This window comes from Apteryx mantelli, chromosome 3, assembly GCF_036417845.1.
Source record: "Apteryx mantelli isolate bAptMan1 chromosome 3, bAptMan1.hap1, whole genome shotgun sequence".
Lineage (NCBI taxonomy): Eukaryota > Metazoa > Chordata > Aves > Apterygiformes > Apterygidae > Apteryx > Apteryx mantelli.
The window spans coordinates 26,651,954-26,796,132 of NC_089980.1; the positions used below are offsets into that span (position 1 = coordinate 26,651,954).

Consider the following 144,179-nt stretch of genomic DNA (forward strand, 5'->3'; position numbering starts at 1 on the left):
AGAGGAATTAAACTTTCTCATTTGTGATAAGAAATTGGATATCATTAGTGTTATTGAGAGCTGGTAGGAAGACTTAAGTAGTCGGAGTCCCCAAACCACCGACTGTAGCCTCTTAAGGAAGATTAAATTGGGCATCAGGTATGCATGCCCATTTGGGTGCTTGTGGTCGACTGGGAAGCACTCTCTACATCAGAGAGGCTGTTTGTACCCTGGAGCAATTTACTGCTCAAGGCTAAGAGCTCTTACATGCTGATGGTCACAGGCCTGCATACAGCTGGGCTGGGAGCCAGCGATTGTTTCAAATTTGGGGCATATATCCATACTTCCACTCACAACAAATCCTCAGAGTTTCTGAAAATGAGAGAGAGTTTTCTAATGACAAAAGAACTGAAGCCACCGTAGGAAAAACCTGTAGTAGATATTGTTCTGATGCATAAGGCAACTTGATCGCTGCACATAAAAGTAAAAAGCATTGTTGAAATGTAAGCGATCAAACCCAACCGTATTTGCTGATCCTAACTGAAAGGTAGGTATATCCAGCAATCTCTCTCCCTCTCTTTCTCTCTGCTCTAAAAAGGGATAATTCTCAAAAGACAAAAAAGATAATGAGAAAAATTGAAACATCAGAGTACAGATGATAATAGAAAACTCTTCAAGAAAGGTTTATTAAATTTCAAGCCCCTGCAACTCAGCAATCAGGGAAAAACAGGCTACAGCCTGCTGCAGATCAGAAGCAAGAGCAGCAATTATATGTGAAACCAAATATATTTATACACATTCAGACACAGCCAAAAAACCCTGATGTAACAAATGGGGAATGTGAGCCTCTTAAATCTAACAGAAAATTCAGAAAATTGGTAAAAGAGGCTAAAGACAGTGCTGAACAATCTATAGCTGTTTGCTTTAAAGAAACTCCTTAAATGTATGAGGAACAAATGAAACCTTAGAACTGGTACAGGGAAGATCATAGGCAAGGATGATAAAATTATCATTCTTGATACTAGAAAACCAGAATTTTTCTTGTAATGGTGCTGTTGGGGCCATGATGGTTTAAGGATTTAGGTAAGGCAAGTTCTGCAAGGAGTAATACAATCTTTTATTAACCAGCTATTAGTATGATCGATACCATCAGTTAGTCTAGCAAATATATTACCTCTCCCCCAAAATTTTGCCTGAGAACTATTCAATAAATGCTTGTTCTGTGCTCAGAAAGAAGCTGAATGGTGGTTTCATATCTCAGCACGGTAACAAACATTTTCTCTTCTATTATTAATTAGGAAGGATGTTAAACAGCAACTATTGAAGTTAAACATTTTTAAATCTCAGGACTATAGTGCTTATATCCAGAAGCACTGGAAAGACTGCCTGAGGAGTTTTATGAAACACTCGCACTGATTTTTAGCAAATCTAGTAACATGAGGGCTGAGGGATACCAGAGCTAATATTGTGTCACAATTTAAAAGGGTAAATTGAATGACCCAGTAAAATATAGACCAATTAATCTATCAACTCTCTGGAGAAAAGCCATGTAAAAATAGAAGAGCGTTGAATAAGTAAAGAATTAAAAATAGATAATAGTAATACTGTAAGTTTATGAACCACTGGTTTGCTCATCTGTGTCAGTACAGTGTATTTTGGTTTCTGCAAAACAGTTGAAACCTGCCATCTTGCTGAAAATATTAGCAGTATGTAAATATCATGGTGAGCCATTACTAAGTGGTTTGGATACTGATTAATCTGCTAAATCACAAAGTGTAATCGTGAATGGAAAAGTGTCATCTGAAGTGAGGTACATCTGGTGAGTTCCTGCGAGGATGGATTCTAGCGCTAGTTTAACATCTAATCTAGTACTATTTAAGAATTTTATGAGTGATCTGGAACAATAATCATTTGTAAAAATGCAGTGGTGTTGAAACTGGTGGAGTGGCCAATAATGTTGGAGGCAAGAGCAACGGGGATGCATTGGAGATGGGATGGATTCCTTTGAACATGCATTTTAACGCTGCCAAATGCAAGGTTGTGCACCAGGGGATGAAGCCCTGTGTGCGTCTCGTTAGCAGGACTGTATCTTAGGGTGCAGTTGCACTGGGAACCGCTTAGGGCTTGTGGTGGAAAATCAACTGAGCGCCTGTGCCAGCTGTGCTGTTGTAGCTGGGTGAACGCAGTGCCCAGATGTGCAGGTGAGGGGCTAGCAGGAGAAGATGGTGAAGCGGCAGTACCTTGATGGAGGAGCAGCGATGGGTCTGAGGCAGCGCTGCACCCAGTCCTGGTGTCCAAACTTGAAAGCACAGAAAAACTGGAGTGGGGTCAGGAAAGAATGGCGGGACTATGTGCAAGCCCAAAAGCATGCCCCAAAGTGGACTTCTTCAGTCTCTTACTAAAGGTAGTAGGTATAAGAACTGAGATGGGAAAGATGTTCAGGCTGGACATAAATGCATGCGCTGCTCTTTTTTTTTTTTTTTTTTTTGACAGAGCAGTGGTCATTCACGTAGGCATCTTATCCAGGCTTATGTTGGTGTCACGATGCCATTTAGATTAAACCATAATCAGTTCCCTCTCTAGGGGACATGGTACAGGTGGAGCAAAGCTGGAGGTTTGGTGGGGATGGCGCTGGGTGAGCTCCTTTGGCCTGTGCCGTGCAGGAAGGTGTGCGGCGCTGTCAGAGTTGCCTTTCTGGCCTTCAGATCTTAAAAGCGAGGAACGTTTTGCTGCTTTCAGTCAGCCAGGGCTTCAGCCTGAAGAGGTGAGTGAGCTCCATGGGCAAAACAGCGGGAATGTGCCGCAAGGTCTGGGCTGCGCGGCAGCTGCGGCTGTTGGTACAGCGGAGGATTGGGCCCTTCTGACGAGACCATCCGTCCGTATGACAGGTTTGCGCTGAGGGAATCACACGAGTTGTTTGTTTCCTGCTCCAGAATTTTAATGATCCTGCATAGGTTTAACTTTGCCATTACGGGAAAGTGGTTCTATCTTATGAACACAAGCGCTCAGCCTGGAAATCTCAAACCACCTTTATAATCTCGATCCCTGCAATAAAGTCTCTAGATGGCAAAAACTGCAGCATGCCCGTCTAGCTTTTATGAAATCAAACCCTTAGGCAAAACTCATTTAAAAAAAAAAAAAAAAGTTGAAAAAGAATGATTTTATTTTGAAGCACTTTGTGTTTTGCTATGTATTAAAATATAGTTTGCTCTAATCTATTCCTATATTTGCAAGCAGAATCTAAAAGGATGTAATATGATCTAAAGAGCGCAGTGACCCGATACATTTAGTATTACCGTATACTTGCAGAAGCCAAATGAAACAAGAGTGTTTTCAATTCCTTGTAAATAAATATGTATTTTAATAACAGCTAATGTCAGTTCATAAAGGGAAGCACACTAGGAGAGTTCTTTAAAAGAAGATTACACTCTCAGTGCAAAATCCCTTCCTCGGAAGTGATTGAAAAGAAAAATGAACTTGCAAAATACCGTCTCCAATAGAACAAAATGGAACTGAGACTTTCTTCTTTCTCCCTTAGGAAAGTGGAAAGACATTATTAAGGCATATCAATCAACTTTGGTGGCACTGTTAATGCCTAATATTATCATTTTGTTCATACTGATGATTTCTCCACATTTTGTTTACACAGTACATCTTAACAACGTCTGCTTTCCCCATGTAAAAGTTATAATAAAAAAGTGCATATTTTGAAGAATGCATGTGCACAAAGTGCTTGGCGATACTTTGACATAGTCTGCTATTGGCAGATTCAGAAAGAAATGTAAAGAAGATAAGGTCTCTTTTTGCTTGGGTATCATAACCCTGTATTCTTAGTCATAATCAATAGTCCTCATTGTCTATGTCTTGAAATTGTACAAGTAAGTATCTTTCAGGAGAAGCATGCGATGCAGTGGTGGATGAAGAATAAAGTCTAGATGCAACTAGGTAGAAATCAAAAACCTGTACTGTACCACAGACGTGCTGTCCGATTCTGGTTTTGACCATGGTTCAGCACTGTTTGGATCTTGGATTTTGCCTTAGCTCACCACAGACATAGAGTCAAGCCCAAAACTCTGTGTGGGGGTCCCAGTATTTCCTTCATCTGTTATAGTTATTGCCTACTTAGTACAAAGTTGTGCATAATGAATAAATACTGACATATAGGACCACGAAGAACCAACTGTGTCATCAAGACCAGTCCCTCTCAGCCACAGACACCATGTTTTAGGCATTTTATTTTTAAGGAAACACTGAACATCTGTTGCACATACTAGTCTTTCCTCACCAGCTACAAAACTAACTTAAGATATGAGGTAAAAGATCAAACCCCCCACATACAGTGTGCCACAGGAAAGCTGAGGACATTTCTGGTATCCCAAGTCTTGCAAAAGCAAGGTTTTAGTTGGAAAAAACTCCCAGATGGTCCAGGAAGTAGAACATAACTAGCAACAGAAAAAGACAGAAAACAAACTAAAAGCAATGGGCCAGGAAGCAAATGATTGTTGCACACTGTTCTGGAGAGAAGTGTCTTCCTGATTCCAAACCAGATGGTGAGGTTAACCCTGAGCAAGTGAGGAAAATGCATCAGCTGGACACCTGAGTGATTTTAATATTACTGAGAACATACTACCATACATGTCTTGTCTCTACCTGTGGTCAATCTCTTGTGCTTCAGAGGAAGGTGGAAAAAAACCCAAACCCTTTGGAAAGCACGTTATGTATTAGGAGGGAGGAAAACCGAGCAAACCTTTCCCAGTGCTCTCAGAGCTTTGATGCATAAAGTATAAATAAGGTGTGAACAAACGCTATCAACAAATAACCTGCTTTCAACTCCCTGCCCTGCCGATAGCAGGAAATTGGAGGGCTCAGGACTGAAAAAACGATCTTAAATGTTTCACTCTCTTCTTTATACAATCTCTTCCATAATTTATCATTCTCATTTCAAAACAGTGGAGGATCCTAGCTCCCACTACCTTGTAGGTAGACTGTTTTGGTTTCATTTTTTGGTTAATTGGGACCAGTTTTCCAATTTTTAGCCTAAATTTTTTCTTGATTAATTCATATCCATTTGATTTTGTGCCAGTGTTATTCTTAAATTAATAAATCTCTTTTCTTGATATGTAGCTTTCAAACCCATTTATAAACAGTTATGATAATGGTGATGTCACCAAGAAAGCTCTGTAGTTTTGAAAAACAGAATTTGGACAGTTCACATCTGCCAGTCAGTGGTAACTGTTGATTGACTGCTACTTTGATTACTTCTGGAAATTACATTTTTTTGATAGTATTACTGAAACACTCAAACCATTTTAAAATGTACCCCTTTCAAGTTAGAAGTGAAAAGATGATACAAATGGGGCCAGAATTAGCATTTCAGAGGCTTGGGCTCAGTTTTCCCTTTGCACACACAATCTACATGAGCATTTTAGATGAGCACCAGAGTGTACTTTTGAAATGAATCTCCTGACCGTTCCTCCACACTGCACTTTGGTTCACACCATGGAGCAATCTCAGAGCATATGAACTTTTCAGAAGAAAACAAAAATGCGTACCTAAGGCACCCTGTCTGCTAATGAGGGTTCATCTCTGTGGGACCAAACTAGAAATAAAGAAAGAGTGAGGGCTATCCATGTGAGGTCCACAAATATTGTGGACCTCAGGTCTTCGGCATCAGATATCTCAGTTTACAGCTCCACTCCTTCTGGGCAGTACTTCTTGGTAAAGCAGACACAGCCTTGGATGTCCTGCACGGCCACAGCAAGTGAGTTCAAGGTTTTTCTGGCCATGTTTGCTGTCTGTAAGACAGGGTAACGTGCCTTTTTTTCTTGGGGTCATTGGAAAAATTAGGGACTTGTGCTATTCACATATTATAGTGATGACAGCAATTTTAATACCCCTTTCCAGTTTGTGGTGCCAGAAATTTCCCGTTGCTGTTAATTAGCAGGCAACAGAGCAAAAGGGGGAAGAAATTTTGCTGACGATAAGGTTACTGAAAAAAAATGGTTTTAAAGAACTAAAACCACTTAAAAGTTTGATTTGAAATTAATAACAATTTTTGAAATGAAAAGCTTTATTTCAATATTTTACAGTACAATTCTTAAATTTTCCACAAGAAATGTTAACAACTGCAATTTTTTTTAAAGAATAAGAATTGATTACATAACAGAAAGCTATATCCTAAGCATGTCATTTTAGGTCAAATATGATATTTTTTACTTCAACCAGAATGGATCTTTTCCTAGATCTTTGTTTTCATTTTTTCAGCTAAAACCCTAAATATTCTGACTTGTCCTGAGACAAATTTTCTTACAGGTTTTCAGCTCAATCACCAAACAGAAAAAAAAAAAAAAATCTATCATTTCCCAAACTATCCAGCAACCACTGAAAAACAGCAAAAGAAATTGAAATGTGAGTTTACTTTTAAAAGAAAAATCTCTTTTGCATAACCTCAGTATTCAGCACAAACCTCCTGTGGTTATCCTACATGGCTGGAGCGCAGCTTTGAATCCTGGAACAAGAGTCTTTGGTGCACTAATACATCATTAATGCTCTTGCTTTCGGCTCCAGGAGCTGGCAGAGCTGTTCTGCGGGGTGGCTCTCGCTGAGACCCCACTTGCACTCTGGGAAGAAGGGAGTTTGCAGCTTCAGGCACCTCTTGCCTGGGCGAGCATCTGTCCTTGCAGGGTAGCCACCATAAGGAACCATGTTTCTTATGCAAATGTGTTGAATATATTCACAAGTTTAAAAGCATTCCTTTTTACACTGAGTAAGATTCAGTTAACAACATTAATGAGCCCTTTTAGCAGTTTGACAATAGTTCCAAATTTTGCTGTTTTCTTTTTTCTTTCTCTCTCTCTCTGCTGTGAAGCAAGGACAAATTTATCTGCGAAAAAATTTTTTATGGTTGTGGGTTGAAATAATTAAATTCGGTAACTCCCTTCTGCCCAGCAGTGAGAAATACTTTTCATCAAACTCAAAAGTCATGCGAAACTCACCCGGTTTCTGGTTCCTGCCCAGCTCCAGCAGGGTTTTCTCTGAGATCTGCTAGAGACTGCAAATCTTCAGCAGAGGTTGCAAATGGAAAAATTTTACTGCCTCCAGAGAAGCACAAATTTCTGGTGTCAGAATCTCATTGATTTGTTTCAAGTTCATTAACAAAAGTCACGCGGCGCCTACTCTGAGTCTTCATTTGTCTGAGCTCGCATCCAAGAGTGAGCAGAAATAGCCGCAATGCCAGTCCCCGTTAGATGTTTGCTGCGCGCCAGATTCTTTATTTCCTTGCAGTCGTTTGACCCCTGGCAAGCTGATTATAAAAGGCTACCCACCTCTGTAAACCATAATTCCCCAGCCTGCCTATAGGAGTAGACATATGTGATTAATTGGACAGCGACAACTAATTAATACAAGATTTGAGGCCATAGAGCACCTGTTCCCCAAAAGACAGGCCAGTCATTTCAGATTCTCGAAGAAAAGCAAAAACGTAATACCTAATAATATTTCCAAAAAAGCATAATTTTTCCCGTAGGCCTCTAATAGAGCAGAAGATAAAGAAGAAAGAGACTTTTCATTAGTTTTGACTTTCCATCGTTTTAAGCAGCGCTTTCCTCTCCCAGTGAAAATACCGAGGGACCTGGGCTGGCTTCAGGTATTTCCGTAAAGCGAAGAGGGCTGTGCGTGACAGCATCCGTCCCCAAGGCCAAACCACGGCGGTGCCCGAGTGGCGACCTCCGATGCCGCCATCCCCGAGCGGCTCCTGGCCCCGCTGCTGACCTGGGTGGCGGGAGGGAAAGGCCCGGCAGGACATGGGACCTTTTCGGTGGCCAAGGGAGGAGGCTGGGACTCGCGGCAGCACCTTCCTCTTGCCGCCGGCAGCGCCCCAGGAGGGGATTAAGGTTAACCCCATGCTCTGAACATGTTGCTAGTGTGATACTCTGTATATTCAATCGATAAAGGTTATCTTACATATCACTAAAGCATCCATGGAGGATGTGAGAAGTAGGGTGTCCTTTATTTTCAGGACTTCATTAGTCTTGCAAAATCAATGATAGAGGAAGGAAATATTGAGGAATGAAACGACATATGCTAAAAGCGTATGAAGGAAGCGCGCTTTATGTTGCAGGTATTCCGTTGCTCATTATTTCATGAAATTCAGGCACTCCCATTGGAATAAGTCTCCTATCTACCGCAGGGAAACGCAGGGAACTGCAGTGATTTCATTTTGCAGCCAGATTTTCCTGTTACACAAAAAACAGGTGGTGGCAGAAGCCTAAGGAACGTTCATTCCTCGATGGCCTCACATGCTCAATAACATGGTTTCTGTGATTATATACGTGTTTTCCCGGGCCGAGTCCCCTGCTCATGGTTTGGGCACAGAGCAGCCTGTTGCCCGTGCAGACTGCGCCAAGGGTGGTGCTGGTGATATTCAGGAAGAGCAGCAGCAGCAGCAGCAAAGCTGTGTGGTGCTAAGCCCCAGTCCCTCCTCGCAGGGAGCTTACGGCAGAGGTTGCTCCTCCGTCGGGAGCCAGGTGTGGCCGGAGCCTGGGCAGAGGGACCTTTTACTCCTTTTCCCTGCTGTGGTCATGTTTTGCTGTTGCTGGCAACCCAGCTGGGTTTTTTCACTTAGAGCCTTGTGGTTGGTAGTTGTGGATCTGGTGTGCTCGGTGGAAAAGCATTTCGCTGGCACTTTCTCCTTCTGGGTGTCACAACAGACTAATGAGTTGTGTAATTTGATTTGTGGTGTATCTCCCTTTTGGAATGTATTATTACATTTAATCTAGCACTGTGGTAAATGTTTGGGGTTTATGCTGAGCAGATTGCTTGCATACATTCCCTCTCTGAGATTTCACACAAATATGACAACCTTTCCAATAATAGCTCTAGGAACATGGTTGTGTTTTAAGTTTTATTTTGCGGGTCTTTTTTTTGCTGCTGCTGTTTTAATTTTCAGACATTTCTCAAGTTTTACAAAGAAAGCATCTCTTTATACCATTGTCATTTGTAAATAAAAAAGTGAACATTAGGTCAAGGTATCACACAAATTCATGATATTTTACTAGATAACAGTAGTATATCTAAAAATTTGGAAATGCTATTCCTTAGATTATTACTTTTTCAGCATATAAACTTGCTTTCTTATTAGGGAAGATTTAATACCGATTTCCCAGCATAATCGCCATGCTCCATCTGGTATCATTAATCAGTTCAGAGTAAATCTTCAGTGGGAGCCACTGCTTCTGCCCTTTTAAACTATCTGTATTTAAAACTCATAATCCAGGCATCAACTTTTGTCCGAGGACATACGGAAAATACTTATTTCCTTGGTCTCCACAAGGCAGTTATGAGGCTCTTCTTCCTCCCAAGGAAGAAGTTAAGCTGTGGAGCTTACGTGTTTTCTCAGAGATACTTGGACCCTCAGCGTGGACCTTATCCAGGGCAGCTCTGCCTGAGCGTGGGAGACTTGACCCCCAAACCCACCAAGTCTTTCTATTGATATAATTAGTCTTTTGCCCCATAAACACAAAACCTGGAGATGTGTGAAAGAATTTGAAAGCATACTGTAAACCTTTACCAACCTACAGACAGATATCCTGAAGTGAATGTGCATCTATTCTAGGGCGGGAAATAAAATAATTTATTTTCCTGAATTTTCTTAGAGGTGAAATGATTATTTGAGAAGGAGCAGAAAGAGCAACAAAATGACATATATGCAGCTGTAGGTGACAGAAAAGATATTAAGATGAATGTCTGCCTTTTTGCTGGGAGTGAATCTTTTCTGTCAGACTCCTATAAGGGTTCACTCATGCATGTAGCGCTGTCTCCAACTTTTCTCGTGGTATTAAATGTATCCTAACTCCTCAGCATCAACAGCTGGAATAGGTAATAGAAATGCAATCTGAGACTCTTTTACATAGCACAGGAGAAACTATAACCCCGTTCATGGTCAGTGATCAGCCTGCTTATAGCTCTTTTTTTTATATACACCTTTCCGATTCTACTGACGAGCAGAAAGCAGCAAATGCTAAATATTGAGCTTCCAGATGGGGTGAACTCAGTGAAATCTGCTCGTGCTGAGTAGCACGCCTCCCTGCAGAGGGGCCGCGCCAGGGCCGGTGGTGCGGGGGTCTCCCCAGCCCATTCTGACCGTCCCCCGCTGGACTGGGACGTGCGCTGTGGAAAGTCTCATGGTCTTTTGCTCCTCTCAGACCTCTGGGAAGCATGAGGCCCCTTGCCACTTTTACACAGGTGGGATGTGACTTTTCTGTCCACCCGTCCGCTGAGCTTGTTCTGGGAAGTCTTCTGGGAATCGCTATGCTATCGCTCGTGATTGCTTCAGTGATGCTCTGCCCGGGTATCGGAGCGATGGAGGCACCACAAAGCTTCCCTCTGGTGCCCCCGTCCTCTCTCCCATTAGCTGCATCCCCCGGCAGCGTGCGGAGGAGCGGCTCGAGCGAGATCTGAACCACCGCTGCTGAAGGAGCCGGTCTCGCCTGTCACTACCTGCTGACACACTTGCATTTTTATCATGCTTTTTGAGGTACGTTTTTTGCTGTTCTCCCTACGAAAGAAACGGCTTTTCTCTGGGCAGGCAGGACACGATGCTGCCATTTACCCATAGGAAAAAGCAGGCGTTACAGTTTGCGCTTCAATAACATCTGCGTAGCCGAATAACTCAGCCTGCAGCTGCGTGGGGGAGAGGGCGCTGGGGAATATCGTTCTCAGAGAAACTCCTTTTTCAGGCCGCCCCGGCGCAGCGCCGAGGAGGAGGCTCCCCACGTTACTCAGACAGCTTGCACGAGGCCAACCTTGGCTCCGGGTGGTGCTTCCCGCTAGCCAAGTGATAGCGGCGTGCCAGAGGTCACTCTGCCCGTTGCACACTAGCCCGGATGGTTTCGGGAACGACGGCCGATCCCGCCGATCCTGTCCCCCATCAGTTTTAACATGAATCCGAGCCAGAGTGGAGCAGCCAACGCGGAGCCGGTGCTGCAGACGCAGGCGCCTCTGCACGGTGGCCCTGCCTCCCCGAGATGCTTGGTTTAACACGGCTCTTCCCTCCTGCCTTCGGCTCCGCATGTCTCTTCCAAGGGAGAAACTGCAGTGGGCGGGAGCAGCTCTCCCTTGCTTCAGAGTGTCTCCGGCGCTTCCCGCGGATGGAGGTGACGTGCAACGCGGTGGCGCGTGCCCCCTTGGCCACCCACGTGCCCGGCGCGCTGTCCCGCTGCCAACGGCTGCGTTTCTCCAGGCAATGGCCAGGGCTGATAGGGCAAAATTTCCCTTGCTGGTGGGCACCAGAAGGGTGCTCCTTGGCGTCAGCGGTGCGTTTCCCACAGATCGGGACGCGGGTGAGCTGCCCTGGTGTTTCGAGGCATGCTGGGCTGGCTCTCGGGGGGTGCTGCGTGCTTGCCTTTCCCGTGGCCTCGGCAGCCTCGTTGTGCACCTCTGCCGCTCAGGCGCAGGCTGCCCTATAGCCGGATGCTATCACGGCGCATGCTTGTCTTTTGCACTCGGTACTCCAGGTTTCCTGGCTTTCCACTTGGCTGTATTCCCACAGGCAAAAAGCCCAATTTCTACAACTTTCAGAAGTTTTCAGTCACTCCAAAACATCTGTCAGCTCCCGCTGTCACAGCCCCGATTTTCATGTCCTTCTCTGAACCCGAGTCTCCGTCATGAAAGCCTAGTGTATTGCCACAAAGCAAGCTCAGAATTTATTAGTATTTTTATTGTTTCGCTAGTATAAAGTGAGTGCTGTGAAAGCCCATCATCACAGATTCCTCGGGGAGAAGGTGGTCTGAACCTGATCCAAGGCGTTTGGGAAGCGCACCTGTGAGCGGAGGCCTTTAATCAGCTCCCGTGTGGAATCGGCCGCCGTACCCGTGGGGACCCCGCGCCTGCGAGCTACGCGGGGGAGAGCCAGGGGCTTGGAGCAGCCTACTGACAGCAGGCGTCATGAGAGAGTGAGAGAGACACGGGTTGCTATGGAAAGGGATGCTGGTTTTTTTTAAAATGCAGTGCCTACAAGCTTTGCAAGGTCAAAAGATCTTCAGCGTAATGAGCAAATTTTCCTGAGGTGGGAAGGTATGGGATTTGCTAATCCACAATATTTTTCTAATTTAATTGATCCGTAACGAAGAACCCTCCTGCAGGCACCTTACCTTCCAGGAATGAAAAAGAAAACAGAGGTCAAAAGGGATCTTTGGTCTTTCAACACCCAGCAGCAATTCTCATTAAGCCAGAACCAGGCAAAGGCTGAGCAATGGCACAACCCACTAGGTTTTACTTCACAACGGTCCCTAAAGTGCCAGGCCCTACAGGCCCTGCAGAAAACCTTATACCAGTTGCCCAAAGGGGCTCAGAGGTCAAGAGAAGCTTGACCAAATGCGCAGAGTATATTTTGCAATGTAAAGGCTATCACTCTCTAAACTGAAAGCAGCAAGTAAGTCCTACAACGCTAGCCCTGCGTGCATGCTTTCATTATGTTAGACTCAAATCTAATATTGTTCTACTAGACAAACAAGAAAAAGCTACAGGTGGAATCATTTCCACCTCTGTCTGCGGTGGAATCATGTAGGTGGTCTAATTCCCTTAAGAAAAGAAGTTTGGAGGAAGAAGTTAACAGTTTCTTCAGCCTCGGTCACGGCACAGAAAGGGTTAACGGAGCTATCCACAAAAACCGTGTGAACCTGCAGGTGCAGGAAGGGAGAAAGAAATACTCACTGCTGCCTTTGGAGCCGCTCCAAGACGAAAGCCTGAAGTCCATTCCTGGAAGACGCATGGGTAGAGTCTAGAAAGCATAGCAATCAGGTTATAAATAATGCTGAAAGATGTTACAGAAACAGCTATTGAGCAACAGCGGTAGATAACGCTGCCACATCTATATTCAAAGCACTGGGTGCTGTAGAAATCCAAGACAGCTGCTTTCTACTTTAAGAGGAAAGGGAAGCTCCTGAATTATTAATACAGACAGGTTGAGACTGGATTTTCTGTGCCACTGTGAGTTAATCCCTTTAAAGGGAATGACTAGGAAACTGCGCGAAGGATCACAAGCGCAGAAGTAGGTGGTCACAAAACCCGGGCGCTGAGCGAGCGTGGGTGCGCGGCACGAGCTCCCCAGTTCGCCTGGCGCCGCCGAGCCAGGCTGGCCGGTCTGCTCCGGGGGGAGCCGGGAGCTTTCATAGCATCACTACCGCTCTCCCTCACACCAGGCCGTCTCCGTCTAGCTAAGCCCAACTCTTCCAAAGGGTTTGCACCCTTTGGTTGCAAATGTCTGTCCCAAATCAGGACACCAATGTGTGCAGGGCTCCTCTGGGCCAGGCCAAGGCTTCTCTTTCTATTTATTCGTCTTTCTGGAGCGAATTTCCGCGCGCCTCGGGGACCGCTGACCGAGCGCAGCCTTCCCTCCGCAGGCCCCATGAATCTCCGCGCCGAGTGTTTCATGCACTTCAGGTGTGCGGGCTATTCCCACCAGAAGTGAAACATCTGTCCGAGAAGTAGAGCTCCTTGTCTACACTTGTAGAGGCAGAGTGGAAAAATGAAAGAGGAATCAAAAAACAGAGTGCACTTATGTGTGTAGGGGAAGAGGGGGGAAAAGTATATGTGTAAAGGGCAGGAAAAGGACATTGAAACGTTTTCTGTGATAAAAAAGTCATTTCTGAAGTAAATGAAAACTGTCAGTATCCATTTCACAGTGCCTTTTGGGTTCACCAAGAACGTTGCAAAAGAAAAAAAGACACAAAAAAATCAATATATTCTTAGTTTTTAAAGAGAGTATTCTTGATTAAAATACTTTTATATTTCGGACGTTGCTTTTAACTCTGTAATTGGTGACCCTTACAGGCAGGTGCTGAGGCAAGAGGGAGATGAGAAAGGGTTGGTTCAAAGAGGGGGGAAAGGAAGAGAAAGCGCAAAAGCAGAAAAGCACACAAGCAAAAAGAGGGAAAGAAGGAGCATGTAAGCTTGGAGAGGTGGTGCAGGAAAATAGGTAAGTGGATTACAAAAGTGAAACGTGGTGCAGTTTTGTGGATAAATGAAGGAGGCCAAAGACAAGAAGAAGCTTTAATAATGGCAGAACTGTGGTCGCTAGAGATGCCTTTTGGTCCTGGCGACTGACCTTCCTGGGTGCTTCTTCCTGCTCTGAATAAGTGGGTGGAGCGCAGAGGACATACATATGCTTCAGCTTTTAAGGTACCTTCTGCCATTATAAGCGTATGGAGAATACACAGGCCTGGGAGGGTGGCCCGGGGGCCAGGGAGTAGCCAGAAGCAGCCGCCCCTGCAAAGGGCAGGTTGTTGTGGGAAAAGCCCTGTCCCAGTCCCCCAGCAGCTGCCAGGCTCAGGTCGCTCCCTGGGAGCCCGCTGATCATGCCACTGAGTAGTTAACACTGTTCAAGCACTTCTTTATTTTTGTGTCCCCATTCTTAATAAGCAACAGGAACACCGTAGCAGTAAAGAGCAAGCTACTGAACGTGTTGATTTCCCCAGCTTCATGCGTGCTCCCTTGCTCATCGTACACTTTCGCATCAAACCTGCTGGGAAATTTTGCCTGAGGCCAGAGGAAGCTCTAGGAAATTAAGGGGAGGGATGGGAATAGCCAGCACACTGGCTGCTCTCTTTCATGCCATCCCTACCAGCTACTTTGGTTTTATGCTCCCACAGTAGGCGGGACAATATATACCCAATTATTTCACATGCCTTTCACTGTAAGTTACTCCCATATTGCGTATGATCAAAAGCAATTTTGCAAAAGCACTAAGGGCTTGATCTCATTTTGCAGTATCTAACATGCTGCCTTGGGAAAGTGTGTGTTGTGTATACATGTGTACGTTTGTCAGATATGCAGCATCGGCGACCTCTGAGGAGGGGAGAAAAGGCTTAAGTTAGTCCTCAGCCACTGCCGCGACTGCTGATTTTGACATTATTGCCTAGGGAGTGATGAGGGATGGGGTCCCAGCACGCCTGTCACCATGCAAACAGGAGGCGGGCCAAGAGTTTCTCCTGTAGCTAATGAAGCCATCGGCAAACCACGCAGGGAGAGGGGAGACTGTGAATGTGACAAACGGGATGTTTGTTCCAGACAAGCTCTTTGGTGGTAGGAAGGACTTGGATCAAAATGGATCGTTTTCATGAGAAGTGAAGGCAGAGATAGAGATAAAGCCTGGAGATGATGAGGCAGTTAGAGACTTGCTTTCAGCACTGGTAGAGGTGGTGCTGTGCCCTTGGTGGTGACACAACACATTTTTTTTTTTTCTTCCCTGCGCAGAAATGCAACCAGCTGCAGTTCAGCAGAAGCACTTGTTTGCTCTGTTTTTAGGTGGGAATACGTATAAATGCTTTGCCAGAAGGAAGGGCCAGAGCAGCTGCTGAGCTGTTACGGGGACAGCAGCTTTCACAGCCTCTCCCTTGCCGCACGGCCTGTGCTGGCGCCTCGCTCTGCTGCCGTCCCTCCCGCGGCCCTTTAGCCACCGTCTGCGGAGCAATCGGTGTTTGTCTGGAGGGCCTGGGAGCTCAAACGCAGAGCTCTGAAACGCCTTCCCTTTGCCCGTGCTTCCCCCCCCCGTCTGTTATTTTCAGTGCGCTAGAGCAGAGAGGTGCTCACATACTCCGGCTGCCCCCTCTCTGGGGCTTTCCACTCCGTGTCAGGAAGGCAGGTAATAGGCAGGAGTTGGCCATCCTCGGGGGGGGGGAGTAATTTTATCACGCATTTTTCAAAAGAGCAAGTTGCTCTGGTGCTATTTGGTGATGAAGGGCCTCATAGCCAAAAGGGCATATAAACAAATGTGTGTTTGGAGTGGCTTGGCGGGGGCAGACACGAACAATTTTTCATAGGTGCAAAGCAAACATTGCCTCCTCAATGTGCAATGCACTGCAGTGCAGAGGGCCGGCACACGGCTTACACATCATGTCAGCCCCACTTTAAAGGTCATTTATTGTGGAAATAGTCCTTGTGCTGGTTCTCTGAACAGGGATGAATATTATTCTCAGTGCAGGCCATTGCTCACAGGAGCTCCAGTTTAGAAAAATTTAACATTGCTTTATGAGCCTCCTTGGTGCAATTCTTTTCACTCCCCTCATAAGAATTATTTGTATAGCCTTATTTTAAGACTCCCTCTCTCTCTCTCCCCACCCCAACACTGTTTCTTCAGCATTCACCAATATTAAAAAAGGGAAAAAAGTCTTTGAAAAACCTCTCTAGGACTTGCCTCTGACTGCCTTCTTCTCTTTGCTGGCTGAAGAGCACAGGACCTGGAAGATTTTCCACCAGTAATGCCTGGTTTCTTGGTACAGACTGAAGAAAATCACTCTACTTCTGACATATGGCAGAAGCTCCTGTTAAATGCTTTATCACATCTTGTTTTTCTGGATGCTATCCATTCCTCTGTCATTTGTGATTCTCCTCATGCTGCCAGCAGTGAGTCCTTCTCCCAGCTCACTCTTCCAAAGCCTGTTTATTTTTGTGGTCTTTTGGGAGGCAGAGAGAAACCATGAGGGTAAGAAGGGTACCAGTGGGGACTAGACTTTGCCAAGCTAAGTACTAAGTAAAATATGGCAGACCCTCATCATATCTCATGCTAAACTGTAACCCCTTCCCCAAACCAGGTTTCCAAGACTAAAGAGCTGCTAAAAACTCAGATCTTCAAAGAAAGTCTCCTCACAAGAGCCCATGAATACTGGCTACCTAATTCCTTAGGGTCTTCTGGAGAGCCCAGCCTATGTTCTTCATTACTGTCTACACGCGACTGTTAATCAAAGCTTTGCAAAAGTGAGTGAAGTGTGGCGATCACAACAGCTCTCTAAGCAAAGGAAGTATGCATTATGCAAACAGCCTCAGCGCGCTCACAGCCTTAGGCACCACCATCTGTGTCTGCTAGGCAAGGGGACGCTAGACAGAGTACTGGAATTATCTCCTGCCTTCTGAAAAAGTGCTGCAGGGTCTTTAATTACAAGGGAAGTAACTAGAAGCACTTAGGCTAGGATTCACATGGGACTGTTTGGTAGGAAAAAAAAGCCCCATATATAAATAGATATGTATTTGTTAATGAATTATTCCTAAAGAAGGAACAAGGCAAAGGATTCCTGGCTGGTTCTTTTCCTGACAGAAACTAAGTCAGACTAAGTTAGTGACCTTTTTTAACTTGTGGTGACACATGCATGTTTGTCTGCTGCTTTTAACACTAAGTGATCCCATGGTGCTTTACAGATTACAGCTCTGACAATGCAAGGTCTTTCCATAGTTTTCTCCTTCATGTCTCAAATACTTCTGGGACAAAACTTAGCAATGGTGAAACTGCCCAGTGATGTTATGCAAGATGTGAGGGACGAGTTGCCAAAAGAGCAAATGATTTAACTGAAGCAACGAAGAGACCTTTGGGGCCTTTACGTATGTTGGGATCTGGCTGCCCTTGATGTGCCCTTCAAGGTGAGGAGCTACCTCTGAACATTGCTGAGGTGGGCTCGGCATGGAGATTGCCAGCTTTCTCCCCAGTTTTGCAGGATTTCATGGATGATCCTGATCATGGATAACAGCAAATCTTTTGCACTGATGCTGATTAACATCGAAACAGGACTGCAGTCAAGGCAGTCAAAAGGGGAGGTCATGTGTGAGGAGCTGAGCATGACGATGCTTGTCCAGTTAACACAGGCGCACGAGATAGAGTGAAGCCAAGACCAAAGGCGCTAGCAAGTTGATGACTTAATTAGCAGCATGCTGTAGCACAGACGCTTAAGCTGAGCATTAGTTATGATGGTGTTAAATGAATGGAAAAAATATTCTGTTGGCAGAGTGTTACCATGTGGTAAACAACACCTTTATGTGAAAAAAATAGACTACTGTGTCCTAAAAAGCTTTTGTTGGTGACTAATGAGTGGTTCAGTTGCGACTTCACTGGAATCATGTGAAACGCTGCCGCTGTCCAAGGAAGGAACGAGAACTGAGCCTAAAAGTGACGGTGTGGGCAGGGGTAGGAGCTGGAGGAAGAGAGTGGAACAAGTAGTGCAGGGGAAAAGTGGTACTGGGTAGCAGGAGAAAGTCAAGTCAGTAGGATTCCCCCCCTCAAAAAAAACAAAAAAACAAAAAAAACCAGAACCTGACTCTTGGTTAAGTCAATGTGCAGAAATGCAGATATAGTCACACCAGCTCTGGAAAAAACCTACTTCAGCTAGATTTTTGGTTAGTCCAGGCAAGTTAGCTCTGCTGAGAAACAGAATATATTAGCCCAGGTAGAGCTATAAGCAACCCCCCCGTTTCTGGTGCCCTTGTTAACTTGGTATTTTGGTATTGTCTCATGCCATATAGACATATGCTGGGACCCCAAGGTGGAGTGAATCCCTGTCTCAGTGCAGACCTTGACACAGGAATTAAAATGAAAAGCTTTCCCCTTGAGGTTGGTCAGGCGGGGCCCAGTCAGTCACTTTAGCATGTGGTCCCATTTGAAAACTGCCCTAATTTGGCCCTGCTATTCTAACCTTTTATGGCCTGGCTTTCTCCAGCCCATGTTTTCTCTCTCCTCCTTGCCCAGCCTTTCCCAGGGTACCTGAGAAAGCTGAATGCCATAAGGTACTTCGGTGAGATAATGGGAAGCTGCATACAGCAATGGGGGTGAAGGAAAACTCTGAACTGAAAATTTTTAACTACATTAATATTTAAATTATTAAAAAATAAGATAAAACTTTTTTTTATAACAAAGTAAATGAAAATTCAGGGAATCTGCAGGAGGCAGGGAGAGGAGCTGTGAGTTTCACACTGATTTATTGCTGTCAACTGGCTTGAACAGCAACTGTCGTAAAGCAGAATTTTCTAAGCTTGGGAAAAGGCCAGTTACCCTCACAAAAATCACTCAAAAAATAACCAAAATGGGAGACAGAAACTGGAAAGCAGCATGAGAAGATACATGCACCCCAGTATATACAGAACAATAAGCAGATTTCTGACCTTCTAATTACTGATTTCTGAAGCAATATTTCTAAGGGACAGGGACTCTGTTTATTCATGATTTCAGTTAAAAGCAGAGCATTTCTAAGCACAGGCAGCATAAACCATCGAAGCTGGAAAAGACCAAGATGGGGTAAACCTGAGGCAATGATGAGGAAAGAGCACAAGGCACTCGGGAGCGGCACATGCCTGCTCAAGTGGTACAGGCAAGAAAAGGAGAACCGGGGAGAGCGTAAAGCTCATTAGTACCTGGCAGCTCACAAGCAGGGCACAGAAGTGTAGTCCACAGATGACTGGCAATGGTGCAGTGCGCAGCCTGCATGGCACCTGATGTTGCTGCTGTCCTTTTCCCACGGAGAGCATATACACACTATTTATACAGCTTGATTTTACCCTTCTCTTGCTTTTTTCTTTAACACAGGCAACAATGAAATAAAAATGTTGGCTTAAACTTTCCTTTAAACTTGTCTCTCCCTAGGCTTTTCTGTGCTAATTCCCATTGCTTGTCCCCTGGGAGCTATATTTTCGCCAAAAGGGTCCCTTCAATGCAGAATTTTAGCACTGGCTATTAGGATGACAGAAAGCAGAAAAGCCTTTATTGTCTCATACTGCCCTGGAACCTCCCACCCACTCCCAAAATACAGCATGTTCCCATCTATGCACCGTTCTCATGGTGGTCAAGCTGATTTCTCCAAGAACACTGCTCTTTTACATGTGGGACCTTGCTGTGGGAGTTCAGGTTGGCGTAGCAAAGACTCAGACGACACATGACAAAGCCTGCGAGACAGAAAAAAATACAGTATTTTAGTTATGACAAAGTTAAATGAGGCATTTATCTGTCATATTAGGTCTGGAAACACATTTCTAATCTCATCCAACATCATTTCTCTTGTAAAAATGATACTTGATGAAAAAGTTTTTAATGGCTTTGGGGAGGAGGGAGAAGGGGAAGGGGAAAGGGAAGACACCTCTGCGGTTCCTTAATGCTTCAAATCCCTTCCTGAGTACTTTCATCCCCAATTAAAGGTCACCTACTGGTTCAAGAACAACTGTTAATGAAGAGTTTAATTATCCCAATGACAGCTGTAAAATCTTGTTCTTGTGCTTGAATATTTCAAAGCAACAAGGCCCAGATTTTCAAATATGTGCCTGCAAGTAAGTACTTAGTCTAAAAACTCACTCTGAAGGAGAGTGTGTACATGCGATCCACGTCTGCATATACAATGAGAGATTACATATGCCCATATTGAGAATGCAATAATGTGAGGAGGTTTGTATGTGCTTATGTGACCATTTGAACCAGATGCACTGTTCTTTTTCCTCTTTCATTCTTGGCTTGGGCGGGGGGAAGGAGCGGATGGTTAAATTATTCCTCAAGGATAAATCATTTTGCATTATTAACTCTTCTTAACAACAAAGCTGCATAAATTAAATGTAAAATTATCTCCTGTGTCCTCGGTGGAAGGATTAGGAGGGGATCTACGGGAAAGAAATGTGCTTAAATGATTTGGAGGCTTGGTAAATGGGATACAAAGCCTCATCTTGAATTCCTAACAAGTGCAAATGTAGACCTGCCTTCTAATAAGGGAACCCTATTTGGAAACTCTGTGCAGCCCCTACAACAATGTAAAGAAAATATTTCATAATTCTTTTTCTCTCCTGAGTCAGGTTTTAGTTTTTATTGATGCTTTTGACCAGCTGCTCCCATTACCTTTAGCTGTGGTGGCAATTTTTGGGATGTGGGCTTTAGTCCATCCAGGCCGAAGGGGACCCATTTCACACCTCCCTATCAAACACTGGCTCTGTGTTTCTGGGGGAGGTCAGGTAGCTGCATTTATCAGTTCCCCACAAGATATATGCCTGGGGGAGCGATGCCTCTGTCAGAGAGATGGAGAAAAAGTTTATGGTGTCCTCAAAGGCAGCAAATGCACTGCCAGGGCCATCTCTTTATGGCATTCAGATGGCACCAAAACGAGCAAAGACGGCCGTACCTCTAACTGGGGATTTTTCTGGGGCTGGGTGAACACTGAGACCCAGATGCAGAGTACCATGTACAGGTAGGGAGGAAAAGTAACCAGAAAGCATTACAGTACTTTCAACTGGCAGACGGTCATCTGAGCTAGCTGGCAACGGGCTGCAAGATAGAATAACGCCAGGGTTAACACAGCAACTCTTGTGTGCCAGAGCTAAGCAGAGACTGGGTTTTCTTGTTACCTGCGGCCCATCACTCTTACACGCACACATGCACATAGACCTCCTTATTTGTTTGAACAGAAGCCTCAACGAAGCAGAGCATCCAAGCCTGTGCTGAAAAAAATGAAGACTGTCTCACCTTAGAAGAAATATTTTTATATATATATTAAAAAAGACAAAAAGTTCTATCAATGGTTTATTTCTTATTCCGTACGAAATGTGAATTAATAGATTAAGTTGGCTAAAACAAAGCCAAGTCAGTGCTACTAAGTTATCTAAGAGGTTTCGAACATACCTTTCTGTGTTTTCTTACCTCTCCATGAGAATACAAAAGCGTTTTCTTAGTGGAGTCTTTCATCAAGCAAGTTTCAGTCGTAGGTCACGATGACCCCGACTGTGGAGGCTGCGCTGCATAAATGGAGCTCTCCAGATAAGCAGTAACATTTATTGCATACTTCGTCAGCATATCTCTAGCCGTACACTTGTTCACAAGGCACTTTGTTTTGATATTGGTTTTATTAAAATAGATTTCAGAAATGGAAATGTAAAATAGTTTAAAGATTACACACATAAACATGTTGTTCAGTGCTGAGAAAATCCACACCAAACACCAGCAGGCTTTTTATACATTACAAGCATGAATAAAATGTATGTATGTCATATTTTCTTCTTATACTATTATTTTCTTCAAAGAAAAAAATGCTGCTTTAAAAATAACTATAGAAGGACCAATGATGTCCCACAAAGACCAACAGACATGGGTCCTACCTACTACGCCCCTTCCAATTTGGAAGATGCTTAAAATTAAAATGCAAAGAGTAGTGAAAGCCAAGGAGATCCGAGCAGTTCAAGAGGGAAGTTTGGTCTTGGCACCACAAGGTTTGGATCCCAGTTTTGCAGCTGTTGCCATGAACCGGGCTGCCACAGGAGCTCCTGTACATGAGCAGTACATGTGAGCAGGATGACATGTATCTTAAGCCCTCTCCTCTTTCCTTACAGGCAAATAGCACTATCAGCACTTCTGTGCTCTCCTGGGAGGGACAAGACGAGGTGCTTGGTTATTCAGGCTCTATCTGCTGCTCAAGTATCACCCTTTGTCTCCTCTGGGGAAAGAGCCTGGGCTGGATGGCCGCATCCTTTGAGCCCTGCTCTGACCCCTGGCTATGAGATGTGACCCTGCAATGTCTTTGTTCAGAGATTCTTCTTCATAAAGCATGTTTAGCTAGGTCCTGATTCTGCAAATGTCACATGAGGCAGATGATGAACTGTACCAAGCTCGTGTGCCCCATGTACACGCAAGAGGATTTGTAAGACTGGCTTCAAGACTGTGTGTGTGTGCTTTCTCGAGCAACGTCTTAGGGAAGGGACCTAGCCTTCACGGTGTCTTAAAATAATGATGTGATTCAACACAAACAGCATTTCATTCTGACATGCTTAGTCAGAGTGAGTAGTACTTGATCCAGAGGGTGCTAATACCATTCTTAATACGGCTACTTGTTGAGTAAAGTATTTCTAGTGCACGAGGACTGTGCCCTGGGAAATAAATCGCTTGCTTACTATCTAAGGTTGTGTGAAATATAGTCAGAGGAAAACTCAGAATGACTGCTTTTCAAAGGCTCTGACATTTTTCATCATAGTTCCTTTGAAACTGGTCAGGGCCCAGGCAAAAATGTGTGACATGCTACAAGAATTTTGCCCTATTTGTCAGTAAAAATGGCCTGCCATTTGCCAAAGAACACCCCTAATTTTTTGGCCCAGGAATAGGTTCGAGAGAGTCTTTTTCCAGTGTGACTAAAATATTTGTCATTTCTGCATATCATCATTCAAACACTTCCATCGGGATGGGTTTTAATGGCTGCATACTTCACTGCATGATACAAAGTATTTGTGAAGAAGTGATTCCTCTGAGTAGTCAGAAGAGCTTCCCAGAGAGGGACAGTCTTTCCTGTTTTGCTCTTTGATTCTTCCTTCTCCTGGTTCTTCGAGGGAGAGTTACTTGCATTGAGTAATTAACCTCCCCCCTCCCCCCAAAAAAACCCCAAAACCCCACACTATCTTTGATCTTCCCTGTTTCATGGAGAACTGACATTTCCTTCCCTAGCTAGGACTGAATGAGTAATCATCTCCTGTAGTTATTCCCATCAGGTTCAGATGCTAAAATGTGAAGCTGATGACAGGAGAAAATTATGGATGGAAGCATCAAGAATTGCTGCTGAAATTTTAGGAATTGTAGGCAGGAAAAATTCAAAGCTCATCACAGTTAACCATGAAGACTCCAAGGACTTATAATCCCATGGGGCAAGAACTTGAAACTGTCTGTGAGCCTGGGAAGGAAGAGTCCAGGCTCCTGACCTGGCATTTTCTCTAAAGTTCCCCAGTGCCCCAGTGCCTACATACTTGCACATACACACACAGCCAGCATAAGAAACCCTAGATCTGTGATGTGATCTGGAATGGTTAACCCTCAAGAAGTTCAGTATTCAAATTACATAGAAAGACTACATGTTAATTCATGTAGATGTTATTCAAAACTCCTGTAAAAGCAGGAAATCTCGAGTAAGAGGCTTTCTTGCCTTTTTTTTTTGTTTTGTTTTTTTTGTTATTCAAACATATGCAGAAGACAGTTTCTTCCAGATCTTTCCTGGACCATTGGTGACAATGTGCACATGAAGGATTTTTTTTTTTTTTTTTTTTTTTTTTAGAAAGGAAAGGAAAAGAGACCTTTTAGGATTTCACAAAAGCTTTGGTTCATGTTTTCAAAAGCCATATCTGGATCAGAAGTCCCCTGCGTAGCCCAAAGAGTACATAGCACTAATACTGCTGTATGGGAAACATGCCTCAGGAATCACTTTAAAGCAGCACATTGGCCCATGTTGCCATACCCAAAGGATCAACCTCACAAAAGCCATTCCAACCCAAATTTGTGAGACCAACTTGAGAAAACATCCTCCTTATTACAAAGGGTTTCTCCTGCTCTTATTCTTGCTCTTCCTCATCTTGAAAACAAAAAAAACAAACCCAACCAGACTCCTTGTCTGAACTCAAATGTAATCTAGTTCTCTGACCCTGGCAGTCTAGATCTACACAAATCCTACCCAAAGTGACACTTCTGCGCAGAGTAAGGCAGGTCCATACAGTGTGGAACTGCTAACACCAGCCTACCTGGAGATGCCTCCTAGTTATCTGCTGTGGCAAACAGAAATGGAAACAACACAAGATGATAGTCTCATTCCTAGTAAGTCTGTGCTGAAGGAAGAGTGTAAATTGGCTTTCTGCCTCCTGTAACCCCAGGAGATCAAATTAATAAAAAAAGCTAATTACTTTGTCATTGTTATAGCATGCCTCACAGAAAAAAAATTAATTCTACATATTTTTTCTTTCACCCGTATATAGCCAGTACTTAATTCTCAGTAAGCAGTAAGCAGCTAACATCTTCCTAGAATGATGTATAGTGGGAAATACCAGTTTATACAATTCATTTATTTCTTGAGACAATTCTACAAGGACACTTCGGTGCATACTGACTTTTGGTTCTTTGTCCTTCAAGAACTGATGACAACTATGTATCATTTCTGATGGCTGTTCATTGAACAAAAAACCCTGCAAAGTGGAAATAAAAACATTTCCCCATAAAAAATAATTTTATATACTATGTTGAAGTCATTATTCAAATTCATAGTTGAAAGTGATTATCACACTGCCTCAGACACAAATTCATGCAAACATTTCAGTTCAAGTGATTCAGAGGAACCAGTGAATAAATAGTACCATCACTGTTTTTTGATGCAGGAGCGTAATGGCCATTTCTTGTGTGGAAATTATGAGCAGATGAGGAGGTCTCTGTTCTATAAATCTGGGCTTGCATTTCGCAGCAACCAAACTTGCTCAACAGAATGAAAAAATCCCTTCGGAAAGTCTTTGTGAAAATGGCATAGAGGAAAGGGTTGGCACATGAGTTGATGGGGTAAAACAAAACCAGAAGAATCTTGGATTTGGACACTGTGATGAGAGGAACCTTTAGTGATGCTGATATTGCAAAAAAAGATATTGGTGCCATGCAGAGGAAGTCTGTGAAGATGAGTATGGCCATGCGTTTTGCAATCTTAGTGTCGCTGTTTGAAGAGACGACATTAGGGTTTCTCACAGTAAAATAGATGCAGATGTAGCAGGCACATATGATCACAAATGCGAGTACGTTCAGCACTAAAAGAAATACAACATAAGCCTGAGAAAATGATGTTTCTATATCCATGGGCAAACAGATGCTGACCTTCATATAGCTGCTGACTCCAAAGATGGGGAGAAGGGCCACCATGAAGGCAAACATCCAGCCAAAAATCATTATAATCACAGCGTGACGAAATCGAACCTTGCGGTCCAACTGCATGGCATAGGTGATGGTATGCCACCTTTCCAGAGTTATCACAGTCAGTGTGTAGACTGAGAGTTCACTTGCAAACACTGTAAAAAATCCTGCAGCATTGCATCCTGCCCCAGTTTGCCAGTCTATGGCATAGTTGTAATACTGGCTTTTGGTCTGGATATCTACAGATGCAATCAGCAAGAGATAGATACCTATGCAGAGGTCTGCAAATGCAAGATTGCACATTAGAAACCGAGGTACAGTGAGTTTGTATTGACTGCTTATTAAAATAACAAGGACGACAATGTTCCCAGTGATAGCTAGGATGCTGATAAACCATATCAGGACTCGGAGAATATTGTATCCCATGATATCTTCACATGGATTGAAAGCATCAGGTTTAGGTGAACAAGCTACATTAACTACTTCATTGCATAAACCATAGTCAAATTCATTCTCTGCTGGGTCAAAACCTATGCCATAGTAGGAAATATAATCTTCAGCTGCAGATCGTCTGTGCATTTTATCACCATGCTGTTCATCAAGGTCTTGCTTGGCATGAGATATACTACATATTGGATGTAATTCAGTGCTGAAATTGTAAAAAGAGTACAGTTGGAAACTAAGAGACACAGCAAGAGGCATGCAACAAATGAGAAATCATGCAGTTTCCATTAACAGCTCTGTCCTTCTGGTTAGCTGATTATAGAGACCACCCTGGAGCTTGAAATTAATAGGCTGACTGGTCCCTACTTATAAAGTACTACATAAAAATGTAAATAAATTGAAAGCATAGTAAAATGTAAGGGAAGGGAAAGCTTGATGTTTGCTGTACTAACAATCATAATGCAGTTGTCTACATGGACAGACGCAGGCTGTAAGAAACCTCCTTTATTTCAACTGGACTTCTCACATAATCTGTTATTGATAATCTGATTCTGCATGGGGGAAACATGATGATGAATCACTATATAAGACTGAACTTTGAAGTATGATTCAATTCAACTGTGCCCATAAAGAGTCTGTATAATCATAATCTTTCTATCATCTATTAGTGTTACTCTAGAATTCCTTTTTCCCTAAAGTTCTTGGCAGTCAGAGTGTCATATTTAATCTTGTAACTCTGTCAGGGCAGAGAGCAACTCCAGTTTGTGCCATTTATTTTCAGTATCTCATATCATGATGGCCACTGTCCATTAACACAACATAGCATAAATAGCATAAATGAGCTCATTCAGGGCTTCCAGATAATCTCTGGAAGGCAGATATCATAACAGATCCAAACACAAGACCTCATAGAACATTTTGCTTAAAACTTTCAAGGAAAATGACTTAGAAACCAACCCGACCCAGCTGAACATTTCTGTAGAACTAGTAGCTACTTTTGTTTTTGTCAGTAGGTCTTTTTTAAAAATTTTGGAATTTTCAGCAGAACAAGTAAACAAAGGAAAAGAGTTTGCTTCAAAAAAGAGTTTCAAGAAAAAAAAAAAATCTGTGGAAGGTAAAAACTTTCCTTTTTTGATAGGTTGTATTTACCTTTATTTCGGAGAGGATTAACTTCCCTGCCCTTCTCCTTCATGACTAGACCAATTGAAGAAACAAGTGTTTTGGCTGAGATAGATAAAGAGATGATCAGCTCCATCAAGGTAACAAATACCAAGGAGTGTTAGCAAATAAAGCAGCTGACAACGTGCTGTAAAACCAACATAGTTCAGCTCTGCCTACTTTTGTCAACAGCTTAGATGATAGCAATTTAGCTATAGATTTTCCAGGACAGGATCTCAGCATATATCCTACTCTGACTTGCAGTACACATGAGAGAACAGCTTTCTGGGCAAGTTAGGCAAGGGAGAATTCTTTTCTGTAACCTATTTTTATCCTTTCACTTTGTACACTTACCACATCTTCCAGCTCCCCCACACCATAAGTTTAAAGCATTTGTTTGTAAGAAAGGAAAACTAATGAAGCCCCAGTGCCAGCAGGTGAGGAACATTTTCTCACCTCCTGTGAGGTCCTGAGCATCCTCTATTATTATCAGTATTTTTTATCTTGCTTATCAGCTGAGGTAGAGAGCTGATTTTCTGTGAGGTCAAATATGCACTATGGAGGTCATGACACCCGAAGCAAGGCATTACATTTGCTCCTCTGTGCTCTGCTAGCACAGGGACGAGCGAGGGGCTGGCTGAGCAACACCGCAACAATTCTGCAGCTGAAAGGGAATGCACGCTTGGAAGGGGCAATGATGGGGGGGCGAGCGAGTCCCTCAGGTCTGAGTGCAACAGGCACTCGTGGGTCCTGAAAGCTACTGCAGTTGGTGTTTCTTAGTAAACGAACCCAAGGAAATGTTTTTAATCAAACATTTTTCAGCCACAAGTGAAAAATACTTTTTCCCAAATTATGGAGACACTGCTTAGAGCTACATCTGTCCCACAGATAAGGCAGCTGTTTAGGGCCAGTAAAATATTTCTGCTTATTATTATTATTTACTAATTCTTGTTATTATTTAACACCCAGAGGTCACAAATAAAATTAGAGTCCCGTGAGGTTAGATGCTCTGTTTGTTCTGAGGACTGGTGCCAAGGGGGTCTTCCGGCTGGTTACTTGCACCATGAGCAGTTAAGATGGGCAGAGTTCAAAACTACTAAGGGAAAGAAAAACCTTCATCTAGTATGGACTGTTTGTGACTAGCACTTATGGCCTTCTTGCCCTGGGCTATTTGCCCTTTGCACTGTACAGTGCACTGAGAGTAATAATTTAATACATTTTTGGCAAAGGATGAGTCCTTGCGTCCTTTTGAGATCATATGCATTTTAACACAGTCCATTTATTCATGCTATTTGTAACCCTCTTGTTGGCTCCGCTAAAAAGTGAATTGTCTGAAAAATAAACTAGAGAAAGGACAACTTAAAGAATAACATTAAAATTGGCAGAGCGCGCTGACAAAAATAGACAAAAATAACAACCTTTGTACAAGTAGTCATTTTATGCACTCTGTCTGGATCTGGTGAAAGCAGGATTTTTTTGTGCTGAGAAATACACTCCGCAGAATAAATAGTCCAGATCTAGATTCCATATTAGGTCCTGTCTCAAATCAATTATGCTTACTGAAAAGTGCCATCAGATGAGCTGTGAGCAACTGATATTATATTCTCATGAAATGAGGCCCAAATATGTCTCCTGATGCTGCCATGCTTTTTAAAAATAGGTTTTCAAGTGACAGGACTTCCAAAGAACAATGATAACGTGTAAGGACAGATTCATATCACTCTAGTTCTTTTTGGCAGGTGATCTTTATGTCAGAGAAAGCCAAAAGCTTGCTGAAGTTCATAATGGTCTATGCCAAGTCGAGAGTTTTAACATCCAGCCTCAGCGCTATCTATCTGAGCAGGATATTATTTCCAATCACAGCAAGATGTGAGAGGAGCTCAACATAGTACAGTGGACTTGTCTTTTTAAAGTTTTCATAAAAATCACTTTACCTTCCATTTGCTCAGCCAATTTTCATCAAAGTATTCTAGTGTAATGAATCTACAGATCAGTATTTATCATATACTGTAATTCTTCTTGGAGTGGAAAAAGAAGCAGCAAAATTGACTATGATGTTTTGTCTCTCATGTCTCAGTCTTGCAGCTGGTCTGTGGTTGACGTGACATCCTCCAAAATGCAGAAAACACTGCTGCTATAACATATTTAAGCTTCCCATTATCACAACAGAATCAGTTCACTGGTGCATATGGTTTTTAACCAGGTAATGGGAGAGGTGATACATTAATCTTGAATGCTGCAAAAGCCTCAAAAAAGGGGAAAATTCATGTAAATGGGTCAGTCAGAAAGAGGCTTCAGGCGTCTGTCTTAATTCTTTCTTAAAGTTCCCACGTGAACATCAAATGCCCCAGTGATCCTTAGAAAAGCATTTCTGGGGATTATTGGGTATCCTTTTTATCCTCCCTGGATTATCTGGAAATATTTTGAGACCTAAACTACTACAGGAGAATGAATGGGTCCTGTGAAGATGTAGGGTAAGTCAAGTCACATCAGTTCTCATGACAATAAGTAATATCTGCTGCACTAAACCAACACAACTCTTACCAAAGACACCATCAAAACTCTGCGATCAAGTACTGCAAACTATTAATAACTCTTAAAAAACCTGGGCAGTCTTGAATGCACACACAGCTTGTGCCAGCTGTCCACACAACTGTTTTGAAATGAAGGCAGGTGTAGCTACTATATGTTTGACTAATCTCTGCCAAAATGTATGTTAATACTTTTGATGTTCACACGCAGGGCACTTCACCGTTCACAGAATCACAGAATGGTTGAGGTTGGAAGGGACCTCTGGAGATCATCTAGTCCAACCCCCCTGCTCAAGCAGGGTCACCTAGAGCACGTTGCACAGGATCGCGTCCAGGTGGCTTTTGAATATCTCCAAGGAAGGAGACTCCACAACCTCTCTGGGCAACCTGTTCCAGTGCTCTGTCATTCCTCTGAACCAAAATACATCCATTTGATATCTTTAAACTGGAGAGAGGATATATCAGTCTCCCACTAATTCCAGTACAAGACACATGACTATATGAATGAAAAGACCAATTTTAATTTTGATTTAAACTGGTTAACAGGAAGGCTTATTCTAAATCATTTGTTTCAATCGTTTCGCATTTATGCTTAGTATTTTTTAAAAGATAGGGTTGGTAGCCATAGAAAATATAAATACATTCAACTTTGTTCTGTTGATCAAGAAGATGATACACTCTACATGTGCACATTTATTCAAGTAATCATATATCAGAGCATGCACTGATCTAAATGAAGTCTTCATTTTTGTACTTTTAACCCAGTTGTGATGCATTTCTTTTACAAGACAATGATTACTGTTTTCCTAATGATTCATGTCACAGTCTGGTTGCATGAAAATTTAATAAAGTTAAAATGTACCAAACCAGCATTCAATTCTTTTAACAGTGAAACAAAACTACTTTGAATGTGTTGTACACAGAAAACAGTTTATTTAAATGTATTTATTGAACAGAGAAATTCATAATAATAGCCAGAGATATGAACGGATTATTTATAGCTATCTTGTCCTTCTAGATTTTAGAATGAGTGTCTCTCCTCTTTTACACAGACTTTTTAACAAACAAAAGCCTTCTGGCTTTGTCAACTACAATTAACTGGAATTTAATTAAATTAGTAGAATAAACTGAAATGACAAAAAAAAAAAAGTCTTTGTACCTGCACAGCAGCTACTCTTTCAAAAGTCTTTTCAGCTTTTTAGCACAGAAATTAATATAAACTTGTCAATATTTTAAATTTAGTACCAAATATGGTTCCTTTTATGAAAAAAGGTAATGTTTCAAAATCTCTAAAAATAAAAACAGCTTTATTGACTCCACTAAAACTAGATCTTAAGCCATTTTTTTCTGTTGTTTGAAGGTTCCTTCACTCATTTAAAGCAAATTTTTTAGATAATTTATATCAATGATATAAATGACATACTAATATGTGCTCATATGCAAAGAGCCTCTCTCTTAGAAGAGGAGCAGCAGCACCAAATACCACCTTCCAAGAACAGAAGTCAGTCATCTGAAGCAGGGATTAGAATAGGCATTGGGGATATTCCAGAGTTTACCTCTCAGAAACAGTATATTCAGTGAGGCCTAGAAATGTATGCATTATTGAAGTCAAGGAAAATTTATCTTGAGAAGACCTTTTTTGTACAGGGGGAAGAAGAAAACTTTGAGAGGTCAGCTATGGGAATTTTATGTAGTTCTGCCTTTATTTGCATTTGTAGCATCACCTTGTTTTACCACCGAAAGTACTTCCTAGAAGGTTCCATGTAAAGGATTAGTCGCCTTATAGTGATTTGGTTTTTTTTTTAAATTTCACTTTTTTTACTGAAATTTTAGATTTAGGCAACTTGTGAAGCCAAGCCCCTTGATTCCAGAAATTATCTACAAATTCTTCTGACAAGAAAATCCCTTCGCCTTTAAGGACAAACAGTAGAAGAAGCGCTCATATCAATACAAGAGTTTTCAAAGACCCAGCATAAAGAAGAGCAGCTCCAACGTGCGTAGTACTTCTTCCTGTTGCACTACAAATGATACCATAGATGATTGTGAGTGAAGTTGTGACCAGACTTGCTCCCGAAGCAGCACCAGCTGCTTCAGCGTGGTGCTCCATCCCAGCTCGCTGCCCAGTCACACTTGGCTTACACAAGCTCTGCACAGTTCATGGACATTTCTTTTCAAATTACTCTCGCCCAGGCTGTGGGGAGGCTAGTAAGAGTCCTTGCTGGCTTCTTACCTGTCAGGGCAATGGCTGAACAAAGAGGGAACTGAGTGCCATGGGTTTAAATCCCCTGGGGCGAGGGTGGCAGTGAAGTTATTTATAGCCCAAGCGAGGGTATGAGCTACTGAGATCTTACTGAAAGGTCAGTGCCATTTCCTCCTGTGACTTTCTTTCAATGGGAGAAGTGACTCTTACTCTGCTTTTGAAACATCCAGCAGAGTTGCCTATCTTGAGCGGTAGATTTTGGGATTTGGGTCCTGATTTGGCACAAGCAGGCCAGAAGTCTGGTCAAACATGTAAATCATAAGATGATATCAAAATCCCTTTGCTCATTCAGCTTTTTAGGACTAAGCATGCTTCCACTGAAATCAATGGCAACTATCAAGTTGCCATCAGTGGTGGAAGGATTGGGAGCATTTCTACTTAGCAAGCCACCAAGCACTGTGCCTCCATAAGCTTGTAGAATTATGTGAAAATATCACCTTCTGATAAACTCTCCTAGCAAAAAGTTTGCCCATTGTTGATCCAAAATGCTAATGAGGGATTGATTCTGCCAGATACTTTCCTTATCATTGTAGTCTCCACCACCAGACTTGCATTCTTCATACAGCTAGTGTTGCAAGCACACATAACTGATATTTATTAGCTATCAGCACAAGCGAGATGAGGCATCTTACACTGCCTGGTGACAGTACAATGCTAAAAATAAAATAAATTGCTATTATAAGTATTAAAGCGTAGTAGTTGTTTATGCTTTCTCTATGTGGTTTTATCTTTCTTTGAAGCTTTAGGCAACTTCTGAAGACAGTGTCTTGAATTATAACCATGATCTGTGTTTTTTTCTTTTTTTTCTGTCATGTCAAATTCCAAGTCTTTGAGGACATCTAGCAAAGGAAGAACTTGGAACAGTAACAGGGGGTTCCATAGGTACCAATCCCTCAGGTTTTCCAGTGGCACAAATTCAGGAGGTTCATTAACTAATTAATATGTACCTTTTAATTCTACCAGAGGAGCTGAAAATAATTCATGGCAATCATTGATATATGAAGTCTCATTGCATCTTGCTGATGATAAATTAAAACTAGCATGGGAATTTACTTTGGGAGTCTAAGATGACCCCACACTCGATTTCTGTTAAAGGGTCTCTAGGTTAGCCAATTTAGAAATCATATCCCTAAATGGTGTATATGTAGACTAGACAGATAAAGTATGTTTGGTCATACTGATTTTCAACGTCACTGTGACTTTCTGAGAGAAGAGGTTAAGACCACTCAGTGGTCCTGTTACCCTCTTGAATTGCTGGTCAAATATTGACAAGCTTCTGTGGAAACACTGCATTCCCTCCAACTACCTCCTGAAAAGTTGCCAAGCTATTTCTCCTGAGTGTCTTCAGTGTGGCTCTGTGCTGATCCAGGACTGCAGGTGCCAGTGAAAGATGGCCTATGACAAGTATGGGCTAGACTCTCGGCTGGGGAAAATGCTGATGTTAATAGAGCTATCAGAACTTATCACCAACCTGAAATACGGTGTACTGTGTAACATGCATAAACATTATGTATTCTACATTTATTTATTTCTATCCATTTACTTATATGTGCTGAAGAGGCATTTCCTATTCAGATTTTGAATAAGTTTGTTTAATTCACTATCAACAGCTGAGAAGCACCAAAAAGAAAAACAAATGAAATTACTTACTTTTGTCTTTTCCAGTTTGTAAACGCACAGCAATGGCTAGGATAGGTGAAGTTTGCCTCAATCAAAGAGTTGAATTTGCTTAAATCAGGAAGTTTTTTTAAATTGTATGTAGACCTTGCTTTTAGCTTCTTAATGAGTTCTAATCCATGACCTGGCAGGAAACTGATTCTTGTCCTTGAAATATCCCTTAAGAAAACATATGAAAACCTTAGTAAAAAGCAAATTAACTTTTGCTCAGCGATGGAGATGATATGTTTTAGACTGCCCTGCTCATTTTCAGAGTAGTGACTGGAAAGAGGTCATCTAGAAATCCACACTGAAAACAGGATTGAGGGATAAATTAGGAGTTCCTCAGTGAGACTTGAACTAATATTCATTGCAAACAATAATCAAGCGACGCTAGTCCGGTTTGAAAAAAAAAAGAAAAAATCCCATAACCTTCCGGGATAAGAATTAACAGTGACAAAAAAACATTAGCTCCACATGATTCTGGGTTTAGTGAATAGTGAAATAAACGCACCAGTCATCCAAGAACACTGTTATGATATGCAAAAGGCTGATGAAATCACAATAGAAGTTTGTTATGTTCCTCACGAACATCACATTACAGGAAGGCTACTGCAGGACAGGTGAAAATGCAAAAGGCAATAAATATGAAGATACAAGCTCATGGGGGGGGTTACAGATGTGAAGACAGGTTGAGAATATGAGGTTTTGTATTCATTAGGAAGAAAAGAGATTAAAGACAGATGGGGTGATAAGGTTCAGACTGAGAGGAATGAAAATAATAAAATTTTTCCAGAGGTTTAAAAAACAAAGAGAGCACAGACTGAAACTAAGGAAGGAGCAAGATTACAGGAGGTTAGGCGAGATGTATTTATGTGGAAGACAATTACTGTGTGGAGCAGATTATCAAAGGCACTGATGGAAGCAGCGACTATGAATGTACTAAAGACAGCATTAAGGAGACTTTTCAAAGGAAAAATGTTGCATGGTACAAACACTAAATCTTGACTTGTGCCACACAGGTGGGGGAAGGGAAGAAGGACCAACCATCTCCCAGGAAAGAGCTATTCAGGAACCCATCCCCATGCTCCACGATATAACAGCTGGGGCAAGTTGTCCCCACATTTCCTTGTCTGGGACACAAATTGTATCCTTCAGCCTCTGACAGCAGGAAAGCACACTTTCTTCTGTTACAGCAATAGTAAGACGGACTAAGCAACCTCATCCAGTCCTCCCTTAGCCGCTGCACTCTATGTCACCAGACTGATCCAGGATCCAACATTTGCTAAGGCTGCCCTGCTTTTTATTTTGTCTGACAAAAGAAAAAGATTTTCCCTAATAAATCAGACTGACTATTTGGTATTATCTCCATACACCCCGAAGTATTTTCCAGTTCACCTGTAACAGTCCTATGTCAGGACGTTATTTGATTTACATTACATGATATGCACGAATTATTTTTATTACAATATTAATGCAGAAGAATGGTGCCACACGTGGGAGAGACCAGATTTTAGCAGCATATATATAGTTCAGACAGCTGCTATGCACAATATGCACATTTGCACCTCCACTCCTCATTCTAAGGAACAGAATTAGTACCAGGAAATGTTTCTGCACTCACAATCTTTAGCTGAGGTCAGCCAAGTCTAACAAATTCATATTAGCTACTAAAGCAATTATTAGCATTGGGTAAACATGATCTTTGTGTCCATAATGTGCCCACAGCTGGTGGCTTCGGATTCACTCCCCAGGCCCAAGGCACTGCAGCACGCAGCTCTGCCCTGGCAGCTCTGAAGGAACGACCCCCCCCCCCCCCCACACACACACACCCCCCAGGTGCGGGAGAGGTGCCCTGCGCTGCGCGTGCAGGGCCTGGAGAAACACTGGGTACTGAAACTGAGAGCCACCCCTGCATGCCAAGGGGGACTACCCTAAAGCGCTCAGGCAGAAAATGCTGAAAAGCACTGGTGAGTGTCCTAAACTCTGCCCAGCTTAAGGATTTGGCCCCAAACTTGGGTCTCCTCCCCGGAACCCATTGGCATGACAGGGATGTCTTTGGGGCAAATCCCAATGGAGTGCATTTGAGAGCTACGCACAGGCTGCTGAGGATCTGGGGCTCTGCCGGATTTTCCTGGGGCTGCTTAAACTGTGAGCGCTCTCCAATATTCACCATGACCATCTGCCAGGGCTACAGCCCCGTCTGAAGGAGGTCTGTGTCCATTCCTCTGTTAACACCAGTTCACATGCTGGAATATTAACAACAGCCCTCCTTCGCTGGCAGTTTAAGCTGCTGGCTGGATTACTGTGAATTGTGGTAGCCGAGGAGCAAACAGAGACCCCACTCTGCTACCCTGAGCCAGGGCTGTAAAGTCTACTAGAAGGGCAAGATGGACAGGTGAGAGCAGAAACGCTTTGCACTTCTGCAGGTAAGACTAAGAGGTACCATATTTTGGTCCTGAGGTCATTCAGGGTCTGATCCTTTTCTCACAGAAGCTAAAAGCAGCAGCTGAAGAGGAACTTTAAGCTTTAAATTTCTGACTTAGACACCTAAAGTGGTAATTAGGTTGCAACTGGCAACCTCAATTGTTTCATGGACTGATTATTGTCCTTAGCAGGCTGCCTAATGAAAACTGTCACCTTGAGTATATGCTCATGACTAAACAAGTAAGCGGCAGTTTTCTGCCGAAATCCACAGACAGTATCATTCATGGCAACATTAAGCGCCTATGGAACTTCATAAGGTTTTATAATTCTGAACAAGGACATGAAAAATGTTTTCTTTGGCTTGTTAGCTGGAAATCTTCAGCAAGTCCAAACAGTTATTATGCCAGCTGGGAAATAACAAATATGAATAGGAATATCACCTAGACTTAAAAATAGCTAAACTGTTACTGAGTCTCTAGTTGTCTCTACACCTAAAATACTTAAATATCTTCCTGAGAAAATATCTTCTTCTTTTAAACATCCTTCTATTTTTTTTTTTAAGATTGTTATTGCACATAAATGGAAGCAAGTTGGGGAAAGTGCTTTGCATAGTAGTGCAGTGTTTGCTGATATGTCAGTTAGAGATAGGTGTTGATACACCACCAGTAGGCCACTGAGCAAACACAGACAGGGTGCAGGTGGTTTAGTAACTTACTCCACTGAGTTGTCACAGAGCAGACCTCAGTTCAGAGGTTCCTTGAGGCTTTGTTCACTGCTAGACATCAGCTGTGACAGCAGCCAGTGCAGGAACAGCAAAATTAATCTGAGCTCTCTTCCTATCACTTCCCTTTCCCACTGGGAGTCTCTGTTGGATTAGCAAAATATACTGACAGTGGATAATCTCGTTTAGGTTTGAAAGGCACATATAGAAGTAGCAAGAAAAGGCTGGGATAGTGGGAGAGAGCGGTGGACTGAGCAGTGATACTAATCTTCTCAGAGGTTGCATTTACAGTGCCCTCTGGAAGTGCTTCAGGAACTCAGCCGTCTATTCGGGGACCTACTGGAGCTCTCCTGGCCCACATACTTGGGTTTCCCACTGAAGACAAGCTGCGAGGGCAGGATGGATGGTAGCCACATCTTGCCCTACTATGGAGTCAGGGTTCAGCCAGGGAATTCAGCCCAGAATGGATCATCATCGAGCAGCTGAATCACATTTATGGAGGGGGAAAGCTGAGAGTCCCCCTGCACCTTCCTGCACCTCACTGGAACTCCCCAAGTTTTTTAATGCTTATGGAAGGCAGAGGCTCCTATGGACCTCAGTAAGTGGCCCAGTCCCTAAAATCTGGTGTAAGCTACTATTGCTCTGGGAGCACCAGAAGAGAAATAAACAAAATGGCTGAAAATTGAGGCTATGAAAATCCAAGTTGGAAATAAAGTGCATTTTTATACAGAAGGAAAGTGTATAGGTGTAAATCTAATTAGCCATTTGATTTACCTGCCTAATGTCAATGTTGAAATTCTTTTACTCAGAACTTGGTATCTTTCCAAAAGAGATATTCTAATTCAGCCAAAAGTCATAAGCCTAAGAGAGGAACTGATCTGTGAAACTGTGTAGCCTGTGTAAGGCAGACTAGGTGATAAAACTGGTGCATTGTGACATTCATATTTGTGTCTGTGAATCCGTCATGTTATTTTAATATTCTGAAATCTAAAATAGAAGGCGGTATTAATAGACACTGGTGCAGGAAGAACAAACAATTAAACACTCTGAAGTTCAGTCTAATAAAATATTGTAGCCTGCAACACAAATTTGTTTTCAACAACACTATTTTCCCCAGCAAAGATATCATTATGGGTTAATCATTTCCATAAGTGAAAGCATATTTCTGGTGTACACTACAGTGACAGATGAGCAGAAGGCTCCTCTTTCATGATCTCAGTCAGGATAAAAAGGTAATTTACCATCCACAGAATAGTGGACACACTAGTAATGGAACAGAAAACTTCTTACACAAATAACTCATTGTTAGAAATTGAACTATCAAATGAATCTGAACTACAGCCAAATCAATTTGATAAGCCTCCAGAATATGATTGTATCAGCTACAGTTTGCAAAGAAATTGCATTAACTTCTCGCTCCAGGAAATGATGTTTTTCCAGTGAAACATCAAGTGCATTACTGCTGAAAAGATGCTCCACTGGCAGTCTTTTCTAAAGGGTAAAGGCATTTTGAGGGAGTGATGCAAGTGGAGTAAAATGTAGGTAACCCATATGGTCGGTTGCTCTTTACATCATAAGTGCACTGAACATTACAAGATGGAAAAAGGGTTTGGACTACATATTCAATGCCTTCAGAAGAGCTCTTATCTGAACTCAAGGTTGGCTAGCCATTTTTCTCTGCCTTTTTTAGACTCCCAACCACTCTAAACCTCTGTGTAAAATCTTCCAACAATTCCAGTTACCCCCTTTCACCCTTTCTGGGGCACCCTCTGGACATCCAGGGTAGATGGAAAGAGAGAAAGGCCCTGATGAACTGGTGACAAAAAAAAAAAAAAAGGTCATGTGTTTGTTACTGCTCTTACATGTTGTGGCTTGGGCTCAGAAGCACAAGCAGCTGTGCACAATCACAGGTATTTTCAGATCCTGTGCCAAAGCATAGCTTGAGGTAACGGTGACTGAGATCCATGAGCACTCTAGTGCTGAACCGTGTACTTCTGAGACCTCTTTTTCCAGATTAACACCACCGAAGAGATCCTATTTTAACTGTGTGAAGTACAGGGTAGGGATTTTATCTTTAGAATTAAGCTTCAGAGCTGCAGGGCAAATCCTCAGTGGTTTTAAATTTTTCAAGGGTGTGCAATTCAAATTTAAGCACTGAGGACCCACTCACCTATCCTTGCTTTTGCCCCAAACAAAAAATGAACAGCATTTTCACTGCATAAGTGAAGCAGAACTTCTCTTTTACAGATCTTAATCAACTCTGGAGAGGAATCTGGATCTAATAATTGGATCCAAATGCTCCAAAAAATTGGATCTAGACTGATACTTCAGATATGGCTTCCAGTTTTTTATATTCAGACATGCAGCTCCAATTTTGACCTCCAACATTTGTGAGATGTTAAAATCCAGACCTGCATTCACATTTGAATGCTGTATTCTTATCTGTTCTTTTCTGGGAAGTTAATAATGAGAAAAAAAATCTGAATATTACTTACAAAACAACTGGGCCATTGGCTCCATGAAAGACTTCATTCGGTAATTTTTCTAGGTTGTGGTTATCACTCAGATTTCTGTAAAACACATCAATATCACTGCTAAAACAATCTGATATTAAAAAACCTGCAGGAGCGGCTACTTGCTAATAATTGCTTTGCAGACTACTACATAACAAAAGTAGTTACAGCTCATCCAGGTAGGTTCCATTAAATGCATGATTCTCAATTTCTCGAATTCCATTTTTATTTAGCCATCTGCAATAGAGAAAAAAACAGTTATGTTCTTATACATGCTTCCGAACTAAAACATGCCTAATTCAAATAGACCAGTGAAAAGATAAGGTGATTTCAAACATGTGTAATTCTTAAATGGATATTTAAATTAGGAAATTTCTATGAATACCAGGTGATGAAGTCCCAATAGTTGGAAGAAGGATTTGGAGAGTACAGATCCGAATAGGACAGATCAGCGTTATCATTGGAAATGACACATAGAATAAGTTTTTGAATCAAAGTTAGAAAAAATAGATACATGGATTTGGGTATGGTTCTTCCCATAGCTTTCCCTGGCAGTCTACAGTAAAATCAGTGAAGTTATTCCAGATGGAATTCATATAGAATGAATGAGCTCAGAATCTTTCCTACTGTTGCTCTTGGTGCTATTTACACTTTATATTTTCAAAATGCTTATGAAACACAAGGTCACAGCTTATCCTTTGTCAATTATTACACAAAAGAGGAAGGCTCAAGAAGGCCAGGGAATAAACGGAAGAGAGCAGCTGCTCCAGTGAGCGTTTCCACTTGCCTCCAGAACTGTGAAGGCCCCAGTAATAAACACTGGGGAGAAGTGAGAGCTGGGAAAGGGGAAGGTGGCTAAAAGCAGCAAAACATCTACAGAGAAGTCTCCTCTACTAGATAGTTCCTCATGGAAACGTGCCACACACTAGCGCTGCCGAGTCCCTGTGCCGGTGGTCTAACTTCCCCGGAGCGCGCTGGTGGAGGGGAGGCTGCCTGCGACTGAGCAGGGCAGGATGCATGGGGGTGGCTGTGGTGCAGAAACTGCCTGCTAAGCTGCTGAATTCCTTCTGTATCTGCTGCCTCTCCAAATTACCCTCCCTGGCTGCTCCCCTGCACCTAACCCCAACTCCTCTGGGCTCTTGCCCGTGAGAGAAGAAACAGGTAGTGATTCTGTGAACTAAAACTCCGGGGCTTTCTGCCAAGCTTTTACTGTAGTGCATTAACTAATTAATGTTTAATGTCCTTCCCCCTGTTCCCTTCATGGTCCAAAAAATCTACACTCAGGTCAGTTATATTTATCATTTATGCAGTGTAATCTTTCATCTCCTTTTAAGTGTCACTTTGCAACTCACAGCCTCTCCAGCACAGGATGACAGGTCTGATTGATGGCAAAAATGGAATGATTTAATTAAACTGTCACCAAACCTGGACATTTTATTTCTAATTCACACTGAAAGCTGAGCATGCAAGTGACCCACTTATCTAAGGTCCGAGATGGTGAGCTAAGGTCAACATGAAGATCAGTTATGGGCTTGGCTGAAAAGATTACCCTTCTGACCATGAAAGGCAGATGTGCATAGCTCTATGTCTATAATGTGTGTCAGATCAGATCAGGAAAACTGTCACCATCCCCTTCACTTGCAAGCGCTATTAGACATGAACGAGCAGGCAAAGAGGAGAGACATGCCCCTGCTTATAGCATTTCAAACATTTTTTATATTACGCTGATCTTACCCATTCATAGCTGCCAGGCTGATATATATGATTTTAATCACTGCTTTAGCACTCACTGCATTCTCTCAGTGAACATGATGCTAATGCAATGAGATACCAATGCCATAAAGTCAAGCCATTACTGTTGCCATGCGGTGTGGACTACACACTGCTGTCACCTGGCAAATTGCATCCAAGCAGTAAAAAGAGCAAAGATTCTACCTGAATCCTGAGGTCTTACTATAATTCTTTCTCAGTTGTTACCTGGACAGCTTTCTACAGAGACGAATTCTTCTCTCACTTAAATCAGCATCCTTACTAGCTCCACTGAATAAAATGGAAGTCTTACTTTAGTAACAAGTGCAAATTGATGGAGAGATCCAGAGCTTGGCCCTATATGCTTCTGGTTACCATTCCATGGCTATAGCGCTATATTTAAACACAATTTTAAATTCACCAAGTGCCAGAGGCTGCTGCCTCTGAGGTACTATTTACACCTTAATTTAGGAAAGCTCTGTTCTAGGCTCTAAATGGCATGGAGGCCTGGAAGCAAGGTAAATTTCTTCCATAAATTTCTATGACTTTACAAAATGTATCTACAGTTTCAGTCTGTGCTGATCCCATGCATAGCATAAGATTCGATGCAATCCGAGTAACTGGCTTAAACGTGCTTGGGGCATGCCACAACTAAACCTGCTAAAACTGGCAGACCCAGAGTCTCTCCCAGAGTGTGGGGGGTGCTAATGGGTCCTGGGTTTTTAATGCTATTTTGACATGCCTGGTTTCACAAATTACTGCTTTTGCAACAGTAAGTTTTTACAGTATTGCATAGTGACTTCGATTTTGTACAGAACAACAGCAAGTTTGGATCTAAAATGAGGAAAGTCCTTCTTCGTTACAGCACAAAGAAGGCCTAATCAGGGACTAGCACTGCCCGAAGACCACAGACAGGGCCCCTGTCCCATGGAGAGAACTACAGGAGGGTGAGGACATAGTTTGATGAGATGCTCGGTGGCCAGGGCTGCTTACAGAGCCCTCACCGGGCTGCAGGCAGAGGTCCTCGCTGCTGCTCCTGCACCCTCCGGCGGCAGCCGGCAGCCAGCGGGACTGCGGGGCTGTTGCAGGAGGCAGGCGAAGCAGCTGGAAGGGGAAGGATCCCCCCAGGCCCATTTTGGCAGCAGATGGGCAGCCTGAACACCATCTGAGAGCACTCTCCTGCAGTGCCAAGGTGGTAAGCATACGGGCCCTGGGAGGGCCTGGGGAGGGAGGAAAAGCCAATTTCATACTGCTTGAGTGGCATGGAGAGATCAAAACACAATAAAAATCTTGCATATTTATCCCACTGCTTAGCAGCATTATGGAAATAAATAAGGTTCTTGTTGCGCAGTGCTCTGACAAAACAAAGTTCCATATGAGTGGCAAATATCATTATAAGAGAAAGGATAAAGCAATACATTTGGAGTATCATTACTTGAACACGTTTGAGAAAACTGTGTGAATATCTCAGGGGTGGGTGTGTGCGCGTGTGTATGTGTTTAAAACTTTAGGGAATATGACATAGACAGCGGGTGCTGATAACTGATGGGGAGAAAGGAGAGATAACAATCAAGTGACTTGTTATTAGCCTATTTTGGCCAATCTCCAAGCACTGATGGTTTGACCCCGCTCCCACCAAAATCAGTGCAAGTCCAATCAGTCAATCAGATCATGGTTGTCTGCTTTGGTATTTGAGGTAAACTACATATCACAGCAGGAAGTTTTTTCAGTCTGTCTTCTGGCTAGGGGAAATTAAGGTAGCTTGTTAGTAAGCAAATAGTACATTTTGGTACACCAATATAAACGATCAAAGAACCCAGATAGTTCATTAAAAAACATGACTGTTCAAGTCAAATGAAAAGACATCTAACTACACAGCATGAAACTGCTTTGTGAACTGGCCTGTATCAGTGCATTAACATTGTGTATAAATATACCATATTTCCACAATATCTACATATATTTTGCCCGAATAATAAACGTCTTTTTGAATGATGTATCTGACTGTAAATATTTATGAGTCTTGCCATCCTTTTGAACAAAAAGTGTATCACATGGAACTGCTGTTGTAGGTGGAATATGTTTAACCTTGGTATCAGTAATTACTAAATTTGCTCTATGCTGTAGTTCTAAAATAAAGAGCAGGATTAGAATAAAAACAAACCACAAAAGCATTCATTCTTCATGGCAGGAAAACAGAATACACAGATTTCAGGGGAAAAGTCTAAAACCTCAAATTGGTTTTGGAAGCCTAAATAATAGTGCCCATCCCTCAGAAATAAGTAAGGTTTTCCTGACCCTATTCTGGAAATGAAATGAGCAAACAAGGAAAATAATGGATTTGTTATTTCTTACTCACATAATCACATTTTCAGAACTCAGGCCCATGAACGAATTACTTTCAATTGTACGTATATTGATATTGTCTTGAATGTCTCTGAAAAATAAATCATACCTCTTTCAGCTTTCAATAAGAAAAGATACTTCAAACACCAAAGGTATTTTTCCTTATATTCAATCTGAGGGACTATTTCATGTTAAGTATAATGATTAAAGTTTTTAAGACATTTCATCTGCAGACCACAAGCTTTCCTGGTAAAAAAGACTGAAGTCAAACATTTCCAAACTGTTGTTCTCCACACCCCTATACCTTCATCCCAAACAAGCTTAAGCCATTAGAATATACAAAAGCTGGGGTCTGAGTACCCAAACATGGATAAAGTAGTCCCACCAGAAAATACACTATCCAGAAAATGCAAGAGGAGGGGCTGTGAGGCGATGTCTCTCTCGGCCTCCCACCTAGAACGAAAAGCCGTTAGTCTTGTGGCCTGATTCAGCAGGGTACCTAAAAGCCTATGAATAATTCCCCTGCCAGTGTCAACGGGGTTGCTTATAAGCTTTGTACGTGCTTAAGAACTTAAGACGTGGGACCCCTGTCAATTGAGTTTGTTGAACTGACAAGTATTCATTTCAGTCTTTCAGCAGTTTTGACTGATATAAAAAAAGAACTGCAGTTATACATTCTGTTGCTTGCTCAAAATAGACCTCAAAGAAGTTAAACAGTATTACTCATAATTTAGACGGGAAATATGGTTGTTTTCATGCTGTTTCTGTTGGAAAGCAGGGAACAAAATGAATTATCTGCAAAGCTTGAAATTAAACGCAGTTCCAGAATTATCTCATACTGACAGTTAAATATGGCCACAACACTGCATTAACTGAGAGTTAAAGAGAAACCTTGTTCTGCAAATTGAAATCAACAGACTTAGGAACAGGGAGAGAGCGCAGCATCAGTGGAAGCAAAATTTACCTCTGTCCTGAGTACAAGACCCTTACAAATATCAATAACCCATGAAGATCTGTCTTTGGGATTTAAATCTTGGGACAACTGAAGCCAACGGGAATTTTCTTATTGACCTCAGTGGGGCCAGGGTTTGAACCAAGATCTATTTTGGGACTTAAGCAGTGTCAAGGCCTAGTTAGCTTTACAGAAGGGGAGCAATTTCACCTGAAAAGAAAAACCCTTGACCACCAGGCCATAATAATTCGAATCTAGCTAAGACTGATGATAATCCTAAAGGCATATAGGAATAATGTTCTGTAGCTCTGTATCTGTTGTTTTTGCTTTACGGTTTCACAGAGCCCTGAAGTGCAGTTCCCAGAATTACAAACTTCAAGCATATTACATAAATTTATTTCTTAAGAGTATATGCGTGTATACAATATACAGACATCTCTAATTTTTCAAGATATTTTTATTTATATTAGTGACCATTACTAAGAAAATTGCAGGATTAATATTCCCACGGATTGAAATCTTCTAATCAAAGGTTCAAAAATCTTTGATTTAAAGATTCCAAAATTTCAAAATTTCTAATATATCTTAACTGAAGGAAGATAAGAAATATCTGTTTATTTCCTAGCTTTTCTGTGTGCAACTATATAAAGAATTGATTGAAAATTTCTGCCAAGATCTTTGTCAGTGAAAAAAAAATAAAGTTTTGGATTATATGCATTTTTTACAAGAAAGTGTCTGCTTTCACACAAAATTTCACACAAATATTTTTTCGCTATTGGCACTGGAATTTTCCATAGCAATATTTCACTCCTGGACAGTTTTACTGCCAGTGGAAAAAAAAAGACATGCTAGGGATATTTTCTTGCGGTTTGTTTTGTTTTCTGTGATGTGGCCATCTGTCCGCTGAAAACAGGACTGAGATCGGCGACTCTTTTCATGCAGGCCATAGAACTGTCACCAGATGCCAACAAATTTCCACCTCCACCAGCCTGGATTGAATTGCAATTGGTGAACTAGAAGTAAAAGTCTGTTATCAGTCTCCTGGGCCATCTAGCTGTACACTCCTAACACAGTTAAAGGAAGAGTTGCCTGTAAAATGCAATCATCTACAACACTTTGTGGAAATGAGACCCAGAGAATAGGGAGACCTTTTGGGCCAAATTATCACCAATGCCTACAGAATTACAACCTAAAATGCTATCATAAAGCTAGTAAATGAACACAAGGGAAATCACATCTTGAAAGATTTTGTTAGAACAGTAGAACATTCAAATGGAGCTTCTAAAAAGTTAAAAGCAGACATTAAAACTTACAGCAACACTTTCTGGAAAGACTGAATCTTACGGAGAGCGGGTAAAAACCTAAGGCCAGTGTTTGATATTAACCTAAGGAAGAGAGAACAAATGAAGATTATTAGCTCTGTCCCAGGAGTGAAGCAATAATTAACAAAGAAGAAAACACACTGGACTCAAAATGGCAGCCACAAAAAGTAGACTTCAGCCACATATGCAGGGGTTGCCCAAGAAAAACATCGTAATATAAAAGGGTTTTTCTCAAAAGTACTAGCTAAATTCTGTCCCCATTGAAGTTAATAGTGAAACCATACTTTGGATAATTACATAATCCCTCTTGATCTCAGAACAGCTCCTGTATTAATTTCCTAATGATATTTTACGAAGTCAATTGCACTGACACAGAATAATTATTTATTTTCATAGTAGTTCTTTTAAGAAAAAAGAGCAAATCAATTTACCACAAATTTAACCTTCTGTTTTAATAGGGGATACATTAATTCCGTTAGAAATAACATCACTTCATAAAGCGAGAGAAAACCAGAATGCTTTATCTGCTAGCACCTTAGAGAGTGAGGAACCGAACATACGTGAATGTTTCAGCAGTTTGCTTCACTGGAAACGGGACTGAGCCTCAATATTTAGAGCTGAAACTATCTCCCGCCTTCCACGACACTGCCGACTGCACGCAGCTTGGTTGTGGTTCGTGCCCACCAAACACGGCGGCTCAGAAACACCGACCCCGGTGCTCCTTCTGCGGCAGCGAGGAAACAGGGCCGCAGACACCAACAAAGCTGCACCAGGTCTTATTCAAGTCAACATGGTTATCAAGCACGTGAGCAAGGGCAGGACAAAAGCAGCAAACGTTACTGCGTCGCAGAAAGGGACGGCTGGTCGTTGCTGGTGGTCGAAATGAGGGACTGCGAGCCTGCCCCAGGAAGGGTGGGTAGCCCGAAGGAGCAGGGCTCCCAGGGGCTGGGAGCTGCCTCAGCCACCAAAATGTCTCATTACCATTCTGATGCTACCAACAAAGAGAAAACTTGGGTTCTTTAAAGGTTAATTATCTCTTCGTATCTTTAATATGTGAGCTGGTAGGGAAGGTAACCTTTTACTGAGAATATTGGTTCCTTAAGAAGCACATTAGTAGTATATAGAAGGTATTTTTTATCTTGGCACTGAAACAGAACAATAGTTTTCTGTCACTGCATGTGATTTTTTTGCAAATTTACCCTGAATAATTAAATGATGGTAAAAGGCACTGAGACTGGAAAAAAGTTACACCATTTATTTCATGTTTATTATGAACCTAGATTATCTCAGGAGAGTCCATGAAAGACCTTTCAGATTTCACGAACTGAACTGAAACTGAACACCTAAACATGACAACCAATTCCTACGTTTGGGCACTAAGAGTGACATGTATGTCCATAAAATAGTCATTCACTTGCATAAGTACTAATCTGAGCTCTCTGAAGTGATATCTGGATATTCTCAGGCATTCACATTGAAAAACCAACTTGTTATCTGTCTAATTTTATAACCAAAAGCACTGCATTATATGTAGGAAAAAAATTAAAGAGGTGTACTGAATATTCAAGAAGCCAATTTGAGGAAGTTGCTGAAATGTCATGACTATTTCATCCTGGGAGTTGATATTGCATTAGCTTAAAAATCACAGCTCTCATGAGTTACCAAGAAAGCTGTACAGAAATGCCCTTGCAAAATGATTACATATAGTTAAACAGAAGGCATGATTAATGAAGCAAGTGGATTTCGCAACGCCGTTATTATTTAAAATACTTTTGCTCTTACACTTCATGAAAGGAGTTAGCCAAAAAATATTAGAAGCAATAGAAGAACCTGCAACTCCACCCTTACAGTATTTTAAAGTACACTCTCTAAATTACTAGAGATGTACAGGGTTTTAGCTGAAAGGCTGCCTTGAATTTTAAACGAGTCATGAGTCGAAAAATGCATGCAATTCTTTCTAAGAGCCACTTGTTAAATACAAATTATAGCATGCATTTGGTTTAATAATTAAATGACGAAACAAACTGCTGCCAATTAGCGTGTCACTGTTGTAGGGCTCAGAAGACCTGAAAGACTTTCCTCTCTACACTACTTTCCCGATCAAAGCTTGATCCACATGTTTCAGCAATGAAGAGCAATGGTACTCTAACATATGCTATTCAAACACTATTTCCAGTGGTAACTTGCTCCAAACATCTCAGAATGCCACCCTGTTAGCAGGGCTTTCGTCACAGATGTGTGAAGATACACTTTCAAGGCCTTGGGCGGTGCCATATTTCTGATCTTTCCAGTCATCCCAAAGTGTTCAGAGCTCAGATTGCACTGGTGTAAACTGAGCAGCATGAGACGATGAGGAAAACGTCTTTGAAAATCATTATATACTGAAGTGAATCTACAGGTGGTACAAAGCACTGACTGCACTGAGGCACAGTAGGATGATTAGAAATACGAGAGGATGCTCCTTTAATTAATTGCAGAAAAAGAACGAAAAAATATTTAGCTAGACTGCACTCTGTATCTACCTTCTTTTTTATTCAACTAGCAACTCTCCAGAGGTCTTTAAGTGGATAATCTTGTTAGAATGTAGATAATTCAATTTACCGAGTCTCTTTCCTGCAGGACAGTTTTATCAATATATTTACCACTTAATGTATACATTCCTAGTAGCCACACTTTAAACAAGTGTCCTCTTTAATCTGTGTTATAACTGAATCCCCCCTCGCCATACATAAAGAGCTCTCTATGAACCTGCTTTTCAGATGGCTGATGGCTGCATTCCAAAGCATTAATTGTCTTTTTGAGAAGGCTTACCAGAGCCAGTACTTAAGAAAACATAGCACCATGATCACCAGAGAAAAAAAACCTTTCAAAAACTAATTTCTGACAGATTCTGGCTGCTTATTTGCAGATATAGCAACATTCCTGCTCTTTTTATGCCAAATTGGTAGGACCTACTTCAACGAAACAGGGAACTACCTCATCAGCTTATTGTGGGTATTTGCTAAATGGCAAACACAAGTTAGCCAGAGATAAAAACAGTGCCATTCAGGAAGTCTTATTTTTTGTGTCCCCTAATAATGCTAGTTATAGAGTGTGTGTGTGTGTGTGTGTGTGTGTGTGCGTGCACTTTCCTCTCTAACTCTTGAAACGAAACCACTGCGTATGCAGGAATATAGGAGACAATAAAATAATGAGGAAATAAGTGAGAGGGAGCCTGACTCCAGTCTAGTAGCAAGACAGTCCTCTGGCTTGTGTGTCCTGGCCTTGCAGGTTAAGATGAATCTATAACCCAAGAAGCCCACTTCTGGGGCAAGGTCTTTGACCATGAGGCTCTCAAGCAAAAGAAAGGAGAGCATCATTACTTCTATTTACTGCAGAGTCAACACTGTCCAGAGGGTCAGCGATTCTGTGGACTTCCCTGTTACACATGCTTTGCTATATCTCTGCAGCAAAAATATGTCTGGATTTAGGAAGTACGCCAGGTGCATGTGTGTCAGACCCTCCAAAAAATAAGGCCAGGCAGGTATAAGTAGCTGCAAGTCTTTGGAAGTGGGCTGCGCTCTCCACAAAGCAAACTATTCTGCAGATAAAATGGAAGCTTTTGAGACATTAAAACAGGACATGGACATATCCACTATAAAAAAGAACCAAAGAACATAGATTACATATGTGAACTTATTTTGGAAAGAAAATAGGTTTGAAAAGTCATCACTACATTATTAAACAGACAATGCCTCAGCTTTCCTTAATGAGAGCCAGATAAATAATCTTGTACCCATGAAAAGGTCAACAAGTTACCATTTTGAAACAGTCTGTCTCTTTGGCATATACCCAAGAAGACCAATTAATAATTCTCTTCACTGCTTCTGAAAGACTTGTGAGGAAGTTCAGTTTTTTTTTCCAGGAGGTTTAGGGTATTTCAGCACTGTATTATTATTACTTTTTTCAGTATTTTTCTTTCCTTACTATTTTTGCCATACTAGTAATGATGATGCAGGAGACAAAGGGGCTGCACGGATCTAATGAAGTACTGGGGTGGGGTGGGTGTGAAATATATTCGTACCAAGCTGACACAGACAAAAGCGTGTTAATGTTCAGCAGCTAGGGGCTGTAAGGAGGCCCATAAAAATGATGAGAAGACTGACAAGGATAGCTAGAGCTTCTTGCCTGCCCATAAATAAGATCTAGTGGCTATACAACTGTTTTTGAATCAGCATAGAAAAAGCTTTGCAAGCAACATGCTGCAAAGGTCATTAAACTGATGGGCTGTGGTGCCTGGATTCTACCTCAGGCATTAACACTGATTAATTTTTTTCAAATATTTTTTCTGAAAACTGCCAGTAAATATATATTTTTCTATGAGATTTTCTAAGCTGTGTTTTAACAGTTCTGTTACAGTCACAGCACTGTCAAAAGGAATCAGACTAAGTGTCTAGTACCCTGCCACCGATGCTGGAAACTTCGGAAAGAACCACAAGAAGTTGAGCAGTGGGCGTGCAGCTGAGTTCCCCTGCTCTGGAGCACTGGTTGCAGGCAGGTCTTGCTAAACCTCTTTACACCGAGATATGGGTATGCCTGAGCTGTCTGTTCTGCCTAGTAGGGACAGACTAAGAAGGGTTACAGAGGTCTACGGCAGGGTCTACAGCAGAAGGTTGCGTCAAGAATCTGTCAGAGTATGCACCGCCATCTCTAGGTCTGCTGGCTTGATTTGGAGTATTTGGAAAGCCGACGTGGACCCCAGCTGGGGAGAAGATCTGTCACATGGGCAACAGCAATACATCCCAGTGGGACCGGCCTGAGGTTCCTTTTTCCAGTCAAACCTACACAACCCCCCCATATGGTTGGACAAGGTCTCCTAACCTGTTTTGTGACAACATATTTATGAAATCACTTACAATTCCTTCCTAACTTCTGCAGTAAATGGGGGAATTAGGCTGTGCTGCATAAAGGTTTGTTAGTTTCTCTTTGAGGCCTTAAAATTTTTATCATTTCCCCAATAGCTGCCGCTGACTTTTTTTTTTTGTCAATAGAGATGTTTAATCCTTTTCTGAATTGTTTCAAATTCTAGTTCCAAATGTTTACAAGGTTTTACTTCTATACTGTGTTTAAAAAAAAAAAAAATCCATTAACTCACCTGTGTCTTGCCTGACATTTTCATTGAGCATCCCTTCCTCATCATAGGAAGGTGAGTAACAGGAGCTGGATTACCTTTATCAGGTGTCATTTTATAGCCTTCTATCAAGATTTCTGCTTCCTCATTAAATTAGCAGTCCTATTCTTTCAAATGATAAAGCTCTTTGCCTTTTCAAGGGAGGTTTCTAAAAGGGCAAGTACTAGTGTGTGAAACTAGTACTAAGATGGAGAAAATGGCAGTCCTTCCTACAGACATGTTCCAAGAGAGAGCATGAAGGTATGATTGTACATACAGAGAGTGATCTGAGCATGACATAACTCAGCATCACACTCAGCTCAGTCCTAAGGGGACTTCAGGTCTTGCTCCAGTAACATAGGCAGAATTATCTGAAAAGAAAACTTTCTTGGTATCTTATGGGATGACTCTGGTGAAGTGTATATGGGGGCAGGGAAAAAAAAGGAGGTCTTGGTTTGTTTGTAGCATGGGGGAAAAACAGTAGCGCTGGTGGTAGGGTACATGCTGAAGCTGGCTGGTAGCTGAGGAGGTGAAGACCACTCCCTTGGCTGGTACCCAGGCTGGCCCTGCAGGCTCAGCACAGAGCAGTGGGAAAAGCAGTGCCTGGGAAGAGCAGCAGGCTTGTCACAGCTGTGCCCCTGCCTGTTGCTTGGGAACAGGACCTCAGCCCTCACTGTGCCTCCTACTTCCATATGCCGTGTGCTGGTTTGGCTTTGAGCCTAGTCCTGAAGTTGAGCAGAAGTTACATCATCTGCTATTTTCAAGTAGTATACTTAGCCTGGTGTAGCTTGGTTTGATTAAAATAGTCAACTAAAGGTGGTCAGAGTCATTTAAAGCTGGGCAAACCAATGCATAGGGAGGTAAGATTCACTTTTTCAGATATGATTCCCCAGTGTTCAATCTTTTAGCATTTATAGGCCTAGCTGTAGACACCTCTAGGTTGGTGCTCCCTGATGCAAGATCAGGATAGCATAACTCTACCATGCCACTCCCCCACATTCGGTATGGAGAACAGGGCACAGAAAAAAAGTCTCTGCATACTTCAGAGATATTCCTGCAGTGGAATGGCACTGAAGGGCTGGGGAACTCAAGGGTAAGTGAACTTACCGCAAGTCCTGTAGAAACCTTCTGTACTAATACAGTCGTCTGCCCTTTCCAGGTGGAGAACACAGCTCGAATACAGTTGAAAATCTGGACTGATTAAAGTGTTTCAATCAAAGCCTCATGTGAAATGAACTGGTGTAGCTCCCCTGAAGCCAAGGGTGCTACACTGATTTATACCCACAGCGTAGCTAACAAACCTTGCAATTAACATGAAAGGCACGTTCAGCAGTTCAAATTCTAGGAGTCATGATGCTTTGCACCTTTTGTACTATTTATAGTCATGCAGGAGTCTTTTTTAGCCTCCTAAAATAAAGTCACAGAGGAGAAACGATATAAATACATTAGTGGAGTAAGCACCAAAGACGGATTTTATCTATTTAAATTAAAGAATAGCTTTGGCATGAGAATAAATGTGAATGAAGTGGCCATGAATAAAATTAGAGAAAATTTTCTATTCATGAAACCATTGAGTTTCTGGAAAAGCCTTCCCCTAAGAATGGCAAGAGAAAGCGGGGAGAGTGCAAAACATCAAGAATAACAATAAAGCACTTAATTAAGGGATTTCAGGGAGCGGAAACAGTAAGAAATAGGATACAGTAATCTGGGGAGTCTCTTCTACTCCTGTGTTCCCACAAGACAGAAAACCTTGAAAAATACCCAAAACATTTTTTTCCCTCTGATCTCAGCTAGTGAGTAAAACTGGCTAAGGGTGAGTCAGCTGAGTTTTTATACAAGAAACATCTTAGAATGTTTGAGTCAATGTGTATGAGAGCATGGAGTGACAAATATTCAAACGAGGGAGCATGTTTCTCTCTCAAGTGGATGCCATAAAAATGCTTATATTGCTATGTTGCCCTAATCAACGCTGATGAATAACGTTTTGTGAGGAAACATGCTGTTTCTGATTAGCATAAAACCACCCATATGAGTAACCTTTATGGCATTCTATTGCAAAATATAATATTTGGAGGAATATCATAGGGATAAGGAGCTTGAAACAGTTTTATAAATCATGAGATTTGTGTAAATCACCATGAATGGTGAACTAGAACCTCAGCTGGAGAAAATCAGCACAAATTCATGGCATTATCCGCAATTTATATGGACTGAGAAGCTAAACCCACATTCAAATCAAATTTTGGTCGCTGTGACTGAATAATTATATGCATTTATAACAGAAATAATAGTCACTGAAGAACCTTGTATTTTAAGAATGAAACGACTGCTCAAAAATGATGAATACCAAATATGAAATATATATGTCTTTTCCCATTAAAGTCAGGTAATTGTTCAGCTCTTTTAATAACTCTAAAGAATGTTGTGGAAGAGACTTCTGCAGGAATGAGACAAAGGATCAAGAAATGAGAGAAGGAAAAGGAACAGAGAGCGAGAAACAGCCATTGGCATGATCAGCACCCCAGGAAAGGGCAGCTGAATGAGGAGTTTCTAGATATTCATAAATGCAGAGGCTTTAGTAGTTTTAGCTGGTGCTAAGCATCCACTGAAGTCAAGAAAAAGACTTACATTACTTCAGATATTGAAAGTGGGGATTTACCTTTTCCTCAAGGCTTACAATTTACATGTCCCACATCAAAAAGCACAGAAACTAGTGCACTGTGTTCTTCACAAAGATAAATATTTCTTCAATTTTGTATAAAGAGAAATGTGCTCTCTTTCATTCTTTTTATCCATCCATAGACCTGACAAATGTACTACCAATAGCAGTTTGTTCTGTGGATTTTACATGGGATAAACAAATGCTGTACTTTTGTACACAGGTAGCCAGAATTATTCAAAGACATCAGTTGCTGTTGAATGACTCAGGCGTGAAACCAAAGGAAAAAGGCATACGATTTCTCCTCATGACAATGCAAGCTTAAAGCTTGATTTCCCTGTTGCCAAAAAAAAAAAAAATTCGGTTTCAGTATGTGCACAACTCTTGATAGTCTTTAAGTCAAAGGTTATCAAGGTGTCTGGTGAATTGGCTAAAACAGATATTGGTCCAAATACTGGGGAGAGAGACAATCCTACCGCAACTCCTATTGCAAATGACCAACAGAGGCTTTCCTTTGGTAGAAAGGGAAACACTCTGCTTGTACACCATCCTACAGGGGCCTTGGTATGCCTGACAGTACCTGCGATAGGGAGGGGATATGCTAAAAGAATTCTCTGGTGCTTTGACCCTTTATTGCTACAAGGTCTGCATTGGTCCCAGAGGAAAAGACAAGTGTCCTACCGCCTGCACTAGGTGAATATTTCCTCATTTCTCCTGGCCGGAAAAACGTCACATACCAGCCCAGTAAGAACACAAAGAAGATATTAGGGTTATTTTCACTTACTATGTGCCTAGAATGAGTTTCATTCAAGATTTCATGGAGCGACCAGTTACGACAATTCTGTTTACCTAAGCTAGCCAGGGGATGTTTTTTCCATCCTTCAGAAATTTGGCACTTCCATTTTTTTTTCCTTCCAGTAAAGTCTTGGGACAAATTAGAATCCTATCAGAAACATTCCTAGCTTTCTCCCATGCCAAAAGAAAACCACCTCAAAACACTGGCATACAAAAACAAGGTGTATTTGCTTGAGTACACCAACAGTCAAGGCTAGGATATTCTCTTGTCATACAGGAGCTGCAGGCTGAAGTCACTGCCAAAGAACCCAAGTCCTAGGTTATCTGGTGTTCTGGAGAATACTGTTCAGCAGAAATTCCACCTCCACCTGGAAACCAGTTTCTAGGTTTAACACTCTCTCTCCCCCCACCTTTTTAAGCTTTTGAAACAACATCTTAATAAAAACCAATTCATTATTTTCTTACAAGGAACAAAGAACCAAAAATCCAGCAGAAATATTTACGGATGCTTTCTTGACCAGCTGTATGGGCTATTAGTGAGAAGCTTGAATGTAGTATTGATGTTATGCTTTACATACTGATGAGATTCTTTCTGAACTCAGATGGGAGCACTGTTGGATCTGTTTTCTCTTTCATGGTCTTTCACACACCAACACTGCCAGGAGCACTAACGTGTTCACAAAAATCCTTCTGTAAATTTGCAGTCATAAAACCACTCTCAGCCATCTTCAGTCTCTTTAGAGACTTAATTGACCCAATATTTGTATGCAACATAGAAACCTCCTAGTACAGCATCTCTAACCACATATTCCAGTTCATTGAGAGTTTAAACTATAATAGCTTATGCAGAGTTAAATAAATCTTAAAGTCCCAATCTTAAATCTCAAATCTTAAAGTCCAAATTCAAACCAATGTCTCATTGTATTTTTGAACCTATCAGAGGTTCAGAACCTATCAGAGAATAGTGATTTTCAGAGACATTAAATACTCATTAACTCATTGGGAGCTATGCTTTTTAGACCATGGACCTGACCTTCATACCACACCTTTAAGAAGTATCTAACCAGTATCTAATCAGACAATTAGGCACTTACTCTTATGTAACCAAATGTAGAAACTGTGATCAGCAAGACTTCCTGTATAATTAAGGAAAGCAAGGTTGGGTGTATGTGTTCAGGTGGACAGAAATAAAAAAATTAATGCAATATCCTGCCTGGAATATATGCCATTGTTCAGGAAGGTGCACCGCGGGAGCTTATTTAAGCTACAGCCATTAAAAACAATTACTGTTAAATGGAGTTCATTGGACTTCATTTGGCTTTTGATACATAGCAGAGCAGAGATTATTAGTCATGTTAAGATCACATGCTAAAAGCTGTGAAAATATTTTTGGGTAACAGTTTATTTTAAGGATGGGCTCAATTATCACTGAATTATGACAGCAGCCCCATGGGAACAGATGTGGCAACCACAGTTGAGCAAACTGCATTCCTGATGAGGCTGGCTAATGAAATAAAATTATACCACAAACCAATACATTTGTATTCAAAAGTTTTAATCATCTCACATCAAGTGTTAATGAAAACCATTGCTAAAGCACTGCCATTGTTAAAGCAAAGAGAATTTGAATGCTTAAGACCATGCACATGAAGTATAAGAGAGGGCAGAGCCATAACAAAGGTGGATGAGGGTGATTTTGTCCCAGAGCTCTTGGGAGAAATTGCAATCAAAACCAGTTGAGTGATTCCACTCGCTCCTATCATTGCCCTGGCCAGAAAGTGCTCATGCAATAGCAATAAAAAAGGCCCAGATCCTTTTCTCGCCACTCAGTTTCAATCTGTTGCCTAGAAAGGCCCAGAGATTTTGTGTGTGGGAACACTCCATGGAGGGTATTATCTTCAACTTTTCTGAGGACTGAGTGTCTGGGTCTGGTGGTGAAAATGTGGATCAACAGTGTGCAACTAGTGGGGAAAGAAGGCTTTATTCTGCCTCATCACCAAAACTGCTCAGTAGAGCTTGGACAGAAACACATCTGTATCATTTAAATACACTGCATTACTTTAAAAGAGCAAAAATTCTTACAAATATCTGAGGTTTGGAAGGTCTTGGAAAGCATCTTGATCAATGTATACAAGGTTGTTGGCCTTCTCAATTCTTCTGCAAAGACAAAATGAAACATCAAAGGAAATATATTAATATATCGATCTTAAAATACCAATGGTTACCCCCAGATGAAGAGGTACTGTATGTTAAAGGACCTTTCTTTTTGACAGAAAAATATGCATGATTCCAGAAGGACAGCCTAGCTTAGCCTGACAGACCCCACCTGCTTTCAAAATCAGTAGTGGTTTGAGGATAAGATTCAGGCTGACTAGGAAAAGAAAGGGAGGGCTGGATGAGAAAATGGAAGAGACAAGGAGATTTCAAATGTTCCCATATCCGTACAAATTCTTCAGCGCTTACTTGAACCAAACTGAAGAACCTTCGATACTTGTCTATAATGAATCTTTATAATTGTCTCCTTTGAATTTAGATTGCTCATTACTTACATTTCATGTAGTTTAGGAAGGTTGGAAAACACATTTGCTTCTATGGCCTCCAATGCATCATTCTGTGAGATCTCTCTGAAAAATAATTAAAAAGTCAGGATATTTCGAGCAATGCTGTCAGTGAAAAGGTGAACCAGAGAATGGACAAGTGAGAAATTTATATGGAACCTCTTCCTAGATTACAGAGCAGTTTTAAAAATGAGGTAAACATCAGGTAAGAAAACAGATCCTAGAAACATTGAGGAGCTGCCACCAAGGCAACCAGTGAGAGTTGGGAACAGAACAGAACATCTTCCATGGCCAAAGTTTGTACCCAAAACAGTAGCCCCACACTTCCTGCTGTTGCCATTCACTGTGTATAGTATAAGGCAGAGTCTGTCCATCATCGGCTATTTACTGGATCCCTGACATCACTAATTACCAACAGAGATTTAATGAAAGATTTTAACTTGGTGAAGGTAAGAGTAGATAAAAGGTGACTGCAATAGAGAAGATGGCTAAAAAGTTCCCAAGAAATGTGACATAGCTTCAGCAGTAGAACATGCTACTGTCTTGACCTGATGTGAACTACAGAGATTAAAACTAAGCGAACAGCAAACACATGTTTATTGAAAGAATTTGGAGACCACAGAAATGAAGAACTCTTCCATATTCTGGAGAAAACCCTATTTGATCTTTTCTACATGCAGCTAATGCCCACCAACAGCCACAGAACGACAGAATAAAAATGGCCAGCTTTCTGTTATCAACGCACCAGAACTGCATCCCCTACTGGCCCAGAGCATCTTTCTTTGCTTCCTTAATCTGTGGGCCTGCTCAGGCTCTGATATAATTTAGAGTTCAGGAGTCGTCCTAGTAAACCAAGGGGGAATTACTTCAGTGCAACATGTCTCAATCATGTCTCTCATGCTGACAGTGACCAGGAAAGTCGAGGTAAAGGTGGCTATGCCAGAAGATTCCCCACGGCCATTTTTGGAAACAGGGCAAAAATGTGATTTTCCAGACTGAGATCAGCTGTGATCAGGAGGTGAACTTTGTGATAGAGATATGACTCAGGAACACTTTGACGGTCTATTGGATTTTATTGGTAATGTAACTGTGCACAGCTTTAGAATGAAATCTTAGATAAATCCTCAGATTGTAACTGGCCATCGCTTGTTGCTGGATGCTTTGTTCTTTTGAAATTATGATAGTTGCAAATAGATTCAAACAGGAGTAGATGGTAACTATAGGTGCACAGTCAACACGAAAAAAATCACAAGAATTATTACAAATCATACAAAAAGTATTCCACTTCCTTTGAGTAACAACTGAACTGTACCTGACAAATTACGTGCCCATGTGAAACAAACAAAAACCTTGCGAAAGAAAATAAATTGTTCATCTGACCTTTTTTGCTTTAGAAAATGCCTCAGTGGTTTGATATTTTTTGTTTTAATAAAAAGCTCTCCCTCCTGCTTTGCCAAGATTTTTACAGAAGAAATCCAGCTCTCACCAGCTCCAGGAACTCTACAGTGACTGGAGAACAAGAAAATGAAAGTACGTAAGGAAACACCCTGACAGATAAGCAATCAGTAGGAAAGGTGATTTTTAGCCATACTGTGATGACAATTGTATTTGTTTAACACAGTGCTGAATCACCAGTTCAAAGGCTGGACGTGCTCCTGCTTATTATTTAGGTTTCAGTAGCAACAAAATGCTTCACTGAGACTGGGATTCTTCTATGCTATGCAAAGTACATAGCCATTGCAAGGAATGCTGTATTGGAAAGTTTTCCATTTAAATAGACAAAAGGAAGTGGTAAAAATGGCCACAAAATGAGAATTACTTGTTCAATGTCTCAGGTAGCAAGTCAGTGAGAGATCTAGGAGAATAGTCCAGGTTTCCAGAGTCCTAATTCAATGTGGAGAGTTGGGACTGCCTCCAGTTTGCTGTGGCATATCCAATTAACTCAGAAGCCTCCACCAAAATATTTTTCAAAGACTTTTTTTCAAAGACTTTTCAAAGATCATCCTATTTTCTTTCACAGTAATATACTGTAAGATATAGATTAGAAGTAATCAACCACTATACTGTACTTACATGACAGTACAATTCACTCAGCTACAGTCTAGAAGATTTAATGCTGTACGAGGTGACTCGAACAGACTTTCAAGATTTGAATTGGTTTTGTTCTTGCTCTTTTTTGAAGATCAGCAGTATATTTGCCATGTCCTACAATCTAAAAATCAGTTGTCTAGAAAAAAGAAAATTCTACAGCGAAAGCAGAAGATTTTATACCAGCAATTCCATTTAACCAGAAGAGATTTCACACCAGTAAACAGCTCAGGATTTGCCATGGATGCCATGGATTTATTTGCCTTGTGTGGGCACACAGACTTACTAAGAAATCACAATATGGTGGTGACCTCATCCGAAAGACAGTGCTATTAAGGGTAATAATCTTTTGTGATCCACTCTGTTATTTAACTTTGGAACAACTTGGAAGATGCATCTCTTTTAATAGAATGGTTACAAACTGAATGTGTCTGCATCAGGAGAATGTTTTGGCTTCCCAAGACTGTGATGGGTTATGCGCTTGTTTCAGACAGAAAAATGTAGCATACAGATCTAATTAAAGTAGGGCACAAGCAAGCCACGACACTTTGGAAGATTAGGAGAATATATGATTAAAAAGGAATGAAAGAGAGGAAGGGAGATAGGAATCTTTAAATGGGTTTTAAAAGATTAAGTCTATAAAGAATTTAAATAACACTTGTATAAGTGGGGTTCAGATATCTGTGGAATTACTTGGCTTTCATACAAATACTCCTATTCACATGCACAAAGGTGACAGTAATTTTTACAGATAATTTAAATATGTCCATTTAAAATACTCTTGCTATCTTCCAGCTGAGGCAAACAGCTACTGCAGCTGTCGCGGTTATGAGTCTCTCAGAACAAGGACAGGGACACCCAGGGTAGCCCATCTCTCCAATGGCGGAAGCCACTAACCCTCCAGGTGTCAGGCATGGGAGAGCTTTGCATCAGGGGACTGGGGGCAAGGGAAAGGCAAGAAAAAAGGCCTTAAGAAAAATCCCAATGAATCCTTCATCCTCTCTAAACTTTCGCTAGGAAACCCTGCTGATGACCCTGCTCATCCTCCTTCTCAGCTCTGGGCCGAATCCCAGTTTAAGTTCTTCAAGCAGGAATCACACTCCTAAGTTTTTTCCTAGGACAAAAGTGTTGTTTTCTAACAGGAAGCCATTGCCTTTCTTGGCCTTTGGGGGTCTCCACATACCTGTTATAGGATGCCATTCAGGTAAGAAGGAGAATTAAAAACATTTGATTTAGGAGAGCAGTCACACACTGTGAACAACAAAGAACACTAATTGTTCGCATAACTTGTGTCAACAATCTATTTATATCTGATAAATAGTGTCAAATGCACATCCTGCTTATCCAAGAACACTAACTTGGATAATACTGTTTGTTGAACTAAGTTATCTCTGGAGTTAAAAATATGTACCGCTCACACCAAACAAACCACTCAGCAGATTCACATTCTCTGCAGAGAACAGCAAGTAATACTCACAGCAGTTGCTATGAAGACAAAAAGGGGATTGCTGGCTAGTATTTGTGCAAGTGATTCGTCTTACAGTATAAATACACACCAGGAGATGATTGCTTATTTTGCATGTCTTATTATATGCCATCATGAGAGAAGATGGGACTGTTACTACATTTTGTGTTGGTAATGAATGATACTGTTAGCTCTAGTGCTAGCTATCACAGCAAATCCAGATAGCAATTTGAGCATCATTTCTTATCCATGCAAACCTTTGAAAAGATGTAGGCAAAAAGATCAGGAACAGTTTCTAAAAAAACCCAGCAACCCACCATACTAAGACCCCAGGGTTGCAAAGTGCTTAAGTGTGTGCTTAGCTTCCAATGCATTCACAGTTCTATTGAAATCATCAGTGATCCTCACCAGCATAAATTCATTGCTCAAACACAGCCTAAAAGAGGAGAGAGAACTCAGTAAAAATGTTTTACGAAGGAAAATTGTTTGCTTCATTTTTTCTTCAAAATGAGCTGAAGACTTTAAGGTGTGACAAGGTCACACTATAAAGGAATATCCTCTCATTTGCTACTAATGTAGCAAGATGTAATCAATATTATTTATTATTTCCAACCAATTGATTGTAGTGTACTGTTTCATCATCAGCTTACGATGATCTAAGATGGTGGAACTTTTGCAATGGATAATCCCAACTCCCTTTCACTGCCAGCCATGCACTCCCACTGTTTCGCTTGCTTACTTATGCTGGGAGCATAACTACAGGCAATACTGGTGGCAGCTCACAATGTCTGTGTCAGAGCCCAGTGTGCAGCACAGGAAACATTCCCCTTCAAAGTATCTGCTCTCAAAGTGTGATCCATAAAATCAAGATACATTGAAATGGTCATTCAAACATTTCTATTAGCAAGGGATTTACAGTTCATGGCAGTTTCTTTGTAGTCCTCTAAAGAAAGTCTCTTAGATTAATCAAAGTCTTACAGCAAAAGCAAGACTGCATTAAACTCACAAACTAATGGTCTTACAGCCAAGTGATCTCACATTTCAAATTAATGAAAGAATAAAAGACTGGACATTTATATGTCTTTTATGACAAAAATTACTTTCAGGATCAGAGTGGGGCACACAGAAAGAGATAGGATATTTTTTTCCCTTCTTTTAGAAAATGTGGCTGTTTCCTTTCTGGCCATTTAAAATGAAGGTGCATATATATATATATTTAACAACAATTGTGAAGTGGAAGTTTCTGTCAAAAGAAAACCAAAGACCAGTCATGGCAGCATGTCAGCTTAGAGGCAAATCACAGCATCAATCCCTTACATTGTGCTAAATGATACAGACTCACAAGCATGAAGACCTTAAAGTATCAAAACCAGAAACCTGAATGACATAGGGTAACTGTTGCCTAACTGATGAGTTCAGCTGTGCTATTACTGCAGTTGCTGCAGGATATATGGATTTCTGCATTTAATCTCCTTGCGGTAGATGGCCAGAGAGGGCTGCCCTGGTGCCTCTGATGGCATTCAGGTTTCTGGGGTGCTTGTTTGTGGTGCCCCCTCACACAGGCCTGGCACATGGTGGGAAGGGGGAATGTCCCCTCTCACTGGAGCCACCCTGCCTTCCTCTGTAGTGCTGGCTGCGAACATCTGGGAGTTCTCCTTACCAAATTCCCTAGCAGCAGAGGTACCTAGGGCATGGGCTACACCACAGATCTTTCCACCTTGCTTCCAGCCATCCATCCCAGCTGAGACTTCTGGCCTTTTACCCTTGGCACTGGAGAGGCCGTTTGCTGTGGCAGATGGGATAGATGATCTGTGGATTCCTCTGAACAAACGTTTTCCACTGTGTGGTCACCTGCAGTTACTGGTGATACTGCAGGTACCAGTTACCACTGCATAGTGCAGGTGGTCTCACTGGGCCCTCCATACTGCAACAAAGCTGTTTTAGCTTTGCATTGATTCAAGGGAAAGGAAGAAATACCAGATCTACTTTGTTTTTTTCTTTCTTTAAATACACATACTCTTTAGAGTTTTTCTGCAGTTATATCAGACAATTTGCCAAGTCAGTTTTACCTGGAGCTTTGACTGGTACCAAAATTTAAGTCACGATTAAGGAAAAAAAAAAAACAAACCAGCAGTAGTGCAGGCATCACACACAGACACACAGTCCTGCCCAGGATTCACTGAGTGAGCAGCCGCGGGAACAACCTGTGACGTGTCTGAACTGCAAACTGCCCCCCCAGCGCCGGCCAGCCTCCATCTCAGTGCGACGGCCTGAGAAACCCTTATTTCTAATGATCTGATCAGAAGCAGGCCTATCTGGAACCTCCTCTTGAAAACCTCCTTCTAAAGTGATAGCAAAATGCTACTACATTGATTTAAACAGGTTACAAAGAAAAGCTATTTTTCTTAAAACTGTTAGAGATTTTTCATCTTTTTAAAATAGATGCTTGACACTTTCTGCTGCCATTTTCCTTGCGGTCATGAAAAACTTGTCTCCCTACCATGATTTATTGAACACAAGGGAGTTGCAGGCTAATATATCTTAGCAGCTATTGACATTTCAAAGATGAATTCAAACACTAACTCTTCTTATCATCTCTGTACTTTTCTGAAGATATACACACATATGTTGTACAGATCCGACTAAATAAGTAGGATACTCCTTTAAGCAACTGAGTATTAATAGTGATTTCACACTTAGAGCAAAAGAGTGTACACAAAAGGCTTTGATGGAGGTTATCTGGTGGCACCAATACTTTGTCTTCCCGCCTTCTCCAAAGGGTGTGACACCACATTCTCAAGTAAATCAGTTCAGGCATTGGAAAAATAAAATGCAAATTTCCACACACCACACTGAAGCAAAGGGGATTTCATTTCTATCAGTGCTTTAGCACCACGCGAGCAATCCAGATGAAAGTCTGTTGAGAGTTTGGTTGCATCAAATTAATTGTCCATGTAACTGTATTAAATTGGTCTCTCTAATCTGAAAAAGTGTGTGATTAGTCTGCAAAATTGGAACTGATTACGACCGGATTCAAAAGCAGAAGTCACATCATTATAGGAATTGATTTTATAATCAGTACAGTTTGGTGGGATAGATATATCCTCACACTGTAGTACTGAGAGGATATATTATATTAATTTTAGTTTATTGCCAGTAAAGCTGAAAAATGTGTGAAGCCTTGTAAGTCATACAAACAACAAGCCTCCTGCAGGACGAGGAATTCGAGAAAATGACAGCTTACCGCAGAAATTGAGGCTCCAAGGCCCAGTGCTAAGAAGTAAGTATTCTGACCTTGCACCATCATTCCTCCACTTAATATCTTAAATGGACAGCTGTAACCTCAGGACTGCCTTATCTGTCTAAAATTAAATTCCCGATCTCCACTCCCTTTTTGACTAAGCAGTTCAGGTTGCTTTTAATAGACAAATGCTGACTTGACTCTCCTTGTGCTGGACTGGGAGCTATTGAGGCCATGCGTGCAATTTGGGAAGGTGCAAAATACTAAGACAACGGCTGAAGAGTAGCTGTAACACCGAAGTACCTACCGGGCAGTATGCATTCAGGCATCTACGTTTAGGTGCTAAATTAGGAGGCCTCATCTCTTGAGGCAGTAAAACCAGAGGGAGGAACCCACCCTGGATGGCACTCCGGAGGAGACAAACCTGTGAGCACTTGGTCCTCCCACCCGCAGCACCGATAGCCCAGAGAAATGAGCCTTGTAACTCAGGGTCCTTGAATCGCTGCGGTAGACATACCCTGCCGTTCCCTATATTCAGGCTGGCTGAGAAGTAAACTGGTTTGGAGAAGATGATGTAATCATTACATTTTACCATTGATTATGAAAACCTTTAGGGAAGACAGAACTATGTGACTTCTCTAAAAGAAAAGCACCTCTCTTGCCCACCCCCCCGCCCCCAGCAATGACACCTCTTTCTCAAACATGATGGGTGTCAGACAATTTTGAGACTAAGCTGACAGACTGATAGACAAAAATGGTTGTTCAGCTGAGAAAGAGACTTCCTCGTTCAGAGATGCTGACATAAGCTTTATGCCCACCTAGTAACTCCTTTCACAGAACTGGGCTAGAAGCATTTATTGCCACTTATCTTTTATTACCTTTCTCTTGGCTGTGATAGTCTGCTAATGATGAATAGTTTTATGAAGAATGACCTGGGCAGATGAAGGAATTGCACTGGGATAATCACTCAAGAGGGCAGCTGAATAGGCAAACTGGAACCCTAACTTCACAGCAGACTGATTTTTGTATGACCTGAATGCTTTTCCCAAGGCGAAATACGCTTCAAATTCCTTTCTGGAGAAAACCAATAGGCAGACTGTCTTGGGATTGGAGAACATTTGGTTTCCAGGACCCAAAGCCTAGTGACAGCCCTTCAACACAGACTGTCTGGAAGCAGATGTCTCAGACACTTTCACAGTTAGTTTTGAAATATTTTAACAAAACATACACACAAGAAATGCCTCTGGAGGACAGTTTATTACTAACTCCAATGCATTTCAGAAACAGGAGAGTTCAGAATAGCAAGTGCCTCAGATATGCACAATGAAACTTTTTAAGCTAAGAAGGAAAATTGTAAAAAACCTTTTACTTCTCAGTTCTGACATTAAAAATGTTCCCAGGCTTAAGAGTGGACTCTGGATATTCACCAGAGCAAATACATGTTACTCCCACTTCAGTGCAAATAAATCTCCATCCAAGGTGTTAGATTTTATTTAATCCATCTCAGGCATTAATATGTACTTTTCTTCATTTATTGTAAATTTAAATAAAGAATTGCTTAGAAGTTGAGCTAGCATTTGTTTGGCAAGGATACTGACTTCACCCATCCTGAGAAAAATAGCATCATATAACGTTAAACAAAATTCCAAATACAGACATTATCTTTCAGCTGCCAACACCATCCACTACATCTTTCAAATGTCTTCCTGAAGGGATTCTGACTTCTGTTAGTCAATGTTACAGTCTCCCTGTGAAATACCTTTTTCCAGCACAGAGACTCCCTTCTGTCTTCTTTCCTGTTTACATTCATCCTTTCCTCCCATGAAAACTATCTACTATTCTTACGTTTTATGTCTAATTGTAGCCTTGACCCTACAAACTCTTATCCATGAGCTTTACCCCAAGGCTCAGCTGATATTCTGTTGCATACACGTGTGTAATTGGGGCCTCAGATATAAGCTACCTGGGAAAGGGATCTTCTTTTATGCCTCCAAAGTTATATCCAGACCTGTATCTTGTAACAGAATGACAGAGAACAACAGAAGTACCAGCAAGAAGCTGCTGTGTCAAAAGCTTTATGAAACAAGTATGCAGTATGGGTGACTTATGCAACTACTATACTGTGCCTTCAAGAGCAGAACAAATTAGCATTAAGCCCAAATCTGCAGGTTCTATGTTGGAGGACACAGAGATGACAGACTACACAAAAACAGGAATTACTCACAATCCCTAACCCTTTTGCCAAGTGGCTAATGGCAGCAAAGAGGAGCCTCATTCAATACATCTAGAGTCTTATTTGATAAACAACTAAACTAGTCTCCACTATGAAACCTTAGAAAATCACATGCATCCACCTGAGTTCCCCTGACACAAACAACCTCCTTTACTTGCAAGCACAGCAAGACTGCACACAGATAAACAAGTCTTTTCCAGGGGGAAGGGAATATGTCATAAAATTTGGGTAAACCCCCAATATATTAACATATTTTTATACTTGTGTGCATACACACACAATATCTCAGTAAAAGCAATAAAAGATAATAGACTCTTGGCTACATTACAGTGCTTATTCTCTAATATCAGTGAGTAGTTGACTTTTTGCATGTCTAATCCCATTTACAATGAAGTTGCTCAAGCACTCCATGAAGGGTCTCTGCCACAACTATAAATGTAACTCAGGCTTGCAGAAGCACTAGAAAAACAAGGGCGTCCTGGTGTCAGTTCAGCACCACTGCTATCGTCTGCTGCAAGAAAGTCCTCAGACTTGAGAACCCAATGGCAATTTCTGGATGCTTGGGAATGACCTGTTTCTCCCAGGTAAGGGCATTTTTCCCTGGGTGCCCCTCTCCACTATACTGGGTCATATCTAACTGATCATATCTAACTGGGGACATGAAAAGAAGTTTTAGTTAGAGACAATATTGAACCTTGTGAGAGCATTTTCGTTTTCAGATTTGAAGGAATGTTTTGTGTATGTTAAATATCTAATTAAACACTAAAAGTTAACTGATACATTGTTTCTTTCATCAGACTAACAGCAAAATATGTATTTTTAGTCTAAGCAGCTTATTTTTACAGGAAAATGACAAACGAATATAACCCTCTATTACAGAACATCATCAGATCTCCCTCTGAAAGTTCCTCTGTCTCAAAGTACTGCAAATCCTTAAGGCCCCATGGACCTTAATGAAGAAATGTAAACAGAAAGCAACCAGCAGCAACAACACACTTCATTTTTCTACACAGAATAAGCTGACTGACAGGCAAGCTAATATGGTTTCACTATATTCTTTTTATCAGTTTGATGATGGCTCTGCAGGCTGGCTCTGGTTAAGAGACATGATAGGGAAGAGATTCTCCCCAGGTCAATCCCTAACGCCCCATCCCCAGTTGGGAGCTTTGGTGAGGACTGATTAGGCAGCAGGTTAAGTACAAAGGCTTTTAGCTTATGGCTCTCCTGGGGGCTAAATTGCTGGTAATGTGAAGCAGGAACTCCAGAACGGCAGGCTCAGGACTTGCTTCCACAGTAGCACCTCTTTAACTTGAGGACCAGGCAAAGCCCAGAAACAGATGCGTTTTTGCTTGTGAAGTGGCACACACTTCTTGATTTTTATCTTCCCTTCAGTTAAATGAAAGCAGCTCTACATACATGCATATCCTGAGTAGCAAAAGGGAGAATCCTGCATTTATTTATGAGACATATTAAAAGAGATTCATGCTAAGAGCGGCTACATTTTTGCTCAGCTTTTTATGTGCTGCTGAAGTCAGTTTAAGGACATTCATACAGTGGAGACTGGGAGATGCAGAGAAACTCACACCCGTTTGAATACTGCTTGAACTCAGTACAGTCCTATCTCCCATCCAGTCCTGTGATTCTGCTAGATACGTTTTGCCACATCATTCAAACTGTCCACACAGGTAGCAACAGCATGCACGTTCTTAAGTCCTTATATTATCCTCCTCCTCCTTAAAGACCTGCAGATGGAAACTTCTTAGGAGTACTAAATTCTGTGTGTAACATGATTGGTTAGTAAGGGGCCAAAGAGGAGAAGGGGGATGCCTGTTAAATAGGGAAAATGCCCTTGATTTTCCTTTGGGTCACATTTAGTTAAAAAATAAGGTGAAAAGACTTTATAGCATGTGACTGGTGAAATCCTCCATTTAGCCACAAATGAGGCACAGCATAGCCAAAGCAATCCCATCTTCCCACAGAGCCCCACAATGTAGCTTGGTCACCCACTGAGATACCAGCTCTGTTTCAGAGCCATTTCAAAGTCTGGCCAAAAGAGGCTGCTGATTAAAGCCAGCTGCAGCAGTTGTAGGTTATATGAATCACAGTCTCCTGAGGATACAGGCTGAGATCATCATCTCATTGTATGCAAGCCACCAACCTATCCATTTGAAAATAAAGCCTTAATCACACATATGTGGACTGGATATGAACAAGTGACCTAGAAATGCTGGGGTTCGAAGTCCTGTTACCTTCTGCTTGAGTCATTCTCCCATCATATGAAGCTTATTGTGACATATTTTGTGTGGGTTGGAGGGGGGGAGAACAACCAAAAGTCTATTTTGTCCCTCAGTCCTAAAATTATGCATAGCTCAGAGAACAGACAAATAAAAGAACGAAATGACTGTGAAAGAGGAAAATGTGGCAGCAAGGGAAAAACTTTTGTTGCATATTATATCTTCATTTGAATTTCAGAATTAATCTGAATGAATTATATTTTTTAATTTGTTTAACTATGTTAATAGTCAGCATGCACAAGTGGTTTTAGCAGTATTTTCCCTTTATATGTATGACTCAAGAATTACCATAGCAACTTGCTTCCTAATTAGCCTTCAGTTACTAACAATCAATACAATTAGACAAGGTCAGCGCTGGAGTAAGCTCTATAGATTTTTAGAATAGGCTATTGAGAGTCAATAATGACAAGAAGGAGAGGAGCAGACTCCTGGACAATCTTCCCCAAAGGATGGTTGCTATTCTGTTATTACTTACTGTCTTATGAACAAAAGAAGTTGTGGCAAATGATAACTTTGCCACTTACCTGACTGCAGAAAGCTTTTAACCTGCCAATAAATTCACAAAATATGGAGATTAGAAGTGTGTTTAGATTTGCATTTAAAAAGACATCTTGCTCTCATGTTGCTGGGACTGACTAAGACTTGATACCGTCACAAGACAAGAATAACTATGGCCTAGATTTTTATCAATGGATTTACATCTGAAATCAATTCCTCTATATGAGAGGGACCCTTAAACTTGCAATAAGATGGGACTGGCAGTCCACAGGGAATATGCTGCATGGGGCTGAAGTCCATGCAGTGCTCAGTTGGGATGCCATTTGGAAGCCCTCCCTTTAGTGACCTGAGCAATTGCCCATCACTGACAATTTCCTCCTCATTTTTATAGTGTTTCAATCGTTAACTTGTTCTCTCTTATCCTGAAAGCACAGTGCCTGGCAACACAGTAGGATGAAAACATAATGTGCTATTCAGAGGTACTCTGAGTCCTGGGAACACAAAACAGGCTCCTTGATACTGACAGACGAAGGTTCATGAAAAGCCACTTGGCTTGTTAGCATGTTTAAGCCTGCTACCAAGAAACACAAGGGGAAACAAGCTTATTTTTAAATGAACATTGTGTGTTGTCAATGATGCCTAGGCACAGGGCTGTCACAGATGAATCGTGATCTATTCACTTGCCTCAGTGTAAAAATCTGCTGCCACCCAACTCTCTCCTCTCTTCCTCTGCCAGAGGTTACCTCTGCACTGAGGCTGTGCCTTCAGCCTCAACTCATCCCCGCTCGCAGCGCAGTCTCCGCAGAGTGGGTCGGGTTCAGGGTAACAGGAGCTAAGACGCTGCTGAAGCGGCAATGTCCCCCTGCCACAACTACCTTCCCCAGAAAGCAGCAGTGAGCTGCGCCCTGCTCAGCCACAGCAGCTCTGCTCAGCACTGAGTGGGACAGGGCTGTCGCAAAGAAAGGTGGATATGGGCACACATAACAAATACGCAGCAAAAATGTAGGGAGGAGAATGTCTGGAGGGTCTGTATGATGGCACTTCAAGTTGCAAGCTTTGAGGCTATACGTCTTGACCTTCCTCTGCAGAGACCACTTGAAAGAACAAAAGGTTTTTAATCCCCCAAAGGGCAGTTTCTATTAGAATGTAAACTAGGACAATTAAAGCAGAAAAATCTCAAAGGAAGTTGGTTAGACAGAAGAGAACTGGAAAGACTTTATACTCTGCTCTCCCCCTACACACATTACCTTTGTGGAAGGTTTGGAGTTACTCAGTGACTTATTTTGACTGGCAGTAAGCTCTGCCTAGACCTCCTAGGAAACCCTTTCCATCACCCTTGGGGCTGCTCCCTGCTCCTCAACGCAGATTTCCATCTCTGGCCTGGGAACCTCCTGCCACTTGCAGCACCTCAAAGCTTCTCCTCTCCAAACAGGCTCAGTAGCCCACAAGGGGAACTCACAACACCCTTCTCCAGGGAGCTCTGCCTCTGCCAGGTTTCCTAAGGAGCATCATCTAACCATGAACAGAAGTAATAAAGAACCAAATCCTTTCCGCCATATCCATGCTTGCCCCTTCTCACAGCACAGATGGGAAAAGCCACAGTCTTAAAATCAAACACCAGAAGTCTTAAAAACATGGAAAATAAAGCTGAAAAACATATCACCGCAAATCTCTCTCAAAATAGAAGACTGACAAAAGGATTAGACATTTTCATGTCTAATGAGCACCTTTAATTCATGATTGTTATACAACAGATAAAAATTTTCAGATAAAGATGTAAATCTTTATGCTCTTGAGCACACAAGCAAGGTGAAGTAAATGCTGCTTCCAAATAACACAGATCAGCTTATATCACTCCACAAGTTCAGTTCTGCATTCCGCTTTGTTTTAGTGGAAAAACTTCACAACACAAAGACAACATGGAGAGAACATTCAAGGGGTTTGTGTTGAACATCACCACCAAACACCTATTACCTGTTAGTTATTACAGGCTTCTCTCCTCCTTAGAGGAGAAAACAGCCTATGAGACAAACAAAATATATTTTCCCTCTAGATGCGTTATTCTATGACTGTTCAATAAAAGTTCTCGTGAACATCCTCCTTCAGCAATTGGTAGCAACAACTATCAGAGAGGAGGCTCTGAACGAGGACAGCTGCCAGTTTGCCACAGTCTCCAACTCCTAATCCACTGCTGACTGCATTCAGCAATGCACTCAAATGCACAGACACCAACAGTTCTTCAACATTCTGCATTTCTCTCACAATCTTTTGTAATTTCTATCTGCAGTGCTGGCTCCCTTAAGCATTCACAATATTTTGTGGCTCAGTATCTTTCTTCCATTCTAAATCCTAGCAATTTAAATGTTTTCCAGACAACTGGACTACAATATATATATATATATGCAGGTATATATGTATATATATTCTACGGCATGGAAAGTAGTTTACTCATGAAAGTACACCACTCTTTATTATTTCTTATTTTTAAAGAATCATGCACATATACAGAGCTCTTCATAAAAACAAAAACAAAAAACATACTCCTGCCCTAGAAATCAAAACAAATATTCACAATATTTTGTGAGCACACTGCTCTTAGCTTGGTCACAATGCAAACAATAGACACAATGAATTTCTGGATTTACACCTGGGATGAATTGGGGCCAGCAGTCTTTTTTGTATAAAAATCAAAATGCCGCTCACTAATAATGATGAAATTCTCAACTGCCTCTCCACTGAGCAAAACAGCCATCAAACTAATGATTAAATTCACATCAATCATTTGGCATAATAGAAATAAAGGCAATGCAATATAATGTTGCCAGAGAATCAACGTCTCCTGCTTAGAAAATAAATGTCTTGACTTCATCTCAACATTTGTTTTCTATAAATGCTGAGGTTTGTATCAGCATTTGTATAGCAGCGGGAAACAATCCTTCATTGCAACATGCCAATTCCGCTAACATTATTTCTAAAATAAACAGAAAGCTAGATAAAATTAGTATGGGAAGGTGTTTCTGAAAACCTCCTGAAATTGAATTTCCATTTCCAATCCGGTACCAACCTTCCATTTACTAACAAACAACATTTAGTAACGACAACAATAAATATTCAAGAAAATCCCTTTTAGAGCTCATCAGACACAATTTCAAGTAGGTCACATCTTTTGCACTCATCCACTATTATAATTAGAAACATATACCCATGAGATTAATAGAAAAAAATTCTATAATAGCTGCTTTCTAATGAAAAAACATATTTCCTGAAAAATACGCATATTTTTCATAACAGCAGTTTTTAAAGCAAACACAGAAACTGGATATGTCTTGTAGGACATGGTACTACTATGCCTCTTGGAATATGCTACCACCCAGATTCCCACAGACTCTCACCAGCACAAGACCATGGTGCACCAGGAGCCATGGACCCTTATCAGCAAGTCTGGCAGCTGGAGGAGATAGAGGTGTCAGGTGTTTGAATTGAACAGCCAGTTGAAGTGCAATAGCTGTAATTCTGAATGCAAATATTTGCATTTTCTCAGAATTGTTTTTACTTATTTTTTCACAAGAATATAGCTTTTTTCGGTAGGAAAAAGACCATTTTATAGCAACCCCCCTTACGACCCTTTTTATAAAGCTTGTTGACTTTAATGTTGATCACCTTTATTAACTTTGTATTTACAATTCTCTTTGCTTTCAAGTCAATATATTTTATCTTGAATGACTTCCAGAATTACTGGAGTTGTATTTGATTAATGTACAAAAGACAAATGGTTTTAATTAAAAATAATTTAGGCATATTAATACTCATTTTAACTAGAAAAAGGTAATTGTTTTGATCAGAGCAATATTCTAAAACATCACAAGAGAAGAACCACCTTTCACCATGTATAAGCTGTGAATGATATTCAAAAATGTAAAATGTAATTAGAATGGGCAATTCTGAATTCTCGTTTCATTTTCTGGCATGCATATGTAAGTTTAATAAAGATATCTCTCAGGCAGCATAAGAATTATTGTATGCTTCTTAGCAAAGACATATTTTTATATTTACAAAGATACTTAGAAGGTCACTGATTCTACTTTGAAAATACAAGAATCTCATGATAAAATACAACTTGAAATTTCCTGCACTTCAAAGCAGGGTGAAACTCCTAGAAGGAAGAGATTGAACTTCATGAAATGACATATTTGGAAAAAATATTTGTCTCTGCCTGAAGCTGTCTTACATTTTAGAACAAGAGTTCTGGTTCCTCTTAAAAGAAAAAAAAAGTCCAAATCCCTGAAGTGAATCTCAGAAACTGGGCCAGTAAACAGACAAGCCAGCATCTTCAGGATGTATAAACTGTGCTGGGCAGGAAAAAAAACCAAAGATTGTAATATTAATTATGAGTAACAGGGTGACTAGCAATTCTGAGACTCTTTGCTAAGTTTAGCAGCTGCACTCCTCTGAGGCAAGGACCTAGAGCAAGACTATCTCGCAAAACTGAATGATTCACAGGAAGCAAATACATCCATAAGAACAACCACATCATGCCAGTCCTAAGGTCCATCTACCGCAGTACCTTGAGACTCTAGCGGTGGTAGGGGAGGCCCAGAAAACAGTGGAAGAGCAGGGCAAGCTGATTGGGAAGGTCTCCCTGAATCCTCAATCAGCACTTTTGGTGATTTGCAGCTTAAATGAATGTCTTTGTATTTAGTAGGTAAGTAGCTAAAGAAGATACATTTTTCATTCCAAAATTTTACCATGGAGTCTTTTAGCATCAGCAAAGTCTCAGAGCAGAGCCCCACAGCTGAACCATATCTTGTGTGAAGAAGTATCTCTCTGTTTTTTTGGTTTGTCAATTACTAGTTTTTTTGGAAATCCTATCCTCCAGTTCTAGTATTAGAAAGGGCAGTGAATCCTTCCCTGTTCACCTTCCCCATACTAATTCTGAGTGTACAGACCACTCCAACATCCCCTGTCAAATGTGTTTCCTCCAGGCTGAGGAATCCTAATCTACTCAATTATTCCTCAGATCGAGAGCATTTGTGAGAGTGGTCGGCTCTGTTGCCCTTTGGACATTTTCAGTTCTCCCAGAATCTTTCAAGATAGGGAGATCCCACCATGAATTTCAACAGTGACACAGTGAGTATTTTCTGTTTTGTTCTTATCCTTTTCCTAGGAACTCCTAACATCTCATTTGGAGGGTCTTCTGGCCTCTGAGTTGAGGTTTCTTTTTAGAACTGTGCGTTATAACCCTCAAATCTCATTCTTGAATGAACAAAGCTAATTCAGAGCCCGTATTTAGACATGAAAAAAAGCAATTGTTTTTCTCCATGCATGTTATCTTATCTGCATTTAGCCTACACTGAATTTTATCTGATTTGTTTATGTAGAGAAAGACAGAAGAACATTGGATTTAAGTTTCCTGCTAAAAAAGGGTGGGCTCCTACATATGCATTTTCCCATGTTTCTTTTTCATGAATTCAAATAATCTGAACAGCATGTCACACTGGGGAGAGGCATTCATACAGGCAAGTAAATTTCCCTTTTTCACTTTTATCTGTCTCTGTGCCTAGACAGTTGTGAAGCAGGGACAGAAATGACATCCAAGATGATTCTTGTGCTAAATATCTCAGTTTCTAATACTGGCTTCATACCATAACAGTTAACAAATGAAGATTCTGCTAACAATTCATTACCACAAAACTAATTCTTGCTAAACAAAAGAAAGTAATGACAAAAATATACTTTCATTTCTTTCCTTTCTAAACCAATTCCACCAAAGAAAGTAAGCATCAAGATACAAAACCACAGAGAGAGAGTTATGGAATACTTCCTTTTTTGCATTTTAACATGTTTCAATTAAAATATGCAAATTGTAGCATGATTTTCTGTGACTTTAAATGGAAATTTAAAAAATGTTGATATGGACACTATGAACTGATTTTACATTTCCTAGTTCCTTCTTTTAAGGGTTATTATTTTATTCGTGATTTTGTTCTGCTAAAGCATTAGCAAAGATTGAGATCAGGGTAAGCATTTACTGACATATTACAATCACGTAGTTAAAATCTCTGGTCTTTGACGTAGCAGTGACTTACTAACATGGATAATAAGTCTGCTTTGCTTTTTTGTAATTCTGAAAGGAATGACAACAATAACAACAAATGCAAGGTCTCTTCCACAGATAAGCTTGGGCAGGGAAAAGCAGAATACCAGGTGATGATGCAGCAAAACATTTATAGATTATGATAAAAAAATAGTCTTAATTCATTCCATGTTATATTTAGAACAAAAGGCATAGCTTCTACTTTCAGGAAATAAAATTAATTATGAACATACCAGGCCTCATATGTATTCATACCAAAGACTTAAATTTTCTATCCAAGGAATGATATTTGCAGAGGCTGGAAAAGGGTCATTTTAAGTAGTGGCATTCATTCTTGAGGAAAATATATCCAACCCACTCATCCCTGTACTGAGACAAGTAGCCAGATGCACTGCTTTGCCCAGTCTCTCTACCGATGGTGTGTTACAGGACCCCGGCAGAAGCTTGCATAGCTGTTTGCCCATCAAACTCCATTTATGGGAACACATTTCAAAGGAGTGAGTGTAGAAACGGGCACATGAAGACTGACACACTGGATGCTGTTGGGCCATGGGATACATGCAGTACATGAAGCACCACAGAAGCTTTCTTGCTTGATTTTGCTGCTGAACCAGAGACCTGAAGTGTAAGCAACCCCTCCGTATTAGAAAAGAGAGGGTCCAGAATCGCTGACCACTGTCAGCCGTGACGGGAACACTGGAGATTTGCATTCCTGCCAGCCGGAGCCACAGCAATTCCCGCGACCGCTCGCTGCTCTGCCTGAACACTGCGCGGTGGCTGGCAGCCTGCACTCGCTGCTGGCCACGCATCGTCACACCAGGGAGACACAGGGGTAAGCTCCGTATCATAACAGTAGCCACAATAAAACATTTGTTCTTTGGAACATTGGCCTGAACTTTGAATTTCTTTGCTTCTGCAGGTTACTGGCCTTAATGTTTTTGAACTGTAGCCCTCTGTTCCCTGAGAGGAAATGCATATTTAGACTCATTTAAATGCATTAAGTAGCATGCTTCTTTTCATGCCCTGCCCTTAAGATGCAGAATGTTACACATAATGTCCTATAATGTAAATTAGAATATAATAATCATGGAGTTGCACCTTGAGAATATACCCTGGAGTATTTATTACCAAGGCATGATCCTTACCAGATTCAGGATATGTTTTGGTACACAGAATGCATGTGTGCCCCTTTCACCTTAGAGATGTAAATATATATTTTTGTAAACACATACTATTTAACTGATGTATCACAGCAGCTACTGCAAATCCATATTTTGCTTCTTGCAAAAAAAGATAGATTTATCCAAAGGATATAAAAAAGATGGAAAGGAATTGCTGCCTAGAACCAATTTCCAAATGTCTCAGTTACACTGAATCCTAACCATCTTCTCAAAATAATTTTAATGATCTTTCTTTTTTAATCACAGCCTCTCAGATACCGAATGATGGAATGCAGGATACGATACACTGCATGAAAAATCAGAGGAACTGCAGCATACTGCTTAGCTGTCTTAGGAGCAGAAGACATGGACTGCTCATTCTTAGGTGACCATGCAGTTTGTGGTCCCCCTCCTTCCCTTCCCCTCTATTTAGGCTGCAGGCTATCAAGTGTTACAGAATCACATGCTGGGTTTGAGTGAAGCCAGGTTCAGGAGCACAGGGGAAGGGAGACATCTCTTAACATTTGCTGGGCCAGGCAGCTTTGATGGCTCCTGCTGAAGAGAGTCGGGATTGAAAGTCCACCAATTTTTCCAGACTGCAAAAACTTGCTAAATAAAGACTTACAGTCAGTGACACTTTTCACGATGCCAGATTCCAGTCCTGATGAGACTTTTACACCCAAGGCAAGAATCTTGCTTCTTCCCCCTCTATGCCTTCATTTAGCAAAGTACTTTAGCACGTGCCTACAAGCTACTCTCTTGAGGGATCAATCCCCACTGTCCTCAAGTACTTCACTTCAGCTGAAACAAAACATTAAAGATAACTCAGTCTGACCTATGGAAAGTGTGACCCGACTTTAAGCCAACAGGGACAAATTGGAGAGATTTTTAGCATCACACATCAGGTTAGTTGTCATGTATGCCCACGCATCCTGGTCACAGCAGACCAGCATCTGTTTATATGAACCATCACTGGGTCAACAGTCCCAGCAAAAAAAAAGGTAAAAGATTGAATGGGCTGACTGATGAGATAAATATATGATTCAGAACTATTTTATCTAATTAAGGGGAAGATGTTCATAGTGAGTGCTTATATTCCTGCTGTATTCCATAGATAGAAGACTTCAGTTCCCAGGACTGTCAGCTCTGGCAGATTCCCTCAACCCTAGGAGTTTGAACACTTCCCAGGATTTTCAGAGCTCATCAAGGATTTAGATACAGAAGTTCTGTTGAACACAATACGATTCATGTTCTTAAAATGTGCCTTTGCCAAAACCTTAAAGAATACCCTTCTCCTATTACTCCAGACTAGAAAACATTGCCAATAAAAGTGTTTTTCTTCTTGATGTCTTGTAGTACAAAGTTCTTCACATGGATGAATTTCCTTGGGCTGCAAGGAAGTTAGATTTGAGAGTGAATGATACAGAACATTATGCTTCAGACTAAATCTTTTGAAAGAATAAATAACTGTCTATGTATTTTCAAGGGGACTGTGCCTCAGGATATAAAAGTAAAACCTATTTGGCTTGCATAGGTAAGGCAATCACATCTCTTCACCTACAGTATCACTGTACAGAGAAACCTGGTTACACAGAATGTCTTTCTCCAATGATACAGATCAGGAGCATGATCAAAGTCCTAAGAAGGACTTCTTTTTTCCTCCAAAAGCCATTACAGGTGTGTTTCAAAAGGCAACATTAGCCGAGACAGACCAGGTTCCTCAGGCTGTCTTTATCCTCCCTAGTGGTGACTTGGAGCTGCAATCTCTCCCCATTGACGATAGGTTCTTTGGCTGAAGGCTTTGTTACCATCCCTCTTCTCCCCTCCTTCACCCCAGGATATAAACTCATGTTTCAGAGTTAGTGTCATGCATTTCTGTCATTTGATTTTTCCAAGAGGGAAAGAGACATTCACTTTCCCATAGAGTAATAATATATCCATTCATCCTAGCTATGGAGTTCAGTCTTTCTCATTAGTCCTATAGTGCTGAGTGTCAGAATACATGACATTAGATGACTTCCATTAAATATTATTTTTATTTTTTTAGTTACCATATATATTAACAAAAGTTATTATTAATCTCAAACTGCACAGGTAGTACAGTTTCCTGGTACATGTAAATCAGTTTGGTTCCACTGAAGCTAATGGAGTTATGCTGATTTCAGAACAGATGAACTGCTCTAAGAACAGAAGCAAAAAAGCACTCCTCAGTTTTTGCTGGAAACAGCTCTTTTCTGATTCTCCCCACCATTAGTTCAGCTACTGAGGTTCAGACCAAGCTTCCTATAAACATGGTGCCTGAATCAAGCATTGTTAGATCAACCTTTAGAAATCTACTTCCCTACCTTGTAGTTATATAAGGAAAGTTAGCAAGAAAAAAAGGTAGAGACTTCATTATTGCTTCAGACTTTCTCTTCTCCAAATTAAGCCCTTTCAGCGCAGGCTGAAGATGACATGGCAGCTGCAGAGCATGTTGAATTGATTTTGCTAGGTATGTGCCTGCATGGTGTTGCCTTTTAATTTAGTAACTGGAGGGTTAATTAGTTCTTGGAGTGTAGCAGGTTGGTTAAGCCGGAATCTAGAGGAGATGCCACGTTCCAGCTGGCTAAGACTTCTTAGGAACAGACTAAACATGTATCTAGAATAACCATCATGCTTCCCTGAACAACCATTTGCTAAATTAACATGAAGCCAGAGCTGTGCAGAAGCTGGAGATCCGGTAGCAATAAACTAGTTGGGTATTCCTCAGATCTGCTGTTTCTGAAATAGTTTTCTATATGAAAGATTAAATTACACTGTTAGTAAGAGAAATCTCAGATAAGTCAAAATATTTCATAACTTAAACATTTTATTTAAGAAGAAGAGAACAGCTTTTTCCTAGAACATGTTTGTAGAAAGCTGTTTCTCTACATGACAGTCTGCAGAATGGACATTTCATGATTTTAACATGAATTTTAACAAAATGAATTTAGATGAGCAAGAAGAAAATGACAAGCTGTAGATGCTTCAGATGGGTTCTCATTCTTCCAGAAAATTTAGTGAAATAACAAAAACATTTCAGTTGAAATTTTTTCCTTCCCCCAATGCCTGTATTTTGCCAAATAAAAAAATCAGATGAAAGACTTTAATTTGGTAACTAAAACTGGAGCTTTACAGTGAGGGCAGACCAGGTGCTCCATGCTGACATTTCCAGGTCACACTGCTTTTTCATAATGAGTCATGGTCACTGGTGTACATTCTGGAAAGTCTTTGGACAGTCCAAATAAGACATTCAATTCAAAACAGAAAAAGGGAAAAATAAACAATCTTCCATGGGCACCAAGACAAAGCATCTGATTGGAAATATTAAACATTTTGTGGCAAAATACATTTGTTCAGAGTTTCCAGGTGTTTCAGCTTTTAGGAAAAAATTAAAATGTGCACAGAAAGCAAACACTGAAAAACTTCACTGAATGTTTTTTTCTTCGAAAAGTTTTTGGTCTCTGTATTCAAAAGCTTTCCTTTGCTTTGAATGTAAACAGAAAAGAGTCAAGATTCTTATGAAGGACTCATCTCCTGTTGAATTTGTATCCAACCAGCTCATCCCAGACAGATGGTTTCCAAGTCCACCATCACCTGCAACTTGTGGGTCTTAAGACCTACCCCATTCTCAGAAGCACAGTTAGAAATGATCTAGAAGTGATAAAGATCATGTCTACAGATCTGTTGGATTTTATCAGACACTGCTTTTCATTAGTAACATACTTAGGAAATACTGTCACTCCTTTGATTATTAGCCTTTTTAGTTCTAATGTAGTGTACATACTGTGCTTGCGTAAAGTATCTCATTTGTATACATCAGGCTATCCATATTTTACCACATGGAGGTATCACATTATTAATAGCTGTTTCCCTTTAATAGACTGCAATTTGCTTTAATCTTCCTTTTTGTGCATGATCTTGCAAGAGAAAAAAGGCTTTCATACGAAGGTTCTGGTTTTATATACAAATATACCATTTGATTATATACTTTTTTGTCCCTACATTATTATGAATATTTCTGATGAATGTTTTATGGGTTAGACTTAGGATTTGTGAGCTATTTCAAATTTTATCTGTTTGCCATATCATCTGCAAATACTGCATCTTTGTTGATGTTGATTGGTCTCATTTACATATTTATCACACTTTTATTTTCAAAGATATTTTGCTATAAACGATCTGTTCCCATTTCTCCTCCATGTACTAATAGTACATAGATGTATTTTCAAATTGAGCTCATTTCCATATATAATTTTTTTTGTTAACAATAAATCACCACTTAGTCAGAGACATCCTATTCAATGTAATCGTTACCCTTCATACATAACTGACATATGGTTTCTGAGTAATTAAAGATAACGTGAACAGTTTACAATGCACTTTGTTACTCACTTCACAGTCCAGAGAGCTTAATGATTTTCTGTAAGAACTAGGCTAAAAGCAATCCAGCAGATTTGGGGAGAAACAAGTGCCAAAAAACCAGCGACACCGAGCCGATTTTATTCCTAACTGTTAACTCCCAGCCACAAAAAATAAGATCTGCTCTCTTTTTTTCCTCAAGAAAATGACTGTTTACTGTGATGGAGCACTAAGAACAACTAACTCTTTTAAATATACAGTGGGTGAACTAGTCAATGTGAATGGCATCCAGTCTGCCTAACTCAGGCAGGCAACTTGGGGCTTTTTTTTGACTCTCATGAAGTAGCCCTCTTCAGCAAGAGCCTAAATATAGTACATCTTAATGGAGGGATGGTGATGTTTTAGAAAGCTTCCAGAGACAGATTCTCTTCTTCTAACTTAGACCAAGTGCTTTTGTAACTACAGTCCTGAACCAGGAACAGAAGCACTGATGAGTTCCATTTCCGGAAGGCCCCTGAAGAGCTACATGCACCATTACAAGTCAAGAGTCAGTCTGAGGAAACTGAAAGATCTGTTCCATCTGCCCTCCAGCGCTTGACGGGGTTATGAGAGTCTGCATCCACGAGTGGGCTGCAGCAACAGAAGGCTTTCTAGCATATACCAGCATGCCCGTGCCAATAAAAGACTTGAAACTTCCATAACGCCCTGAAACGGATCTCATGCTATGTAAAACGCCAGATGCCACGTTGGCTTTACTACTTGCTACTGACCAGCAGCTCTTGAATCCTTCGTGCATATTCACTGCTTGTTCCTCATCCACCCATACTTCCTTAGGTTCAAAATCCTTTCCTTTCATTTGCCCTGCCTTCTGCTGCCTCCCCCCCCAACCCCCTCCCTTTTGCTAACTCCCCTACTTCCGCAAGGGTATGAGGGGAAGGAGAAGACGACAAAGGGAAATGTTGGGCATCAATTCCTTTTTAGTTTTGTCATTACACATACATCACTGAAAAAGACACTCACATTAAAGCGTATTCCCTGCTCCCACTCAGACCACTCTTGGACAAACAGCATATCGGTGGCCCTCATCAGTGAGGGTGCAAGACTGGGTGTATTCTAAACACAGTGTAATTTGCTCATATAGGAAATAATTCAGAAAAGTCACACACGCCACAGAACAGCTCAGATTTGACAATGACAGTAATCTTTGCTCGTGCTAACATGAGTTAACCCATAGATTTTCTGTAGCTAGAGAATACTAGGAAATATATAATAGTATTCAGCACTTTTACTCCCAGGGTGGAGGGCTGCAGTACATCCAAACAGTATACTAATGGGTATGTGATACGTCAGTTCATCAAAGGTGATCATAATTTTTTCTCCAGACTTATCACTAAAATTCATGGAAATTAGATGCTTTTACTTATGTGCCAAGATTTTCATAACAAGCAGCTGTAAGAAACTTATCACACACATCCTCCCAGAGGACTCTAAAAATGCACAAAATTATCCTATTTATTCAGTAGTCAAAAGAGAATTGACTGACCTGTTACGAATAGTAGCATTTTCCTCTCTAATCTTCCACTGATTTATTATAATCTAATTCAAAGTCCTCAAATTAATCAGTTTCCCATGGACTTCTGCTATGGCATTTTATTTATTAATTACAATGACACTCCATGCTGAACTAACCCTTTGACCAAGAACTGCTTTCTTGCTGATATAAAAATGTATTTGTGACAACAATGTCTTGGAACGTAGTTTTAAAAAATGTTTCTTTTTTTTTTTAAACAGAAAGATGAAACTAGATGAAGCTCAGTTAGGGACTTGCTTACAGACTGAAGCAGTAAAAGGAGCTACAGCCAGAAACTATTCTTTAAATTAAAATGGTTGTTTCCCAGTAAATATTGACACAATACATACATTTTCTCTAGGTCACCAAGTCCTGCGAAAGCTCCTTTTGGAATGACTCTCATCTTGGTAAGGACAAATCTCCTGAAAACAGAGAAAATGTGCTGATTATTCACTATTCGCAACACAGAGCTGCATGGTGGCCCTGTGAGAACAGGCAAGGCCGTTATCATAGATACAAGGATAGTCTCCACCATGAAGGATTCATATTCTAAATACAGCTATAATGTTCAAAGGCTTTGTAGGACTCCAACTGTCTGCCCCAGAGCAAAATCACAGCATATTGTTGGGCTACCTCTGGAAGTACTCAGGAGAAAAAGCATCAGTCATTGAGTCTCAATTTCCCTTTTTGCTTTAGTAAGAAGCAAACACCTAGCCACCACAGCTTTGCTGTGCATTGCGAGGGGACGGTGCCTTTTTTTTAATCTCTTCCTCTCTTTTAGTGTGTGGATGCTCAAACCCTGGGGAGCCTGACTGGGATGAGGTGCTTACACAAGGTTGTAGGTGGTACATACATGCTCATGCAGAATAAGCCTTAACCTGCTGCACGGATAACTTAAAGAGTCATCTGGTATCTCCTGTCAGTGTAACTTCAAATTCCTGTACTGCTTTTCACAGTCTCTCTTCAAATTAATTCATAACATACCACAAAATTGGGGTATTGGAATATACAACTCTACCACACATGGATCAAGACAACGTTTTAATACATTTTTTAAAGGACACATGATATGCTTTATAAAGAATAAACATTTAAATATCATGTAAACCTTCCTGTTAACCAGGTCTTATCTTCTTTTACTACAGTAGATAAAGAGGAGTACAGTTGATAGCATCCAACAAATGAAAGGTAGGTTATCTACTACTTTTCAGAGAAATCAGTTGTTATCCTAGGTAATTGTTTTCTGTTACACATTTAATCATTCAAAGATACTGAACATAAACAATTGCATATATTAACATAACCTGTTTATCAAGATACATGACTAGAAGCCAAGTTGAGAAACCATGGCTGAGGCATGAAAAATCCCACAGAGAGTTGGTATGTGGAAATACCGTATTTTTATATTTGCTGCTGGGAACAAAAGTGATACTCAAACTCTCAAGTGTTAAACACCAAGCAGATGCAATAAATGAGACATTAGACAACATTAGTTTTATTGAACAATGTCTGTTAAAAAATGGTATTTTCTTCTTAAAAAAGATCACCTGTGTGACATACATGAATATCATGATTCTGTGATTCAATTTCTTAGCCTATTTTCCCATAGAAATGAAAAAGAATTATTTTTTGAATTACTTCAGAAGTCCTCTTTCAGTGAGCATGCCTGTTAGATGATTCCTCATTTTGATCATCTCACAGAAGAAGTGTTTTTGAATGGATGCTTGAAATCTCTTTTCATTTCCATCTGTGTTGCCTTATTTTAATATCTGCAGAAGGATAGAAATGGGAACTCAGCCTGGTATCACCTACTGTGTAGTCTTGTAAATTTTAACAGTTTACACTTCAGAACTAGAGACTTTCTTTCTTCTGTTCACATATTCACAGAAAACACTTGTCTTTTTTTACTTCATCTGATTAATTTAGAATTTTCACGAGAGAGTATCATGTTTTAATTAAAATCTCAGGAAAAAAAAGTATTAGTTTGATGGAATACCACTGTGATAGATTTTTATTTTCTAATTGCAAATCAGGATCTACTTCCTCGTTTAGATTTTTAAATTTAAGTTGCTAATATTTATTCAAGCACAACAAAGTCAATGCATATCTCATTTAACTCTAAGGATGTCACTGGGATTACACCAGGAGTGAATTTGGCCCCACACATTTTAAACATTGAAATTTATGGTAGTCTTAATCTTGAAAGATGATAAAGTCAATTTTTTATTTCATTATTCTTGTAATATTTTAAGTCAGAAATAGCTTCTATATGCTGTCACACAAGAATGACACTACTGAGATCATTATGCAAATGTTAGAGGATTAAAGAGCTTCCGGAAAAGGCCTAACCTGGATTAGGCAATTGTAATTCCTTCCTAAAAACATGGCAGAGTAATGCATGCAAAGCTACGTCTGTACTTTCAGAGTTCAGACCTGCACAATGGAACCTTGCAGAACACCCCGTAGATTTAGCGTTGCAAAGCTGAGCCATTAGGAAACTGTTTAAATCTGATCTACTTTGAAGCCTTTTCTAAATTCTTCTTTGTAGAAACACATGCTTAATTTTGGAGGCCTAGGAAGTGGGCTCAGTCTGAAAAGCAACCTATAATTTTGAATGGCAATATTCTAAAACTAATCCTCTCGCTGTAGGTATGGATCATCAGGAGGGAGGCATTCCTTTAATTAAGCACTGGCCTCTGCCATGCTTTACCACAACAAGAATTTACAGCTTGATCCTGAAACTAATAAAAAGACGGGAACATCATTCATATATGAGGCTACCTATACGAGTAAAGTTCATCAAATGCATAGAGGTAGAAATCAAATGTTGAGTTTCTTTGTTGAATACTCTGCTATCCTGTGCTAATAAGGTCCCAGAATTCAGCACCTACCTTTCTAATGTCCTTAATAAGCTGTTAAAGTAGAATTGAAGTTTAATAGCTGAAGTCTCAAATTACACTTCAAAAAATTAAGGTTAGGTGTTTTTGAACATCCCTGAGTAGGCTAATAAAGTTAATCATACTGTTATAACTAACACTCAAAATTAGAATCTGCTACTTGTTGAATTATCAACTGTATAATGAACAGGAGTCTATTACAACTAGTAAAGTGCTGTATTGTCAATAAATCTCACCAATTAGGCTCCAAGAATCAATCAGTACTTAACTTGAAATACTGGCTACTCAGCAGCAATTCTTTGAGGAACATGTAGAAAATAACTGAAAAGTACTGCCTTGGTTTTGTTTCTGGAATTCTTTTAAGGTTAAAGAAATGAATATTGCCCACCTTTGTCCAAGCATGCTTTATGCAAGACAAACAAGACATCAAAGTGACCTTTGAAAAATGTGTACTTAATGGAGAGATGCATTATTTGTTCCTAACAAGGGACTTGGGCATCTGCAAGGAAAGCACTGAAAAGCCTAAATGTTTAGCACTTGGTACAGAATTCAAAAAACATTTATGTGCCCAAAAGAAGGCATGAGAAAGGCTAAACCCCTCAGAGGGGTGATCCAAAAATCTGTATGTACCCAGTGCATGGAGCTGTGCAGCGCTAGCCCCTAGGGGTATGTGTATGTGTGTATCTATATATATTGATATATATCTATCTCAACTCCTCTGAGCTCCCAGCTCCGAGTCAGAACTGTAAGTATAGCACAACCCTCAAAGTATGCAAAAAAAGCCTAGAAGCCCCTGCTAGCAGCAGTCTTTGCAAGAATCAAGGAAGGCTTCACTCCTCCTAAACACAGCCTCAGCAGTGGAAGCGCAGTAACAAGCAATGGAGCTCCCAGCTTCAATTCTCTCCTCATCCAGAGCAGTTCAAACTCCCATATTTCATGTCCCAGGAGGACGCACTACCCAGTGGATAGGGCTTCTCGCTGCGCCCTGCTGCAGCTCAAAAATCACGCAGCCCTGACTACAAGATTTGTTGTGTTTGTCTGTCTGGAACAGCTCAGTGATGCTAATGTTACCGTTATTTGCATTACCATAGGTCCTAGAAGTTCTAGCAGACGCCCCAGTGTTTCAGCCACCAAAACCTCACAAATAACAAGATGCAGAAACAATGGACAGGAAAGCAAACGAGCACCAACCCCTGAAATGATTTGCCCTGTGTCCTGAGAAGGCCATCTAGGTGGCTGGATATAGAACAACAGTATAATAACTACTGCTATTCTGGAAGTAGAAAAGTAAAAGCTAGATTGAAATCTGGCCCATTGCTCCTATACAACTCCATATCCAGGAGAGGTTTCTAAATCCTGATTTAAATACACCTATTGTGGCTAATTCTTTGAGATTTTACTATTAGAAACCAAAGCTACCCCGCTGCAGTTGTACAACAAAACATATGCTTTATATATTTATATTATAATTTATAGTATACATATATACTTGAATATATAATGTTGTTTAATATCTAACAGATTTTCCCCTACTGCAGTTCCTATTGCTGCTTCTTCTGTTCTTATGACTACTGAGAGTGATTGTTTTCTGTTGGGTTGTATTATCCTTTTACATCTGGAAGGACAACTTAGCTTACAATCAGACTATATTTTCTGGAATGAACATGCACAACTCCCACAGTTTTTTTTTCCATTTTTGATTTGTAAATGTTATGTAATTTATTTGCCTTTTTATCATTTTAGTTTGCCTCATGAATGGTTGTGAGTAAATTTTGCTATTACAAACCTATCAAAAATCTGTTGCTAATTAAGGCTTGACGAGTCAGGACTAAAGTAGAACTATCTCCCACAGATTTATTTATATACAGAGAGACCTAAACCTAGTTATTTAGAACGATGACGTCCTAGTTAATAGGAAACCACTGACACAGATAATTTACACAACTTTGTATCACAGTGAAAACAAACAACGCAGATATATCTTGTTTCTGCATAGCTATATCTAGTAGAAGAGAAATATCTTAGTGTCAGGTTAATCACAAGGCCTATAGAGAACATGTGATGCAAAGAACAGAATTTAGCAAGTACTGGTAAAATGATCCTGAATAACCCTGTAACATTTTTCAACTATGAAGAGATTTATTGAACTTTTTTTCCTAAAATAGAGAGTTCCACAGCTGAACTCCTTCAGACAGCCAGAATGTAAGACTCAAGGGGAAAAAGAACGTCCAGAAAATATTATATTCTTCCACCCAGTCCCACATGAATCCCGTGATGGAAATCAGACCTACCATCATAAAGGGATGGAGGACTGGAAGTCATTATTCAGATGTCTAGTGCCTAAGGTATGGGTGATTTAAAAAAAAAAAAAAAACCTTGATAAATCACAAGACTAAAATTGGACCAATAGGGCCATTTCTGTTAAGCATCTCTAAAAAAAGTGCATACAAAACATGTAATATGTGCACATTAACTGTATCGATGTCTGGAAATACGCTGTATTTGTTAAGCTAACTGTTTGTATGTGAAACGATGTATTTTGCACGTTCACCAAATGACAAGTTCTCAGACCCTGGTCCAACAAGATTTTTCTTTAACAGGTATGGAGGAACTCCTTGGCGAAGGGCACCACCAGAATCCCCTCCTGCGGCGCAGTGCGCACACAGCCCTGGTGGCCCCCACCTCTTCCCAGCTCCCTTCCTTGGCAAACATCCCCCTTCCGCGGCTCCGACCTTGCACAACAAAGGACTTTGCTCATTATCAGCAACTAGACTAGCAAAAAAAAAAACAAAAACAAAAAAAACCAAAGAAAAGATTAATCTCTGCCTTATAAGCATGGCTGAATTTAGGTCTTGCAAAACTCTCTTTAAAACCCCTTTCTCTGATCTACTGAAGTCACACACAGTTAATCAGAAAGTGTGTGTATTGTAGAATTATCTTCCCTGCCTCATGTAAATTGCAAATGCATGGCATTAAAATGAACTATATCAAGCATATACTATAAACTTTATAACTTAAGGACCAAAATAAAATAAAATAAAAACCTAAAGAGATTCAGTGACCATAGTGCTAAATCGCTAAATTCAGTTCCAAAGAAATAAATGTGATAGGATTTTGAAGAACATTTTACTTTAATCTCTGAGGTAATAGACTGATGTTATCACCTTCTAATCCTCTGCAGCAATGTGTATTTTGTCAGACAAAGATTTACTGTGAAATTTAATTTCCCCTCTTTGTAATTTTTTTGGTTGTTTCTTTGTTTTTGTTTCTTGCTTTGGAGATGTGCTGGAGGTCCCAGCATAAGCAACAACTGAGTCTTTGATTTACATCAAGAGAAGACAAAATGATGCCATGACCTACTTTGTGTGCATAGTTTCTTGCTCTTGATAAAATGCAAAAATAAACAAAATCCTACCCTATGTTTTTTGTATTTTTGCTTGACTAGTCAATGCAACAGTGAAGGACTATTTTGCTTTTCATGCTGTAACAGAAGACAAACAGACATTGCAGACTGTGTCCCAGGTGGTGTAAATCAACGTAGCTACGTCAGTTTGGCCCTAAGCTTTAGTCCCTATTCTTATTGGAAAGAGGCGTGAGATTCCTTTGGGCTCAACTATGATTTGATTTAAATTTGTGAAGATCATTTGTAAGCCCCTGTCCTACAGGCTCATACTACTAGATGACTTCACTATGACTAGGATTTAGTTCTAGTAATCATCTCACTAGGAAGGGACATACGCAGAAATACATGAACATTCAAGTATTTTTCATACTATGATTCCTAACATGAATATATTTTTTCTAATATTTTAAAATACTTTAATGGATCACTAGGAGGAAAAAAAAATCTGCTAACAAATGTAATAGGGCAAACCCTACTTCGTTAGTAGTAAAGAATTAAAAGCTTTGATTTTGGATAGGAAATTCATATGCTCGGTTAAGAAATCCTAAGAGAAATCAGTGAGCTGCATCACTCCATCAGCTCTTAAATGAAACTGAACTTTCTCTCCTAGGCCTTGCATTTAACTTTTTGTTTTTCTTCCAGGGTTTATTTTATTGTAGCCGTTTCATGCCTCGTGGCCTGGTGGCTATATCACCCAACCGAAGGCAGGCATGTAGAAGCTTCTGATCGCAGGGGAACCAGTATTTTAGGCTGCACACAGCATAGCATACAGACTCTGGACCCAGCGGGTCACAAAGCACAAGTTATACTCTGATCACCTACAGACAAGTGCATGGTGGGCTAATGCTTTTTAACCTTCTAATTCTGGAAAGGCTCCACATTCGTCACAAGTCTTTCCATGCAAAATGATCAAAGTGGCTGCTCCAAAAACCCTGCCATTCTCACCAGAATTTGGCATCTCAAAAAAATCCTCAGGGCTCTGTAAATGGAGCTCAGGGGAGGAAAGGGCACTCAGCCCCTCATGGGAAGCAACTGCTGCACTTCCTAGAGTTGGGCCTTTCTTGAGTGACGATTTAAGCTGCGTGCTTATGACTTCTTTTAAGCAAATACAACTGGATTATTTATTGTAATGCTCAGAGCATGAAAATCAGCAGTCTAAGAGGAAGATCCCTGTGATCTACAAAAGTAGTTTGTGGTTGCTTTCTGTCATATTCCCCCTTCCTATCAGCAGGAGGAGAGGAGTCCAAAACTATTAAATTAGATCCTAAAACATCACAAGAAAAGCTTCAAAAAAAATCTTCAGGCTAAATGCAAAAAGGTTGGTTTTATTTGCTTTCTGGTTTTTACTTCTTCAGAGGGCATTCATATCATGTCATCAAGCTCTTTTCCAAAGTCATAAGGTTTCAATTAAAAAAAAAGAGATAGAGAGAATGATTTTTATTAGTTGCCTCAATTCCAGGAGGTGCTGAGGTTTGGACTTCATAAGGCAGGCAATATCATGAGCAATGGCACTGGTATGACAAAACACTGCTCACTCCATGATACTGGCTTGTCTTTTCAGAGAGCTACTTTATCATCTTAAAGGAAATCTAAAACCAAGCAGAATATTTTTTATTAATGACTATTCATGCAACTAATTTACAGATTCATTTCAAAAAGGGGACCCTGATGGCATGGGCACATTTGAATGAGGAAGAGCTTTGCAGAGAGTCTGAGAAGCCCTACTTTACACACATTTAAATTGACTTACAAAATATAGACCATAATCCTTTGGTAATATGCACAATCTGGCTGGAAGCATCTAATCACTACATTCACCTACTGTGCTCTGTCCACAGTTAAATCAGCTGCTCATCCACTTTAAATGCTTGTAAAAAGACAAGCTATTTAGTCTGTGCAGCTGGTTAATACATGTGGGGTAATAACAGGAGGTGAAGGTGAGTATCTCAAAGAAAAATTATGCAATATGCATTTTATGGAGAAGACAGAAAACAAACATCCCCTCAATGAAATTTCCTAATAGAATGACTGGACAAAATAAAAATCTAACTAATAATTTTTTTAAAAACAAGACATCAAGTCCTGAAAAAGAGCTAAGTCAATCAAAAGCAAAAAGAAAAACAAGTACAAGAAATTCTGACAAGTATCTGGCATCCTTTCCCCTTTATTTCTATGAAAAATAGCTCCATCTGCTTTTGCACACAAACACAAAGTTACTTCCCAAGTTCACAAAGGAAATTTGTCACAGAGCCCGGGCTTGAACCCAGAGTTTCAGTCCAGCATCATAATCACAAAGTCATCTTTCTTTTACATCATATAACTTTCAAAATGGGAGAAATGGAAGCAATCTGTTTACAGCTGGCAACCACAAACAGTAATAGACAAACTAATGAAACGTTAAACTTTAACAAGATTCTATCAGAGAGAAATTCATAAAGTGCAAGGCATTACAGCTGTGCTGTAAAGGACAGTAACACCACTCTTCTATTTGACTGAAAAATGTACTATAAATCTCAGAGAGCAAATGTCCTCCTTTCAGGTATGCTACACAGGAATCTCTTTGAGACCAGGAGTGATAAAAGTAGCCATCTCTGATAAAGAAGATGTTTTGGTTTGTGCATTATTAAACAAAGCAATGCACAGACAAAGTAAATATAACTTTATCATCCCAGTTCTAATTGTTAGTGATGCCTCTCTGCTTTGCAGATCTGAATGTAAAAAAGCAATATGTGCAGTAGTTCATGAAAAAAAAATCACTCCTTAATCTTTACTAGTGGCCTCCCTCAAAATCAATTTCCTTTTCTTTTTTGAATTAGAGTAAAAGCATAAGGAATAGTACTAACGGCATTCCTATTCTAAATTTAGTGAATACTTGCTTGGCATAATAATGCCACTTAGCAACAAAAAGCTGAACAGAAACATTTTAAGATCACATGGCTGATGTCACATTGGCATCTCACTTGGAGAAAGTCCCAATACTGTAAGACAGATAACAAAATGCATCTCTGCCTGCATTGCTTAGGTCTCATTTCCCCAGCAGAGCTGTGACGCTACTCATAGGCATATAGCAAGGCTGCTGCAGAATTTCTTTTTCTTCCAAAACCCTGCTTAAGTCAGCTAATAAGTTGCACACTGTGCCCCTTGCAGTTAACAGCTGAGAAGCAGAGATGAGGAAGGACAGAGAATTGCTGTGAAAAAAAATTGCATCAGTTAAAGTACAAGACTGCAAAAGAGGTCAAGCAACATGCTTGTAAGCTTATTCCATCCTCCACCCCCCCACACCTCCTTCTTAGTTTTCACAAAACATGGTATGTTTAGTCTCAGCACTGATATACTTCTCATTTCAGGACAAAGCATCCACTGTCCTTAGCAACACTGTTCATCCCCCACTGCACTGCAGATAGCTTCTTTCCGAGGTCACATGTGCAGGCAGTTAAAAATAAAGCTGCAAGATGCTTTTAAATACCTCTGCTTGAATAGGGCAAGATGAGTTTGGAGATCTGGGGTTAAAAAACAAGGATGGAGAAAAAGCAAGATTGCAAAATTCACAATCAGAGAAAGAAATGCAACAGAAGTACTTTCACTCAACCTGAGATGCTCAAAATAAATAGGATGGGACATATCCTCACTTAGTGCAAATTATGCAGTGTACTTAGACTGAGTTGCTTTACACTGAGATAAAGTTGGAAAGGAACTGACTCCGACAAAGTTTTGATAATTTAAACCAGTTGCCTGGGTATGTCAACTAATTCTGCAAAGAAAATGCCTGATGAAGAACTTTGTTGTAGATTTAGATGCAAGTGGCACAAGGCAGTGACACACACAACGAATGCAGCAAGGACACGCGCGCCCTGAGCAGGGTTACTGCAGAGAGACACCCCTGCAACAACCAGCACCTCACAAGACAGGGCTCTCTTCACCCAAGCACACTTGAGCAGTAGGGATCATGCTAATATCAATGTATAGTTACACACGGGCAATTTTGTTGCCGCTAAAACATCAGGCATTCCAGTATTCATATCCTCCAGATTTTGCTCTAGAAGTGTTTATAAAGAGGGTTTCTTTTAAGCTTGTTTGTCCTCATGTAGCTCACCTGAGTAGAGAGGCTTTGCTTAAGAGATCTGTAGCTATCAAAGCAGCAGAAACCGCCCGGGGTGATTGCAGATTAGTGCAGATTAGTAGCACAGGACGGTTCTTTCGAGCACCCTTTCATACAACAATGTTGGTCAGTTCAATGAATCCAGGTGGCTGGAAGTCAAATGCAAAAGCTTCCTATGCTTCCTGCACCACCGGGACAGATAAAACACACTGCAAAACACAGCCTGGGCTCTGGATTCCTCTCCAGCACAAATACAGAGAAAAGAGGTTTGTCACTGAACACAAATTGGAACAGAAAACAAGTCCTGTTTAGGCCTGTGAGCAGAACCACAGTGACCACATTCACATCCAGAAAGGGTTTAACTGCTAGGAGTGTGTTACCTCAAACAAACAAACAAAGCCACAGTAAGCTAACAGCACAGCTAAAATTCCTTCAATTAATGTCAAAGGCGTGCTGTGAAAAGTATTTTGTATAAGACAAATAACAGAAGTGACAGAAGTTATCCTGTCTTGGTTACAGAAAATCAGAAAATAGTGATCACTTTATTTTTATAAATAGCTATACTGTATTAATATCGATTATCCTGAAAAACACTACTTTTAAAAGAGCACATCCTCTTTTCTCATGGCTTGCTCACATGGACCTTGGAGAAACGTACAGCATGTGATAAATGTGCAACATCCTTAAAATCTGACCTTGATATCTACAGCCATCTTTATGGTGAAGAGGCATTAAAAATTCATTTACCCTGGGCAAACTTTCAGCATTGCACCTGTTTTTATTAATAGTCTCCTGACAAACAGAAGGAACATTATAGAACTCCTGCGTATTTTATTCTTCCACAAAGAGTGGAATGTCTAGAATCCAACCAATTCCCCCCCCCCCCCCCCCCAGTATTATTGTCTTCTTCAAAACTTTCCTCTCTTTTGATTCAGAACAAGAACAGTCATCCTGCTCACACACAGCTGGTCATTTCAACTCTTTTCCCATCCCAATAATGGGTCAAGAAAGATCTCACTCCTCAGCAGGCTGAGAACAGTGGTTTGTTCATCAGTTAAGGTCACACCAGAACGGTGAAAACACTCTTTGTGTGTAGTGTTTCTACCTCTAAGATGTCAGGACTTTCTATGTTGGTAGGCCTGCCACACATGATGCTATTTTTATTGACAGAGACAAACTGTCCAGGGACAAAATTCTGTACGTTCCGGGTTGCAGATTTCTTGCTGAAGGTAAAACTTCCTTTAAGGAGCAAGTTTTTCTGCAAAAGGTATTGCTGACACATCACTGTCTGACAAAACACCAAATAGTTTACCTCTTCCACTTCATTTTGTTTGACAAATTCCTTAAAGAGAGAGTTAGTTTACTTTTTAACTCCCTTCTTATCTATATTCTCATAGATTCTCTACCTATCTTGTTTAATTGGACACAACTGAAATATCATAAATTATTAATAAAATGAAAAGTGAGGAGACCCATTTTCATTTTAATTAGCACACACAGTCTAATAAGTAAGAGGGCTCCCACCGAATATTTGGGTTCATTTAGATATGTCCAGAGGCTTGTTTGAAGTTGTAATGAGATATCTGATACTCCCTGATGCCAGAACTTTCAGAAACCATACAAGGAATATTCAAAACACGCCTGGATGCAATCCTGTGCAATGTGCTCTAGGTGACCCTGCTTGAGCAGGGGGGTTGGACTAGATGATCTCCAGAGGTCCCTTCCAACCTCAGCAATTCTGTGATTCTGTGAATAGCACCTGGAGACTCTGATCATGCTCTATTATTTTTCTCTGGATCACAGCATGAGCTCTGTAAACGTAAGTATTCTCTCTGGTATCTAATATGCAACAGTTCTTCCAAAGAGCACCTCGAGTGCCAAACACAACTAACTCAACTGGCAGTCTTGAGATAACAGCATCTCCCAAAGAGGGGTCCCAAATGCCAACCACACATGTTCCACTATTCTGAGGTCACCAGCTAGACTTGTGTTGACACAGCTAATTTAGAAATATGTTTAGGCTCTGCCATATGCTCCTGCATCTCTCTCACTGTGATGAGTGGAACACTTCCTCCTTCTTACATATTAAAGTGCACATTTGAATTTTAAATACCTTGATTTTGAAATAACCAACACTGAGCGACTAAGTTGAAAAATTCAGGCCTTCCAGTACTGTAGAGCCACGAAAAGAAGCAAAACCTCTTGTTCATCACCTTCAGCTGGCCTTCCTCTTACTTGAATCTCTCAGCCGAGTATTGCCAGGGATGAAGAAGTTGGCTCCTGTAAGTGCTGTTGTCTGTGCACAATTATGAACTATATAGCACATTGAGAACAGGAGGACTGACAAGATTAACATGGACAAGAGTGTGTAAAGGAGTCCGTAGTCCTCGCAATACAATGAAAACAGCTGAGATGAGGTTCTCCATGAAACTGCAACACTTTGCACTATATATTCCAAAGGCCTGGGAACAAAGACAGCATCTTAAAAAGCAGTTCCGTCAATATCTGGTATCTGGAGGTCACTCTCCCCTTGACTCAGATATCAGCTTTGGGGAAAATCCTGAGCAGTTGGAGCACTTTACTGCTAAGTCCAACCAACCAAGCAGCAAATACATGGTGGCCTTTTTTTTTTTTTTTTTTTTTAACATAAGTTCAAGTGCAATTTAAACATTCCAATTTATAACTGGTGCTCACCACATATTTCCACATTGCTGGTTTTCTTACTAGCTGTATAGTTTCCATATCAAGAACTCTCCTCAGCACATCTGTTAGCTACCACTGAGGGAAATACTTATTTTACTTGAATATTAGCAGGTCTTTTCCCAGTAAGGCACAGTGAAAAGCTTGCACTAGTGTCAAGCACAGATCCTTAAAACATTTGAAAGTGAATACTACTGCTTCAGAAAGTTGCCAGACTGACAACACCGGCAACTGAAATAAAAGTGTGCTTTGCACTGTCACCTTCAGAGTGCTTCTTGAACATGAGTCTTCTGCGGAGCACTTAAACCTACATGGTTCTGTTAAATAAGGTGACAGAATGGTGAAACAGAGATGGGACAAACTGGACCTGCCCATGGCACAACAGGAGGTTGTGAGAGTCCTACAAGAAAGAGCTGAACAGTACACCTAGGAAAAAATATCCTTTTCAACATCTAACCTCAGTGGATGAAAGCTATAATTCTGCCCCCTTCCTACATACCCTTAAGTCAGCTTTCTCAAATTATGAGATCTTTGAGGGACTACAATAAGCAACTTCTTGCTTTCAATTGGATAAAACCCAAGTAGAAGAAACAAGGAGAGCTAAAATGGTCAGTTTTCAGAGTGAAGGTAGGTCATGAATAGAGTACCCCAGAGACCAGCACTGGGCCTGCTTAACATAGTCATAAATGATCTGGAAGGGGAGTGAACAGCAAGGTGACAAACGTGATGATGACTAGGGTAGCAAGACAAGAGCTGGGTGAAAAGGGTTGCAAAACTAGCAGGAGGACTTCATTCTTCATATAACATGTAGTTAAGCTGTGCAACTCTCTGCCACAGGACACTGAGGATGGTTGATATTCAAAAAGAACTGGATAAATTCATGAAAGGAAAATATGTGAAGAGAGTTAACTACCAAGATGCCACTCTGCTCAAGATGTACGAGCCAGACATAGCTGGAGAGGGTTCTGGTAGTGCACAATTATCTGGGATTACCAGGATGCTCGGCTAGGGAGATCCTTGATCCAAACCAGAGCTCCTCTCTTCATAAGGGAATTTCTAATAACTGTTCCCTTTCCTGTTTTACTCATCTTTATTTCACTCCTCCACTTGTTAATGCTCCACAAACTCCAGCTCTCAAGTTCAAAATTTCTGTCCTTATCATCACTATGCAGTTCAGCAAGCAAATGCTTTCTCCCACTGACATGTATTTGAGGCCTACCAAATACTGACCCTTAGAGACGTCTCTTCCCAAGTCCTAACATACTCACAGGATAAAATTCTTCTGTATTATTATAGCTTTTTTTGTTTTGTCTTTACTGGCTAACCAATAAAAAAAGATCTCCACTGAGATATCAGAGGAGCAAAGAACCTTCACCACAACTCTGCCAAAATGGGGATGGTGTTTTGATGTGTGCAAATGAGCACAAGCGAACACCACCTATTCTGGCCCCTTTAGAAACAGTCAATTTCTGTGTCATTGAAATGCTGAAGCATTTCCCATTCTTCAATATTTACAGTTCGTGTAAGGTTTTGTACATTAAAGAAGAGGAGGTTACTCCTTAGGTCAAAACAATTAAAGGATTATTCCCTTCCCTGGGTCAGCAGATCAGGCAAAGCGTAAAACTGAATCAGGGGTGTTTTCAGAGCTGCATTCATACCCCTATTTCGTTTCATAGAATTGACTCTACGGGACATTTTTTTAAATTAATATCACACCATCAAAGCCTTACTCCACTTACTTTAATAATAAAAATATTAAAAGAATGCTGTAGCTCTCCACCAGCTCTTTTGCTAGGTCATTTTGGCAATTTTTGTAAAAACAGATGCAATGCGTTGCCATTGTCCAGAACCTGCAGTTCTCCCTTACTGACTCTCTCACCCCACATTTTTTTTTAAATCCCAATCACTTTCCTCAAAACCAATTTTTTATCAGATTGGCTCTTTTACACTGGTTGTATCAGACTGCAATACCTGATCTACTGCAAAATAGTCAGGGAATCAGAAACTCAGCCACAGCAGAGTTTCTTTTATGATACATTAGGTGCTTAAAGAAGTAAGTTACTAACTGAAAGGCAATCTCCTCTTTGACTCACAGCTTGTGCATGACATGAACATGGCATCTCTCAGAGAAGTGATGGCAGTAAATAGAATAGATTTCCTTTCAATACTGTAAAGCAGACTCAGGCTCATAATACTCCAAATGCTTAGGCTTTGCATGACCTGTTTGCTGCAATTGCTTTTCTAATACCTTCCTCCCTGCTTTTCCATGGTAAAGATAGTGGTTCACACAGCCTTTGAGTAAAGGGTGCAGTTCTGACCCCTTTATTTCCAAAAGGGTATATTAGCATTAGGAAAGGCAAACAGAAGGACAATGAGGTTGAACAAGGACAAGAAATGGCTTCCATTAGAGGAATAATCAATTTGGCCAGGGCTTTTCAGCCTGAAAAACATAAGGGGCCTAAAAGAGAGATCTACAAAATGTCTCAGAAGGTAGACAATGATTGATTATTTACCATCTCTTCCATTACAAACGCTACAATGCATCATGTGAAACTAGAGGCAGCTATATTCAAAGCACACAGGAGGAGGTAGCTCTTCACACAATGCGTGTAGACTGGTAGAACTCCTTCGTACAGCTTGCATGGATGCAAGAAGCAGACATGGGTTAAAGGGCAGACTGGACAAATAATTTGAGGAGAGAGAATTCAGGGAAACTAAACATACAAACAACAAGAGTCTTAAGCCCGGGGCTGAAAGTAGTTGGAGGCTGGGGGAGTATTGTAGTAATACATCTTAAATGCTTGCTGATTCTTACTCTACCCTTAGCAGCTCTTAAAAATCCCTATTGTATGCAATGTCCTAGCATTGGAGAGAGACAGCAGTTAAAGGATGGGCTACCTTTCAACAGAGGAAAAGCTGCTCCAACATCTGCCTCTACTGGGCAAGTAGCCCTACCTGTCAGCTTGGGGGCAGGTGAGAGGATTAGGGAAAGAGGATTTAGCATGCCATTTGTTGGTGTTTGAGGGCCCAATTTGAGCTGCTGACCACCTGCAGAAGATCCTTGCTATGCTATACAATATCTTTGTGAAGCTTTTGGACTGGATCACATTGTAAACAAGCTGAGGGGCTTAGCTTTCATACAGTATCTGAACAGCTGCATTTTTGTTTAAGTGTTGGTCGTAGCAAGTATCCAATCAATACTATATCTGTGGCTATCAAGATAGGACAAAACCAAAGGTATCTTCTTACTGCACTGCATAAGACATTTCTAACCTACAAAGCTATATTCAGCAATACTGACTCCATCTTTCTATCTCCATATTGAAGTAAAGCCTAAAATTTTTAAAAGCAGACTAAGGTTTCAGAGCCTATTACCTATACGTGCTTTCTTTATGAAGACATCTAAGCTTATGTTCTGTCTAATTAATTCCAGTTGATAATTATGGCATATTTCCAAGAAATCAGAGGCAGTAGTTTCTGAGGATGACCAAGCAGGCTTCAGGATAAACTAGGAACAGACTCTCAGTATTTTTATTGCAGGAAGAATATGCTGTTGAAGTAAACACTCTGAGATGCAGTAGATGCAGACCCAATATGCAGTCCTTGCTCAAGCAGGAGCATCCCAGTATCTTTTAACTAGTTAAAGAATTTAGAGGCTGAAAATTAAAACAATGGTCTAAGATTAAGAGAAAGATGGTTACAATAGCACCACCAGCAAAATGCACTGACAATAAATGAATACACTAAGTAAATAAATAAATGCATTAACAATTAATGAATACCATTAAGTCAATAAATGCTGATACTTGGCCAGAGACTCAATTCCAGCTTGGTGCTAAAAGGTGTCTATCTCCTTAAGGCTTTATTTTTGCTTTTGTTTTGCTTTTAATAGCAAGGGTTTTATTTGATTTTTAATTCTGAATAAAGGTATTTATTTTTAAAAAACTATCCCTCAGCCCTTAGACAAACCTGTGCTTCCAGGGAAGAAGCAGGCAGAGGAGTTCCTCTGCTGGGCCTTAATTCAGGAACATGGTAAGTCCCATTCACTCCAGCATATCAAGATGAGTGCATTTAAGGAAATGCTTAGATTTCTTTCTTGAATAAAAGTGGTGCTTTGATTCAGGACAATAAACAATGGGTGTATCCCTCTTTCTTTGATCTTGGAATTAACTGAAGGATCCCTTGTGTAATTCTCTACATTACATGCCTAGAATTAGCATGCGGCTGACTGCATCAACAGCAAAAGATAGGCTGAAGGGACTAAAATCCTGTTTGGTGCTGGGGAAGTACAAGGTTTGTGAGCCCATGTGGTGGCCAGAGGGCCACCATCTGAGCAAAAACTGCATGAGTATGAGCCAAATAAATATTCCTGAGCTCACTTCATATATCAGAAAGAGGAATCTAGACCCCTCTGCTCTCACTGAAGGTGTGAAATTAAATGCCTTTTCTCTCAGAGAGAAACAGAGGACAGAAAAATGAAACACAGAACAGAACTCTGCTTGAAAACAGAGTGAAAATAAATCAGCAGCAAATGGATTAGCCTCAGATCAGAACACCCAGAGCAGCCTGATCTGGAACAGCAGAGCATTCAGTGCTTGTGTTTTCTAAATTAGTTTTAATAAATAGAATCAATAGCTCAAATTATGAAGAAGGACAAAAGCACAGATCAAATCAATCAAGGCTGTAGCTTATCATTATAAGCCAAGGGGTGTCATCTCTTGTCTGAAGGAGATAAGGTGGCAAAAGAATCCACTTGCAGCTTTTCAGTGTCTTTCTCAGAACAGCTGTACGCAGGGTTGGATACAAAGCCCGTAAATGCTCCTGGTTATCCAAACACAAACATAGCCTCCCTTTCCTTTTCCTTTCCCCAGCAGAAAAAACAGGAATTTTTGAATCCTTTGACCAGAAGGTAAATGCAAAAATTTACCCGGAAGACAGGCACAAATAGACAAACAAGCACAAAATATCCTTCATTACATATAGGATTAAACGCTCAGGTGAAGAGATTCTTGTTCACATTTTTGGAAAAGTGGCTCTCCCTATATCAAGAAGGTTAGGAAGGGGTGTTGGAGGACAGAGTTCAGGAATTTGCTCTCTGCCATATAGCTAGACAGGAATGTCCAGCTGGACAGTGTCCCCCACTGGAGGGGGGCGGGGGAACCTGCAGTGGGAGGGAGCAGGGAATTTGCAGGGCTGTGTTTTCCTTTTGCCCTGTTTTATGCAGAGGGACTTTCCCAAGGGAAGCTGTGCTCTCTCATCTACAGAGCACAGGTTTGGGATCCCAGGGACTTGGGCTCCACTCCTGGCTGCCAGAAGATAAAGGGATTTGTGCCTCATTAACCTCTTTGTAAAACAGGTGTAATAACAGGTATCTCTGCAAAGAACTTTGACACTGAGTGATGCAAAACAGCATGCTTCTTTCTGCATAAAAATTTGAAATTATCAGCAACTCCCCCCCAAATTTGTATAGTTTAAAGCAATTCTAGCTTTTCATGGCTGTTTTAATTCCACCTACTGATTTACAGACAATGAGACAGCTTTATGCAGGGACAGTTTGGTTCCAACTGGGTTTATTAGCTCCAGGGCAGTTCTGCTAAAGCAGGGCTGGATCACCAAGAACTGCAGGCAAGTTTCAGCAGTGGGGGCCCAGCTCTGCAGGAACGCCTTCACCTGGGCGCAGAGCTGCACGGGTGCTCACAGCAAGATCTGATCTGGAGCTTCAGAGTGAAAGTGAAAAGCTACAGCACAGAGACACCCCCTAAAAGGGAGGAAAAAAGGGAGCACTCCAGCTGCCTCTGGGTAATAAAGGCGGGACCTTACTTCAAAAAGCTTGTTCTGCTTAATAGTGGTCTCCTCCCCCCAAAAATGAAACTGAGGAAAATCATATTCCAGTGCTAAACAGCTTTTCAAGTCTCAGTTGGACTCAAAGTCACCAACCTGTGTCTACCCTGGGTCTGCATGTGGAGGGTTTGTACTGTTTATCACAGGAAAATCACCATGAGCTCCCCTTGTGATAGAGTTTTTATCCTAAACTCCCCGAACATTAGCTCTGGAGCACGAGCACTGCACAGGAAACTAAATTACTTTAATTAATTTAAAAAAAATAAAAATCTTTTTTTGCCTCAGAAATTACTTTCTCATTAAAATTAAGCTGAGTGCAATCCACCAGCCCTGAATATATTTAATCAAATATTGTACAATCGAAGAGGTTTTTGGCACACCGCATGACATCCCAGAGGTGTGAGAACAATGCAGGGTACTGATAACCTCTGTTAACTCCTGTTCATCCTCTGGCTGAATAGCTGGCATCAGTTATATGGGCTTTGTGCTGATATATAGTATATAAGAGTCTTTTCCATTGCTGTGGCTGAATTATAGATAAACAGTGAAAGGGAATAATAACCTTATAATAATAGAATATGTGACAGATGTACTACTGAAGTCATTCAGTTACTCTAGCAATGAGCATGGTTCAAAGCCTATCTAGGATAGGCTTCCACTTTCCTAATAAATATTTAGAGACTTTTTTTTTTTTTTTAATTTTCAGGGACATAATATTGAACATTCAACAAAAAAAAAATCAGTTTAGATCCCTAAGTGTTTTTTATTACATTCATTCAGAAATAGATTTCATAATATTTTGTAACAAGCAGTGCCTTTGCCAGAAGACACAGAACTCCCTCAGCTAAAGAAGTCATAGGTTGACTACAAGTCCAATGAAATAAACACAGTACCAATTATGATTCAAGTGTAGTATAAGTTATTTTCTATTCAGTCAGGAAGAAATGATTTTCCCAGCAGTGTCACTGGCACTGTAATGATTATTGGATGTAAGCCAAGTTAAGAAAATGATGGAAAAACAAATTAGATGGGCTGCAGATCAGTGGCTTATCTTGACTGCTCACCTTGAAGGCACAGTTTGGAAAACATAATATACAGTAGCGGGTGTCAGGATATTTGAAACCTCTGCTCTCCTTCCTTCCTCCTGATATTTCATATTAAAACTTCAAAACAGAAATAAACATTTCTAGCAGAGATAAAGCATGAGTCTTGCCATTCTAAGGACATCTGCTTAATTAAAAGCAATGATAACTTTGCTTTTAATTATTTTCTGATGAAGATAAAGGGGTATAAATTGTATAAGAATTTAGCTTTGTCTAATACTCTCATTTCATATATGCAGCTATTTATGAGTCATATGAGAAAAAATGTTGCCAAGGCTCTCTAGCTTTTATTAGCTGACGCTTCAGTACTGATGACCAAGTGCTAAGGCAATGCAGTAAAACACAAGGCCCAATATTATGGCACAATCTAATGGAAATCAATAGGAATTCTTCCACTGATTTCCAGCATGCATTGTATAAACTTTTTATCGCGTGCATAAGCCTGAATAATGTGAACAGAGGTTAACCAGCAGTGACGTAATGATAATCTCTTTATGCAGAGATGGAATTGTCCTGATCAGAGCTTTTAACAAAAGAACAAGCTGGCCTCACATTCTTCTTTGACTACATCCTCAATCAGCAAATGTACTGCACATTAAGTGCTGCTGCACATCTTATCTAGCTGAGAGAATTCACTGCAAGAGACTTAGTTAGCTATGTTTGGTTTTGCTCTAGGGCCAGTAAAAAATGACAGTCAGTGTTACCACCAAACCTGAAACGTCTTTGCAAAGTTTCACACGTACCCTTCCAGAATCAGGAGGTTTCCCTCAGATGTGTTTCAAAGGTCTGTATTGCTACTTAAGAGATCTTCTCCTCTAATTACAGCTTCCTTGCATGAGCTCATATTTTTGCTGGTTTGTATGGTAAAAGGTCACTTAAGTTTCAAAGATGAGTTGGCCTTGCAAGGAATAAGAGATTGCACAATTTTTGTAGTTCATTACTGTGTTGAGAAAATGTGCCGTTAATTTACAGTCATTGAGCTGTAGGGTTAGATGTAGTGTTTGGTATTTCAGCACTTTTGTTTATTACATTTCAGTCTCCACCATTTTTCTTTATGGTAACATCTACATCTGTTCTTGCAAATAGATTATTCAAATATTAGGCATGATACTGGTTATTCTCCTCTACTTTATCAGAATAAGGCATGCTTTGCAGCAACAAGAAAATGAACATTTGCTCCGAGTTTGACAGTTGTAAAGGATGTTTATTTCCTAGGGCTTTGTTTACTAGACTGCAGTTTTTAAAAGATTATTTTATGCTGCTTTTGGCAAAAGTAATGGTTTGCAAAACCATTATTATTGTTCCCCAAACCAATATTTAGGGCACATATATTGAGTTATAGAAGAGCAAATAATATGCAATGAAAGTACAGAAAGACACAACTAAAGTTTGTTTTGTGCACGCTTTTTGACTTTCACACCTCCTTCACTCACAGGTAATCCTCTGAAACACCCATGCTTTTGCTGCTATCCACTTTTCTGGCACAAGTAACCTCTGACACTGTGGGTACTGCTATTCCAGCAATGGGATAGCAGAGAATGGTTGGTGATCAGCTTGACAGCTTTTTTTTCAGAATGTATTTTCAGTCACCACCATTTCTTTAAAAGCCATTGGGATGTTTTTTCTCTTAATGAACAAGATGAAAAACCGTCAGGATGAATGTGCAAACCAAACGTAATTTGGAAGCATGCTGTTAGGCAGGTCAACACAAGAAGCATGGTTGTTGGGTTCCGTTACAGCAGCTATCAAAATATACTTATGCTGAAAATGATTTCCAGCTGATGGAACTCAATGCCATGAAAGCTCCCATAGTGATGCTGTGCAATACTTAATGAGGAAGGTGAAATTTAGGCATCCATACAGTCTAGGTGTACTCTCTTCCTTCTTCAGTGTTTTATGAAAAACAGGCAATATCATAATGAAGATTAAGACTTCTGGGACTTGTGGACTTTTAGAATGCAAAGCCCACAGAAATTTGAGTTTGGACCAAACACTGAGTATTTCTACACAATACAGGCTGAAGCCTAAGCTGTTATTCATAATGGTACAATATCAGCATAAGGTGCTTTACAGAAATTTATAAATTCCTTTGTATAATTGTAGAGACACACTACAGCTAGCAAGTCAAGCACTGCTAATAAAAATAGCAGCTTCCCATCCCTCCAAAGCAAAGGTTAACAAGCTTTCTGTGGAATGCAGAAAATCTTCAAGGAGACACGAGTACGAACTTTTGAAGCACCCCCTGCCTTATTCCCTATTTTAGCTGATAACCACCACTACGTTCTTTCAGCTTGGAGGACATTAAACAGATGAATCTACACCTAGAACCAAGGACATGTCTTGGCAGTCTAAAACAAAAACAAACAAACAAACAAATAAAATCTTTCAAAACCTTGAACGAAGAGCCAGCCTCTCTGCTTTCTAGTGCACTAGAGCATTTCTTCTAGACAGCAGTCACATCTCTGACACAAACAAAGGGAAAGTATAAGCTGCTGCTATTCCATAACCCTGAAGCTACAAGGCTGTCCCTGCTAGACCAGGGTAATGGTACCTCTAACAGAAAGTACACCTTGACAGGCACTTCATGGAGACGCAGATCCCCATGTTGAGCTTGGACAGTGTTTCAGTAAAGCACTGTATGAATGTACTCTAACTTCTAGGGTGAAGTGCTCAAAAACTCAATCCAAATTCTGTGTTTTAAGCCCATGCACTACACTGGTACGACACCAATATAACATGGCAGTAATACATACAGAAATGATAACAGCCAAAAAAGTATTATTTGCTGCATGTACACTGTGTATAAAAAACCAAACCCCATAGATATATTATTCACATATTTATGAAGGGATATAGCTAAGGAGACATACACAGATAATAGCTAAATTCGTAAAGGGACCAAAACCTTCCAATTAGTGCAGCACATGCAGCCCTACTGACAACAACAGATCTAACAGTTATCTGTAACTGAAATGTCCATGAAAATCTCCACCTCAGCTGTCTTTAAATTACTGACTGTAACACTACTGTAAAATGCTGTTCTTCTAATAAAGTGACAGAAACTAATATAAGAATAGTACAGAAATGAAGACAGTGGAAAAGGTGATGATGAAGAGGTACCACGTCAGTAAAAATATATTTGAAGAAAAAAAAACTGAAATGGTATATGCATCACTTCAACACTACAAAATAGTAGAGCTATGACTTTGTACTGTATTATTTAGGAGATTCAAAACAGCAGGCCTGCATTCCATGCTGCTGAGCACAAAGCCTTTCTGTGATGAGCAATAGTTATTAGAAAGGAATATAAATGTGCAAGAGTTTTTTTTTCTTTTCTTTTCTTTTGAACATGGAAATATATTGCCATAGGAGTTTGGTCTGGTGAATCAGGCTCCCACCTACACCATCGATTGGTGACCCTGTACTCTTGAAAAATTATGTGTCCTTTGCATCCCATAGATTAGACTTTTGTGAAATGGATAAAATTATGTTTATCTACATACCAGAAATGTTACAAGACTTGCTAATATTTTAGAAAAGTTTTGCTAGTCCTAAGAAAATTGTAAGATTTCCGCATGGTTTACTAAAAAACAGAATTCAAATCTCCCTACTAACTTAAAATAAATTTAAACAATTAAATATATATTTAATTTGTGCTTTCAACAACCATTTTATTCTTCCCTGAAATGGTTTCCTGTCTACTGCAACAGCATGAAGTCCTGAATCTGCAAATATGCACAGATGGATAGTTTTCCACCTGTGATCCATCCCACTGCAACTCAGTGGAGCTGCCTGGGTGAGCAATTAGGATGTGTATGTTTGTGGAATCAAACCCCAGATTTTATTGTACGGTATTCCCTCACAGGGGCCACTAACACTGATTTCAGAGGACTGAAAAATGAGGTTTGGGCTTCATCTGCCGTGGCAACAATATACTGCAGATAGGAAATTATAGCTCCAGGGCTGTGGATACAGTGAGTATTCCCCCAAATCAGTAATTCCACCTAGATAGAGTTGTTGTTCTGTCAGGGCATTTCTTGTTTTGCTATCATTTTCTGACATAGTCTGTACTTCTTTTATGAAACTTCAATAGCCAAAAAAGAAAAAAAAAAATTTCCACTGCAGTTCTGTTGAGCAAAGAAGACTACTTCAGGGACAAAACAGATTTTTAGTGTTGACCCTCTGCCCTCACCTAAAAGAAGGGTTTTTATAGCCCCTTTTTATACCTTATTTGTTCAAAAATTTTCATATGTCTATAAATATTCCTGCTGGGAGACTGGACTCTAAAGAAAGACTCTTTAGAATTGATCATTTCCCAGTAGTTATCAAGAAGGAAATAATGGGTTTGGCTGATCTGTTCTCCTCTTCCGCAGCTGAGAAGAGCCTGGAGATGCCAGAGAAATCAGCATGGACAGTGCTTCCACTGCTGGAGCTACATTTGCTCTTACCTAGGAGAGGGTCTGTGGTCCCCTCAGGTGCAAGTGCTCCCTGTTGAATATTGCGCCCTTTGACAAAGACTCTTTTCCCAAACATGCTTACTGAAGACCTGAAGGCAGTATTTTAATATACTTATATCATATAATGATACAAGTGAAAAAAGAAATCAAAGCTTAGCCTGAAGTTAGCAGTGAAATCTTAACTTCTGAAAACCAAAGGTAGGCAAGAACGTTACAGCAGGGACCGTTTCTAATCACTAGGCATAGCACAGAATATAAATTCATGAGAAAGGTTTCAGAAGATGCGTAAAGAAAACTTTTATAATTCTCAGACTGGCCATTTGATGATCTTGTTTAATCAAGAAAACCAAAACCAAATAAACAAATATCACTTTTTTCCATGTTCCTGGTTTTGGCAAAAGGAAAAGGGAGACAGTCCCTCCTTCCACTACTACTTTCTTCCACCTGAGCCTTGGCCACTTCATCAAATACTGCCACATACAGATGTTAATGTTTTTCATTGTTATCTTCTTTGTCTGTAGTCAAAACCATGGATGAAGACATTAAATACACAGACACTCCCTGCATAAGTGCAGATGGGAGTACACACACACAAAATTTCCTTCACTTCTCTTACTAGGATTTGTTTTCAAGGTGGGGTGGGGGAGTTCACTTCATGGCCATGCCATCCCCTTGCATCCCCAGTTCTGTTTTATGTCCAGAATATATATACAGGATGCTGGAAACTCTCTTAAGAAAACAAGAACCCACTTTCTCTTCCAATCTTCACAAAGTCATTCTAGTTCCTTATTAAACACTACTATTTTAAATCTCTAAATTTGCTGACCAGCATTTCAAAGCGTATTCCCTCCATATTCCACCCTACACAAATTCTCTGGAGGAAGAGTACGAAGAACTCCGTTTCCAGAGAAACTTCATGACTTTTCAGTCAGTGTTTAATACTGTTCCAAAACCTCTTGTCGGGTGCTTGTTCTAGCGAAAATTAGATAAAATAGCCTGGGAGCTCATTCTCTTGAAAGCACTGCTACCCTCAGAGCATGAATTTAAGAAATATTTTTGCCGATTGATTTTTTTTATAATAGGATCCATGGTCTGCAATTATGTAAAGAAAAAATAAAATCTCAGTCCTTATATTTAATATGACCTTTACTTTGGGCCACGCATAAATAGAGAAGTTCTGTAAAATTAAGAGGACATACAAATGGTTTCTGAAGTCTAGAGGAACATGGGGAAGAGGATAACAAAGGGACTAGAAGAAGGGAAATCCCAAACATCTTATGAGTTGGGATTCTGCAGCTCTTGCTCATATACCAGCTCCAGGAGAGAGCCTTGTATACTGTGCTAAGTGAGACAACGAAGTGAGAGTTGCTGGACTGGATTTATACTGCCAAGAGTACTAACCGGTACCAGGACGCACCGGAGAGACAAGATCGGTCTACAGCAAGTAAGAGAATATGGTCAAAAGATGAGCACTTCTTTATTGGGCGCTACTGCGATAAAATCATCTGCAGAAAAGAAATCCTTTTGTTGGAATGTTTTCCTGCTTTCGTATCTACCCCTTCTAAAGGGTTTAAACTAGAAACAAGCACAAGAAGATGCCCAGTCCCTGGGAAGATGTCCGAGGCACAGGAAGTTTGGGAAGCTATGGCACACTTTTCAGGTTACAGATGGCTACGTTGGGAAAAGCACTTGACAGAAGGTCTACCCTCAGAGGTACTGACTGGAGGGACAGCCACCAGCCAGAAGTGGTTTGTCAACTTGGGATCAGCATGCTTCCCTCACTTTCTTTTCAGAGGACTAGCCCACAATTAAAAGGATTGGTAACTCTGTCAGTACCAAGGAGTAATGAAAAAAGAAATAAAAAGCTGAACGGGCTTAGATAACTAGTATAAACTGAAGGATGCACTCTTCCACACCTTATGCAAGCAACCTGAATTTAAACAGAATTACAAACATGAGAATCTCCTAATTATATTGATAAGCATTGAGCAGCAACCTCCAACGTTATTCGAGTGCAGAGATCAGCAAAAGGATTTAGATCCAGGCATTTTGGCCAAACACTGAGATTCCACCTTAGGTGCTTAGGCGCATATTTAGTAAAAGTGGGGAGAAAGGGGAATCTTGTCTCGAATTTTAAACACACAGAATCATGGATTAAGACTAATCTCAAGAAAGTTGAAAGCTAAAGGATCTGACAAAGTTCCTACTGAGATTGTCACTCCTCAGAGCAGAGAGAGTATCCTGGTATGAGGGCAGACCAATGTGTGGTTCTAATTTTATACTCCTGTTTGGATCTGGGATTCAAAGTTAGTGCCACTTTATTAAAAAGTTATGAACTTTCTCTTAAGCTAGCATGTTCAAGTCTTCCTGCTTCAGAGATGCAAAAAATGTATGACTACTACACAGACCAAGAACATACGCAAAATATGCATGTGACATGAAAGTTTTTCTTAGCATTTGTTAAATATGACCAGCACAACTTGCCACATGGCTTCATCATTCTGGGTTAAAAACACCTATCTGAGGCACAAGGCATGAAATTTGAATGCTAAAAAAGAATCATTTGATTCCTGTGCCACAGCGAAACCCCATATTAAACAAAGAATGAATTAAGCATAGAAAATTTAGATTGTTTTTCCACTGCATGTTTGTTCATACAGTGTTTTTGGAAAACCACTGAAGATGCACAGATTAGTTACAAATAAATATTAAAAAAAATAGTTAATATGAGCCAACTGTATTTGGACAAGAAATTGAATCAGAAATCACATCCTTGGTCACATTATCTGAAAATTTTATGTCAGCAGGAACATTACCAGGGCAGTATTCACACAACAGGATTTCCAGGTGTAATATGATAAAACGCTGACTGGCAACTGCTAGCATTCCGACGTAGGTAAGAGAGAGGACAGAAGGCAAAAACTTCAACTTGCAGCTCACCCAGCTGGTACATGCTGGGAGATAAGAAGTATTCATATCTTTCAGGCTGAGCCCCTGAAACATGTAAGGATGCTTGGAGGAAAACGTTATGCGAAGCAAACAAATCACAATTATTCTGACCCTAGACCCAGAAATTAAGAAAACTGTACCTGAGTAAAGACAGCAGTTGGGTTCCTTATTACAGCTTATATGCAAGACAATTAGAAGAAATAATTTTCTATACTCGCATGTGAAATTCAGGCTTGACTCTGACCTATGATTTCAAATAAGCTTCATTTTAATGACTTAAATTTCACTGCTAATAAGAGCAGTCTAATCAAACTACAGGCAAAGAGTGTGAAATAATTTACAGGTTTTATCTGGAAAGGTCAAGGTCTTAAACAATGAAAACTGCTTTTCCTATCAAAGTGCTTGCCCTGCATAGTGTAAAACTAATAGACCATTATGAAAAATAATGCATGTCTTCTGTGCCCAAAGTATCTTGTTTACCACCACACACAAATTAATTACCAATCAGCTGCTATCAAAAGTAACAACACATGGCTGGCAGAGGTTCCGAATACCAGACAACGAAAATTATCTTAGTTCTTTCCACTGAAGTTGATGAAGCTATGACAATTTAAATTAGCTGCTGTGAACCTATCCCAATTATCTTTTAGCTTCCTGTGCAAGGACACTCGGGCAAGTTTAGCAAAATTAACTGAAAAGCTGTAAAATTAGAAGAGATTCTTTGATGGTAAACTTCACATGGACTTCTTTCAGTCCTCAGTTAGGTATGTAACAGAGGTTTACTTGTTTTTCTTCACTATGCTAGTATAATTGGCTTTGCAGAACCCACTCACACAGACAAACTGCGGGTATTTAGAGCAGTTATCCTGTTCAGAACAGTATATTCACTTTAGATCCGTCTTCCATACAACTGTTCTCTCTGTTCCTCTAGCATTCCTCATCCATTCTGTTTTATCTCTCTTGCTGAGTTTTCCACGTACCTAATATTTTCAGTTACATGTCAACCCGGTTAGAACCCTCTGGCATTTGTAAGAAAAACTCTTGAGCAGCACAACAGACCTTCTTCTTCTACAGGCTTATCAGATGACACATTTCTTTCCAAATGTACTCTTCTGGAGGAATTCAATCTGGCACTTTAAAAATGTCTTCTGTTGGAGATTGCTTCTCCATCATATGCTAGAAACACTGCTGAAAGGCTATATATTTCAGAACTTTTTTTTTTTTTTTAAAGCAGCATGGCCTGGATTTTGAGGGAGATACAAGCTCTATTCTCCAGCACTTCAATGCTGATATGGCTTTGCTAAGGGCTAGATCCAGGAAGTGATTAACTGATGACTTCCAAGATGTCATTTATAAATCTTAGCAAGGAGTTGAAAGTATATTGCATGGATAAATGCAGATAAATGGATAATGGGTGAACTGTTCTGGTTTCACCTCTCTTAGAGTACAGTGGCTTGTATCCTGTTAGATCAGAGCACCAGAGACACAAACACACAGCTTCCTGCATCCATCTCTGTATAAATACCCAGAGCTCCCTATATAAGGAATAAGAGGGCAAGTCAACCAAGTTGGACAACTGCAACAGAGGCACATAAGCACCTGAGAAGCTTCTATGTCTTTCAAACTTAAAACAATACTCTGCAAAATTTTACCCTAGAGTTCTAACTATGCTCTACTCTACCAGCTAACAATGTTCACATTTGGATATCAATAGGATTCCCTGCACCAATGTGTCTTGGCCTGCCTGGATGGTAGAACAGATGAAGTTAATACAATTCAATGTTAGAAAAGAGAAGGCAACAAACTCTAAAATATAGTGTTTTAATACCATGCAGTGAAAATTGATGAGTTGTACAAAGTCATAGTAAGGGGAGTAAATGAAGCTAGGAAATGATCTATACCATTGAAGAGTTTAGTGTTGCATACCATTCAGGGCAAAGGAAAATTAACTGCTACATAACACTGGTGAATTCATGACTCCTCCAGTCTGTTTTGTGATTCATATTCTTATTAGAGGAATAAAAGACTTAGTTCCATACTACTTTCTAATGTCTCCTAAGCTTAACAACTTCTCCATTTTAACCACATTTTAGATTAAGATCTACTTATTTCTGACCTTACAGGGCTTTTCTCTCTTGCTGTGGCTCTGCACTAAATCTTGGTATTTACCATCTCACATCTCATGAATAACGTTATTGTTAAACGCTCCTAGGTTATAACAAAATGGAACAAGATTTGAATGGGGAGGCACCCAAGATGAAGACATCCTATTAGAGATGAGAGAATAAAACACAACACCTACATATGATTTCTTTAATTTTCCATAGGCTTTATAAAAACACTGATAACAAGCTTGTTCAATGGGCAAATTATGATTCTTTACAAATAGAAAAACTGAAAGAGAATATATCTAGAGTGTCCAGCACAGAGTCTTTGTTTCAAGACAAAGAGCTGACCAGTCCCAAGAACCCATTCAAGGTTATGCATCTGGTCTACAACATGTATGAAATATGACACAGGGCCCAGCTCTTTGCATGCTTAGGACAGTATTTGAGCTAATATAAAAATCAGAATCTATTTCATTAACAAATCTTTACCCAAATCTTTGATTCTGGACATCGTTTTTCTGCAAAATATTTGTCTCTTCCTCACCCAAGAAGACAAAGGAAGAGTAGAAGTTCACCACTGAAGTTCAAGACCAGTACTTTTCTCCCCAGGCTTGTAGTTCCAAATTAGAATTACTTGTCCTTTCATGGACTGGGGCTTTCAGAGATCACATGGAGCTGCTTCAGTAACTTCTATTTTACGGACACTGGAATATTCTTCTGTACACTTGTGTATGATCATAACATTTATGACTTAAGCTCTTCAAATGAATAACCAAGATAGTGAAGAATAAAGCCACAACTTTGGTTGGAGAGCAGCAGAAACACATACTGTGCTAGGGACACCTCTCTGGACAGGCAGAACACAAAGGGAGCTGAGCTGCTCCAAGCAGGCTGCAACCTGAGTTCACATCTTTTCATGTGGAACCAGCTCTGTGTCTGTGTGTGTGGAACCCGAGGGCTGCTGGAAAAGCCATGGTTTGTAGAAACACTGGTACAGTAGGAGAAGCCTTCTGTAGCTGATCCCAGTGAAGGGCATCGGGCTGGGATAAGACTTTGGTAGCATCTAAATGCTATATGCAAAACAAAGTCAATTCCTGTCTTTCACTGTGTTTCCCTGGAAAAGCTTAGTGATTTAAGAAGTCATGTGCTTGCCATTACATTCTAGGTGAATGCACATTCATTTCAAAGATACAGAATACACACATGCAGACACATCTACACCTTTGGAAGGAATGAGGTATCTCATAATGACTGCAACTTGATGCATCTGTAAGTCAGGTGAAAATCAACCCTATAATATTGTTGTATCAGGAGTAAGCCAGCAGAGTCTACAGCAATGCAAAGCAACTCCTATTGCTGCAGAGGTGTGTTGTGCTGAAAAGGTTTTTCAAAGCTTTGGAAGTTGGATGGATGTTTCTATAGACAAATGTACCTGGTAATTTATAGTAGCTGATGATCTGCCCTGCAGAGTTTGTTATTCTTCTTTAGTATCACTTCCTTCCTTGCACCTTTTCTTTATTATCTCTTATGTTCTGCTTATTTCTTATCCTCCCAATGAAAATATCAAATATAGAATCCAGTATAAGCATTGTACCTCTCCAGCGATATACAGCCAGTGATCATACAGCAACCTATACTGCTTTCTGCCTCAAAAGAGGAGCCAATCATAAATTTGAGGAGAGAAGAATGTAACACTAACAGTAAATGTTTATCTCCATCTCTGTCTCTAACCCTGGTGCAAAGTGAGCTTGTTAAAATAAATTAAAAAAAAAAAAAAGGTAAAAGCTTTAGATCACATCTAATATGCTCTAGTTACTCAAATATTTTCATGCCTTTCTGATAATACATGGATTTACTGATTAACTACATAACTAACCAGAATATAGACATCCACACTTGAAAGCTTCAGGGGTCTTCATTTTGTTAGTTTAGTTTATCCTCTCCATGCTTTCCTTCTTAGATTAAGGCCAGTCCACCAGTCCTGAATAAGAACTGTAATTGTCTGCAGGTTTCAATATAGTTTCAACTTTGTGTGAAAGTATTTAAAAAAAAAAAAAAAAAAAGCACACTCATTGTAGTTGTCAATAATAGTATTGCCGTTACTGTTCAAATCATTTGTAGCCTATTTCTCAGGAAAGCACATCTAACTCATTTAATACATAACACAGAATTTGCTATTTCAAGGCAGCCACTGTTTCAGTGGTCAGACATTTACTCAGCCTTGACTTGATAGTCTAAAATAAATATCCTTGAGCAATTGTACAAAAACACCTATGCAGAGGGCAAGAATAAATCCAATGTTTATAGTTTGCAGATGCTTGGGATAAAACATTCTAAATAATATACTTTTAAACTGCTATGTCAATGGCTAAGCCAGTTAGTGAAGCTGGAGAATGGATTTTAAAATACAAAGCACCAAGTGATCAAGCCTTATTTATTCTACCTGCAGCTTCAGTCTCTCTCTCGCTAGAATTTTGAACAGATGGGTGCCCAAACGGTAGACCAAATCCATTGGCAATAGTTTCAATCATTCTAGTTGTTCCTTTCCAAAACTGGCACCACTTACCTGCTAAAGTCTCTGGCATGCTAACATGTTAAACAATTTTTCATAGAAAGGCTCACAAGGGAATTTTTAAATCCCCTGAACCACAAATCTAACTTTGCAAGCTTTCTTTGAGGAGTCTCCATGCTCAAGAGAAGTTTCTTATAACAACTCTGCTCTGCCTGGAATCAGTCAGGTAGAATGTACCAACTGCTCAACATATCCACGCTACTGTTGGCTGTATCAATATTATACCTGCTAAAGTGGGCTAATCATCAGGACTGTAAAGTTCAGGTGCAGCAGCAAACTAGGAAAGTAATTGGACTGGAAACAGTTTCTCTTTAGTGTACACCGACCTGATTCATATTTCTGGATAGGAGCATAGTGAATACAGTATGACCGAAACTGACTTCCTGATACTTTTTGTAAAAACATGCATCCCAGTAGTCAGGTAAAATATTAATGTTAATATTTGTCTCACATAACTTCACATGATTGCAAGCTGACTTAGACAAAGCAACCTTTTTCACTTCCCTTCTTAGGCTTCCTTGTATTGGTGCTTTATTTTGTCAAATAAGAAGTATATTCTACTGTCCAAAAGTAACGCCTCAACTTCTAGGGCACAGCTCACTATTTCACTGGGATACCGTGAAAGTGATTCAAAATACTTCTCAGATGAGAAGCCCAATAGCAAGGAAGGGTACTGTAAGAGATGAGTATGTTTTCCTGGCATTTCCTGTAAATACTAATGTTTTTCCAGTCGAATGTGAACAATAGGTATACATATACATTTCTGCTTAAAGTATGTTGCTAAATCTAAAGAAGGATCCCTGCCATTCTGAGAGCAAATTATTTTTGTTTGCGTTGGTTTTTTGAAGCAAGATCTCCAATGACTAAATGAAATCTTAGTGAATAATTAGAAGGATGGATTACAGAGCTTTACACCAGATTTGAAGAACAGCTTTTAAATCTTCAAGGAGTAAACTGTTTTAGGTGACCATTTACTTGCTGACTCACTTATTTCCTTACTCTCTGACTTTGTGAGGTGATTAATAGTTAACATTTTGACACAATGAACTTAAGTTTCCCATCTGAATTTTCTGCCTTTGGTTTCTCATGGATTACCTCCAGAATTACAATCACAGCCTTCTTTATTCCTCACAGGCATTTCAGTAACTACAAGAAATGCCAAAAATACTTCTATCCAACTCCTCTTCCAGGCAAATATTATAAAACAAAACACCTAATCACCACAGTCTCCTCCCGAAAACATTTGGAGCATGCCAACTGCAGAGTATTCTCAAATCTGCAAGTAACAACATACAAAGAGAAGTATAACATTCCTCTCCCAAGATTTTGGCCTGTAGGCTGAGGAGTAGACGTGGTAGTAAGAACAGGAACGAAAACCTGTCGTTTCTGATCCCTGCTCTGTTACAACATGGTAAGTACAAACAGGACTTGCTCACAAAATGAGACTGCCAACCCCTCCTGCTCTGACACAAGTGCTAAAGCAGGTGCTAATCCAACTAGAAGCAAAAATCCCAACTCCTGTACCATGCGGCAAAGCTCCCACTAACTGCCGAGTGTAAGCTCTCGCTGTCAGCAAAGCAGCTACAAAAGAGATCCTGGCAGTATGTGTCAGTGGCCATTAGGGCACATACCTTAAAAAAAAAAAAATCGATGGCAAAGAACAGAGATAACAGTTGATTAGTCTGTGCGGACAATATTTTTACCTTCATCCTGACTTTTCTCCATAAGTGACCCAGCTGGTTGCCATGTACCATCGTACTCACTTAAGAGTGAGTCGTGGTGAGACAGAAATACACAGAAATAGGGGAAGTTCTCTCTCTTCAAACATAGCTACAGGCATACTTGAGGCTTATCAGGCTCCTGTTCTCTCTCCAAAGCTTTCACCTGCATATTATTCAACATCTAAATGACATTAGTAGGAAAGCTATCAAGGCCACACAGAGAAGGTGAAGAGCCTACTGAAGAGGACCCCCCTGCCCCTTATGTCAAAGGTAAATAGACCACAGCATCCAGCACCCTCTCAGAATTACTTCCTAAATGAAAGAAACACCGTGCAGGAGCTGCACTTGTAGTAGAAATAAGTCTCTGCTTGTGTCCTATGCAAGACTGTTAGACACTGTGGCCACCTATACTCAAGTTGTTACACTGGTTTTACAGGCCTTGTGACTCCTTGAGGTTTTCTGAAGACACCCAAAGAAAGCTTATTCTCCATTGCCAACAGTGTATTTGCAATAGCAGTTAGAGCAGTAAAGTTTATTTTAGTCAGCTGAATCAACCCACTGGGCCTTCAGCATACAGATGTGACTACAGGAAGGCACCTTTTCATAGCCCCGCTTTTGCCCTTGAATGAAAATCTAAGGCTTATCCAACATTCAACTCTTCAGCTAATGCATCAAGTTTTATTCACATTAACGCTTGATACATCAGAAGCAACTTCACAGAGTTTTTATGGACAAGTTCTTTAACAATGATGAAATCAATCCCAGGGCTATCATTGATTTAATGGGATCTGCATTGTGTCCTGAAGAATCAAGAGTTGGTGTAAGTGAGAAGAGAATCAACTGAAGAGATTTAACACTAATATTTATAACACCTAAAGAAAAAAGGATTCACTTCCTGTTTTCAGGCACACTAATGTCCTAGCCAGCTGTTTCAGGGAATACACAGTTATGCTGAGAAACTAGCAAATTAGCAACCTCAACAAACCTTTAAAAAGTTAACAAGTATCCACTGCAAACAAATTCCACTTATTAACAGGTGCTTTTTGGTGATAGAAAACTATTTCTTTTCAGAAATAATTGTAAAATTATTTTGCTTAATCCCTCGAAGGCAGACCTTAACTGTGCAATCTAAAGAAACAATCAAAGCAAAATTAAACAAAATTAGCAGTATATGCCTAGAGCATGGCTCACTCAGGATTTAGATAACCTAAAATCACAGAAAGATTATTTTTCCCTCTAGTTGTGAGACTGATTTAAACTTTTATTGACCTTCTGCAGTTAATTCAGACATTTTTCTCAAGTTTTCACCACAGTCTACTTATTCTATTTATTCAGTGAACATAATGACTACTCCTTCTCAATTAAAGGAGACTTCTCCACTAGAAAAACTGTAGCATAGTATAGCATGGATATATTATGGTCTGTAAGATCAGGCTAGTGACATACCATTCCTCCTTGTACCCTCTCTCCGAACTTGTTGCTACAATCGTTAATAAAGGGTTTATCCAAGACTGCTGCCTTCATTTTGCTTTAGGTCTTAATGATGTTAGATAGCTGTAGGTGTATATAATCGGTGTTGCGTGAGGCGATATAACCTGCTTTAAAAAAATTAAAAAGTAAAACAATCACTTGGACTGTTACGTATTTGTCATTGTGTGAATTCTCTTACTAGCCTACATTACTGACACAGAAAACAGCTGCCGTGCAGCATTGTTCACGTTACTTTATGGAAAACAAAGAGAAGCTTTAAGATAGATAAAACTCTTCCTTGAGTAACACAGTACTGTATCTTCACATTGTTCATTCTCACCAAATGCAGTCATACTGCTCCTTTGATACAGGAGAATCACTCCCTGACTCCTTATCTTTTTTTTTTTTTTTAATTTCTTCATGATTTCAAATGAAAACAAGAAGTTCCTTCCTGGCAAATAAATACAAACCTTTGGCAAGTTCCTGCAGTACGAACAGAAATGCTCATGAAGTTGTTTGGGGCAGACAAGTTGTACTGCACATTTCAATAATGCTAAAGCAAGCTGTAAAGAAAGCTCAGACTTTATGCTTCAAATTACTGTCACAGTACCAGGGAGACTTGTTTAAAGTTTTGTCTATACTTTGCATTATAAAATACCATATCTTTTCTTAACAGAGATCTTAAAATGAACATAACAGTAATGGAGAGACGCTTCAAGTTGTAACTTAATGAATGTCAGAGGAAGTGCTGTGCTTTTCAAACAGCTGGTACAAGTCTCCTGAGTGAATCCCTACAAAATTGATTCTTGGCTTGCCAAACAGCAGTTTATTTTAAAGATGACAACAAAGCTGTTGCTCGCAACCGTTCCCTCTCCCTACTTACAGTTCAGTGGAGTTCTTGGGAATGTCCTGAGGAATCTGGATCACCTTGCTCTCCTGACAAATGAATATCCTGCCAGAGCAGTGACACATGTGATGCTGACAACCAGAGCAGCCAGCCAGGAAAACCAGCAAATAGGCAAAAATAAGAGACATGTCTGTCTCTGCATCTGTTCCCTCCTCCTTCATCTAGAAGAAAGGACTGCAGAGACTTCCCTGTGCGACTAAGAGTGACTCCCTTAATTGAAGATCCGCCCTAAAAGCTGAGATGAATCATGTGATGCCTAGGGGATAACTTCTGTGCAAGTTTCAGTTCATGGCCTGATGATCCTTTAGGGTCTTAGAGTGGAGAGCAAGAGAAGCAATGCTGATTTTCCAAGCCAAACTTATTTTATATTTTAAGTAGTGAAATCATGGCCTAACTGAACTAGCCAGAGGGCTTTGGACACTACTGCATATCTGCACTGAAAAAAAGGGTCCTTCTTTTCAGCTATGCTATTTTGCATGTGTTGTTTGGTAAGACTAAGGAACAACAAAGCATTTTCACTTTCTACAGCCTAGACTCTTTTCTCCCTGGAAAGGTACTATTCATGTTTCCCCTTCATGGATCCTAGAGTCCACGCTGGTAGGTTGCTCCTAGGCACAAGAAATGGGTTATTTTTGTATTTTATAGGCTATATAACCTATTTTATAGGTTAAAAGCTACACAGTCCTAAAGCCAAAGCTAAATAACACACCTTTATTTTCAGCTGTGATTGATCTTCATGCACTAGCTGACTCCTTTCTTCCACAGCATCCTCAAAGAAACCCAAGCAGGAGAAAATGCCATTATCCAAATGGTCCCTTGAGTATTGTAAGCTTATTTCACCACCTGAAAAAAAAACACAGAAGAGTTAAAGAAGTGGCTATTTGTGACACAACAGGAAGAGAAAAACTTCAAAAACAGCATCATAAGGTCTGGACACTGACTGCCATCTTTGAGTCCTCCTCTATTTACTTTTTAACTGATCTAAATTATCTTTCTTGTTACAAACACTAATCCTTGAGGAAGAGACCTTGCTGTTTCTTCTTACTGAGTCATTTTACCAGTTTATTGTCTGGAACCAGGGTCTGTCCATAAGACACCTGAAACTGGAATTTTGAGGTACAAAGGTTTCTCTTCTTTTAGTCGTGTGGTTTACACTCCTATCTGTAAAGGGCCTTCTCAGACATGCAGTGTTTTGCAGTTAGATGCATGCTAAGCGAGCGCAGAAGCTGCATTTCCATGGGTAATTCTGTTGAAATTGACTCACATTCAATCCTCCAGATTGCTCAGAGTGATTTTACTTTTGTTAGAAGCAGCTGTTTTTTTTCTTTTTCTTTCCATAATCAAAAAGCATAAGCAAACCTAATGAGACACAAGACTCTCTTTTTTCTCTGAAATTTGCTGGTCAAAAGATTCCACCATTCTCACATTTGAAATAAGCCCCCAAATGTAGATGATTCTGAAGAGAGCTAATTATGATTTTTAAAACTAATTTAACCCTTTTGTTAAGTTACCCTAATAGTTATCCTAATTCTACAAAGTATCACCAAATCAAACCTACTCAAGATCAGAACAGTGCCATTTTCAGAGCAAAAGGTAAGAAATCATGACAAACAGTTTCTTTTTAACAATGGTCAGCTTGTAACGAATTGTAAGAGGATTAATATATGTAAACCTACATAAGTAAAATACAATCTATTTTGCTAAGGGCTCTGAATAAGTGTCAGGAGAATGAGACAGAAATGCCAAATGGCTGCCAGAAAAAAAGAAATTCTAAAATATTAGTGACTGTTTGTCATTCTTTTCCTAAAACTATTACAGATCTTAGGCCTACAAGCTCTACTGAAATGAGTACAACATTTACTTTTATTCATGCTGAGAGGAATGAACACCGCAGAAGTCAGTCCTATGATGAAATAAATTTCCACTTAATTTTGGTGTAAAAAATTCCTGTAGCCTACTGCAGGATGGACTAATGAGACTTTAGGATTTAACAAAATGCCAGAAAGACAACTCATATAAGTTTTTTGTTCTTGTCTTTTTAAGAGCAAGGCTCTAGTTTCTCCAGCTGTAGACTGAAAGTAGTCTGAAAAAAATATGAAGCTTGAGGAATATGTAGGTCACAAGAACATTTGGTTAGGAAAGAATGTAAGGCATTTTTCTTCATTCTGAAATACATCAATATAAATGGTCATGTTATACTGATGAAATGGATAGTCATATTTAGGATAAAGTTTAAAAAAAGTGATTACATTCTATGAATGTCAAAGTAAATGATATGCAGACATAGCAATTTGATTAACTCTGTGTTTCATATATCAAACTACATAATTTGTTTCAGATGATAGTAACAATTCTTCTATATGTGGAAAGTCAGGAGATTAAACACACAGACATTTGCAGTAAGATTGAAAGTGAGATACTGATTTTAAATAACAAAACCCAAGATTTTCTTGGAATAGCATAGAGATAGGACTTTGAGGGAAATATCCAGTTATCATTAAATTCAACAAAATCAGGCTAGCAAGCAAAATGGAACTGACATCAGTATTACAGGAAGCACTAATTCAGAATCCCACTAAAATTACCTGAGGATAAATGGAGATTTTAAAGGATTTCCAAGTCATTTATATATATAATCTCTGGTCTTGAAGAACAGATTCTGATGTCCACTAATTTTTCAGATTAGAAATCTCTCTCCTAATTTTGGTTCATTACTGTCAAATGACATACAGCTGCATCTTAACATTCCCATATCAGCTGATGACCCTCTCTTGATGGCTGTGCTACCAGTTCAGCAACACGTGCCTGTCTCCTCTCAGGACAAAAGTCCATGGAAAGGAGGGAAAAATAATCCCAAGGTTCCCCCCAGTCACTTTGTGGGGAGGCAAAGCTCACAGATCTTTCCTGAACACTGGGCTGCCGCTGCAACTACTGCTGCACCTGAAGACCCAAAGGGTCAATTGCAGGGGTCTGTGAGAGCTGGTTGGAGTGACTCAGAAAGATGCCCTGAGCCTTTGGGCCACCTGAGAAACCACCTGGGTGGCTTCTTACTTCTTCCTCCATAGCTTGTTTACAGCAACACAGGGGGTAAACTCAAGCGTCTGCTGACAAGCCCCAAGTACTCATCCTGCTGCCTTCATGGGCTATGGGCTAGGAGCAAGGACCTTTCTTGTGGAGATGGCTGGTGGTGATGCACTGTCACTGATATACATACTGGTAAAAATATAAATTCAGAGAGGATGGTGTTTTCAGATACTTTTAAGAGCCTTATTTTTGCTTCCCTTTGTAGAAGATGTATGCTCCAGCTGGCAAATTGGTTTTAACAATGTATACTGTTTTCCTAAACAAGAAAATGGAAATTTCCCCAAACTGAAGCACTGTAGCAGCAGACATGCAATTAAGTGAATTATGACAGATAATCTACAATATCATTGTTGAGTTTATGTAATTAGATGTCTGCTGGGGTAGACAGTTAATTCAAGGTTAAATGGTCACTGAGGGCTCCTTTTTAAGACAACAGTAAACGACTCTAGTTGATAGGACTGGCCACTAAAATTAGCATTGGCCTCTAAAATTAGCATTGGCCTAATTTTGCAAGCACTGAGCCAAAAGAACTGGGGCCTCTTCCAGATCCCATCCTCGGACCAAGAAGAGGCACCTGCCCTGGCCATGCTGCCATCTGGGTTGCTGAGGCTACAAGAGGAAGCAAAATGAACCACCCCAGCTCTCTCACTAAACCTCTTCCAAATACACTGAACCAACTCATACTCTTTCTAAAGCAGTGTACAGACATGGTCAATCCTGCTTCTGCAGCTCTGATATTTAGATCTAGATGCTACTCTTCTTTGCAAGGCATAAAGTTTACCAGGTATTGGAGTATATAAACCTACAAGCCAGCAATTTCCACTTGTGTTTCTCTGCTCTGAAACAAAATATTATTGGTAATACGTAAATATTCTTTTAATAAGTAAATATTCTAAATAAATATTCTTTTCACTGATGTTTTCCAACCTCAGAATAGCATTTAATTACTGAATGCCACTGTAATATTACCTTTGCTTGGCCACAAATATTCCGTAAAATGTGTAGATGAATAAATCCCCTATACGGACAGATAACATACAGACCCAAATCCAAAAGAAGTTCTTCCTTCAAAGAGTGGAGATCTCTCTCCAGTACATATGCTCTACCCATGGGTTAACAGGCAGCAATAGCATCTGTTGTCCTGACTATCATGCTGGCACTCTATGACCAGAAAAAGGTTTTCCAGCCTGAAAAACTCGCAGTGTGGGAAAACAGATAGACACCTAAGGACAAATTAACAAGAGGCAGTTTGACCCTTTATTGATTTATCTTCTGTGAACGTGCAACTTTGGTTTTAAAATAGCAGACCACTGAAGCCAACAGACTGTTTACCTGATTAAAATGGAATGTTTTAGGCTCTTTTCCAGAAATAATCTTTTAAGCAGTTTTTTTTTAGCTTGATTTTTTTTCATGAATGGATATTATTTTTAAACACATTTGAATGGCCAGACTTTATCTATGCCCTCAGTGTTGAGAACACAAAATATTAAACTAGCCTAATAAAAGCACTAGTTTATTATTCTACCAGTTCTTTTAGCCAGCTGCTTGCATGCAGCCTCAATTCAAAAAGGACTGAAATGGAGATAGCAAATTAGCCACCAGAGGGAGTTCATTCACTCAAGAATAGGAAAACACTATTATGAGGAAAGGATTAAAATTGTATGGAATTGCACACACATATTTCCTGTGACTGTCTGGTTTTTGACTTTAAAACTTCACTGTAATTAATTCCCTATTAAATAGCACCTTTGCAGACGACAGAGCAGCACAATGTACAACATTATGTTTAAGGCAGCAATAACTAAACACACCATGTCTTCTGTTTCCCTGCTATTTTTTTTCCTTAAAGCCTAATTATCATCTGATGTAAATGGCTCTGCATATCTGTTTAACCAGAGAAAGTCACTGTGCAACATGGAAGGGCCTCACTCCCTTCTAACATTTTTGCTGACACTTCTCAGCAGTGAGAGTTTGCTTGCGTTATGATCTGAGAGAGAAGAGGAACTACGACTGTATTTATTGTACTCTGCCCAATAGTTTTATGGCTTTGATGGCTGACAAGCTCCCATCAGGCCTTTATCTACATGATACTTCAGAGGTGGTTTGGGGATATAAGCACCTCATGTATATTAGTATTACAGGAGACAAATGCAAGAAACAACACAAAAGCCAGAGAAAAGAGCTTACTACTCCATCTAGCACTGCTCCTCAGTTTGTTGATACCCAGTCTATAATAAAAGACACAGCACATCTGCTAGTACCTATAGAAGCATGTTTCTGGAACCACTTCTTCTTTGCATTCCTTTGCATAGTGGATTTGACTAGATCAAAATAATGCACAAGAAACATGGAAGCCTGACTAGAATCTCACTTTACATCATATATTCTGCCCTTGATGCCTTCTCCAGTCTGCAAAGTCTATCTAAAGGCCAGAGATGTGAGGTAAAAGAAGACTTGCCTAACTACAACATAGTATAGACCTGCCTATGGACACTAATAGGCATCTGTTGTTGAGGTTTGCACAAGAAAAGTATAAGAGCACTTGGATAGCTAAATCTCTTAGAAGAAAAAAATGCAGGAATTAGGAATCCAATTTCTAGTTTCCAAGGAACCTAGACAGGTTAGAGGAATGACCTGAAAAGAACCTTATGAAATTCAGCAAGGAAAATGCAAAGCCCTGCACATGGGAAGGACTAACCCCCTGCAACAATACAGGCTGAGGTCTGGGCAGCTGGTGAGCAGCTCTGCCGAAAGGGACCTCGGGGTGTTGGTATACGGTAGGCTAAGCATGGGCCAGCACAGCAGCAAAGGCAGCCAACAGCATCCCAGGCTGTATGAACAGGAATGTAGCCAGTAGATTGAGAGAAGTGATTATTGCCCCGTAATCAGCACTCATCAGACCACACTTAATATACGTAGCCGGGTTTGGGCCCCTCCCAGGATAAGAAAGGCTTCAGGGGAACCTAAGAGCAGCCCCCAGTGTCTACGGGGAGATGACTGAGAGGTGGAGGCAGCCTCTTCACTTAGGTGCATGGTGAGAGAACAAGAGACAACAGGCATGAGTTGAAACAAGAGAGGTTTGGATTGGCTATAAGGAGAATTTTTTTCACCCTGAGGACAGTCGAGCAGTGGCACAGATTGCCCAGAGAGGTTATACTGTCTCCATCCTTGGAGGTTTACAGGATCCAGCTGAATAAATCCCTGAGCAACCTGATCTGACCTTGTAGTTGACCTTGATTTGAGCAGGAGGTTGAACCAGAGACCTCCTGAGGTCCCTTCCAACCTGAATTACTCTGTGATTCTACCTACAGCTCACAAAGTCTGCCCAGAGCATTTAAAATACAGAAACTGATTATTTACGATTTTCTACAAACTTACACTGTCAGCTGTTCATGAGTGTGGTTACAATATACTAAGCTATTGGTCTTTAATCCATAAATAAACAAAAAATATTCATCACCATGAAAAAAATAGGCTAGTAATACTTCTTTTTCCAATTCAAAAGGCTGTTCACTCTTTCCAAGTTCATAAGCCTCCTATCTAGGATGCTATGCAGTTTAGCAGCAAAGTTCTTACTCATTGAAATTCAAGAGGTCTTTAATACTTTCAAGTACAATTTATTATGAAAAAAAATGAATTAAAGAAACTTTACCCTAATGATGCCTCCATAACATGTCATGTAATTAGCATCTTCTATTAAAGAAAGATAGCAGCCTGGCAGAGCATACATGAGGAATTTCAAGGACTAAAGTGCAGAGAGAGCTATAAAGAAAAAACTTGCCTAATTCCTCTAGTTCTTGAGGACAGCCTATAAACAGTACTAACAACTTGTCTTTTGGCCAGGGCAACTACTTTTGTTGAAATTCTTTCAAATTGGATGAGCATCAGGCATTAAAATATATTAAAGAGGCTTCAAATGGAAATATCTTTACAGAATACCAAATGTCACCTAACTTTCTACTTCTTATGTCTTTATTTTCAAGGTATCCTGCAATGCATAAAAATATATCTTCTCTTTTCTTGACCTCATACAGTTTAGGAGAAATCAGCTCTGCATGGGAAAAGGAAGAGCTCAGCCCTGACTGATACATGAAAGACACTAAATATCCTTCCGGGAAATACATTTCATTCTGATACTTAATACAAAATAATAGAGAGGTAAGAATGACAGATTAACGTTTGCTAAACCCTCTGAAGATGATGCAAATGACTAACTAATCCCTGTAGCAGATTGAAGAAAAAGGAGAAAAAATGAAAGCATTGTGCAATTAGTGCAGCTTATTAATACCGATAGAGGAAGGCTAAAAAAATGGCCCAATTACTTTAAGTGTTATAGTGTGCTGTATACTTTTTACCTTCATGACAGGTGGGCTCAATAAGATGCCTAAGGTGATAATTAGGAGCCAAAGAATCACTGAATCTTTTTGAACACTACACAGTGAGAACAAATATTGAATCTTTGTTTTAAAGCATCCCTAGAAGAGCTACCAATGTTTTTCTACTCTTGTGGAGGCTTTTACTGCAATTAAAAAAAAAATATTTTAATGCAATTAGTGACTGATGTGGAGCAACATTAAAATCTAAACATTGATCTGATCTCTGGCAGCCATTATCCTCTTTCACTCTTTTCTTCTCTTTTTTTTGGGATTCCTCAGCTGTTGTTGAATAGTACTTTATTCCACAAACAGATCCACTGAAATTAATGGGATTAGTTACGGAACAAGGTTCTGCCAAACATGACTAAAAATTCAGAATCTGTCCCTTAGCATATAAAATAATGAAAAATGACACATGCACTTACATGTAAGTAAATGAGAGGCAAAAGGAAAACAAGGCATATCTAAATATTTATCAAACTGGAGTCCTAGCAAAATAAAAAAGGAACACCTTCCAGTTACTCCAGTAAACTTGAATTCCTGCCATAAGACCGTCCAGCGATACTTCCCTCCTTGAACTTCTTTTCCCTCCAACACCTGTTCTGCTGGGAAGCAGATTTCTGCATGGGAGGCGACACAGGGAAGTCTCTGATTCTTGGCCTGCCTGCAAGTGCTCTCGGCACACAAGCAGCAGTTCAGTCACAGCTCTGTATAAAGTCTGACCCTCTTGTTTCTCCTGCCTCCTCCAGCTGACAAAAGGAGAAGAATAAGCTCCTGCCATTGCTCTCAAGGCAAAGAGGGAAATGGTAGGTAGACCAATGATACTCTGCAGATGATGAAAAAGAAGCTTCTCCATCTCTCAGGCACTTTTATAGCCCTCACTATCATGTTATCAAAGTACCTCACTAATTCTAATACCCATTTTTGTCCCCACATCTAAGTACAGAAAGACCTTTACCATAATTTTGCAGACGCTGCTGGTTAAGAGTCGGGAAAACTAATGACATCTATGCCAGGCCACAGAGCGCAGAGCAGAGCGCCCAGGCAGGCGGATCCACAGCTCTCAGCCTGCATGCCCATGCAGTGTTGCACCCACACCAGCACGCCGTGCTTCGGGAGCCCCACGTGCTTTGGGCACCCCATGCCATGCAAGCCGAGGCATAAGGCTTCCGACCTCCGCCTGGCCCACCTACAGGCACGCTGGTACCTCTGCACCGCACTTCTTGGCATACCCGGCCGGGACTTGGCAATGGATAAGCAGCTCAGCGGCCTGTGCCCACGGGCCCTTATTGGCATCCCTCAGGCAGTCTGGGGAAGGACACAGGCGCACTAAGGTTCCCATTCGCATCCCAGTGAACATCCCAACTTTCCCTTGTCTCTAAAGCTCCACTACACCTGACGTTTATGTAGTACTTACTTACTTGCTATTCAAAGGATTCAAATTAACTTTACAAGCCACAGTCAAAGGTCCCAACAGATATGTAGCTACTCAAATTGAAATCTGGCCAGTGCATCAGAATATCCTGACCTGTGTAGGACAGAAAAAAAAAGTGCTAACAGATTTTAAGGCCTAACCACCTAAAAACTCTGACAGATTACATCTTTTCCACTCAAAAGAGTCCTCTGGCTGCTGTCACCCTTGTGACAATGTTGGAGCATGGTTCACTAATGTGTCAGAGGAGAAAAGTGTTAAATATCAAAAAAATGTTGAAATCTATTGAACACTGTAAATTCAAAGCAGAAAAAAACCCATACTACACCAATATATTTCATTTTTCATACCTCTACTAGAATTTTTCTTTATCCTTTTGACTCACACAATATGTTTTAGTATGGCATAATTTATCAACTAATGACACACCCTATTGTGTTACACCTGGCTAAGAGGAAAAATAAAAGTGCCTTTTGGATCAAGCTGTCAGCAATTCAGGCACAACAACCTTAACCCAAACTGCCTACAGGCAGATCTATCTTAAAAAGGGCAAGGCAAAGTGACATTGAAAGGTAAAATAGTTTTGCCTTCTGTAGAAGGCAATCAGGTAATAAGTAAGGTAAGGTGCCTTCTGTAGAAGGCAAAACTATTTTACCTTTCAATGTCACTTTGCCTTGCCCTTTTTAAGACAGGTAGCAAAGGCACAAGCTGCCAATCTAAGTGATGAAGACCACACCCTGGCTATCTATTACTAAGCCAGGTGAAGTTCAAAATGCTTGGAGACCAGAGACAGTGTCTCTTAGAAAGTACATACACAGTATTTTGCAAGCCTGTTCTGCATGTGCTCCAAGCTGACCAGAAATCTCATTAAGAATCATTAGTTCACACTCGGTACTAACAATCTTGTCCATATAATTTCTGGTTGGCCTGGCATGTGGGTAAAGGGACTTTGCTTCTGCTTGTAAAATAACGTGTAGCATGCCCTTGAAGAGATAGCACCACATTCACAGTCTCAGGAAGATCACTGTTGTTTGTCTAAAAACAAAATAAAACAAAACAGCTTTGCACCCTCCCACACCACAGCAGCTTTGGGAGGTGGAAAGAAGCCTGGTCACATAAGGATGGCCTCTTACAGCATCCAGCAAGGCCCACAATTGCCTTTTGTCCCTGAGAGTTATAGATTCCCCACCCCACCCTAACCTGTTAAATCTGGGCATGCAGTGCTGCTCCTGGAAGCCAGCTGTGCTCATTTACTACTCTGTGTATCAGATACAGGGCTACTCTTCAGACTATTTTATGCTGTCCAGCCCCTTCACGCATGGCAAGGAAAACAGAAGGGACAGGGAAAATCTGCTCTGACATTCACCAAACTTTTGAGGTTTTCTATCTTTTGTGCTGTTCCCCACAATCCACAAAACCATTTCATCATCTGTGCAAAAAACAGGAAGCAGACGTGATTCCATTTAAATCTGGGGATTAGATGATTCCATTGAGTTAATGATGATACACAGTATTTATACCAGTTGAAGACGAGTATGACAGTAAAATAAACTAAAAGGTACCAACAAGATACAGCATCTAAGGAGAGCCAAAGGTCTGATGGAAACACAGACATTTCTAGAATATTATGGAACAAAAGGAAGAAGGAGCCAGGTCATATTTCCCTTAACTTCAGTGAGGCTATGCCATGGTACCACTGCTGAGGATTTGGCCTGAAGTAGTCTGGGTAAACAGCTCACCTATAGATCAGAGCAGCAACAGTGAGACATCAAAAAGGCAACAAATCTAAGAGAATGGTGATATGGATGCACTCCTGAGCTCTCATATAATCAGCTTTTATGGAGAGCTTTCCATTGCTTGCTCTTAAGGTCTAATTGCATGACATTATCTGACCAAACACTGTATGGAAGTAGCATGTAATAATGATTGCCTGTAGGGACCTCCGGTACCGCAGCACACAAGATGAGGAGCTATTCTTACCTTACTTATTACCCAAGAGCTGAATCAAGAAGTAGTTATAGTTGAGCCACTAAGCCACTGGTCACCCTAATATATCTCAATTCAAATTCATTATAGCAGTGATTTTACCAAATGCTAGCAGTGACACTGAACTGTGCGAAGAGGATTGAATTTTAAATGAGGAAGAAAATGACTAGAAAAGACTCTCTGGGAAAAAAAAAATCACCCTCTAAGAAATTAAAATCTTTAGCCTCTGCATGGTGGTTACATAACCCTGCTTTACTAGAATCACAGCAGGCACACCTATGCCTAACAAAAAAAAGATGAGTAACAATCGTGACACATGAGGCAGTGTAAGGATCTATAAAGTTACAGCTTGGGGAGAAACAGAAACCCAGGCCAAATGTACCCCTCAGGTAGAATACTTGGCCAAATCTACAGCTAGCTTCAGTTGGCAGAGCACCACCATAAAATCATCCAGCTTATGGGCAGAAAGGATGCCAGCTCCAGCAGAAAAAAAGTTCCCATGGCCAATGCTCAAACTTTCACATCCTTCTACAAACTCTAGCTTTCGTCACTGACAGACCACAGCTGTTATAGAGAGCATTCTCCAACGTGTGTAGGAGAAAGTGACATTTCTGCCACGTATGAAGGTGACAGCACCAAAGTTAAGCCTTGCATCTGTAAATTGCTTCTGTTTGATGCCTCTTCTTCTTGTCTCCAAATGACTCGACACAGGGCGATGTGGCATATTTCTGGCACCAAGGAGTAAATGCTGTTTGTTCCTGCTTAGTCTTCAGATCCCATGATGAGATTAGAGTGCCAGGTTCATTAAAAAATTATGTTTCTCAGACAGAAAATTTTGAATCCACCCAACTCCACAAAAAGCTTGAAACGATAGAACCCATAGTCCTGCTGTATTCAGCTTCTCAGCTCAATCCAGTTGTGAAGCTGGATGCCACCATCAGAGGGAACACAACAGTGGCATAGCCTGGGTCTAGGTCAGGTCTCCTATGTGGAGAAAGGTCCAGTGTTCAACTTTGCCTACGTTCATTTTTAAAAGATGCTGCTCAGGAAGAGGATAGGAATAAGCTCATAGAGGACGCTTAGCTCTAGAAACATCATTAGAGAAGGCAGAGTGGAAAATGATCACATCAGGCAACATCCACACATCTTCTAGTGATAAGGACAGCCCTTTGGAAGCATATTTATTACTGACTGTCTGACCAGGCTGGTGACAGTGACTGCTCTGTGCTGAGAGAAATTAGAGAGGCAGTGAGGGCAGAAAATACAACTTACACTGGCTAACTTTAGTCACTGCCACATATAGTGGGCACATGTCATATCAGAACATGACACAAAAGTTTTAGATGCAGAAATGAAAATTTTCGGTGTCATCAGTGGAGCACTCTGGGTAGCATCTAAATGGATTTTAGCAATCTGGGCATTTAGGTGACACTTCACAGAGAAGCTTTTTAGGAACCCCTCAAAAAGAAATACCCCTTGAACTGGTATTGCACATCAACAGTCTGCAAGATTATATGCTACAATTATATATTTTGTTCTACATTTCTCTGGATTTTTATATATATATATACACACACACACACATATATATGTACACATTTATATATATATAAATGATATAATTAGACATGACAGATATGTATATATATATATATATAAATATATATAAATGATATAATTAGACATGCCAAAGAGAAAGAGTTTGTAGTGCAAACCAGTCAAAAAATCAAAACTAGCACTCAATCACTCTTTTAACAAAGCAGGAAGAGCAAGGAGCCTGCCAGGGAATCTGTAGGACAAAAACTGACAACAAGGTTATAAAAGGAGTGCTCACAAAGGACAAGCTCTGCAGAAAATGTCCATGGATTTTTGTATTGCTGTGGACTGGAGAAGAAACTAGGGAGATTCCTGCTTTGGAATGCCTTTTTTTGGAGGAGGGTCAGCAGAGCACCTGTCTGAAATAGAAGTAACTGTGAAAGAGGTGACGGTACAAACACTCCAAATGAATACTAACCTATTGGAAGAACCAAAGGGCAGTCACCCAGGAGGTCTAAGAGAACTCAAGGATGAAGTAGTTGAGTTACTAATGGTAATATGTAAGCATTCACTTAAAATTTCCTCCAATCTAAAGACTGGGTGTGATGTCAATCCTTAAAAAAGGGGTCCCATGGAGATCTGGGGAACTACAAGCCCATAATCTTCATGGGAGCACTGAGCAAATTAGCAGAAACTATAATAAAGGATGGATCTACAGAACACCTGGAAAAACGCCAGACTTCTGAGAAACCAATGTACCACCTGCAAAGGGAAATCTTGCTGTAGAAATCCTCTGGAATGGTTTGAAAGGGTCAAGAAGTGTGCAGACAGTGGTGATCTAGTTGATACAGCTTACTTGGATTTCCAAAAGGCTTTTGACAAGGTCCCTCATCAAAGGCTTTTAAGGAAACTAAATAGCTATGGGAGAAGTGGCAATATTCTGACCGGGACAAAATAAAATTAGCTGAAACACAGGTACGGAAGTGAAGAGCCTGGAAATGAGATGATATAGGAGGATTTGATACAAGTCTACAAAATCAGGATTGGCATGGAAATGATGGATGGGGATCAACTTTTTTACCATGTCTTTCTTTACAAGAACTAAAGGGCATCAAAAGAAGCCAGGAGCTAAACCAAAATGAGCTAGTTTTTAATGTAATCAGTAGCAGATCAGTGGAATTCCTTGTTAAAGTACATTGTGGGTACAAGAAGGTGACACTGATTCTAGGAAAGATTGGATGACTACATGGAAGAGAGATCCTTTGGGACTGCTAAATGGACAAACAACAAGAGACTCAGAAAATCCCCAGAGCTGTAAGAAGTTGGAGGCTGAGAGAATATTAGGGGAGGGTACATATATGCTTGCCTTGCTCTTCCTCTTCTTTGGGTATCCAATTATAACCATTCCTGGAGACAGAATACTGGAGGTGTGAACATTGTCACCATTTTTAGGCATGTGAGACCCTACACTGGCCAATCCTGATTTAAAGGGAATTTTTATATTAGCTGAGGACCTATTACTGTGTTAATTGGAATACTTTATTTATATGAGTCTCATAGGTTTCCCTTCTGACATATTCACTCTCTTGTATAGAAGTTGTAACACTGAAATATGCCAGTGCTGAGAATTCTAGAAATGGGAAACTTTCTTGTAGTTGGCTCTCGAGTCATATGTCTCTACTACCTCCAGATTCACGTAAGGACAGTGGTTCATTACTAAGAGTGAAGTCACTGCTTGCCAAGTGCATGTCTAATTTTATGCATATGAATTGTTTCATGTATATCAAAATGACAACTCATGCTTAAACTTGGATATTTGCTTGTGCATATTCCTCAGTTTGGGGCTTCCATTGGCAAGGGAAGACTTTCCCTGTTTTAAAGAAAATACTTCAAAATATTTTCTTTTTCCTCCTCCTTTATTAAGCTGATCTGCTTCTGAGTGCCTGTGACTGAAAGAAGGCCTATGGCCCCTTGGTGCACAGAATGTAAAAGGGAAGAAAGATGTTTCTCTGATTGGTTTGTTTCAAGTTTCCTTGCAGAAAAAGAAAGCAAGACTACTTGAACTAAAATGTGGAACAACTGCAACCTTGCACTAAGCAATATTAGCGGCAAACTATCACGAGCATTCAAATCATCAGAGCAAACTTCAGCTATGAAATACATCATTATATGCATTCCCTGCCCTAAGTCCTCTTACAGAAACACACTATCATAATACATGGCACGCTGTCTTGGTGGTTTCTTTTTTCAGGCTGGTAGAAAAATTAATTTGCAAGCTGCCTCTGCTTTGAAGACTTTAACAATATTACTCCGTTCAGGGAAAAACCCAGAGAGAATGCAAACAAGATGCTCTTTTTTGAAGATCCGGTTTGTCCTAAAAAGCTGCGTGTGGTCAAGAAAAGAAGGGATATGCTTTTAGGAGTTGCAAAGTACCCTGGAAGAAAAGGGCTTAGAGAGTAAAATGTTCAGATGTCTCATATCCAGTATTTCTGATGTATTTTAACATTATCCTTTGATAATGAATCACTGAATTTTAGTGGCTCTGCAAACTAATGTACTGATAACAGCCTATACAGCAACAACGTATGAATTGTTATATTTCCCTATAGAGCTCTGAAATCGCCTCTGAGTCCTGCTATGTACCTAACATTCTTGTCATTTGCCGAGCAGAAACAGGGACCAACCACTGTTCTATACTGTAGATTTTTTTCAGTAATACTTACTGATTTTTAGCCTAACTTATACTTAGTCCACTGAGTCTATGAAGCATTATGTCAAAAAATGATGGTGTTTTGCATATGAGACACTCCTCATCCTTGTGCACCTAACAACTGTATTAGCAGAAAACCATCTGGCTACAGTCTCTGGGACCCTTTCTGTAAACAAATTAGCATATAAAATCTACCCTTTTAAGGGTGCTTCAGCTTCTAGAAGACTCCCTTGACTTGGACATGCAAGACTTACTAATCCGGGGGCTGCACTCCCTGAAACAAAGGAGCACAAAACCAGCCCTTGCGAACTGGAACTTCCAGTTCACTGCAGCTGAGCATCCTTCCTCCTATGGCTACTGAACTAAATTATTTTGCATAGGATAGTAATTATTTTTTCTAGGACTGTAATGCCCAGTGCAACAAACTGGCTCACTTGCTTACACTAAAGCACAGCCAGGTTCCATAAGCAATGTCACTGCTGGTGGCAGAGATCAGAAAAGAGTTGGTGCAGAACACACAGCACAGTGGTTGGTGAGCATCTCTGTCGTTGTTTTCAGTTACATTTTATGTTCTTGTAAGGCCACTGGATTTAAGGAGACCTCCTGAACGGAAAGGAGATGATGTCTTCCTTGGGGAAGATCTGGGTATGCTCCAAGAGAGAAAGCTGTGGACAACACGGGGTACAGCAGCAGCAGAAGCGAAGATACACAGCACAGGGCTGGAAGCCTGCAGCACAAGCAGGGGCTGCAGCAAGAAATAGGAAGCAACCAGCCTGGCTCTGGAGGGGACAGAAAGACCCCTCCAGGAACCAGAGGGGCCTGGGCAGAGTTTGCTACCTTTTGTAATGTAACTGAAACCAAGCTTGGAAATACAGATCCATTTACAAGGACATATTAGGTGGAAGGAGCACTATATATAAACCTTTATTTTTTTTCCCCCTTCTCTGTCCTATTTACTAAGTTTGGGACATCTTACTCCTGAGCTTTGCACACTCAACATTTTTGCACCTATCTGATGCCTCTCCAGGGCTGCCTTGGCTGCTGCCTTGGACATCTGGGACTTACAAGCAGCTTATGGAGTCAGTCTGAACATGAATCAAAATATACTTTCTGTGTGCCAGAGGCAGGGCTTAACTGACAGTCATAAAATAAGGGAGAGCGATCAAAAAATGACCAGATTTGATAAAGAAGCAGAAAGAAAAGGAAGGACAGTGATAAAGAGTTAATGTTCAGGCTCCTAAAAATAAATACATCAGCAGGGTTAGCAGTTTCTAACAAATTCAGTCATTCTATTTAGCAGTGGAAATGCTGTTTGCTGCTTGGCATTTCAATGCTTACATAATTTATAGTCTATTATTTGATAATGTATTGAAACAGGCTGCTGTCTATGGCACCATCAAAGCTATCTGCTAATTCACTGCTTGACCTTCTCTGCATGCAAGCAAAATGGAAAAGGAGCAGTGCAGGGGACACTGCTGCAGTTCCACAAATGACTCAGTGTTCAGATAGTTTCATTTATATGAACCTTCCCACCAAACTATATACATATATATGCTTATCTACACACACACACACACACACACACACACACACACACACACACACATACATTTGGGAAAAGTAACAAACAGGTGGTGAATCAATATTTTCAAAGACTGACTCATTACTTTTCTATTTGGCTTCTCAGCCAAGTGTTGTTTTACAACCTAAAATGAGAAAACATTCTGGCATTAGGGTGCAGCTGGACACATCATGCTAGAAGGTGCTTCTTCACAAGCAGAAGTTCTCCCTTTGCTTCTCTGAGGCACTGGAGGGGAAAGGAAAGAACTGAAGTGTCACGGGCTGACTAAAGGCTTCCCAGGCCTTGCCAATTCACAGAGCACACTTAGGACACCATATACCACAGAACCAAAATGCTACTCTGAAATAGTGTCATGAAACAGCACTCTTGCTAACAGTGTGTATCCAAGTAATCCAGAGAGAATGCCACAGTGAGGAGAGAGGTCACCTTCAACCCCGTGACTGTGAGGAGCCATTAGGCACTACCTAGCCATACTATCCTGCCCTGTTCATCTGTGGGAATGGGAAGAGAGATGCTAGCATCCAGCATATATTTGGGAAGCAGGACTATATATATGAACATTTCCAGAAGTATTTCAGCCTTTGGATGCTGAACATAAACTGTTTGCATCCAGTTTTCAGAGCAGTTAAAAATGCTAAGTGAATGAGAGCTACAGATGCTCTGAAAGTCACCAAAGCACCATGAAAAATACACAGAAATATCTATGCTGGACAGCACATTGCTTCAGGCATTCTCTGTAAGGGGGGGAAAAGTATTGCTAGAAGAATATCACCAATGGTAGAAAGCTCTAATGCTGTCCATTGACTGGGCCTCTTCAGTAATTACAAGCTGCTCAGCATACTCCGAAGCAAGCACTTGGGTGACAATCTGCACATGCCACAAGTTACAATTCTTCAAACAAGACATATCAATTTTAAGCACCAGCAGAAACTCATTGGCTTCAGTTTAGACTGCAAGACTAAGGACTTAATTTGCAGATATAGCAAAAACTTATAAATACCTACCTAAATACCTCTGTTGATGCAGACTCAAAGAAGGGAGCATATGAAAGTTCACATTAGGTGACAAAACTGTCACCTGTTTCTCTGACGCTTCACCTGACAGTCCACACTACACCTACTACTGTTCAATTTCCCCAAATCAAAAAGCACATTCCCATATTTCTTCTCCTTTTTCATTTCAATTTTGTGTCTAATCTGGCAGAAAAATAAGTAGAGCAATGCACAGAGAGGCAAGGAAAATTTAAATAACTTGTTAGTGCCTAAGTCATTGAAAGGGTTATCTAATCAGAGATGCCTGGTAGTGGCATAAGATGGAGTAGGCTACATTGTGGCAAGGCTTTTTTGACGCTCTTTTTTCCCCAAGTGTGACTTCTTTTTCCCTGCAAGCTGCTTTTATGTTTTAGAGAAACAGTTGTGAGCCATGCATACATGTTAACTGGAATTTATCAAGGACAAAATGAATAATTTAATTTCTGAAGAAGAGATCATCTATATTGCTACAGACTCTTTAGCAAAGATTTTTTTCCCCTGATGTTTTAGCCATCCTGTTTCAGCTGCATTTACATGTAGCAGAAGTGCTGCTTTGTTTCCAAACCAGCAAGTCCCAGCAGAATTCCCCACCCCCAACACCACCTTTTTTTTGTTTCAACACTTCTGATCTTAAAGAGCATGAATTATTCACAAAGAATTCCATACATCTTCATAACATTTCTGTTAAATAAAACTGCATATTTAATTCCCTTCCTTGTTGATTATCCACAACGAGGAATAATGATTGGAATTGTTGAAGATCACAACTCCCAAGCAGCTCTGTACATACGACTATATCCACCCCCTTGTTTTTTGTCAGACCTGGAAACAGGTCTGACAGTTTGTGCTATTTTGACACATTACCTCATTTTTTTATATTGCCATATTGCATCTATTTCTATGATAGTTGTATCAAAATTTTTTAATAGAAACAAAAAAAGAGTAAAAGGTTGAACAGGACTTAAGAATTACACAGGCAATGAAAGAAAAGCTGCAAACTTTAATTAAAAGCAGGAAACTAACTTAAGCGAACATCAAGATTTATATTTAAGTATAGTCAAACAGTCAACAACATCAACTCTATCATTTTGTTGACCCTTTTTTATAGTGCACGTTTGAAAATATAAATTTAGCATTTACAATCAAAAGAAAATGCACAGGCAGTACAACCAAATTCACCATTTAGTCATAAACAAACATTTGAAATTACTGAATGTTTGATTTCTGTTAATAGAGCCCAAGCCATGATACTGTGTTTATGTTCCTCTCTTTCTCTTCTGGTTGGCTGTGGTTTCTGATAGGTAAGAAGTAGAATAATAAGTCAGTCCCAGACCTTCTGCATGACCCTCATATAGGTGTGCATCTTACCTTCTTTGCCATACAACGGAGGAAAAAAGTATTTCTCTCATTTACAGGTTCCGCACAAAAAATATTTTTTTTGTTTGTGTGGCACTCATTTACTAAGACTCTGAAGTCAGTAAATATTATATTGCATAGATAGTGTAAATACTGTAATAAATAGTACGACATGGATAAGTGCATTAACTGCTTCCTTATAACTTGTGGATTAAATGTTCATGACATCAAAGTTCTTCAAGAATGTCTGGGCTTGTGGATCTCAAGCTCTGTTACATTCTCTAGTATATCCCAGCTACATTTTTAAAATACTGTTTTAAACTTGCAGCATTCACCTTCAAAGTTGAGAACTGTACTGTGCACAAGAAAAATAAGGTCAAACAAGCAGTCATAATTTCTTGCACAACCTGTACATACTGCAAAACTCCTTCTCTGAGCTAGCTCAGTCCCATGTGTTCAGTCAAGCCTCCAACCCCATTTAAAAAGCATGTTCTCTCTTCAGTCTGGGCAGATTTTATACAACGTTGAAAGGGGCAATATTCAGACTTTTTAACTCTAGTAGCATCTAGATCGGGACCACATTATCTTAGGTGCCAGACAAAGAATAGCAACACCTATTCCAAACTACATACAATAGGTAAGACAGACAGTGATGTCTAGAAATCATCTTACAGAGGAGACCTGACATAGTGAGAATACACATCTTGAACTTGGTCACTTAAAGTCAGCAGCAAATCCAGGAATTGAACCCAGGTTTCCTAGATCCCAGGCCTGCATCTCAGACCCTTTCTCACCAAACAGATTTTAAGATCCTGTTCCTGCAAAGAGGTATTTTCTTTCAATAAAATAAGAAGCAGCACTTGGGGACACCTGCTAGAGCTTATAAGGTAGCAGATGATGGGAAAAGATAGGGGAAATTTTTCCAAAACAAAACAATAGCCCAACAGAAGATGATATGCAACAGCCATACAACTCTAGAAGTACACTTGCACTGATTTTATATTCATCAGGATGTCTGTCTCTCTGGCATTGACTTAGACTGATATCCAGGTGCATATTAGTGAATTCTTAGAAAGAATTGGCATACTTTTCACAAAAGTAGAATCCTAATGGAAAATAGATATTAAACTATCATTTCTGCCTCAGAGAGTTTGAAGGAAGAACCATGACACCAGCCTATATATCACAGATGAAGTCTACGCAGCATTTGCAACATCTCTTAAATAAGCCTCTAAATAAAGCATCAACTTAGATTTACCAGCATGAAAGCCCTCTTGTTTTATGAGCCATCATGTGATATGTGAAATGTTGTGGAGGCAGTCTAGTGAGGTACACAGCAAGGAAGAGAGTATGATTAGCATAGAGTGACTCAGACCATTGGCCATGCTGGATTTCTAACAAAGAATCTGGCACAAACATAAATTCGAAGGAAGCAAAAACAAAGTCTGTATACAGAATGAGAGATACTTGCTAAAAGATAAAGAACAGAAAAGGGTTTTTTACTCATCTCATTAGGAAGAAAAAAAGAAGTGAGATAAATATGGTTGCCAAGAATAATATCTGAAACACCAGGCATCTGATAGAAGTGTTGAATGAATATTGTGATCCCAGACAAACTGATCCAGAAAAGACCTACAATGTATTTGCATAAAAACAAGCAGCAGAAAGCAGAATACAAGCTTAAACTTCAGAATTTGAAACTTTCTCATTTACCTGTAGTTTTGGAGACCTTAAAGACTCCCTACAAAAACACAACATTATTTCTGGAACACAGGATCCCAGCCACAGGAGAGTTTGTTGAGAGAGAAGGCTTTCCTTCCAGGTAGGCACCTCCAAATATCACATGGGCCACCCACCTGATTAGAGAAAACAGCAAAACCACAGTCTGGGCAGAAACAAATAAACAGGTTTAAGCTAAAGACAACAATGAAGAAGGACTGAGGGAGAAGTGCAAGGAGGATGTCAGATAGAGCTGTTTGCTATGCCCAGCGCTGCAGCTATTCCTGGAAGCAAGGAATGAGAGGTACACATGCAGACTGAGGATGCAGGGAGCACCAGTTTAGAGGACAGTGTCTGCAATGCAATTTCAGCAGAAGCAAGGACTCTCAATGAGTATGCACAACCAAAGCAAGTCACCCATCATTCAGTTGCCATATTTGCAGCTACGCTATTAAATGAATGACTGTTTTGATTCTAGCTGGATTGTGGAGCCAGATGCAATATCGTTAAAACAACAATGGTAAGCAGCAATCTTAGACTGGGGAAGTGTGACCAACTGCAGGTGATGGAAAATAAGTCTTTTGAGGCCAGCTGGCAAGCGCAGGCTGTTGCTAAAAGCTGCACAAAATAAAATATGATCTTGTTTAGAGTTTACATTAGCTTATAGAAGTGCCATGTAAAGCAAACAGCTTGCTACAAAGGTATCAACAGCTAGTAGATGCTGTGCTCAGAGGTCAGGTCTGGGTCCAGCGACCATACATGTGCTCAGAACAATGGCAAAGGGTAACTGCAGTAGGACTGGGTCTATATGAGGCAGCTATGGACTCTGAGCAGCAGTGGAGACTTGAAGACTCTAGCTTCCTTCAGTTAAATATTTAAGCAAATGTGGCCAGTGGCAAGAAAACATGGAAAGAACCTTAGCTTGGATACAGAAATTATTAAAAAAGGAAAAGGGATGTGAACAATCCAGACGATCAACAGGCCATGTCCTTACTCAGTTACAGTACAGAAGCAAGTAACCTACCTACTGCCCTTACAGACTTACCAGGCAGCAGGATGCAGTGTGTGCCAGCAAACTCTACATCTGTAGTGCAACCTACCAACTAGTAATTTTGATCTCAGCAATTCAGGTGACATTAGGGAAGAACTCCCCCAAATTCATGAAGATTTCTATAGGGAAGGGTGTAGCACTGCAAGAATGGTGTGACAATTGCTTGCTGCAGGACAGTTTCCTGGAGGTACCAGGAATAGCATTACAATCATTCCTAGGCTGACTACTATAGTTGTGGCACCTTTATAAAGAGATTTCTTCATAAACATCTAGTTTAGTTTTACAAGCCTATAGACCATTTGACATCTAAATAGTGTGGGAATGCTCACTGCTGATGCTGCACATCCATCTTGCATAAAGGCAGCATCATTTTGCAATAGCATCTTTCAGTGATACTGAATGCCTTTTATAATGGAAGAGGATGTACTCTTAGTAGGATTTCAGAGTTTTAGAAGCTTTATTGTTACATTTATTGACTATTCACAATACAGTTTCCTCTAGCACTTGCTTTTTAACTGCTTTCACTTCCATGTTAATTGCAGAAATTCTTGCTCTTTTTCATTTTATTTTTTATTACTTTTTGGATTTATTTCTTAGTTGATTAATAACTACAGGTACTGCATACATTAGAAACAAATAAACTGCAGGCCTTTCATAGAAATGATTAATTAAGAGAACTATTAACTAAACCACAAATGCATGCAGGATTCAGTATGGAGTCACAGAAAGATGATGAGACGAGTACTTCACTGATTTACTTAGGTTAAAGAGGCTGCAGAACTTCCAAAATGATAAAGACGGTATGTATAACCATAATCTAGTAAGTATAAGCATAAATGACAATGCCAGTTTGCTACAGCTTCTTTGTAATCTCTGAAGCAGGATTCAGCCCATTCTGTTCTCATTACTGGGATAGTTTACAAACTTGCAAGTATCTTTCAAGATAGCCAGAAAAACACATTCAGTTTGAATACTCATGCAAATGCATAGTGTATGTGAGAGCCTTCTTTGTGAATATGTATTTGAATTACAATTTGTTTAACCCTGGCTTTACACCACATTTTATATTTGCACACTGCAGATTTGTTTTACAAACTAACCAAATCGCAACCTCCTGTACCTAATCATTTTATCATCACAACATAGCAATGCTGGGCTGGATGTCATGCCATCATTATTGCTTGACAGGAGAGATTTCAGAGAACACTCAGCGTCAAGAGTCTCATACAAGCCTGCTTTGTTCTGCGTTGAGTTTGAACTCCTCGTTATGGTATAACACGCAGTTCTCAGTAGTATGCAATAACTTGTTCCTAGTAGTTATTACAGAAACCTCTCTAAGATTCAGCTCCCAAGAGCTATTCTTCTTAGTTGAACATAGCAGCCCTCAATAATCGAACTTTAGAACAACACAGAATTCAAATATATGCCAATCAATGATGTTCAGTTACCTGGTGAGGCAGCCTGTATGGAGACCTGTGGTCTTTACCAGGGTCATGAGTATGAAGGATGTCACTGATAAATCCATTTACTCTTGGTGCTGTTCCTTGGAGCTCAAGATGCCTCATTAACCATCAGAGGAAAGCAGGTAAAGCTTAATCTATGTTACTTATTAAAAAATATCAAAATCCTTGACTTTCCTCAGCCATTATGCTTCTTTCCTGCCATGAGTGTGTTTAATTGGTTATCTGAAAGTTTCTCTTATTACAGAAATAGTGAATAGCACAGTGAAAGGGGGTACAATCAGATTTCCTCCGTACCAATGTAATTTATTATCATAAAAAAAAAAACTGCTTGAACTTTCTACTATCCAGGAATCCTGCTGGAAATTTGGGCCACATCTGTATTCCATTTCCCCAGCCCACACTCACTACACATCAGAATACGGACATGACTGGTTTTCCTGATCAAGTTTGATTTTCCTTGAATGCATTTACTGGATACCTTGGATGAAAATACCATAATTAAATTAGAAGAGGATCTGTGCTTGACCTGTCAGCCTTTTGCTTTCACTGTTTGCAATTCACTGTTGTTGCTGTGGTGTGACAGAATGATCACTGGCAAAAAGAAAATTTAACCTGTGTGAATTGACACAAATGGCAGATAATATGGCTCTCATTGTAGATAAACATTTGGAGCACGATCTTCCTTGTTTTCTAAGATTTGTAAATGTTTCAACAGAACATGGCTACACACGGAATGATGAATAAGAAATGACATAATGACACAAACACTGTAACTTCATGCCAATTATTTAGGAAAAATACTGAAAAATCAGATGTCAAGAAAAAAGAAAACAAATATTTTTGTGTTCTGGTTAATACAAAGATACAGAACATACTGATGCATTTCTCTAAATTGACTGATAATGTTCTACTGATCACAACCTTTTTCACACAAGAGATATCAGATCCCTTCCTGGGAAGAACCAACAGGAGATAAAAATAATTAAAATCTTATATCTCAAGAACACAATCTTTTATTCCCTTTTAAGAAGTGCTAACAATATATTCAATCTGAGACTTTTTTTCAAGTGCTGGGGGAACACATTACAAAGGAGTTTGTTCATTAGGCTGTGGAAAGTAGCATTTTTTCAACTGAGGGGACATGACCTCCTACAGAGCTACATAACAAGGCAACATAGAGCCACTGAGCTACTATTTGTCCCAACACTTGTGAGTTCTGCTGTATGAATTTTTCCCCCAGGTAAAATAAAAAGATAGAGTTATTTTTTCCGTCTGCTTCTTTTGTCAATACATTGAACATCAGTGAAATGCTTTCCACAACCACATGTTCCAAGCAGAGTCTCAAGGCACATCCACCCTTGTGACAACTGTTCATCAGGTTCTACCACAGAAATCACTTTTCCAAGAACTGAGCCAAACTTGAGAGGCTCTGAAAAATGAATTGCAATAGCTTAAGATGTGTCACACAACTGTTTCCCCTATTAAAATGGACTGACAAGAAGCAGGGACGGCTCAGTGGGACATGTGTCCACACCTCAGAAGCACTGGTTTATTAACTGATGAAAATAAACTCCCAACAGCAAAGCTCTCTAGTGGTACAAGAAATATCAATTTGGCATGCCTAAGTTACATTGTTCTAGCACTACAGCTATGGATAATCAGAAGATGCCAGGATCATCTTAAACAGATACTCACCGTATATTATGAAACTATACTCTTCTTCCTTCTTCTCCCTTTAAAGCAAATAGTATCTAGGACTATTGCAAAGAGCGTATTTGTTATATATAGTCCACCTATTTCTAATAGTCAGGACTATTGCAAATAATGGGAATGTAATACACTTCACAGAGACTGTGTGTGACCAATTGGCTACATCCATGAGCAAGGTAAATGGGGTCTTAGACTGCATTAAGAGAGCTATTTCAGTACAGACCTAAACTTATTAAAAAAACCCAACCCTATTCTGAAGGACATTCTACAAGAATAGTTAGTGAGTGTGTATATACATAAATGCAAACATGTGCGCACGCACACACACACACATGTCCTTTACTTTTGTTATTCCTATACTTTCACTTCATGCAAACAATTTGCTCTGAATCTCATGGATATTTTGGTAAATCTTCACAATTTATCAATTCAAATACAAATTTTATGACAGGATTCTCAACATATACCAAAAATGTAGTCCTGAATAAATTCTTCTTATCAGAAGAATGAAGTCATGAATTGTGATTATTGGCAAGTGGGGAAGCCTTACAAGGAAAGAAATGAATGGCTTTTACCTTTTAATCAAAGCAATAAATTTATTGATGAAATGTAATTTTTGTTTGCAGCAAGTCATGGGAAGAATGTTTTTAATAGACGTTTACTTTCTTCTACCTCCCTCACCTCTCCCCTTCCCCCCAAAAAATTAGGTTTTGAATACCATATGCTGAACTGACAAAATGGAAAATCTGTCTGATAAACTGCCGGTGAGCAGTGACACCGAATGCATTCCTAACAAAGAAAAAGCTTTTCTTTTGTTGGCTTTTTTTTTTTTTTTTGACTGCAGTACAACACTCCAGTGGTTTCAATGGCAAGATATTAAAAAAAAACAGAACAGTTTAAAGAACCTCTCATCCTCTTCTTGGAAGATCATCTTTGCTGTGTGATTAGTTACTATACCTTAATAGACAAGTGTGAAATAAAATTGCCTTAATAATCTAGTCAAAGTGTAATCATTGCTTTGGTCTTTGTGACAAGATGTTATTTGGCAGTGTGCTGCATGTACTCCAGGGCAGGTGTCAAAGACAAAGAAAAAGCACTTGTCAGAGCTATAAAAATTGGACGTGCTTGTAGTCCTCCTCTCCAAACTTCCTCTCCCCACACCGCCCTCACACTGATCTCTGTCCTAGTCTGTGGAGATGTGCTCTCTCTGAGGAGCAGGGGATGTTTCAGTACTCAGTATCCCTGCTAGCCCAA

General features: G+C 40.2%; 1 protein-coding gene across 1 annotated transcript; it reads right to left on the reverse strand.

The window, feature by feature from the left end:
• Positions 1–24,600: 24,600 nt before the first annotated feature.
• Positions 24,601–118,138, reverse strand: FSHR (follicle stimulating hormone receptor). The gene is given in 11 exon segments (XM_013949769.2): positions 24,601–26,048; positions 33,443–33,628; positions 39,092–39,166; positions 39,278–39,346; positions 43,218–43,295; positions 45,470–45,541; positions 56,164–56,238; positions 56,631–56,705; positions 82,013–82,084; positions 117,866–118,077; positions 118,079–118,138. Coding segments are annotated over 11 exon segments (2,202 nt in total). The 3' UTR covers positions 24,601–24,820.
• Between the last annotated feature and the right edge of the window lie 26,041 nt (positions 118,139–144,179).